This window comes from Trachurus japonicus, chromosome 15, assembly GCF_045865225.1.
Source record: "Trachurus japonicus isolate A0001 chromosome 15, Traja_1.0".
In the NCBI taxonomy this organism is placed as follows: Eukaryota; Metazoa; Chordata; class Actinopteri; order Carangiformes; family Carangidae; genus Trachurus; species Trachurus japonicus.
The window spans coordinates 22,053,222-22,195,260 of NC_140921.1; the positions used below are offsets into that span (position 1 = coordinate 22,053,222).

Genomic DNA, 142,039 nt, shown 5'->3' on the forward strand with positions numbered 1-142,039 from the left:
TGGGCTGCACAGAGGGACAAATTCAACAAACTACAGAGCTGTGAATTCAATGCACCTCTCAAGCTAAGACACGTAGCCTGCTCTGCTCACACATATGAAGACTGAGTTGCAATGGCTATTTTCTTCCCTCCGCCCCGCTTATGCACTGCAAATCTACTTGCCAGCTGAATGTGTGTCCTGTCCATAGGAGCCAATCCAAACACGGAGAGGAAGCATATGTTCCTGTAGCTTGTAAAAGTTATCTGAGGCTGTCAGTGCACATCAAAGCCCCGCTGAGACAGAAGTAATCCAGAGTGACAGGCCAGCCTCTCACCTCTCTGCCAGAGCACCACAGCCATGACAGCACTATTTTTTTTTCCAATCTTAAGTCGGAGAAACAAAACAGTCCCACACGATCCGCACAGTGCTTTGTACACCTTGTTAGCACCTTGGCAACCACGGTGCCTGGCGTTAACCCTGGGATTGGATGTATGGGAAAGTTGCAGACAACTCCAAAAAATCACAGAACTATAAACGAAGGGTTGGATTTTCAGTTGATAGACCACAATGCATCGGGGCCGTGAGACCGTATTGTACAAACAGTGAGCAGTTGGAGGTCCGTCTGTCAATCCAGACAAGAGGAAAGGACCCAGTCCAACCACATGAAGAACTACCAACGCTGGGATCTAATTAGAGTTCAGTCTGAGTTATTAGAGCGTGTCGACCGTGGGACACACCCAAACTCAGGCTGAGGACATCTGACCACAATTAGACCTGTCAACTTTTGTGTTGTAGGTCAGTGGCGTGCACAGACTTTTTGAAGGGCAGGGGCAAAAGAAAGAAAGGGCATATACAGCGCATCCTTGCCACTGAAGAGGGCACTTTAGCATGCGTTTTGGCTCCCAAGAGGGTACTTTAGCACAGTCGGGAGGGGGGGCGGATGCAAAGACGTAAACATTTTGTCGGAGAAGTGCTGTTCCAATTTACATTGACCCCGACAGATACTGACCGTCAAAGTTTAAATGGAGACATTTTTTAACAAGTGAAAATGCAAAAGCTACAAAAAAGAAGAAAAAAAACTAGAGGACTGAATTTTGCAGCTTTGATAGATCCACTAGCTATTTGTTAATGTTCTGTGCCCTGTTTGTTCCATAATTACTAAAATTCATCTTCGTTTTTTATTGGCATATGTTTTTTTAAGATGTTATGCATGAAGCCCTCAGGATGAGAGCAAACCAAAATGATAAAGTCCAATTACAAAAGCAGAAAAGCTTAAAGATGCTAAATTTCAGGCGATGACGCTCATTAATTCTTATTAATTTTCTCCTTTTACAAATGCTCATTTGATCAATTATTATTGTCAAAATATTTGTGCACAGTTCAGTGTTCAACTGATGAAGTCTCAAGTGTTGAAAAGCGACCATTGTTGCACCACACCAGTGCCCTTGGACAAAATGGTTCACTGCTCATGCTCCCTTGCCCCCCAAATCCTTCACTGCTTTTCAGATTGGTTGTCCAAGTGTGCTTGGATCTCCGCTGTCACCTTTATCTGCAACATGTTGCAGAGCTGTGACATTCTGACAATGTTGTGGCAACATGATGAGAACGTCATGCCTGAGAGATCTGTCGCCACAGTCTCTCAGTCAGCTTGGAGTCTGTTTTTGTGTGTGAGACCGTTTCCTCCCGACACAACGGGGGACCGCCACGCTTTATGGGTTATTTACTTGGCGGCGGTTCTTTTGTCGTGCCGGGGGCCAAACCACCACCATTCTTCTATCACAGCCATCTGGGGCCAAGGGTCTGAAGCTGAGCTCTGGAATTCGAAGGCCTGATGATTAAATTGCTAAAGACTCAGATAATGAGCAAAAATAAATCTCCACCGAAACACGGATCTCGATAATTAACACTCGCTCATTTAAATCTGCTTAGTTTCCTACTTGTGTGATATTTCCTGCTGTAAAATGCCAACCTGTGTCTAAATATAACCAAGACTGCACAAACTCACGTCTGACGAGTTTAGAAGCCGCACGTCATTGTTTGTATGCAGGTGATTATTTTTAACCAGTCATTAAAGAAAGTGTGCCGTCCAAAATAAACATGCATGTAATGGTGTGACGTGGGTCCCTCTCCTTCTGTGCTTCATATGGGTCCATTCAGCTGATCATAGGACACACACCTGTATTGTCTTTATATGTGTAAAATAAGAGTCTCACAAATGACTAGATGGTTTGTGTTGTTCACTGCCAAAACATGCTCTGACAAAATCCCTTTATGGCAGACGTAAATCACTGTTGACTATCTATACAGCTAGTAACACCTTCTCTGATACCAGTGACAGAGATAAATCAGTGAGCAGCAACAGAAGGAAGCTCCATGTTGTTAAATTCAACATGGTTCTATATCAAATAGATAATTTTAAACACACACTATATTCAATAAGTGACAGTTTCTCTCCAACAGTCACATCATTTTGGACCAAAATGAACCAAATCAGAACAGAAAACTCTGTAACCTTTGTGCGTGTGTGTGTGTGTGTGTGTGTGTGTGTGCAGTTGGTTTTCAGCTCAGATGATAAGGTGGCCTATGTTTTGCTGTGTGTCTCTCTCTGTATTCCTCCACCCTTCCTTCTCTCAATAGAATCAGATCCGCTGGGACTCTTATTTTATTTCTGTCAGGGGTTTTTAGTCGTTGGTGGGGGAAGAGGGATGTGGGTGGAGAGGAAGTAGTTTGTTTCCACTGTAGGTTATAGAAACATATTATGCAGTGGTATTTATTTCTCTTGGTAGCTCTTTTTTTTAGGGTAGAGTACCATCCATGTCTGTCTTTGAGCCATCTTAATAACATGCCATCGTTTTGGAGAATAATGAATAAATTATTTTTTTTATTTAGACATGCATGTGAAATATTATATAACCGTGCAAAATAGATGAGAGATGCAGAATGAGATGTACAACTGGAAAATTAAATTGGAGAACAGATGCATTTTTAAATATATTATTTAATAAGTATTTATTGTATATATCTCAGGAAAATTGTGACAAACAAATGATTTCTATTCCTGTATAAAAGTGCATCTTTGTATTAACATTAACACAGAAAATCTTGCCGCTTCTATATATATATTTTTTTGGCACTGTACCTTATTTGTACTTGCACAGAGTCTATTAAATGTTTTTCACCTCATCTCAGACTCTGACTCATCCTCAGTAAACACTGTCAACACTAACAGTGCAGTGATAACATACTGGTACAACAGCCATTTACCTTCTGCTTCTTCTCAATGGTTTGTCCATAAAAACATAAACATTCAACACAGAAATGCGCAAACACTTTTTAAAACTGCTGTGAAATCTGATGATGTAGAAAGCTCCAATAGTTATGTTCCAGATTTAGAAAGTTAAGTTGTTTTATGGGTAAATGTATTGAAACCTGCAGCTCTGCATGGATGACTATTAAAATAAAGACAAAAGAGAAGTATTCCCCAATTGGCTGATTGCGTAATAATGACAATATGATAATTATAATAATGGCAAATATAGTTGTGTAAAATCACCAAACTCTATTTAACTCGTATTTTCACACTGGAGCACATTTTGTCGATCGATGATCCCTAATTCTTCTTTTCCTGAACCATTAATAAATCAATGATAATGATAAAGGAAGATGATTAAATTAACCAGAAAACAAAACAAAACAAACAAACAAAAACAACAACAACAAAACAATAAACCTCATGACTAAATGTGCCTACATATGACTACAACGACGTATCAGCAGCAACCACAGGCCCAAAGGAAATACCAATCCCCCAGTGAAACAATAAGCTCAGATCGCACATTTCAGAGCCTGAGAGGACTCATATGGGACTATTAGAGAAGGGGGGGGGGACTGTACCGTACACAACTGCATTGTGCTTCAGCTGATGGTGAAATTAAAGTGTCATCTGTAACTGTCTGTGGATTTTGACCATCAGACGACATTTATTACAAACCAGTTAAGCCTCCTGCAGTCACACTGGTTTTTGGAACAATCCAGTCCTCAGTTGGTTTCCATGAATGTCAGCCAATGACAATCTGTCAGCAGACGGTTAAAGCTTATGGTTCTAAATGTCATGTTATTAAAAGACAGTTTCAGTGCAGACTGATGTGAAAAGTGTCGACTCAGTGGATTAGTCAAATGGAGAAACTGAAGATCTGTTTTAAAATTCTAAGTAATCTTAATTATACTGTGCATAATATGTTATTAACAATATATATAGTGTGTGTGTGTGTATAGTGATGTGTGTGGTACGTTTCTAAACAGATAATAAATGCTATGCATGTAACGGAAAGGTCAATGAGCCTCAGTGAGTGACAATAAAGTAAAATAAAGTAGATTAATGAGGGTCATAAAACTTCCATAAAACCGAGTATGTTTTTTAAAAATGCTTCAGTGATTCCAGATCAGCCCAATCTCACAACTTTTTATAACATACAAGGTGAAATACCTGTTCATGCAGCATCTCTCCAGTTTCATTATCATGACAAGTATTTGGGTAAATCCAGTCGGACTTCCAGCGGAGTGCTTCAGGAGAACAGAAGAAATGCACCAGAGGTGAGACAACAGTGAGGTCAGCAGTTAGAAACTTCCTTTGGGTTGCTGTAACTCTATCAGGACTCTGTGGAGCTGCATTCATCCAAAACACTAAGGGTTGAAGTAGATGATTCTGTTTTTCCATTGTTGTCGTCAAGAATTCATCCTGAAGAAACCTCAGCTGAGTGTCAGCGCTTGGTTCAAAGAGCCACTGAAGACCTGGGAGCAGCTGAAGAGCATCTCTGGGCACCGAGGACTGCGATGAGAGAATGCCAGAGCATCGGACAGTAAAGTCTCACTGAACTCCTGGTGATGATCGTCCTCTGAAATCCTGCACAGGATCCCTGTTTCTGTGGCGATCAAACATTTAACAATAAAAATAACAGTCGTCTTTACAGTAGTCGCCATGTAAACAAATGCATCCGCTTTCTTGGAGGACTCACATCAGATCATCCCACAGTTGTGGCTGGGCATTTTATAGACCCTTTGTTTTCACATGACTGGCAAAATAAGTCACAGTTTAATGCTTCAGAGGACTGATGCTGGATTTGTTTGGGCTTTTCCAGCCATGAAGACACAAACATAAGACAACAATTTGTAATGTGATACAAAGACCCGCTGAGCTACTGAATAATGGGTTTGTTTACATGCCTTTATTTCTGAACTGTGTTTATAACAGAAAGCCTGTTTCAGACGGGGGGGTGTGGAGACCTGTGCCCTTATGAGGCAGTGAAGATAGAAAGTGTTGTAGGATGCTGGATGTTTGGAGGCCAAACTGTAAGCATCATGCTGACTCGCCTGAGAAAAAAAAAAAACTCAGTAGTGAACAAAAGTTAATGATGTTTAATGTTTTGTTCAGCGGGATGATTTTCAAAGAGCTGATGTCAGGCTGTAAATGAATGACACAGTGACGTGATGCCAGTGTGGTCTCATTCAGACACTCGTTGGAAACCAACCTTTAAGAGGAACTATGCAAAATTTGCAATTAAACAACTTTAGAGTAATTGTAGGCTTAAAGGGACAATGAGGAGTTTTGGAAAGCGAAGTGTTTTCATACTACATTTACCATGAGCCTCCGCGCGCACAGTGAAATTCTTGGACTGGCGAAAGACGGACGTCTTGCCAAGAATGTTTTCATTCATCAACAATGAAAGTCAGAGGTTTGAAGACGGTCACATACCGTCGTAGTTCCGACCATAAACGGCGATTCGGCGGCGTTATTCCCATGACCTGCCGGACAGCATCCACGAAACCGAAAGTAAGGAAACGCTGGTCGGCTCGCCCAGCATTTCCACCATTAATTAAAATAACAAAATAATGATAGAGACAAAATGATATATTTATCCAAAATGGAGCCATTAACAAGTGTGGGTAGCGTAGATTCATCCACATTAACGTGAGACTTTTTTATAACCAAATAGAAACTCCTCGTTGTCCCTTTAATGGTTAAGGTCATTATTACAGGGAGAATGGAGGCTCTCTGCCTTCCACCTAGCGTCTCTTGGCTGAAAACCAACATTGTAAGATCGGTGCCTTCGACCCGGTATCCCAGATCTCATCTCGTGAGAAACACGGACTGCTTTACGGCGCCCTGGCACAAACACGCCCAGTAATCTGTAATCTCTTGTTAACGTTACCCACCTCGGTAGACATAGCTCAAGGGATTGCCTTCTCGCCGGCTTCCTTGAAAAGCACATGGCCGGGGGGGAGGGAGGAGGGTTAGCTATGAGTTTTTACGACAGTGAAAATATGCACTCTGAAACTGTAGGGGGAGTTTCGCAGAGTAAAAAGTGACCAAAACAGAGAAAAAGTGGCCGGACTTGCATAGTTCCCCTTTAAATAAATCAGAAATGTACTAATTCTACTAATTTTTGTGTGGAATGAAACATGAACATGTCTTGTATGATACCACAGACCTTACTTCAGTGACCTAACCAAAAACACCTTCCAATCATCCAGAGACTTTTGGATTGCTGCCTCAATGACTACTATTAATGGGGGACATTATAGGTGAATAAGGTAAAAATTTTAACTAACAGACCACCATGAAACTTCCCAAGTTTATCACTTACATTAAGACAAATATTTTTTGTTTTACAAGTTTTGTCAAATTTTATGTTTAAATATGGAAATGAGGCAATATCTAAATAAATATGCACTAATTTGCATACATTTCCAGAACTGAAATCCGAACACTGGATGAAGCCCCTTTCAAAATTCTTGTTTTATTTTGTTGACATATTAGAGTCAGAAGTTTTTACGGATGGGATTTTGGATATTTCTTTTTATCACTCTGATTTAATAAATGAGAAAATACTGTCACCAGCCCTAAAAAAAAAAAAATCTAATTTTGCCATGTTTTTAGGAATAAAATGTTGTATAAATCAGGCTTTGAATGATATCAATATTCCCGTCTGTAAAAAAAACCTTCAGAATAAAACTGGAAGGTTTGGTTTAAGTGCTGCTGAAGTGGAGATTTCAGGCTCCGAGTAGGAGAAAAGTTATTTTGAGGAAATGGCCTTTAAAGACTTGTACTGTAAAATGCCAAAGACTGTTAATGTAAATTGTACTTTTACGATTGGTTGTGGATACGGAGGAAATGAGCTTTACAATGATACCTGACATGACATGGGTCAGACAACAGGCACAGTATGTCACAGTAGCATGCTAACTTTTGGTGAATTTAGGAGAAATCTACTGATGAAAGAGACAAAACTAAGTAAAATAACCACCTTAATGTGGATTTTCTACCATTTCTTTTGACTTTCTGAAAGAATACATGTTAAGGAAGAAAAATTGCCCAAAATCTCAAAATTGATCAGTGCATGAAAAAACTGTGTTTTTGGCTGTAGTGTCTCGCCTTACGACGTGGAGTTTTGAGGGTTCATCCATAGCTGGGATTTAAAGTTTGGATGTCAGTGCCTCTGCTGCTGTAAGGTTGTGACACAAAGCTTTGTATGTTGCGAGACAGATAGGTTGTATACACTAAGGAATCTAAGTTTTACCCGTGAGTTCTCTGCTGAGCTAATTACTGATCATCACAGGCTCCTGCTTTCTGCTTGTATGAATCTTCCTGCTAAACAGACGCAGCAGAAACTCTGCCTGGGACAAGACACAGCACCTTGCGTGACTTCCACCTCTGCAGGCCGCAGCCTATCGTGCATGACTGTCCGTCATCATTACTTTCTTCTAAAAACACCAAAGACAGGCCCAGGGAGGGGGTCACAGAGGAGAGGCTTAGCCTCCCTTTGAGCACTGCTTCACCTCTGACCTCTCACAGGAGGAAAGAGATAAACACAAGGGGGGAGACCACTAAGCTTCAGTGACTTTTAATGACAGACCTGGTTTGGGTTAGAATAGCAACACTGTCATCCTGCAGAGACTAGATAAGATTAGGCCTCATCAGGAAGTGGCAGCCTCTGGTGCTGGGTTTCTCTTTGCATTCATTGGTGTTAGAGAGCCCAATGTGTGTTTTGTGTTTGAGATGGAATTTTCATTAATATATAGACATTATGTGCTAACACCACATGTGAGTGATGGCTTTCAAGGTCAATGGGTTCAAAGTTTCCTGCAAGAAGCGACCATTAACAAGTATACTGCAGCTTAGAGCTGCATTGGCCAAATGCAGTTTGAGACAAAACTCACTAAGAGCGTAAACGTGTCTGATCAAACTTGTCATCAACATTCATTTTCACATAGTCCTCAATTATTCCATTCACACAGTACTCCGCAGATACAAAACCCCTCCGCCTTCATTAAAAGCTATTCTGATTCTATTCACTGGTCATTTTCCATGGGCTTCTGGTCAGTCTGTTCAATTAGACCGATAAAAACAAAGACTGACGACAACAGTTACAAGGGTAGAAGCGGGCAAGGCTTTTTTAGCTGGGGTGGATTCGAAAAGCGCAGTCATGCGATATAACAAGTAATAAGCCTCCCATTCTTCCCAAAGAAGTAACAACAGTTCAGCTGGACTCCACAGACCCCTGAAAAGATTTTCCTCCAGTAAGACAAAAAAATCCGACATGAACGCCGATTCAGAATTCAGGGGGAAAATGCCCTTTTAGTGTGAGAATGGAGGAGAGACGCCTTCACGGGCTGCTGACTACGCTTTGGCAAGGGCCTCCGTAGCACTTGGCCGGACAAAAAAAGACCATACAGATAGAGGTACCTCAATGAGCGCCCAGTTAATCTGCAAGGTCATTAGGATACTTGAAACACTCATTAGCATCATTCTCATGAACTTAGATAGAGGCGCTGTGAGGCTTTTTTCAGTGTCGGTAAAGAAAAGGAAAAAAAAAAACAGAGGATTTGTGAACTCCTGGGAAATATCTGGGGGTTGGGGGGGCAGTTTGACATTCGGAGTCACCGCATTCATTCAATCGTAATGAGGCGCTCGCGGTTGGACCAAAGCAAAGGGTTTGCCCCAGTGCTCAACTCTCCCTGACTCATCGCCAAGCCAGATGACAGTTTGGTTTGGTGGTAGTCAGACCAATCATACGGCGGCAGGTTGATTCATCTCTAATGGAAAATAATTAACAAGATGGGGCCATACGGACAATCCTGATGTGTGTGTCTGTGTGTCTTTCTCTGTTTCTGCATGTGTGTACTCTGCTAATTGTCTCTACATACATTTTCCTGGTAAATGTCACAAATTGTTAAAGTGGAGAAGAAACTGAATTCCTGAGGCACAGACTGTAACAGTGTCGTATCAGGCTGAATACTGAGCTGTGCTATTTGTCAACTCATTATATACATGTTGCGACCTTGTTATATATGTTCCTGATGGTTCAAGTCTAATTTTGTGCATTCATTTTTTGTTGTGAAGCTTGTCTGTCATACTGAACCAATATAAACTGATTTTTTTTACACTTCCCAGCAGCAGAACAAAGAGGTGCTCATGCCGGTATTTACTGTACAGTCCCACTTACCAAGCCATTTTCTAGTTCAGGTTACTTTAACTTATTTCCACTCTGATGGGCTCTATTTATAATGTGGTTTCTTGCTTGGAGCAGTTGGTGGTGATTGTCGTTTAAAGGGATAGTTCACCCAAAATTCAAATTTCACTCATTTTATACTCACCCTCATGTCGACTAAGGGTTGGGAGAAGTTTCAGAGTCATCCGTGCCTTCTCAGAGTTACAGGGGGGCTCCGCGATTTGCACTGACATCTCGTTCACGGCTCCGCCGGTGTCAGACACAGGCAGAACCGTGAACTGAGACACTGGGAGCTTTCGCTACAAACAAGCTTAAAACATAGACTTATTTAATTTTTTTGGGACAATTTCTCATGTCGGGGCTTCAATACAAGAGGGACATTACAGACGAGCAGTATGGAGGTATTTGGATATGTTTTGGTGTGTCTTTTTGGACGAAGAAAAGTGAGCCCTGTTTGCGACCGTCATATGGACATGCAGTGCTGCACGGAGCCCCGCTGTAACTCCAAAAAGGCACGGAGGACTCTGAAACTTCTCCCAGCCCTTAGTCGACATGGGGGTGAGTAGATAATGAGTGAAATTTGAATTTTGGGTGAACTATCAATGTAATTCCTCACTTCAGGGTAGTATGGACAAAGATATTCAATAAATGGTTTATAAACCTGTACTGTATGTCACCACACAGCTGAGTCATGCCTCAGCAAGGAGATGGTCCATCTGAGCTATTTTACTAAAAGCAGCCTCCAACTACTAGATCTGACATCACTGTGAAACCAAAATGTATCCAGATGAAACATGGTAAAAGACCCTGAGGAACTACAGGGGAACTTCAGAGCCATGGGAACAATTACCTTTAGATCTCTAACTGAAAGTAAAACCCCTGGCATTTGACATGTGATCAACTGCATAGAGTAACTGAAAAAGTACACCATTAACGCCGTTAAATGATTTTGCATTTTAGTCCATAGTCCATTTTTAAGTCTTTCCTCAAAATGTATTGATTTCTTAAACAACAGTGCTTTTAATTTAGTGTAGTCACATATTTTGCCATATACTATTTCACTCTTAATTGAAAAGCACTTTGTATTTAGAAAATGCTTAATAAATTAAGTGTATTATTATTATTATTAATAATAAAATTATTGTTATTAATATATTATTATCTGACTAAGTATGCCACCCAGCTCTGGGCCCAGGCCATGGTTCTGGGGGGTCTCCCATCATGCATCATGGAGCCTATCTAAACTCGGTCATTGAGCCTTTTGCTCCTTCTGGGCCACTGTGTTCCTCCAAAGAATGTCGCCTGGCTCTGGCATTACTTCACACGCTCTCAGCTCATCGTCCAGGCCGTTCTGCTCCGTGGTCCCTGATGGTGGATCAAGCTGCTAAAGTCTATCATAGCAGGCACTGCCTCTCTCTCTTTAATCATCTGTTGAAGACTCTTCAGAGAGCACCTTCTCTCTAAGACCTCTAACACCCTGACTTATGCAAATATCACTTACTATGCACTCTCTACTCACTTCACCGATGTAAGTTCTTTCACTTTGGAGTGCAACAATCAAATTAAAATGTCTTTAATGCAAAATCTCAACATATTAAACCAGTGGTTCCCAACCTTTTGATATATGTCATATTTTGATATGACAAATTTCTGGCGACCCCGCGATCATGTGACTACGCGATCGCAGCTGTCAATCAAGATGTGCCAGGTCAGATATTTTTATATGCTGCATTTTATTTGAACTCGATTTATATTCAAGAAAGTGAAAGTATAGAATACAATTGTTTAAGATTGTGTGTGGTGTTTTTAATCATAATTTTATAAAGAATAATAATTAGTTTTAAAAAATATTTTTATCAGTCATTTTTTTTTTATCAATTACTAGACATTTCAGGCGACCCCATTTGAATTTCAGGCGACCCCACGTGGGGTCCTGACCCCAAGGTTGAAAAACACTGTATTAAACAAACAGACTAATGTTTGTTGTAAAATTAAAGGGTAAAAAACACAAGTACTTCAGTTTTGTCTTCACAAATGTCTCCTAACTTATTACAGTGTGGTTGATCAAATATCACTGGCAGATCAGGACCTTTCCAAAACTTTGATCTTTAGCGTGTTCGCAGCTCTGTTCTGTGCCGAGCCGAGCACACAGAAGGCAGACCTGTATTTAGTGAAGTTGTCAGAGGCTTTCCCTTCAGTTGTCACCCCAGTGATGAAGCACATGTGCGTGACTGCTCTGCACCTTTGGAATAGCCTGGGGCCGTCCCATCCGTTGCTCTGTTTTCCCCACAAGTTCACAGCACTGATTCAAAGAGGGAGATAAGCCCTGTAAGTGCTGTAGACAGCGTGCAGGTCCTGTGCTTGCTTCTACTGTCTCCAGACAAAAATCAAATAAGTAAAGGCCTGTTTCGCATATTATTCCTGTTTGTATATGACATAACTTCTTGAAACAGTTTACTTTGTTTTGTTTTTTTTCCCTGTATGAAACTATGCACTGCATGTGCAAAATGTTTCTTGGAAACAGATGAGATCGCTGCCCTGCCAGGCTGGAACTCTGCAGTGTAACTGTACCTTTAGTGTGTGAGCAAATCATCACCTGTACACACCTTCCTGAGCTCCTCCCTGACCTCCATGCTCACTCACACGCGATGAGCAATTGAGCTGTCAGTCAAGCAGGAAAGGAAACTGGTGTTGAAACTGAACTTATGCTCACGGTGAGGAGCTTTGGGGGCCCAAGGCAGAGGCCACTGTGTGGGCCCATTTACCCCACAGGTTGTTCTGCAGGTAGTCACCTCACTGCACCTTTGAGGGGGATTACCTCAAAGGATCGGCATCCAAACACCAACATATGTGGGGGGCTATATTTAGTAGAAACAGAGCATAGTACTGATTCAATGCATGAAACGGCTCTGAAAAGTATAAATGTTAAAGCAATTAGACAAAGGTGAATATATTCATGTGCATCCTTGTGACATTACGTGTGACTGTGGCTTTGCTAAAAAATCCTGCTACAGTTTATCCCAGATTAAACAGCTGACAAATAAATAAAAATGTTACAACAAAACTGCCTGGAAAATAATTTTGAATAATTTGAATTTAAACTTAGAGATCTCTAGACAACACAAAGACTAGATGAGATAATACAAGTGCTATTATTATTATTATTAAATTATTATTATTAATAATAATAGTAGTAATAATTATTATTATCATAATTTTAATTATTTCTTCCCGTTTTCTAGGTTAATCTATATATAAATTTAACAGTCAAGATTAATACATTGTCGCCATTCAAGCTAATGGTATGTGGCCCTTTAACAAAACAGTTAAAAAAAGGCTGAGAAACAAAAGGCAGTCTTATGACCATGGGATGTTCAGGATCACTAGTCTCATAACCGACCACACACACACACGCACACGCACACGCACACGCGCACGCGCACGCGCACGCACACGCACACACACACACACACACACACAATTTTCTACCATGGCCTTCTCCCCAAGGGTAAAAAAACGCAGCAAGAAATAATGTAATAACATTATTAAAAAATTATCACTTGTTTGAAAAAATACACTTACAAATAGCTTGTTGGATTTTCCTATGTGGAGTAAAAGGCAGAGGGACCTGTCGGGGTGGTGCTGACTGGTAACTGGTGCTGCAGTAAAGAGGCTGGGGTCAGTTGTTCATTCACCAGCTTGTTTCCACCCTCACTGATCCATTCACTGCTGGAATAAAGTAAGATCACACGGTCATCTTGTCAGAGGTTCGTCAGGGGATCATCAGACTCAGTAAGTGTCTCTGTGCTCTTCTTTCTTTCTTTTTTCTCCCTTTATTTCAAAATATGCTTTTAATCAGAATTAAAACAGGAAGGATTTTAAATAAAAAATGCTGGAATTGAACATTTTTAATTTTTATTTTGTTTTATTTGTAGCCTAATTGAAATAGCAATTACTGTAAGACACCCTATTTGATGATTCAGGGGAATGAAAAAGTAATGACTCATAACAGGCCACAGTAAGAGTCGAACACGATCCTGCTTAAACCTGGATATACAGTGTTTCTCTATAGCTACATCATAGCGATGTTTTCATCGTCTGATTTAAACATAACTAGAAAACTGTGGCAAGTCAGTGTTTTATACTGACAAATAAGGATTCTTTAGTCTATTACTTTTTATTTTTCATATAGGCCTAGGCTATATATGTCAGATTAGTCTCCTCTACTTGGGATACAACCATACAATTGGAGTCATTAAATTGATCATTTAAAAAATAAAAATTGTAAGCTAATATATTTTAACCACAATTGCGAGGTGATACATCCATGTGGCGGCAGATCGTGTTGAAACTAGAAGAAGCAGCTCAGACTGTTGAGGGTCAGAGGGTCATCATCACCCGGTTCATTCAGAACCGCTGTCCGCGGTGCTGAAGCTGAAGCCCGAATCACGACCAGACCGGACCTGAGCAGGAGCCGGGCGGAGGACGGAGACCTGAACTTAGACTCAATGAAAGGCGCGAGGAGCCAAAACAAGCGGCCGAGGCATCTGAGGCTGCTGGGTTTATCCGCCACAGCAGCAGAGAGGGAAACAGCAGTTATCTCCCCAGAAAACAACAAACACAAACACATCAACCAGCCCTGATCGATAGAGGCGCGTCACCTGCTGCTGCTGCTGTACCAGGATCAGTGCAGAGCAACACAGAGGTGTGAGGAGTCCTGTCCTGCAGGACGGAGCGCAGTTGGTTAATTAGGGGAGTTAATGAGCTGCTGCAGCGCGAGCGTCGCCTCCTCCTGGTGGCTTCATGGGAAAACACAACCTCACACAACTTCAGACTCAGAGGAAACACAGCACACACAGCTTCAATTAACAGATGTCTGTTGTTCTAAAAAAAAAAAAAACACACACACACAACAAAACTAAAAGAATAAGAGGCTGGGGGTTTATTAAACCCCATTTTGTAACATAGAAATAAGCCCCCGCAGTCCCACCGTGTTGGATGCATGTGTGTCTATTTCTCTCTCACACATTTAACACTGTGCATGATGTAGTGTTTTAAAAGCTGCACTCAGCTCACCCTCTCCACGGTGGGCTCCATCCTCTAATAACGCAGTTACTTTTGTTTGTTAAAATGGTACAACAAGACGTCAAACCTGCGTCAGAGCTCCTCTTATTAGTGGATGTTGCCTGTATAATTTATGTTAAAAACTTTGAACTGCGGTGACTTGTGAGGAGTATTAACTCCCCTCGGGCAGCGGCACACGTTCTTACAAGTGCTTTGACTCCGAGCCCCGAAGAGGAAGCCATAAAAATAATGAAAATAAACAAGGTTAACAGACGCTCAAGCTGATATACAGATAATATTATTATTATTATTATTGTTAGCCTATTATTATTATTATTATTATTATTATTATTATTATTATTATTATTATTATTATTATTATTATTATTATTATTATTATTATTATTATTATCAGTAGTGGAAGCCTAGAGTAGACAATTAGGCATAGTTACTATCTAGTCTATTTTGCTTTACCACACATAACAAACAGACAAATATATAGGCTAAATATTTGTCTGTTTGTTGTGTGTTTGTTATTTGTAGTAAAGCACAATAGACTAGATATATAAACAAAAACAAAAAAATACTGACACACGCACGCATAAACAAAAACAAACAAAAAAGAAAACAGAGACTCTGACACATTTACTTCTACTTATTGAGTCGGAGTTGAAACGTTTCCTTCACAATAACGTGCGCAGCCTGTAAATTGGGTGAGGGAGGGAGGCAGCGGGGGGTGGGGTGGGGTGGGGGAGGAGTTGGTGGTGGTGGGAGTGTGTGGGGTGACACCCTTCACAACGAAACTGCCCCCTGTAGCAGGGCTCGGGCGCTCACAGGCGCTGACGTGATGCTGTGGATAAATAACTTGACGCGGCACCGCGCGGCTTCACAGCATGGAGAGCAGGGAGCACAACACACTCACACTCACACTCACACACACTCACTGACGCTGTATGTGGATGCACAACAGGCTGCTCACTGTGGATGGACGATCTGCTGCTCAGAGAGGATTTTGTTTTTTTTTAGACTAATAAACTGATATGTCTCAGAGTTCAGATGTAGCGCGCGCACACTTCTATATGAGTTTGGATTTGAAGTTTGTTTGTTTTTGTTTTTGGACATAAAATAAGTTGCATTAAATATTCTGGATGAACCGTAAAGACTGGGATTTTTTTTGGTGAACCAAGAACATGACTGGGTATTTAATCACCTCATTATTTATGTCATTTCATTTTTATTCTATTAATTTAATTTACAATTTATTTCACAAGCATTTGATACCTTTAATTATACGTGCGCTTAATTATAACAGCCCTTCACTGTCACCTTCCTCCTGCAGGATCTCCATCATGAGTGTGATACTGCGGGGGATCGAGCCTGGGACTCCCAGCGCGCTGCTGGTGACCTGTGTGACTCTGTTGTTCTCCCTCCACCTGTGGCGGTGGCTGCGGCAGCCGTCCTGCTCCGGGCCGCCCGGTCCTTTCTCCTGGCCGGTCATCGGCAACGCTGCGCAACTTGGCAACGCGCCGCACTTGTATTTTGCGCGCATGGTGAAGAAATACGGCAACGTGTTTCAGATCAGACTGGGCAACCGGACCGTGGTGGTGCTGAACGGGGACTCCATCAGACAGGCGCTGATAAAGCAGGGGCCGGACTTTGCCGGCAGACCGGACTTCACCTCTTTCCAATACATCTCCAACGGGAACAGCCTCGCGTTTGGCAACTCCACGGACTGGTGGAAGGTGCATCGCAAAGTGGCGCAGTCCGCCGTGCGGATGTTTTCCACCGGGAACCAAAACACCAAAAAGACCTTTGAGCATCACGTCATGAGCGAGATCAAGGAGCTGCTGCGGCTGTTCTTGAGCAAAACCGAGCAGCAGCAGTATTTCCATCCCATGACCTATCTGGTGGTGTCCACGGCCAACATAATGACCGCGGTGTGTTTTGGGAAGAGGTACACTTACGACGACGCGGAGTTCCTGGAGGTGGTGGGCAGGAACGACCAGTTCACCCAGACAGTGGGAGCGGGGAGCATCGTGGACGTGATGCCCTGGCTGCAGTACTTCCCCAACCCCATCAAAACCATATTTGACAACTTCAAGAAGCTCAACGTGGAGTTTTACATGTTCATCCGAGATAAAGTCATGGAGCACAGAAAAACAATCGAGTCGAGCACCATCAGAGACATGACAGATGCTTTAATTCTGGGACTGGAGCAACTCCGAGATAAAACAGGAGAGACAGGGACGAAGGACTACGTGAGCTCCACAGTGGGGGATATATTTGGAGCAAGTCAAGACACACTGTCAACTGCAGAGCAGTGGATCATCATCCTACTTGTCAAGTAAGCACCTTTTTCCTCATCATGTTCATGTCCTGGCCTTCCAGATCTATAAATAATAGCCCATGTTAATTGAATTGGGAAATAGCACAAGACAATAAATCAAGAATGAGCCCTCATCCTGCTGCCGGGTTGAGGAAGTTCAGAAGCGCCTGTCTTATGTAACAATGTAGTACAAAGAGGTGAGACTACACAGCAGCAGAGAGTGGATCAGGTGCCCAGTCAAAGTTTCACTGTATAAATGGCAGGATCTTTGCCAGATTTGACACCAGCTCATTTTCTAATCCTGTTTGATTGTTTGATCCAATCAGAGGTCCTGCTAAAAACAGACAGCTGCAATTCAACAGCCTGAGCTATATGATTCTGCAGAACAATGTGCAAAGTTGGCTGGTGAGGGGACGAGTAATTAGATCTTTAGATAAACCAAATCTCTACATGTCTGCTCCCTTACTGCTTTAGCTGAGATGAGTGTATAAATCACCTAAAACTGTGTTTTCCAACCTTGGGGTCGGGACCCCATGTGGGGTTGCTTGGAATTCAAATTGGGTCAAAGAAATTACTGATAAAAATATATTTTTAACTGATTATTATTCTTTTAAAAAAACACCACACACAATCTTAATCAACTGTATTCTATTCTTCCACTTTCTCGAATATAAATCAAGTTCAAATAAAATGCAGCATATAAAAATATCTGAGCCGACGCATCTTGATTGACGGCCGCGATCACATGACTGCACATGATCGGGGGGTTGCCAAAAATTTGTAATGTCAAAATGGGGTCACAGGCCAAAAAAAGTTGGGAAGCACTGACCTAAAACATGCCCACCTGTCGCTGTAGGTTTCCTGAGATGCAGGCGCGTCTCCAGCAGGAGGTGGACAGGGTGGTGGACCGCAGCCGCCTGCCCTCCATCGAGGACCAGCCGCGGCTCCCGTACGTCATGGCCTTCATCTACGAGGTGATGCGCTTCACCAGCTTCGTCCCGCTCACCATCCCCCACTCCACCACCGCCGACACCTCCATCATGGGCTACACCATACCAAAGAACACCGTCGTCTTCATCAACCAGTGGTCCATCAACCACGACCCGACCATATGGTCCGAGCCCGAGACCTTTAACCCCGAGCGTTTTCTGAACCAGGACGGAGCGCTGAACAAGGACCTGACCAGCACCGTGCTCATCTTCTCCCTGGGGAAGCGGCGCTGCATCGGTGAGGAGCTGTCCAAGCTGGAGCTGTTCCTCTTCACCTCCGTCATCACCCACCAGTGCAACATCACCTCAAACCCGGCCACCGCCATCACACTGGACTACAACTACGGTCTGACTTTAAAACCTCTCCCCTTCTCTATAGCGGTGTCTCTGCGTGAACATTCGACGCTGCTGGACGAAGCCACAGGGCCGCACGTTGGGGAGGAGGTCAAGGGTGAGGCTCACCAGACTGAATGACATAGAAACTATATGACAATAAAGAAAAAATGAAGGCTGAAACACAAAAGACTTATGGACTGAAGCTCACGTTTGTGGGCTGAAAACTATTTATAAGCTGAAATCTCAGGCTCGATTCTTAATCTTTACACACCGTTTTAATTGCTGAACATGACAGTGAGTTGAAAGCGACTGATCACTGACTTATTTGTAGGTGTTATGGTGCCAGACAGAAACAGATGTCAGGTCTGTCTCACAGGGGGAGGCATGCAGCGCGTGTGCGTGCAACGTCTCACACACCTTCAGCAGTTCACCTCGGATGAATCTCTTTGAACGTCAGACAGAATCTGACCGACCACTTAGCAATCAGCATCATCTTTTGATTCATGGAGGTGGGGAAGTGTGTGTGTGTGTGTGTGGGGGGGGGGGGACCAGAAAACAGCCTCAAACTGACCTCAGTACAAGCAACACTGACAGCAGTCAGTCTGCTGCGAATGTATTGGCACGAATCATCATGTAGTCGTGCTCTGTCAAATATATATTTAAAAAAATCATGTAATTTCAGGAATCTTGTTAATTTGGCTGCAGTTTTTTATCACTACTTGATTTTTTTATTTTTTGCAAAATCCCTTTTTTAACAACACGACAAACTCCACCAAACAAAAATAAGTAATATTTGAAGGCCAACAATTAAAACTGGAGTTTTTTATGTGACAAACGCAATGTAGCCTACCATCTACAGTCAGTCAATAAGCTCATGGAGTACTTCAGCCCTTCAGCCTGACGTCTTCTAACACAGAACATTCAGGACTAATGTCTAGTTTGTCTTTGTATAGTGTAAAATGTAGTTACTCAGGATTCAGGCTCTTTAAAGACATGTTATTAATATATAGTGAACCCTACTGTAGATGCTGTTTGAAAGGACAAGGCAACGGAGTGAAAAGGGTACACCACACCTGCTGCAAGTACTGTTTGTGTCTATGAACTGCTGTCCAATGCACATTATGGAAAGATGGATTATAAATCAGTGTTATTTTATCTCTTATATTTTGTTTTGCTGTGTCTCTCACAGAGATGTTGTTGTTTAAGTCTGAATGTTGTAGGATGCTGCTTTATGGAAAATCTTTTTTTTTTCAACCCATCATGTAATTCCAATGCTCAAGATGCCAGTAACCATTACTAGTATATTACTTAATTATATTATTATATTACAGAAATATCCATGTATTTGGGACACCTGGGGTAACCTATTTTTTTTGTAGACTCATCTTACTGCTGTCTCAGCATGGGAGGCTGATGCACTGATTGTTAAGTCTTGGATTTGAGCATTTGTTGACTTCTAACCTGATTTTTTTTCCTTTTTTTTTGAATAATATAAATCAGGTTAATCTTCAAACTAACATGTGACTTAAAGTAACAAACCTAATACATTATACATGTATAAGGAGCCAAAAGAAAGAAAAAAACCCTGGCGGCTGGACAATCCTCATAAAACTTTACCACAGCCAACCTATTTCTAAAAAAAGTAGTGCATAGAGATAACATGTTGATTTCCACACAGTGGTGTTGTCAGTCTGATCCAATCCAACATGATGGGGGTCAATAAATAGCTCAAATCCAACAGCACAGTATCTTTACCTCAAAACGCTTCTTTTTAATAGAGCTGTACAACTTAGTTGAGTGAGACATGGCTATATCATTACAGTACTCTAAGCTCTGGACTACACATTACTGCGGCTGTGATGTTGCTCTTCTGAGTGTTCCTTCAACCAGCTTGCTTGAAAATTGTTATAAATATTGTACCATATAATAAACAGACACTTTAACTTTTCTTTATCTTATGACGTTTCCTTCATAACAAACTGGTTTAAGAGGAAGAATTACTGCCCTGTAGTGGCAGTTCAATCCTGTGATGCATTATAGCTATTGGTATAGCAAAAACAAAAAGCTAAAAGCGAGTAAGATTTTGGGTTTGACCAAAACTCGACAGTCGTGGCTCCAAAGAAAATTCCTCCTGTGTGTCGCTGAGTAAAGGTTGAAACAAGGCCGTTGTCAAGGTCATGTGGCCAAAAGCAGCCTGGAATAAAAGTCCGACAACGTGACTGCTGCTGTGCGTGAGTTACATCTAAGCACCCAACAGCAATGCAGCACAAAGTGACACAGCAATCAACCGTTGATAAGCTTGATTGTTTCATTGTAGTGCAGATGGGTGACGCACACTGTTTACAATTCATTCTTGTATTGACTTGTGTGATTCAGTACATATTATCATTGTCTATATGAAATGTTGCATGTAAAAGTATTTGATCCATGTCGCAGTGTCAACCTTCTGAAACCTCAGTCTGTAGATGCCTGAAGATTTGACACCAATGCGACTCCTTCATGCTGATCAGGCTGAGCTGATTAACACAGTATTTTACACAGTCTCATCATGGACCACTTAAAAAAAAAAAAAAAAAAATCAACGAACTCTTGGCATGTGACCAGGTCAGGTGGGAACAAAAGGGAAGTGTTTGGGAGATCCCTTTCCCTGCACAGTGTTTTATCTCACCCTGCCAGAACATCCTGTTCTCGATCAACGGGAGGCTTGCAGCCAGCCAGCCAGACAACTTTTTGGAGTGCGTGACAAATTCAGATAAAACTACAGTAGATGATTACAGATACGGCCCCCTCCACGCTCCCTTTCTCCCTTTTTCGCAAATACAATATTAAAACCGAAGACTAAATAGTGCCAGTGAAGTCATGGGTGGCAGCGTTCCAAGCATAATCTAATGGGAAGGAAAACAACAAGTTTACTTTTCCACCTCCTTGGTGAGGTCAGACTGACAGACCATCAAACACAAACTAACTAAATCCTGCAGAGAAGCTGATAATGTCTTCGTTAAAACGCCTCTGTTTCACTGGGATATAGTGACTTTAATATCAACCTTTAGGAGTTACTGCTTTTGTTGCGTTTCTGAAAATGATTGACATGAAACACAAGTGAGGTCAAACCCCAGTGGCTATATGGTTGGACCGTAACGTTGGAAATAGAGGAACACAACTGTAAACAAATGACATCATTCCTGGTGTCAGCTGCGTTCAGCTCCTTATCAGTTTGTTTCTCTCTCACGTACGCAGTGAGTGACAACTTTGTCCTCATTTACTCTCAGGTCCCTTAACTCCATCACTCACTCACAGGGTGTTGATAAGACTAAAGGGAATTTAATAAAGGCGATGAAGCGTGTATTTTATCATAATGAGAGAAGCTGATTTTGATTTAACACGATATTGAACTAACGACGGCAGACAGTGCTTCAGATGTGGAAGTTGCTGCACTGAACCAAGAAATTCGACATGAAAACCAAATGCTGCAGGTGCCTTCCGCAAGTTTTCTGGACACATATCATAAGAAGGGCTGTGGTGGAACAACCCAGCTGGGAGAGATCAAATATTGCACGTACAAGTGGTAAGACGCATCCTATGTCATCACAGCTTAGACCTGTCAAGTTCGCATTAACGAGATTAGTGCGAATCACTCGCATCCTGCATTGGCTGAGGATAAAACGTGGACAGGCGCACAACAAGACCCTTCTGCTGCTGAGCAGGAGTTGTGTAACTCAGACATAACTGAGCTTACGGCTGTGAATGGAGGGATACGTGGAGATCTGAATGAATGTTAGCAAGATTGTACAGATGTGGTATTCAGAGAGATGGTTGCTGGCTGCTGGGCTGATAGGAGCTTGGGAATAAAAGAACAGCAGCTCTGAAATGTCAGGTCAACACTGTTCACTGAAGAGGTGGAGAGGTGGATGGAGAGGTGGGGTCCTGATACGTGCATTATTACATAATTGTAAGGACACTTATTGTGAAAGACAGACTACAGCATCTACCTGCCTCTTCTGTCTGGAATTTGAACTACGCAAGAAAGAGGACTTATAGCACAAGGTTCTGTTTTGTACGCCACCATGTATAGACATCAAGATTAGATGCAATCACACAGACATTCTATATGATGCCAGGGGATATATGTAAAACATGGAGGGTTTCCTTCACATTTAAGAAAAAACAGCTGCAAGTGATTTGTGTGGTTGTGTCAACTGAGGTTTTTGATTTAAGTGCACAGGAGGCTAATAAAAATCAGTCTTCATGACTGTATAAACAAACACCTGTGCTCATTTGGGAGGCACCTACTTAGAGTGGAAAAAAAAATGCTGTAACATGACTAGACTGGCGAGACATTGGCCTGAATCTGATCCAGTACCTAATTCCCGATTGGCCTGGCACAAAATGTACAGTCTGGGGAAAAGGGAATGGATGTCTTAAAACTTTATACTCATGCAGGAGCCTGCTGTCTGGTGCATTTTTTTGTTGACTTTGGATCCGTATCAATTTAGTTTAAAACAAAAATCACTGTTAAACTTAATTAGAAGTTACATAAAGTTTTTTTTTTTTTTGGAGAATGTGTTACTCAGCAGCAATAAAACATGTGCACAAACAAGTTTAGGAACTTAAACAAGCAAAACAAATGACAAAATGCCAATTCCTATTAGGATTGCACAGATTTAATTATAGACCATAGTACCATTAATCATCCGGTACACGCAGCCTATGATAGTTTTCAGTATAATCTCTATGTAGTGTATCAGATGTGATATACAGTAATCTTGATGAATATTTCACTTGCTTTGGCATTTGAAAGCAAAAAAAAAACAAAAAACAGCAAATACATTCATGGTGTTGGTAGAAAATATGTAAAGTGACAAATAAAAACTGTTTTGTAATTTTGCAGATACAATTAAAACACAGTATTAAAGTTAACCAGAGTGTAAATTAAAAAAAAAAAAAAATCCCATAGTAAACAAAACTAAAAGTTTCACACAATATATTCAAGTCTAAAATCCATCACCCACAACAAACATCACATAAGAATTAGGAATGGCTTAAATTAAATAATCAAACATTACTTTTAGATTTTAGAGGCATTACATTGCCCAGGAATGTTTTTACATGCACCAACACATCATGCTACAGCTACAAGTCGTCCTCCACCGTTTCATCCACTACAGTTTTACTTTAGAGCCATCAGTCCAAATGCAAATGAGAAAAAAAAAATCACACAATTTGCTCTCAGTAAATGAGGAAAAAAAAATCACACAATTTGCTCTCAGTTTCTCCTTCAATGGCTCCGTTTACATGCTCATCAGTCAGGTCCCTTTAAAAACACACTCATCCAATCACGTTGTTTGTTCTTCAGTGGACTAATGAGGCCTGAGCATCAGAATTTGTTAATCCAGGTATGAAAAATGAATCACTGTGTGGATGTTTTTAACATTAACTGAAACATGAGTAAAATCTTAACTGAACCTAAACTGGGATAATTGGATGTTGTATATATGAATGGTAACAGGAGCCTTTTTATAAACATTACACTTATTTAAAGTTTGAGTGGTGTGCTTAGGACGGCGCTTTCTGTCTCAATGAAAACGAGTCATGTTGCACAGATTTCAGACAAAATGAAACGTCTGAAAATTATATGGTTTTAGGAAAAAGAAACCTTCCTGACAGGCTTCAACAGGAATTAAAAAGTGTATTTTGCTTGAAAACGTAGAGCTACAGGTCCACTGATCCTTTATGGGATCTTTGCTAAACCCTTCTAAATTTGGTGAACATGCAGAAGAAAATGTTAACCCCAGGAGTCAGTCTCACGTTCTGACCCAGGGTCAGCTGGGATTAAAAAAAAAAAAAAAGAGGAAAGACACATTAGGTCATTTAAGTAAAACTGTGATCAGTTCATGTGTAAAAATCCTCAGTTTGGACTAGAATAATTCGGTAAGGGTTGTTGTTCGGTGCGTTCAGAAACAATTCAGACTTTTTCACATGTACTGTTTCATTGCAGCCTTTTGCTAAAATAAAAACACATCGGCCAACTGACACAACAGTACAGTGAATCATTTTAGCCTCATCCATCTACTACTCAACACAGCTCGACACACTCCTGTGAGACCTTATACCCTCAGGTGTGTGTCCAGTCACCAGAATGTACCACAGATGGACTCCAGTTAAAGGGGTAGTTCAACATTTTGGCAAATTGGCTATTACCATAATCCCTATAGCTTTAGGAGTAGGTTTGTTACCTTTAATTGTCGGTGCAAGTTTGTTCTTAGAACTGTGGAGAAGAGCTGTGAGCTGCTCAGAGCTACGCTACGGAGGCTAATGGGATTTCTTGGTTTTTCTCATCAAACTCAAATACACAATCCAACAACTCCAAAACACTCTCGTGGACAAGTTGTGACCTGCACATTCACCACGCTATGAGATAATAATGGAGAGTTGTTTTCGAGGTAAATTCATGCAAAACCGCTGATGCGTGTTCCCGTCGGGGGCAGTTTTTCGGCAAGCAGTCCCATTGGCAATGGCTAATTTGCCAAAATGTTGAACTATCCCTTTAAGGTGTAGAAACATCTCTACAATGATCCAGCAGAAACAGAAGGTACCTGAGTTAAATAAAGAGTCTGTATACTTGAATCAAAATGTGATGTTTCAGTTTTTCCATTTTAACAAATTAGCAAAAATCACTAAAATGTTGTTTGTCCTTATGGGGGATTGAAATCTGAAAATGAGTTTTATGCAACATATTAAAATGTCTGGAAGAGGTCTGAATGTCATGTTAATATGATGACATGATTATAACATGATTCTCCGTCGAGCACAGACGCTGGTGTGAATGTCGGCAGAGTGAGAAGGGCAAGAGTTCGTCCAGTGGTCACGGCATTCCAAGATCTTTGTTTGGGTGCACCATTGTCTGATGTGCTTTTGTTATTGCCACTTGGATTTTGCGGTGGGAGACACAACAAAAAACAGGACGGAAGAGGAAGGAACAGCCAGTCCCATGGGACGCCGTCGCAAAGAAAGTGACAGGTCTTTGTTGTCAAGGAAACTCAGAGCAATCAGATTTCAGAGAGAAAGTTTGCTACACACTGCGGTACAGAAAGGTAAACAGAAATACCAACAATCACAGCGATGACTGATTCATAATTAATCCAATTTCTGCAAAACTAAAATCAATCTCAAAAGACTTGTTGGTGATAGACTTGATTATTTGAGGGAGGGAAAAGAAATTGTTGCTGATTTAATACAACCAGGCATGTGAGGTTTGTTTTATCATTGTTAAAATTCCATTATTAAAATTTACTAGCAACACAACATGAGAATAAAAGTCTGATTTAAAGGTTCACAGGATGTTCTGACTATAGGAGCCTGTTGCTCCCATTGGTGATAAAATGCCACATAACACCTCCCTCCACTCACAGAGTGAATTAATATGATGGCCTCTCACACACACACACACACACACACACACACACACACACGCACACGGAAAAAGAACTTCAAACAGAATCTGTACTACTACGCCTTGTCGTCGTCACACTCCGAGCGTTGGGCAGAGTAAGTCCAGCTCCTTTTGTGCCTCTTCATCCTGAGGAAAAACATTTATTTAAAATACAATGTAACTGCTCACACATCCAGTCAATGAGCCAAACAGAAGGAGGAGCAGTGATGAAGTGTACCTCTTTGGAGACGGCGCTCATTGAACAAGCAGCTTCATACATCTTCCGAGCCTTTTCCCTCTGTCCCAGGTCTTTGTAGCACTGTCAACCAGAACAACAACTGTCTGTCACTGTCATTGTTTAGTCCCTTGCAGGTTAGACAACTGTGACATAAAGTTTCTGGCACTGACCTTGGCTAGAAAAACATAGTTGAGTTTAGAATATCCTGGTTGGATCTCCTCAACCTGAAGAAAAAAAAAAAAATGTCGGTGGTTAAATTTATTGACTCTTCCTCCTCTGCGTGGGCCCCGATTGACAAGTACAGATAACCACAGGTCACAGGCTGAGGATCTGCTGCAAACTCACAGGATGTATTTGTTTGGAGCATGTTGTAACAGGACTCAAAACAGGCCTCATATCAAGTTAATGAGAGACACACAAGACACTGTTATCTCCTATATAAACATTTGAAATGTGGGAACACAGATTAAACCTTTAGTGTAACAGGTTAAACAATCAGAGCAGCTCGCAGGAAACCACAAACTGTGTGAAAATAAACACATCAAATCCCCTATCAGTTCCTCGTTTTGTGTGATTCTTCTCTAGTTTTTCTAGATTAAGTGCTTGACAGATTATCGATTGACACTGAAATCCTCCTTCTAAAATAGTCAGTCCCAGTAGACTGTGACACAGGAGAGGAATTTTACTCCTGTCTCAGTCCCATGACCGGGTCAATCATTCCTGTCCATCCCGTCACATTCGGGTGGTGGTCGATGCTGCGGCATGTGACCAGTGTCCATGCAGAGACTCATGTCGTTTGGGTCGGAGACTGTAAAACGCGGGTTATCCTCTGTAACTCCAGTTTACAGATCTCCCCTCAACGCCTCATAATGCAGATTATCGGTAGCTGCAGAACTGGTGGCTTCACACAGAGAAGCCCACAGCGCAGACAGGTGTGTGGGCAACACTGTGGGAGCTGCACCACCTGTTGCAGTCCACACACACACACACACACACACACACACACACACACTGCACCTGTCAGGTGGCAGCCAATCAGCAACCGGAGCAGAGACGAGAGAATAAAAAAGACCTGAGAAAAACATGGCAAGCATGGTCAAATCTATATATACATATATATAGATTTGACCAACACTTACACAATGTTTTCTGGTTTGTACGAATCATTGTGTCTCACCCCTTTTTACTTTTTGTGCAATTTTAATGTATATATGTGTATGTATTTTGTGTGTGTGTGTGTATGTGGATGACAAAGAAAAAAGGAAAGTACCTTCAGAAAATTCTTCAGTGCATCTTCAATTGTAGCACTTGGAGGTTCTCCAAATAACGTGGCAGCCACTTTCCTCTCAAGCCATGATAACTGAGCCACCTGAAAACAACCAAACATCTGAAGTTGAAAGACAACTCTGCCAACGAGATTGACAGTGGATGAACAGCAGGTTGATTGAAAAGAAGGAAACTTGTAGGCCTGTTGCACATGTAGCGCGTGTGCTTTGTTTCTCAGCTGCGGCCACACCCAACAGCGACGTAACCAATGATTCTGGAGTGAGCCGACATGTCAGACCACTGGAGGTCAGCAAAAACAAGATTTCAGGTGGTGTCAGCTTACTCCTCAAGATGTTAATGGGCAGCTGTGAATAACAAAGACCATCAACTTCTGATTCCTAAAAAACATCCACATCGCATTGGATTTCCAAAGGCAAAACAATAGTCTCTCAGGTCCTGTTGAAGCATGCTGCCGCCAAATCTACAGCTATAATGGAGGTTTTATACTTAAGCTAATTATGTCTCTGAGCAACTGACCGTAAAATAAAGTGCTTCAGCAGCTAATGGAAACAAAGTTGATGGATTGGTAACGTATCATTTTTTCTAAGCCATAAAAACAACTTTTCCAGACTGCGGCTTCTCCCACTTCTCATTACCACCAGTTTTCTGTACATTGATACTTCTCCTCTGACACCTTTTCTTTTTCGCAGAAGATGATAATGGCCAGAAGAAGACCTGGGTCAAACATGTAATGTTCCCCACTCACACCATTCATCAGAGCCACGTCTAATTGCAGGTGTAGTGTTGCTCTGGCGTCATCACGGGATCTTTCAAACAGAACCGCTGGCTGAATGCGAACAGTGGATCATTGTTGAACATCAATGCGCTACAGAGAGCCCATAAAACTCAACCCTTGAAAATATCAGGTGTTACTGCTCAAATGAGATTTGCATAGTAGCACACGCTCTCTCTCTCTCTCTCTCTGGTACCAACAGCACAGGTGAGGTGAGCTTCATACCTTTCAGGAACTTAGCTTGTCATGTTGTGTGATAAATGGCTCAATATCGGTAAACCTGTATATCCAAATAGCACCAATTCACCGACGTGCAATAACAATGGCAGGGATTAAAAGACTGTGTACGAAAAAGTAACATCCAATTAAAAATGTAATGGCCTCAAACATAAATGTAAACACAAAAAAGAAAAGATTAGGGATAAAAAAGACTAGGGATTAAAAGACTAGCAGACAAGATGACGGTAAAAGAAAGAGTCGTGAGTTGCATAAAAAAACAACTGCCACTTCGCCTGAGAGAGCATGAACAGGAGCAGGAAGAAAAATATTGCCACAGTTCAATATTATAATGGAAATCGGGGAATTTCAAACAGTGGGAATGAATGGGGGGAAATCGTGGGTGGGTTAGCAAACATGTCAGCCGGTCTGCCAGCGCGAGGAGAGAGAGAGACAAACGTGTTGTGTGTTTGGACTGGGTCACGTACAGCGTAGCACCAGCGGCCCAGCAGGTAGTAGGACAGCGGGTCCTGTGGCTTCAGCTCGATGGCTTTATCCAGGTGATCCTGAAGGAGACAGACAGACAGACAGACAGACAGACAGACAGACAGACAGACAGACAGACAGACAGACAGACAGACAGACAGACAGACAGACAGACAGACAGACAGACAGACAAGATGATTTTCAATGTTGATTCATGACACGGCTGCTGTTTCACTGCCTTCTGTTCTGACCTGATCTGTCCTGCTTCACCAACCCACAAGTATTTCACAAACACCTCACACACGCGATCTCGCAGAGACCACACACTCCAGGTTGTCACGCATCCCCCCACCCTCCTTCCCTCCCTCCCTCCCTCCCTCATTCTTTTCCATTCTCCCTCTCTCTGCGATTCAGTTTTTTTCTACGTCTTCCCTCTCCAGCGGTCTATCTCTCTCTTTCACCTGTCAAGAGTTTTGCAGGTACACACAGTGTTTGGTGGAAGCTGCTGACAGAAGATAAAATGCTACGTGCTGTTGTTCCACGCACTGTCTTATGCAACTGAAAGACTATAGGAGTGGCTTGAGTGATTGGAGGACCTATACCCTCCAGTCAGAGTGCAGGGTAGAGGCCTTCTCTACATGAATGAAGAACGGACAAATACAATAGTGCAAGCGTTTCATTAAATACAGTACGTTTCAGAATGTGCACTAGAAAACTGCAACAACAACAACTTACCTTGAAGATGTATCCATTCTTTATCTTGTTCTGTACCGTGTCGTATTCTGCCATGATCCCACACATGATGGCGTACCTGTGCAGAGACCACATGTTGATGTCTGCAGGTTAGAATGTCTGACTCATCATCTGCAGCTTTTACAAATCCTCACAAAGTCTGAGAGGAAAAACTGGGAATAAATGTAAATAATGAAAGTATGTTATGAGGATAGAAAAGGATAAAAACTGCCTTTGTTGTTTTAAAATATGTATGTTGCATTTTAAAGCTGGTTTTCAGTTTTTAAACCACACAGGGATGAACACACATCTTTCACTTTGAAAGACGGAAACAGCCGACACTATTGACTTTCCTGACATCAGAGCTGGTTGTTATGTTTTTCAGTTCTACTTTCCATATAAATTCCATAAAATAAATTCAGCTAAAAGTGAATTTAATTTTTAATATGCAATTTCTCATTATACAGACCTGTGCGGTGTACTGTACAAAAATCTAACATTTTTGAAACCAACAGCACTCCAGTAAACACACCGTCTTGAGACAGCCGCTCTACAGGTGTGCAGACGTTCGTCTTTGTGTCCTTTGTACAATGTTTTCCATCTCTTTTTGTGTTTTACAAAGACCAAACTATGAATGGCTTTGAAGAAAGGCTGTCTGACTGAGTGTGCTATGATCTTTATATCTAAATCATCACTGTGTTATTCCTTTTTCTAGGGCAGACAGTTTTTTGTCCCATTTTCAAGTGCGGTGGCTGCTTGGACAGGCAGTAAGCACTTGTACCTTAGGAAGTGGACCATCATGTGTAGGCGATCAGACACCCATCACCAGGGAAACTCATCACTATTCTTTAACCAAGCAACTTGAAACTCTGACCTTGTTTGACAAGATCCCTTCTGACCTTCTTTTGCCACATCATTAAAGCACAGACAGAATCAATGTCAGTGGACAAGTTATAAGAGAAATCATTATTCTTATTGCACCATTTGGTCACCAATGACTCTTACTTTTCTCAGCTGTTAGTACAATATTAAAAACCCATTTAAGTCAAGTCGAGACGACATAAGCTAAATATGAACTTTAAGATTTACATTAACAGCAACAGGCCAAGTACAGAAGTCCTTTAGTTAGATTTTGCACCACCTTTTAGTCACACCGCCTTTTCTCTGGGTCACTAACGATGAAGTCGCTGAAAAACCACAACACTCAATGTTCCTTAACAAGGATCCTCATTAGACAACATCAGCAGAGATAAGCTGCTCCGCCTTACTCCCTCTTCCTCTAATTAATACGCCAGCGGACAGGTGGAGGGGAAACAAGGAGCGATCTCGGCTTCGGGATCTGGAAGTCAGCATGACGCTGAGGGTTTGGAGAGGAGAGGAGAGGAGAGGGCTGATCAAAGACTTTTCACCGCGAGGCTGCTTTAATCCTGCTGGTACTCTGTCAAACACTGCCGAGTGACATAAACACCTTTTTATTCAAAGGATCAGTGTGTGCAGAGGTCATCTGACAGTGCAGTCAGACATGGTGGTGCTGATGCTAGATGGAATCTGCGACTGTAAGTGTGCGCTCTAAGATGTCTGGTATGTGTGAATGGATTTTTTTTTTTTTCCCCAATGGTGCAACATTTGGCAGTGGGCTTCTGGTCTCTGTTGTCACTCTCAACCATGTCTGACTCTGGATAGTGATCAGGCAGAACATACCGACAACTGTGATCAACTGTGAAAGAGTACAAATTATACTACATGAATACATAGTGATTAAAAATGAAGATTAGATTTGATAAATTGATGTTTCATTCTGACACGTATAAAACTGTGATTAGAACACAACGTACGAACACAAAACAAAATCACACACTCACCCACACGATTCAGTGGATTGCAATTGGGTGAGACATCATACAAACATCAATCTTTGTGCTAACCACCGTCACAGTGGAAGGTGTGGAAAATGAACAGTGATAAAAACAAGTGCTAACCACATCAGTGCGGAGCGCCCCAAATGGTCTACGCAAAGCAAACAGCAGCAGATGAATTGTGTGTTCCTCCAACTAAAAAGATCAGTGTTTATTTTCTCAAGGTAGCGCAGGGCGCGGCTGTTCTGCCGCTGGTTGGCGCTCGATGAGTGGAGAGCTCCACAACATCACAGGAGCAGAGATGCTATCTTTCTGTAGTTGTGCTGCTTGGCTTCCAATCAAAACAGACGTCTGGATGTAAAGGCTTTGAGCAAATCCATCACCGGTAACTAAATAACTTCTGTGAGGAGATGGAGCCACGACACAGCTGCTTCACACTTGGCCACAGCATTTTACTCTAAATTTGACTTTTACGCCATTGGATGGATTACCATGACATTTTGTACAGACAGTCAAAGGAAAGAAACTTGTCACTGAGGTCGTCATTGGCTTGTCTGGGAAAGCAAACAACAACACATTACCATGGAATCTGATAATAGAGGCATTCGAGTCCCCCTCAGGAAAATATGTAAAAACCTCCACTTTCCATAGCTACTGCACGGTCGTCATTAAATCTTCACCCTGTCCAGTACTTTGATCTATGGGTACTGCTCATTGTATTCAGCCTCATCTATACCCAGTGATGGGAAAAATGGTGTTATAAAATAACGAGTAACGAGTACCGGTAATCAAAAAAGTTACTGTTTCCCTGTTATAACGCCATTAACGATACTGACAATAAAATGCGCTGTTACTTGACTTAAGAAGTCCTGTTTCAAAATAACACACTCGTTAAAGTATAGCCTACGTTATAAACATTTTATTTTCAGTCCATCAACTAGTCGGAAAAAGCTGATCACCTGGAACTAACCAAGTGTCGCAGAGCCTACCTGTGCAGAGGAGTACTTCCTGGTTATTAGTTAGTTTTATAATGTAGTAATACAGTAACTAACCTAGTTACTTTTTCGGGAAAGTAACAAGTAACTATAACTAATTAATTTTTAAAAGTAACGTTCCCAACACTGTCTCTACCATACCATTGTCTATCTACCTTTTTCCGAACGTCAGAAACGTAAGCCGGTTTTGCGCTGGTGGAATTTTCTGTTTACGTTTCCATCATGGTTTCGGTAGTCGCGGTAAATGCATGGATTTAACAATGGATATCACACAAATTGACATCCGTGTTAAAAGCCAGATCCATGCGTTTAACGCAACTATGACAATGACTGAAAACCATGGAAACGTAAACGTACAATTCCACCGGAAATGCAAAACCGGCTTCCGGTTTTGACCATAGATGATGTTCGGAAACTTGTGGATACCAGCAAAAGTTAGCATGCTAACATGCTAAACAAAGAGGGAAAAGATGGTGAACATTACCTGCCGAACATCAGTATGCTGCTTGAGCAGCTTGTTGATACTTGTTAGGTAATTTAATACCTGATACAATGACTTGATTGATGGATTAATCAAGGAAATTCATCTGCAAATATGTACCAATATAAACCATCATCAGTTGCAGCTTTACGCAACATCATCTTTTAATTATACATATCTGAACATGATGAATTATAGCAGTATAAATGATAACACACATTTCTAACCATTATTATACAACGAGAGGCTCTAGTTCCTCTTTCCTTTCTTGAAATCACCCATAATGCTTGTTAATCAAAGACATCCATCATGACTTCAGCTTGCTACAATCTTGGGTAATTACTACTAAATACTAACCAGTTAGTCATTCCTCCAGCAGCATGCAGAGAAACGCTGATGTGATTAAACTGAATAAACCTGAGTGAGATGAGGAAAACAACCAGAGCAGCATACCACGGAGGAATAGTAATCATAACTGAGACTGAACATTATCCAGGTGAGGGCTGTGGGACACATTGCTCAACATTCTGGCTACCCCAACACACATTTTCACTTCCCTCGCACTGGCCAGCTGTAACATTATTCAGCATGTGGCAATTCTGGCAGTGCCTCCTGAGAAGTATGTAAACCCACGAGCGCCAGAGACAGAACTACTCATGATAACGTTGGATCACATCATCCTGGGTTTCTGTAGTCTATTTGTAATTGCCAAAGTGGTTCAAGATGAAGCCTTTGTGTACCATGCGGGAGATGGCGAGTGTTATTTTGAGTGTTATGCAACGCTTCTATTGTCACAGGCCTTCGGAGGTAGGGGTGGGGAGAGGTAAGGAGAGGGCGCGAATGAGGTGACGGGATGTGAAGGTGTAGGGAGGTGTGTCTAGTCTCAGGTGCCTGCTGCTGTTAATCCTTTCCTTTCTTCTCTGAGTTGAAATACTATCTCTCCTCGACTGTCTAAGGCAAGAGAGGGGAAGTATCAAGAGGAGGAGGAAAGGTGGGCGGCACCAAACATGACAAAGTGGAAGATGAGAGAAGGACAGAACACTTGAATGCACAAGGTTTGTCCACGTTTTTGTTTTGTTTTGAACCGTGGCTCAGTGAAATCCCCCACTCTACTGGGCAAAAACAAAAGGGCCTAAGTGTCAGCTGCTTGGTGGAAAACAGCAGATTGATTTCATCCTTCAAATCCAAACATAGAGAGCTCATTCAAAAACAAAGAGGGCCAGGGCAGGCCTCCATGCTAAAACTTGTACAGAAACAGGAGGAGGAACTTGAGGAATTCAAGGACAATTTGTGTGAGACAATGTGTGGGAGTGTGTGAAGTGTGCTGATATACTTAGTCCCTGACAGAACCAGCCGATAGTGTTTTTCTTTGCAATGGGAGGTGGGATTTGTGGCCGTGTGTCAAGTGCTCCCACAGCGAGGTCTGAAGTTCACACACACACACAGGGTTTCCACGTCTACTGGGAACAGAGCACAATGCTGCCACGGCGACACTAACGATGACTGCGGCAAACAGAGGCACGTGTTTGAAATTAAAGTTGTCTTTGTGGAGGTCAAAGTGACCCTACGCCCCCCCGCCCCCCCGCCCCCCCCCCTCCCCGCTTCACCCCTCCGCCCCCTCCTCCTCCTCTGACTGGCACTGCCACAGGCTCGCTGCTTAATCCATGGGCCTTTGTACCATCAGAGAGGCCCTATAGTCAGGGATTTCCACAGGCTGGATTCACACGGCGGGATCACTGAGAACGCACTTATAAACAAAGCCGGAGATACAAGAATGCAATCACATCTCCCGGCCGTCAGCACGCGCAGATTATACAAATAGGCCTCGCACACTTACTGTCACGAAAGCACCGCGTGTCAACCCGGTTCAGGTATATACTCTCCTCTGTCACACACGCACACACATTCAAACACACCTCACGCTGCAGTATGTCCCCACACTGTCCACACATCAGCTCTCTTTTGTGAAGTGGTTTACCAGAAAGCTCTGTGGCAGACACGGCTGACACGTTACTGGACCGCTACTAAAAGACTGAAACCTGAGAGAGAGGAGAGTTGGACGTGTCTGCTCTGCCATGCACAAGGGAGGGGGGAATTAAAAACTTTATCAGGTGACACGGTGTGGAGAGGTGCAGAGATGCTGATTGTATCCATCCGAGTGGTGCTCTTTGAATAAGTCAAGTGCCTCCATACACGGCCGACTTCAAAAGAGTTCTTTGCCCGCCTCTTCCCCGGGGAGAAGACATGCGGTGCATGACAGAGAGGGAAAGTACGTGCAGTCTCCTGTGAGGTGATAACTGTCGGATATCGTGCTCATTCATCGCTTTGCGTCTTCAAACGGCCCAGTGTGCCAGCTCAGAGGGGGATGCCAGGTGGAAGCTGCGGGAACGTGTTACTTCCAGCCGCACATCGGCAGTTCGCAGGAGGTTAAAGTTTTAGGTTATGTGTCGTCATCCCTGGCTCCATGTAACAGTCTTTCTCTCCGGGCACTGACGTGGTTATACAAACAAATACAAACCCACAGAACAAGCTGCACGGCTCTTCAAACTGTGATTTAATATAAACTCTTGCGAATGTTTTCAACGCACTGGACAAGGGTTGATACCGATACCAGTACCAATATCAATGTGTCTGTATGATGCACAGATTAAAAGACATGTGATAAATATATCTGTTTCATAAAGAACCCTTTTGGACTGAGTTTAGATGAACTGAAATATTCAATATTTAGTTCCCTGACATTCTGCTGCATACCTGCAAAGATGATAAATCTACTTTATTATAAAAAAAACCTGATCAGTCAGAGGCGATGATCCTCTGAGGTCCTTCAGGTGACCTAAAGGCTGAACCCGCCCCTCCTCCTACAGACAGTCAAGTCCAGAGCTCATTTCTTAAAGCAACACTATGTCATTTTTCAACCTTAAAATAATGTTTTGTAGACTCATTTAAGTTGTAGAAAAACAGGATGAATCGTGCCGCCGCTGCAGCCTGAGCGGGGTCGTGCTGGCTGCAACTGCACTATGTGATTTTCCTGATCGGGTAGGGAGGAACACAGCGCCACCGTGGTGCTGGTACACAGCAGCTCCGCTAAGCTCGGAGACCGAAATCCCATTAGCCTCCGTAGTGTAGCTCTGAGCAGCTCGCGGCTCTGCTCCACCGTTCCAAAAACAGCTTGCACCGACAATTACAGGTAACAAACCCTACTTCTAAAACTCTAGGGATTATGGCAATGGGACAATTTGCCAAAATGTTGAACTATCCCTTTAATATAAGATCCTGCCCTCGTTCGAAATCACTCACTAATTCACTACTCCCTACTCACTATAGTCTGTATAGTGGACTATAGTGAGCTTACTGGTAAAAAGAAAAAAATACTACTCTGCCGCACAGTACATTACGTTATTACTTTTGCATCATTAAAACATTGCAGATCAATGCCGACTGCATCATGACCACAATGTGTGACTGTAATGCATTATGGTATATACATACTGACCATCAGTTGTACACTACTTTGAGTCCACTGTATAGGGTATATTAATTCTCACTAAACATTCGTACAGCACTAAAAAATGGCGTAGTGAGTGATTTTGGACACAGCTCCTGACAGTCACACAGGATACAGCAGCTGTGTTCCCTCCTTGTCTGCTGCATTTGGAGATTAGACGTTTTGTCTGTCAGCACATTTAGACATATCTCTTTGCATAATTGAGTCTCACATTTCCGGAGGATCAGCTCCAGAAGTTGTGAACCGTTACAGGGTTTCAATCTTTCACAGAGACCCTGTTTGTTAACCAACACCTGTGACTTGCCGTGCAAGGTACAGATACAACAGAGCAGGTTTGTTGAGACGGTCGTCCTCACCCAACCAGATCAGCTGTCACGCAATGATCTCGATGAAAACGCTTCAGGTCATTGGAGTTCGACAGCTTCAATGTAAGAATAAAGATGAATGAAAAACAAATAATTTGGTGAGGATTTTAGTTTTGGCTCCAAATTTGAAATGGTTAATAGATTGTAAACATTGGATCCCCAGTACAGAATTGTCAATTGAAGATATTCTACAAACTTCACATATTTGACTCAGTCACAGACACAGTCATAGTTATGCTGATGCTGTAATTACGAAGATCAATACCAGTTCAATTTCCTTCTGTTGCCCAAATATTGTGAGTTTTTGAACCAAAAATTTAACACTGGCTAAGGCCTCTTTTACATTTGGTTTAGATTCATACCTTTGAATTCTACGATGAGGTTTCTATAGGTGTCTGTTTTGTTTGGTTGCCTGTATTAAATAAAACAAATGTAAAAAGCAATTTGACACCTGGTAATTAAAACTGGTTTGACACTATAGAAGTTGTGTCATCCAAGTTGACACTTCTTCATTCCTGCCTTTCGAGGATTTTAGCCAGCGTTGTACTGTACTACTGTACCGTGAGGACAGAGGGTGAGTCAGCAGGCCGAGCTTCATTCGGGGTTGGCCCGACGGTTGCTGGTCTAGCCCAGCCCTCTGTTGACGTTGTTTACTGTTGTGCTAATTAACCGTTTATGTGTTGGTTATACTGCATGCACATTTTAGTTTTGTCCTTATCGTTTCTATCCTTGCACATGTGTTTTGTTTAAAAAAAGCCTTTATAAAACTGTATTGTGGATTTTTTACACTTCAGAAAAAAATAAAAAATCAGCATCCAGTCGAACGCTGTTCATTCACTGACCCTCTGTTAGGACGTTTCTATAAGTAGTTTCAGTGGCAGAGCAGGAACTAACTGGCAGCCCGTCTAAACAGCATCTGCCAAAATGTGACGAGCTGGGCGGCATTGAGGAAAACAGGTGACAAGTTTTCTCACGGCATCGGTACACTAAGTAAACAGTTACCTCAGACATAAACTTCCTTGCAACACTGCCTGGCACCGTCCCCAGTCTCTGCCTCCTCCCTTCTCAAAGCGCGGCTTTACCTACTTTGCCCTGTCCATTCAACTTAGGCTGCGTTTCTGCTCAGTTTAAGAATCTTACAAATTCCATTAGTGGATATAGGATTAAGCATTAAGCTTTTTTAAAGCTGTTGGTCTTAATTAACTAAACAAACACGGCCTTCTATTTCACTTAATGTCTCCGGTGCTGCGGTATGCGCATGAGCTAATAATTACTCCCTAACGAACAGAGCAAACAGGGCTGCTGGCTCCAACAGGCCATGTGGGTCTGTTTTCCAGCAGAAATCTTCACACGCATGTACACAGAAAATAACCACATGATCTCAATCACCCTGGACACTAAACTGAGAGGGAGCAATTAATGGAAACAAACAGGTAAACTTTGGAAACTATTAGTGTCATACACACAAGCAAACGCAAAGCTGTTTTTAAGGTATGCAGTTCATATATCCAGGCCTGGACATGAGTTAAACAAACTTTGAATCTTTTTTTTTTTTTGAAGCTGTATTTGTAGCAGCACAACGCTGATCTGGGAGCTGCATCTGGTGCAATCTTCATCTCTCTACTGCAGCCAGGGAGTCCATGTATTATCGGCAGTCAAGTTTTGACATGAGCGGTGTTTTCAGGAGGGGAATGCACAACTGGGGCCTGCACAAATACGAACGGGATTCATGCCATCAGGCCAGCTCTGCACAACTAATTAAAAGCAAGGGTTTTTTTTTTCTCTGAGTCATACAGCGACTGGGGAGGTATACACACGGAGAAGACGTTCTCTTCAATATACCTGGGCGTCACCTAGGGCTGCAGAATTTCCCTTAAATTAAAAGTCAGAGTTATACAAAACAACATTTAGAGGGAACATTATTAGCCTGTAAAGACGATCCACTAGCAGCGACCAAAAAAAGCTTTTAAAGATAATTTTTCAGTAATTCCAGCACCAGAAATCAAAGAATAGGCCTCAACCACAGGAAACACAGTACACATGCAATTGTTATGGGCTGGACACAAACCAACAATGCCTTGGCACCACGTGTATCACCTGTGTAACCTCAAGCACTAAAGCTGTACAGCTCGTGACACAACCGCCAAACATACAGGAACAACAACTGCTATACCAGACAACCATTAATCAGGAGTTATCCCGGTGTAGCCATCACGCTACCTGAGCGGAGCTAACCTCGGCTGTGTTTACATTCCTGGAAGTGGCTGTGATGCTATCACATGGATGAATGAGTGATGTTTGGGAGGTAAGCTAGTGATTATTTCACAAACAAGGATGTCTGCAAAGCGTGAAGCGGTGCACTTTTCTTTGGCCCACGGAATAAATGAACACAATGTACATTTTAAATCACTCTGACATCTTCCCCCCTGTGGGCTTTCTCAGAGTTTCCTCTTGATTCATTCAAGTTACGTTTGTTACACTGCCCAAAGAAATACCAGAGTCAAACAAACAGTCAAACAGTGAGGAGCAGCTGCTCCAGGCACTGGCAGGGATGTCACTCAAAAGCACAGCCCCCCCCTCTTCTGGGGAAAGTACCTACTTTATGTTTTCACAATGACTATTTTCAGGAATTGGCGATTCTATGATGTGGCTCAATGACAGCCAGTCGCATGCCATCAAACTGTATCTTCATGTGTTAATTGTCACACTGTAATGAAAACAACAAAAAGCAGCTATTCAATGGAAGGAGAGAAACAGGTCAAACCTACCACTGATGGCTTTCAGCACACGTAGGGTTCAGGCTCACGGCCTCCTCACCGACTTTCTTCCCTAAGAGGAAATAAAAGATAAGACAACAGGTCATGATGCAGCGCAATTAACTTCACATGACAAAATATATATTAAATATGTATATTTTGGGGGCATTTTTTGCCTTTATTTGATAGTACAGTTGAGAGAGACAGGAAATGGGGAGGCAGAGAGAGGGGGAAAGACATGCAGTAAAGGGCCGCCCGATGCAGGATTCGAACCGGGCCGACTGCAACGAGGACTATAGCCTCTGCATATGGGGCGCCTGCTCAACCCACTACGCCACACGGCGCATGACAAAAGAAGAGAGAGCGGATTAGTGGAGTCAAAGTCTGTGCTGCCTGAGAAAACACAACAGGATATACTGTACATAAATCAAGAAACATCACCAGGCGCGGGATTAACGCAATAAAAACCAGAAGTGAGATGGAACACGATACAGGAAGAGAGCTCAGCTTTAAACCCTTCATCACTCAGTGGAAAGTGTCTCATTCCATCTGGTCTATTAATACCTGGATGAATGTTAAATATGATGCCGCGCTGCTTTAAATATCCGTCCGTCTAACACTGTCAACTGCTTTGACAAAGGTGTCGCTGCAGTCGGCACCTTGCCAGCTCTGATCAGAGACTCACTGATGAGGAAGGATCACGGAGAAACAGGTCGGTCCAGTCTGAACTTCAGAACTGAGCCACAAAACAAAAAAAAAGCATCGAAGATCTACCGTGCAAGGTGTTGGAGTGAAATACAAGACAAGAAGAGGAAGTCATTGTTACCCTGCATTTAAAGGGCCTCCGTCACAAATCTGTGTCAGACTGTACAATATTGACTTTGAGGTGTATCAGGTGAACAGATGCAGCTACACAAGAAACCAGATTTGGTCGTATACCTCTGGAGCTCCTACATATAAAAAACTAAAAAACAAACTAGCTTTGAAGAACATCATTATGTCAAATCATTTAGATAAGAAATGTTATCACTTTATTATATGAGATGTTTGTGTTAAATTGTGTCATAATTGAATTCTTGGGTTATGGCCATAACATTATGATCTTCACCTTTGACTGCTCAAGTCTAATCAATATTCATCCTTCAGTCTAAGTGAACTTTTTATTCAAATTAGAGAAAAGCTCTGTTCCTGAGAGATTGCATTCAGGAGAACTGGATTAATGGATAACACTAGAAAAAATACTGAACCGGTCTAAAGTAAGTTCTTGGTAAATGCAGCAGTGTCTGTCTGTTCATGCTGTTTTCTGATAGACTGGTTTGGTTTTGGACACCAGATATACTCACAAATGGCAACTTTCACCTGGAACAGCCCAAAATAGGACAGTGTAAAAGTCACATGATTCACACTGATACAAAGACGTTGAAATGACAGGATTTAGAGTCTAACTGTGAATCAATAGACGACTCTAACCTGCCGATAAATGTCAGTCATCTAGTATCGAGACACCAGTGATGGTTAACAAAGACTTTTCTAGATGTGTCTCATTCATCTGGCATCAGCAGTATGCTACTATGAGAGTTATATTTATATAATTGAGTCACACTATTATGATCTATTAGAACTGGATCAGAGTGTTTTTTCCACATAAACGGATGACGGTACACCACTTACACCGCATCCATTGTCGACTGCCCCAAAGGCTGATTTCGGTCAAACCTTGCAAAACACGGTTCTTTGCCAATTCATCGTCGGCCAGCGACTCAAACCAACCGACTCAGATCATTCCCAGATGAAACTCCGACATCTGAGGGAGGCTGGTCCTGCTGTGGTTATGACATCACAGCACCTCACATCCAGCAAATGAGGCATAAAACAAGGTTTGGTGAATTACCAGTTTCTGCGTGGGTCTTCTTCTCCTCCTGAGTGGAGCTGACGTCATGAACATCGCAGTAAGCTCGGGTTAGCCGCCACAGAAACGGTGAGTTCTGTCCAAACTGCAGAAGTAGTACATCAGAGCGTGAGGACACGGCTGCAGTGACATAAAACATGTGTGGAGTGAATACAAAGTGATCACACCTCCTCTCTCTGCTCCAGAAGGATTTTGAGGCTTTCCCTTTTGTCAGACTCGGCGCCCTGATGCAAGCGGTCGATCCTCTCGAGAAGGACGCACAGCTTGTCCTCGGGCTGCTCTTCGTCCCTCTCTTCTTCTGCATCGCTTTCCTCCTCTTCCTCCGAGTCTGTCAGTGCAGTCATGTACCTGGAAACACAAAACAACACAGGGAAGAATGTGTCAGTTTTAGCGGCAATTATTTTGTTTGCTGTAGATTATAGGTTATGCTCACGTTTTTACAATCACACCGCACATAGTTTTTTTTTTAAAGGTGAAAATGAATTGCCAATTATCTCTGTGTCTGATTTGCTGCCAACTGAATTTATGTGTCTGTCTTGTGTAAAAATGTATGTTTATTTTAGTCTCCCTTGAAAAACAGATCATTGAAATTACCTGTTTGAATGAAGTATTTATTGGAAAGAAAAGAATTACTAGAAAGCTGAACTCAGACACTGATGGGGTCCAATCACCAGCCCAGACTGTCTCCATCCCCCTCATGCAGGAACTTTGCCTCGGGACTCACGATCTGCCAGTTTCCCTGAGTTACAAGACAACGGCCTGCATCCCAGCGCTCCATCTAAATCTAAAATCATGTCCTACTTGACAAGGGGGGAATGAAAACACCTCAGCTGAGAAATTTCTGCGGATCAATCAAAATCCCGTCTTAATGAGCGTTTTTTTTTTACGAGGCCGTTCCTTTGCCAGGAGCTGATTATAAAGGATCAATCTTCACCGCCTGTTTACACCCAAATGGCACCAGGTTTGTTTACATAAGTGGGTCACTTAATTGTTTATAAATGCTGGCTGTTAAGAAACTCCTGACTTCTTACCGTGGATAGCTGAAGGCTTTTACATGAACACGGGGAGACTTGTTTGTCAGGGTGAGGCACGCAACGCTCGCATTAGATGCTTTATGGTCGCCTTTCAACTACTGTAGCTGTATGAACCAACACCCCGAGCTAACACTTAAGAAGCAGCCGTAAAACAAAATAGCTATATTAACAGCACTGGTAGCAATGAAAGACGCAGACATGAGTGAAAATATGAGAAAAAAAAAAAAAAATTAAAGCCTCTGTGGAGTGTCAGCAGCCGCTGCGTGCATGCGTGTGCGTCATCGGCGGTTGAGGGGAATATTTTGGGCTATGAGCCACAGTTCTGACGGGATGTGTCAGAGCGGGCCACAGACAGAAACACCACAGACCCAGCAGGTGCCTTGTGCTGGAGGCTGCTTCCTGACTCCACCCACAACACACACACAAACACACACACACACACACACACACCTTTAGCCAAGAGTGCCGTGATTACAGGAGTGATATGAGGGCACTGGAGCTGCTGAGATTTCACTCGTCACAGCTCAAAGTCAACAACACAAACAGAGCAGCAGCAGCAGCGTGCAGAGATGAAGAGCATCTGATGAATTCTCTGTTATATTAATGGATTGAATATATATATTCAATCACGGCTACACTGTCTATACCGCCGATCCGTACAGGGTCTGGAGCCAATCCCAGCTGTGGTAGGCCGAGGGCGGGGAGGTGCAGTCTATCACAGGGCCGACATATAGAGACATACACACACCAACATTCACGCCAACGGGCAATCGACCCAGTGTGTGCATGTTTTTGGACTGTGTGAGGTGTGAGGAAGCCAAAGAACCCACACAGACACAAGGAGAACATGCAAACTCCACCCAGGAGGCCCCAAGGCCTGGGAATCAAACCCAGAGGATAGGCGAGAGTGTTAACCGTCGCACCGCAATCAATTTCTTTAATTAAAAATAAATTGCATTACTACGTGCCAGTGAAAAGTGACACACTGAAATAGAGTTATCACCTCCCGGCTCTACAGAGCTTATTGTTTCGGATTCACGCCTCCACACTTTGTGTTTTACTTCAGTCTCCCTGTTCTCACCACTGTGCTGAGAATAAAAGGAGAAGATTAGACGTACATTTGCAAGATAGTCAGATACATGCCCCTCAACTGATACAGATGATACTGTGAATAATTTAGCTCAAAATATGACAGTCACATAAAAAACTACTATAATCTAATCTATTTGTATTTCTGTATGAAACGATTTGTTCATGCTGCCCTCAGGTGGACAAAATATTAGTCATTACCCGATTTGAGGAAACCAACATAACTTTTTTTCCCTTTTTTTTTACACTACACAGCAACTAGTGTTACCACAAGTGGCTTTAAGAAAACAATGGTAAAATGTGATAATGTCACAGAACTGAAACAGGAAACGTCAGTTAGATATTAACATCTTTAACATCTACCTAATTAGTGAACAGCAGCTGACATTAGCCACTAGCTACTGGTCTTATTACATCAAGTGAGGCTGCTGTGGCAAGACCCCGAGTCCAATGAGGAAGAGAGGTGTTTTCTATTGCTTATTAATTTGACTTTTTAGGAGAGATGAATATCAAAAGTTCAAATGCTACATAGTCTGGCTACACAGTTGAAGTAATGATACAGCATGCACTTTGTTGGACTGAACTTCTTCACACTCAGTGGTTTAGCAGGAAATGGAGAATAACCAGAGCTGTGCTAGAAACCAGACTTTATTTTATCTTTATTTTAATCTCCATCTGTTTTTGTACCATCATTTTGGGATAGCGCTCCAAATCCTTTCCACAACCTCGCTCTCTGCGCTAACCCCTGAGTAAACCCTAAAACCTGCAGGCAAGGCTCAAAGCATTTATTGGCCGATACACCCCAGCTTTAAAAAAAAATCTGAATGGGTGTGCTGCAGTGTTTACTCTGACTGTTGTGGTCGTCCTTTTTTTGTCTGGTCGCACCGTATTACAGAGCAATAAACAGGCCTGCCACTAAAGTAGCAAGATGGTCTCATTATTGGACTTTGTGTCATTCATTCATCCCTAATTCATTCATTCATCCTTTTGTTCTTTTATTCATTCAGCAGTCCGTTTTCCCTCCCTGCAGTTATTTACTCAGTGGAGCTGGAGAGACAGGCAGCTCAGTACTGAGTGATCAGCGCATTCCTGTCACGCCATTCCACGGCTCATGAATCACTTGAGTTGAAAGAAAAAAGAAACTAAGGATCTATTTGTATTACTGTGTGTGTTTATATAATGTATATAAGTTTGCGCAGGAACCATTATTATCCTTGCAATGTCTCTTGAAGTGCACGGCTCTGAAAGAACAAGTTTAAATACTGTCAACTTTATTTCAACACCGTCTAAGGTACATAATATACCAGCAGGCCCTCCTATGACTCACACATGACAAGAAATGAAATTATTTTCTGCAGGCAAAATCAAGGGCAGGGCCGGAAAAAAACATTTAAAACCTGTTCTTACATGCAAAAAAATTAACTAAATTGGGGAAAAAAATTACAAGAACATTCACAAGCTGATGAAGGAGATGCTTATTAGTATAAATAAAGTCCTTTGGCTTTTTTCACTGGTGATTGAACACAACAAGAGATTTCCACAAGAGCCGCAACTAATGACATTTTTTCACTAGTGGTCATTTAAACTATTCAGAGTTATTAAATTGAATTATTCAGTCAGTCAAGTGTTATATAAAATATGTGCTTGCAAACCAGACGCTTTCTTTTACAAGAGTACCTCTGTAATCGTATTATGTTAAAAATGTTTGTTTTCCGTTTTTATTGTCCCCAAGGCGTCAACTAATGGGGATCCATATTAAATAATAAATAATAAACTGAAAAATTATCTTTAAATTACTGTTTTTACCCAGAATAAGGTAAAAAAAAAAAAAACACAAAGATATTAGGTGCCCTCCAACAACGGGCCTGTGCCACTGTAACATCAGGTTCTATCCTCCGCTTTGCGTTCAGCTAAAAGAAAGCAGGGCAGCATCATCGGCCCACACTTTCGGCCTCACACCTTCACACTCACCATGTACAGTTAAAGACTGTAAAGCTTCAAGTTTTGTTTTGAACAGGCTGTGTGCTCACTGAGTGAGATCAGCCTTTCAGTACACAGACCCAAAGGGCCAATGACGGAATCTCTCAATAGGGCTTAAGCAATGGCAGTCTCCTCGGTTACACTGTTCAAAACAAACCCAAGTTACCATCCCAACACCACCGGGCCTCGGAACATGCAGTCTGTCTTATTCAGTGTGTGGAGCTGTGGTGGAGCACCAATGAAAGCCCACTCCTCAACAATGGCCGCCGGACTGGACAGAGGCCCGTTGTTTATTCTTGACGCCTGGAGAGGGATTGACTCAGTAGAGTTTAACTTTCACTTTCAGCTGCTGAGCCACCTGCTGACAACAACACGACTGGGTTTCTAACTATACCCTGCACTGTGGTGTTACAGCAATACAGGTGGAAAATAGACGTGGGTTGGAAAACAACCCGTCATTTGTTTTTTACAGACACCACAAGTCAAAAATGAGTACAACCATTCATCTTGTCTGTTTATGCTGCCATAAGTAGATCTTCTCTTTGTTCTTAAAATAGTCGTAGGAGGAAACAAGTTTGGAAAATGAGGTTCGTGCATAGTTGTATAAAAAGGACACTTTGACCTGCACTCTACCAAAAGTCAGAAGTAAATCTGAACAGGAGGCAAGATGACACCAACCCTGAAAGAATGAAATTCAAGAAGTTTCTAAGAAACAGAAAAGGAAAGTAATGGTAAAGTTTCCTGATCTCATCATAAATTTGACAAGGAACACTTGCGAAATCACACATGAACACAATGACCACTCTCGTGGATTCATCACTAAGAGTGACTGCATCAGGGCAAAAGCAGAGGCATCCACAGATTCATGTTTCTGCAAAAAGAGTTTAAAGGTCCTGTGTTATATAAAATGAGATGTCCATGTCTTCTTTGATTATAACACAGGTCCATGTTTTATATCAATACTGTGAAAGTATCAAAGCCTCAGTCCACAGAGAAACATACACAGTCTGTATTAAAACCAACCATCAGGACAGCTGTAACTTTGTGATGTCACAACATTGCAGTCATCATCCAACCTTGCAGGGTTTGGTTGAGTTTGGCGTTATACCTGAAACCTGTTCTATTTTTATTTGATGACTCAGAAAACAGTCAGCCAATCAGAAAAGACATTTAGCTGGTTTTCTCACTACCCAGTTTTAAAAAAAGTGTAAAATATGTGACATTTATCGCAAACGTGATGCTGAACTGTGGGGGGGCGGTCGGAGACTGGTCGGGTCGACTGGAGGCACGACAGACAGGTGAAAGTGTCTGCTCTATACACTGTCCTCTTAAAACTCAACTCCATGAATATGTTTACTTGGCTGAGTGCCTTGTATGAATCTGAGGATTTTAATATGAATGACTTAGATGCAGACAGCTGCAGAGCAACATGTACCATGACGTCACGGGTAAGACAGACTAAAGCTTTTAATCACAATGCAGACAATGAGCGCTTTTCTCTTTTTCTAAACATTTCTGCGTGCGTTGACCAGGCTTGCCCCATCTCTAAACAAAAGTGCTTCTTAAATCTGCTTAAATCAACAACTATCCAGTGTCATAAATGCTATTTTTTTGGACCAGGAAGAAAGAAGAGGTAATGTCCTTGAGCTACAGCGACGTGATGTGAATAATAAACTTAGTGGGAACTGTTCAGGGAATTACAAGTTCCTACAAGACACCTTTAAATGAGGCCCTTGACAGCTTGGCACATGGACAGGGTGATTGATGGGTCTGGTTACCTGGAGAGAGGTAGCTCTAAAAACGCTGTTGTGACATATAAGGAGTCAATGGAGTAAACATCTGGAGCTTTTAACGTGCCAGTGGCTGGGTCTACATGTTCCCAATTATGATAGACACAACCCTGCCCCATAATTTTGACATCATGTCACACTAATTGTTCAGTTACCGGAGAGAATTATCATCATTGTGATTATTATGACTCAGATTGGAACTGGACTGTTATACCAACACTGGTCACACTTGAAAATATTACGTAAACACACATCTACAAAGATAAATAAAACGAATAACATGTATATCTTAGATTAGTCTGCTACAACTAGAATAAACATGTCAGCACGAAATGTTAGAAAACCATTAAGCAGTTGAAAGTTATGAAAATGATGATCATCATGTGCATCTGTTATGATTTGCAGCACAGCTGGCTGCAAGAAGATTTGTGGAAGGCCCTGTTTCTATGTGCATGATGCCCCCTGTTGGAAATCTGTCGCCCCACTAATGGCAATATTTACATTAGCGCAGAAATATTTGAAATCTGAAAATAAATCTTTTTACTGGTGATATATTCAATCAGATGAACACTAATTCTGTGAACATGTCAACTCCTACATCCACAAGACTTTTTTTTCATACACATGTCTATGCTGCTTTCTGCACTTTGCACTTTTCATATTGCACTTTATTATTACTCCACAATATCATATAGGCTACCTCAGACTTTCTTTTTGCTTGGAAAATGTGTGTCCATTGTCTGTCTGTCTGTATATTTTGTGTTTATGTAATTATTGTTGATGTCTGTGTTCACTTTTATGTTATGTGTGTGGTAAACGTGTGTTGAATGTTAATTTGCACATTTGGAGTTTGGAGAAATGCAATTCTGATCCCCTGTGTAATGACATACATAGTTACATAGTGTGATTGATTGACAATAAAGTTCAAATCAAATCAAATCTAATCAAATCACTGCTACTAAAACTGAGAGCATGCAAACCCTACATTTTGCACCAAGCAATAAATTCTGCTATTCTATTCATAAAGATTTAAGACTTCCACAAATCGGACAGACACCAAGAAGCTTTAAGTGGATGTGAGGATTAGGGGTGTAGCTGTCTCCTTTGGGAGAACACCACCGTCTCCCTAAGGGGCTGGAATTTCTTCACTGAGCTGTGCCCACTAACCCCCACACCCTCTGCTCATGCAAATAACAGAGCGGCATGAAAGGCTCTTTAATTACGGGAGGTGTGTGCGTGATGTGATTTCTTTTCAAGCATAATAACCTGAGCTGTAATTAAAAGCATTTGATGCAGCCAACAACTGTCACTCAAAAACACTGTGAACCACATCTGTTGTCTCGCACCTCCACCTGCTCCTCCTCTAGCCAGCCGGGCGGAGCGATGGTAACATGTTATGGATGGGAATGGGATGATCTGAATGTATATAAAAGAAGACCCACCTATGAGCCATCTTACTTCCAATGGTAACAAATGTACAACGGGAAATATTGTCAGGGCATTAACACAGCATGAAAAACATTTACTGCTGGAAAGGTAACTGTAAACTTTTCGTCTCCATGTGCTACAGTCAAGTTTAAAAGACAAAAACCAGGAAAACAGCACTCAAAAAGATAAGATATGTCCACATGCATCAAATTTATCTCAAGGATCTTACATGTTACATAACAACTGATGGTGGAGTCTTTCCTGGAAAAAACATAAACAAAAAGAAGAAGAATGCGGACGCAGATGGCAAAAGACAACACTGATAAGTGGATGTTGGCCCACCTAATGTTGTTGTAGTTGTAAAAAAAAAAAAGACAAAAACAATTGATTAATGATTGTGAGGACAGTAACAGAGGTGGGGAGGAGCCACACAGCTCTTAGTGAACACCTAAAACCTGTGTGGTTAAAGTGAGAGCAGCTGCACTCTGTGTTTTGAAGACTTCTTGGCACTTCTCACGCTCTACTTCCTACACAATTAAAGCAGTGGTCAATCCAAGATAAGTACGTGGATGACAGAAGATCTCCATCCCAGACCTCCTGTGCTACAGCAACCAGACTCGGCGCTGAGTCGCGTGTTGAGAATAAACATAATCCCGTCCAAGAAAAACTGGAGTCTGCTTGGCTGCTGAAAACATTAAACCCTCGGCTTAATCATCAGCATTTAACTGTTGATATTTTGTTTTTATAAGATGAGATTTTAAATGGCAGTCCATTCAAAAGGAACACATCTGTTGTTTATGCTCTCTAAGGTTGGCGGGAGTTCAAGGCATTTGGCTGAAGGTGGAGGTGGATGACTGGGCATGCAGTGCTTGATTAGTCTGCTGTTCTCTGCAGCACCTGAGGCAGACACACACACTGGCACAGCCGTAATTTACTGCGTGAAACTAGCAGGCGAGTTTAGCGAAGAAAGTAGGAGGTCCGTAGATTTGGATCAGCACACTGATCAATGGAACATGTATAAATTAACCTGAAATCAACTTTGAGTTTGACAACTGATGACATATTTATCTGCTGTTTATCTACCCTGTGTTTTCCTGAGGGGATTTACGTTTTTAAATAAAATTTATGGCTGATTCTAATATATATTTTCCTAAACTAACATACACACACATAGATTTATAATATGATATTAAGAATGTAAGTAAGATTTAAAAAAGGCAGATGTCTTGCAGCCTTTTTAAAACATGTAACATCTGCCCAGCTGTTGTCAAGTGAGTCTCAGTCTGTCTACAATATAGTCCCTGCTTCTACACATGAAAACTATATTTATCTGATAATATAATATGTGATGGGCCAGACCCTAAACTTTAAGATGGCCTTTAATAGTCTTCCTTATTTTCTGGCACATATATAATATATTTCCCATACCTAGGGCTATTCATTTTTCACATTAAAGACTAAATCCATGGTTTTGTTACACAGTAAGCAGACACATCCTGGTGTAATCTTTTTGCTGCATATGCTCGTGCTGGCTGCTCTCATATTCTACTCTCAAACATGTACAGAGGGATTTAAGAAGTTGTCATTTCCAATCAATCAGTTTGATAGTTCAGGCAGCGCTCACATGAGCTGGGTGCCCTCCCTGATCCTTGGCCTCCAGAGGTTCAGCCAATCAGAAGACAGTGAGGCTCAACAGCCAAATATGAGTTAAATCATCATTTACAGAAACTATCTTCTTCAATATTTACACACAAACACAAAATAATTTAATTTACTTTGGTTTGAATTAGTGTTACGTTTAAGTCATCAACCTCTGTGAAAACCAAATTCTTTATCTTGTCAGTTACTTATGGAGAATATGATACAAAACACTATTCTGTGTGCTTACCATACAAATATACAGTTATTACTGATGATAGATACAGCTTTTCTAATTCATCAGAAAGCTGTGTATCAGCAGCTACTGCAGTTACATACTACTGGTGTTGTACCAGCACTATGCTGCAATTCTGACACAGTGGCCAACAAGTCACATGACTTGACTTGGACTTGGGATTCAGAAAGATGTTTGCCAGACAAATAAACTGCAGCACAACTAAGAATAATAGTTCCTAATCTTTCCAGAAATTCAATAATTACTTGGAAAAGTTACAATTTACAGCCTAAAGTTGAAACCAATGTGTGTATTTGAACACCCTCAGAGTGACAGATATACCATTTCCCCCCATTTATGTGTGTGGGCAAGAACCAAGTGCACATGCATTATAGGTCTAAAGTGGAAGGTAGTTGTAGACAGGGGAGGTAGTTAACTCTCATTGGTATGAATGGACTGTAATGTTGGGATCGTACCTTTTGCTACTTGGAACAGTGTGTGATCAGTGTGATGGTCTGTACAGCTGTCTTAGCCAAAGGTGATCGGGCAAATTAATAATTGTCATGGGTGAAACCATCCAAAATACGTCTGGTCAAAGGTTTAAGTTTCCACACAGGGAGATTAATATTTGATCAACAAAAAGAAAAAACCGGAACAGCAGGTACATGTGTGTGATACTGAAGCTAACTAAAGTTCTCTGTGGTTCAGAGCTTTTAAAACACTCACCCTCCTTCGCTCTCTGCTTCCTCTGAACTCCGACCCCCAGCCGCAGCGGCAGCGATGGTGGCTGCAGCTCTTTTCCTCCGTGTTGGCGTGGTCCTGTGTAGAGGACTGGCTCGCCGTGCTTCCTCACGTCCCCTCAGCTCCTCCCGGACTTGGTCCTGCAGCGTTGGCAGAGCGTTCTTCAGCGCCTTCATCTCATCCTTTAGCTCCGACACGCACTGGATCAGGGCCTCCAGGCGCTCCAGCACCTCAGCCTGACCCGTTGGCAGACCTGCACCATCCACCAGCATGACGGCGGTCCCCTGTTCATTGGTGCGGTTGAGGTAGAACGCCGGGCATGAGGCTCTTCGTTTTGACCTAACGCCCTGGTAATAAGCCACAGCCAAACTGATACCAGCCACTCCAGCCAGGGCTCCCAGAACCAGCACCTTGCTGTCCGCCTGTGCCATCCTGCCGGTCTGCAAAGAAATATAAAAAAATGTTTTAGATCACTGGCTTAATGAGATTTTTGCTGCATTTCCATAAAGGGATAGTTCAACATTTTGGCAAATTGGCCCATCGCCATAATCCCTGCAGCAGTAGGTTTGTTACCTGTAATTGATCAACGCTGGGGAGTTGTTTTGAGGCAAATGCAGAGACTGCTTGCCAAAAAACTGCCCCCGACAGGAACATGCATCAAATGTTTTGCATGAATTTACCTCAAAAACGACGTCTCGTCCCGTTATTATCTCATAGCGTGGTGAATGTGCACGTCACAAATTGACCACGAGAGCGTTTTGGAGTTGTTGGATTGTGAATTTGATGCGTTTGATGAGGGAAACCAAGAAATCCCATTAGCCTCCGTAGCGTAGCTCTGAGCAGCTTGTGGCTCTGCTCCGCCGTTCTAAAAATAGCTTGCACTGACAATTAAAGGCAACAAACCTACTCCTAAAACTATGGGGATAATGGCAATGAGCAAATTTGCCAAAATGTTGAACTATCTCTTTAACAAGATGACAGAGATAAGTTTACACAGTTACACTCATTTAGATATTAAGATGAGACATGCAGCCCTGGGGATTTCTCAGCCTCTAACATTGATACCATTACCAGGTTCTTTCTAAGTGAGACAAAACAACCACCAGAAGGCTGACTGAGTCTCTTTACTCTGTCAGATGAGTTTTCTGTTTCCCAGTTATGGCACATGGCCACAGACAAAACACACATACACTCATACACACAAATACAGCAGCAAGAGAGAGTGAGCTGTAGCCACTGAACCTCCTCCTGAGAAACTTCGGTTGATGACTGTGTGTTTTAAAAACAGCTGCAGGTGAGAGGTGTGTGTGTCTACAGTGACTGTGTCTGTAAGACAACAGCTCCAAGGGAGTAAATGACTATTCCCTTGTTTACACAGAGAGAGCAGAGCATGCAGCAAAGTACAGGTCCCTAATGACATAGATCTGATCTGAGATGTTATAATTTTACATGTCATATCATCATCATCATAATATATATTTTTCTATACTGTTTTATGTCTAGTCAGCCATATTTGCAGTATTTACTGTAGATAATCTGTACTCTTTAACCAACATGTTTCGGCTTGTGCCCGTGTCAGCTGGGGTCAGAAGTACACAGTGCTTTGTTTATTTGGTCTGGCTGATAGAAACACTCCATATTGACTGATCAGTGATCAGTTATTTGAGTGACGTTTTCTGTCATAGTTCGATACAATATTTTAGTGCCGTGGTCGTCATTGCTAAGTGGCTTCAGTCAGATGATGGCAGTCCAAATACCAGACCAGTGTGCATGTTTGAGGTTTCATTTCAAATACATTGGTAGCCGAATAACAAGACCAGATATTGTGGTTAGATAATGACCTGCAATCAGTTTCTCACTGGCTGATTAGAGCGGTAGGTATCTAAGTTATTGACCTCACTCCTTACACACTGGTTTAAACACAGAGACGACAGACTGTAACCAGTCTGGTAACTCAAGGAGAAACACAGGGACACGATAACATGACTTCTCTAGCACATCTCTTATCTATGTTTGGACATCATTCTGTGTGTGTGTGTGTGTGTGTGTGTGTGTGTGTGTGTGTGTGTCCTCCAAATGTTTATTTGTCAGGAACATGGCATTCACAGCAGGAGACACTAGTAACACAACAGGAGGTGTATGACTCGTTAGTAAACCTGTGTGAGGTGCCCATACCCTTTAGCATCAACATTTTGGGCATTTAATCTCCTCTTCACTGTAATTAACTCTACGAGAACGAAGACCTCTATTAGACAAATGAGTTTAGGACAATTCATTTATCTGTAGCATACTGTTTACAAGGAGCTACGTTAAAAGTGGCTGCACTTACTACTAGCTTAGATAATTGGATCAACACCTAATCACCAAGAGAGCAGGTTAGCCAACAGCCAAACAGCAGCTTTGTAAAGCCTCGACACTCCGACAAATTCAACCACTGACTGGGACTGACACCTCCCTAGTCCTGTGTAATAGTAGGTTTCAATAACATGATCATATAATTATTTTAATTAGCTGCTAATGACGAAGTCCTGCTGCTAGCTGAAGGTCGCCAAACATCAACTGTCACATAAACAAAGTTAGTCGCCATGTTTAAGCGGTTAAAACGCACCAGGTCGCTCATACAGAAGACGTGAACGCAGCAGCCGTGTACAGCCGTAATTAATTTTTAAATATCAACAAAGCTGACAGTTTCACAGACCTTACAGCTCAGGTGAAGAAGAAGGAGGCACTTCTCGGCTCCACTGCTCTCTGGTGTAACCCTCAAAACATTCCGTACGAGCTCAGGCGCCACGAACAAACGTTCCGGGCTTTATGCGCGCCGACCTCACAAACAGAAAACTAGACTGACTGACTGACTGACTGCAGGTTGACAGTCCAAATATTTGACCCGAGTTGATTCAAACCTAACCCCCATTGTAAAGAGAAAAGAACATAGATTTGGTTGCCAGGTTTCACGTGTGTTTTTGATCTTTTTCTCTCTTTTTTTCTTTGTCTCTCAGTGCATGAAACAGTTCAAGTAGCCTATCAGCGAACTGAACAAGTCGATTCATTGAAGAAGAAAACACACACACTCATACACACAGTAGGCTACTGTATATGTGTTGTATATCTGAAACATGAAAGATTATAACGACCAACAGCTATAGGACCAAAAATGGTTCACAAATGTGTGAAGTTCACACTGTGAACTCGTTTTTAATCTACATAGCCTACTGCCACTGAGCATTTTGGCCATGATGAAGAGCTCCTATGACCTGTAGTGGCTAAGAAAATTACAACTAAGGTGACCAAGTGCATACATTCATACATGATGAATGCTGGAATGCCGGGCTTTATTTACGGCAACTTTACATTGAAAACTACTGAGTGACTGACTGCAGCTTGCCCTCAAACACAGTCGATGAGTCCAGATATTGGACCAAAGCTTATCCAAACTTAAACCACATTGTTACAAGTGAAGACAAAATAACATTCAAATTAGGTTAGGTTGTCAGGTTCTGTGTGTTTTTGACCTTATAGATTTCTGACTTAGCTGTTGCTTGTCACACACTTTGTAGAAGCAATATAATATGTAATACTTTAATACTTATGATATGAAATGAGTATCAGGTCAGAAATGTTTCTTATTGCCTCAAAGTGTTTTTGATCTTGGGGACAAAATGCTGCTGACCTTATGTCCTCACCATCCTCACAATTGAATAACCCACTGCAATATGTAGGCTACATTAAAATGTTGCTATTGCTTTTATGTTGCATTTGACACTTTTAACCACTGCAGATTGTTTGCGCAGTGACAGTCGACATAACAGTTATCTGGGTTGTCTTTCTTTTCATTCCTTATCATCACAACACATGAGAGAAGAATGAGTGGCCAAAGTTCAGTTCAGTTCACTGTTGTCTAAAACTACTGAGAGTCACTGATTATTTTTAGTTCTTTTAGGAGTTTCACGCGAAGGAGAATGCTTCCTGAAACTCATCATTATGTGCTGGCCATCTTCTGTCTTCTATTATTATCTTGCATAATATAGTTACTACAAATTCATCTCAAACTCATAAACATTATTCTATAATGAGAAGTTCAAACAGACTCACCTCTGTGATTTGCTCCTCTCCTCTCTGCAGTGAACTTTGTGTGCACCAGGATTTAAAAAGTTACTGAACACATGAATTATCACATCAACCTTGGACCTGCAGTCAGCGAACATGGCACTGTCCTTACTGGGTTTTATTCAAGTGTTACAAATGGCATTTGCGGTAGGGGATTGTTGGGATTGGGATTTTCCTTATTTTACAAGACTAAAACCCCACTTAAGATGCAACTCAACATTTACTTTGCAGTTGTTTTGCTTTCTTTTGAAATAGTTTTGTCAAATGCTCGTGTTTTTGTTTTCTCATGTTATCTTTCTCATCTACAAATACAGACAAAGTCATGATAATTGGTTTGGGAACGTTACCTTGGGAAAAAAAAAAAAAAAAAAAAAAAAAAATATATATATATATATATATATACATATATATATATATATATAACAACAATATACAGTTTGATGACCTTAGGACTTCAATTTTCAATACAGTTTTATTTGTATAGAACCAAATCATAATAAACATTATTTCAAGGCACTTTTCAGCGTGAAATAACAACCTTACTTATCTAAAGAGAAACCAAACAGTTTCCTTGATGACAAAGGAAAGAAAACTCCCTGGGAACAGGGGGAGACCTTCAACAGAAGTAGGCTCAGGGTGGGGATGGGGGTGGGTAGCAGAGGAGAAAGGCAGTGTGGGAGGGAGAGAGAAACCATCAACAGCTATAGATACTGTTGATTGTTAGTTGTCACAGTGAAAGTAATGTTAAGTAAGTGACTTCCGAGCAGTATGTCAGAACAAGACCCTAAAACTGTGGGTGGGTTAATTTACATGTTTAGAAAAGCCAGTTGGGTCTTGTTGCATGATAAATGCACGTCTGCAGCTGTCAACATCTACATGGATGTTAAAATCACCTGTAATGACTTTATCTGTTATGAGAACTCTGCTAAAAGGTCTGACATTTAGTGGTATTCAGAGTAAGGGGCAGGTGGATGATATGTGCTTTTACACTTTCTTTCATGTTTGACTTGGCAGTGGGACATGAACTCTCCAAATAAAAGGGAAAAAGCCATACTTACTTAGGGTAAGAGGGAGTTCCCTTGCATAATATGATGTGGGGATCGCTACGTGCAGTTTCTTCCCTGCTCTCTGAACACAGTATTGTTCGGCAGCCCACAGCCTGCATTCTGCCTGCACAGAGAACAAAAAGCCCACCTGAAACCAGGAGGCATGGCAGCGTAAAAAAAAAAAAAAAGAAAGAAAGAAAAAAAGTTTGCGTCCCTGGGTTGGCCCTGCAGACATAGATATGGTGATAAGGGAGGCGCATCCAGCCGTGGCCTTGCTCCCATCAGGTCAAAGCCAGCAGATAAGAAGATATTGTCAACACTGTCGTTTTATCCACCCACCACACATCTGCCCGGGCTCTCATACCACAGGGGAAGAAATGAAAGAAGCCTCAGATTTGCCTTTGTGTGCAGAAATGAGCCCATTACACTTGTCAAACAATACATAGGAGGAGAATCAGGGTGAAATAAGGCATCACTATCAGGCAGAGTGTGAAGCCCAATTGTTCCTTGTCAGCACTGCAAGAGTGTTTTTTATGCTCGTGTGTGTGAGACGCCAGCCTCAGCAGGAGGAAAAATAACTTCTGTATCAGTTATGTTTATAGATAGTTTAAAAGCTCATTCAGCCATAAAGATGTGGCAAGTGTTGCGTAACAGAATGCACAATATCACTCAACTTTGTGTTCCTGAGGAATTGGGGAAGTCCAGCCCGCCTGCTCTGTTGATGTCTATCACAGCTGCAGGCACTCACTGTTCTTATCCCTGGGTCTACCAAGATGTTGCTGTATTAGTGCGTGTCGCCAAGGAAACCAGAACTGTAACAAAGTCCATATAAAATTGTGAAAACCCACCGACAGCAACTGTTATGACTGAAAACAGTCACATTTGGGCTCCTGTGGGCAATTTCCATAAAGCTCTGAAGCTTAGTGGAGAAGTGCAGTTTATAATGTGTCATTGCACTAAGTGAACAAGCATGGTAGAAACTGGCTTACACATGGTGGCAGGGCAACAGAGGGGGGTACTCAGTCTTTTCTGGGGGTGTCAGGGAGAGAGTTTATTGAATCTATTTTTCTGATATTTAAGAAATGCTGGCAATACCAGTATCGCTCTCCTTTACAAATAAGTTCATTAAAATTCTAGGTCTGCTAGTGGGACAGCTGTAGTACCTGTCAGGCTGGTTAGTTTGATCCTGGTGTCAGGCAAGTTGTCCAGGAAAGTTTTCATTTTCACTTTTCATTTGACTGTGGTCATTAGCTGGAATTTCAAAATACTACTCTCTGAGGTGAGATAAATTTTAGTATTAATTTAATATGTCAGCACTGCCACATACAGCTTGGTATCTTAGTTCGTATAGCTAATCAGCCAGTAATGGGAAGTGTATCCATGCCACAGTTATTAAACCAGCAGCACCGAGGTCTTACCTCAATAAATTTCCCACCTCATTGCCCATTTTTGCACCACAGGCCCTGCCAAGGTGACGATGGTGGAGCAGCTCACTCAAAGCTTCAAACTGCTCCTCAGAAAGCTGCAGCCGACAGTGACAGAGGCTACAACTATGTCCACATAGTTTAAACCAGGTCAGAATGAACTTCAATATCATTTGCGGTGAGTCGGCTTTGTGAAGCAGCTAACACACTGTGATCTGTTCATATTCACAACTTGTCTGAAGCAGTTCAAGTATCAGCAAACTGCAAGTATTCATTGAAAAAGAGGCTGAACAAGAATTAGATTATAAGAAAACAGCTCATTAGTTTGTAAACGATACTATGTTCACACATGTCCTGTATATCTGAAACATGAAAGATTATATCTGCCTATATGCTTATATTATAGGACCAAAAATGGTTCACTTACGTATGAATGTTTTTCATCTACACACTGCCTTACAATCCTACACAGAGGATTTTGGCCATGATGAAGAGCGCCAGTCATCAGTAGGCTATGATATGAACTAGTATGACCTGCAGTTGCTAAAAGAATTACTAAGGTGACAGAGTGGTGATGAATGCTGGGAAAATGTAAGGCGCCGGGCAGATAACATCAGGGACCTCTGAGTGACTCTTGACTTTGTGTTTTAATGAGGTCTTCCTTCCTCTCTATCCTCCTCTGTATGTATAATTAGTCATGCAAACTGACATGATGCATTCCTCCAAAGTCAGATATACATCACTTACACAACTAAGTGGTAGAAAATAAATCTTTGCCCATCACAATAATAATAATAAAAAACACTTTATTTTTCAAAAACCGGAGCAGTCAGTTGGTAAGAACACATGGTTCTCTGACAAAACTTTAAAAATAACATAAATACATTCCTGGCCTTGCACTTTGGTCAACCCTCCCTGTCCTCTCCCACTACTAAATAAACACACCAGCTTATAACATTTAACTCTTCTAAAAGGTATGAATGCTCTCACAAAATTTAGCCTGCTTGAAAAATAAACCATATATTCTTCTTCTATAGGATATCCTAATTGAAGTGGTTAAATACTACACATAGGCAAAGTTCACATTGAAGATGTTAGTTGTATGTGGTATCAGTCATAGATAGAGCACAAACATCTGCCTTTTAGTCAACAGCAGAACATGGCCAGCAGGTGGCGCCTAAAGAATTAATATTGAGACGCTCTTGTAGGGATTTGAGAAGCTCTCTGAACACAGGTAGCTCTTTGAACAGGTTGCATTACAAGCAGAGATGTCGCTTGTTGTCCTCCTCAGCATATTCTCTGCAGTCTGATGGAACCAAGTCACTGGTCTGCAACAGCTGAGACACAACAGCTCTTTGTGGTTCTGCGTGTAATGAGCCAAAGATCAAGATAATCTGCTCTTAAACACAGTCTGCGCTTTATGTCGACAGCTCCAGACTTATTACCCAGGCTGCATCACTGCATGTGAATGTGAGGAAATCCTGAGTCATGTCTATCTCAGTAGTTACACTATGTCTCTCTGCTCAGGTAAATCAGAAAACATGATAATGAGGCATTACCGAGTGCCAGACAAGACACCGTTTGTTGCAACATCACTGTTCATGTTTGTAAAATCTATTTTGAATTGCTTTGCATGGACCCATTGATATAAATAGAGTGGAAAATAGAGCAGAATGACACAGTACAATTCAGCGGCACCACAAACTCAAGACATGACTATAGGAAGCTGAATCAACACTTCTCTGAAAGTGGAGCATCATAACCTCCATGGAGGTGATCTCTAATATTAGACTGCATCTGCGTAGTTGTTCCTATAAGGCAGTGGCAACTCGGTGTCTCTACAAGCTCTGTTCCTCCAATATCTTTAATGAGAAAATCATGGCTCTGGCTTAGTAGTGGCTTAGTGTCCATAATAATAATAATAATAATAATCTAATTTGCCTATAATCTATGTTTGTATTTTTTTGTTTTGTTTTTACAATGTATTTTTTATGTTCAAAATAAATAAATTCATTCATTCATTCATAATAATAATAATAATACTTGAGTACTCACTCTTTGGTGGTGGTGAATCTGCAGTTGGAACAAAGGATCTCCTGAACCTCCCAATATAAAGCAAGTGCCGTATGAGTATCTGTGTGAATGGATAAATGTATGATGCTAAAAAAAAAAAAAAGACCTATATGGGGAAAATTAGTATTTGATCCCCTGCTGATTTTTGTCCTCATTTCACTTGATCAAATGCAATATAATTTGTCGCATTTATTAATTTTGGATTTTTTTTGTTGTTGTTGTTGATATTCTGTCTCTCTCTGTTAAAATTAATTTACCACAAATACTATACCGCCCATTGCTTTGTGGGGGAGCAAATCAGCAGGGGATCAAATACTTGTTTTCCCCACTGCATAGGCTACATGCAATCCATTACTGATCTCAGTAAGTACTAACAAGAAGAATTATACATAGGCACAGTGGCACTTTGAGCAACAGTTAAAGGTCCAGTGTGTAATAACTGGCAAGAATTTGTTGGAAATTTTTGAAAAAAAGTGTATAATCACTATTAAAATAAAATGTGTTTCGTAGCCTTATAATTATTCTTTTATATATACATATAGCAAGGGTCTTGCTATAGAGAATGTCGCAGTCTTGCGCCACCATGTTTGTATGGCAGACCAGAGTAGGAAACAGCAGACATATCGTAAAATGGTTTCGATCTTCATCTCATCGCTCTATGCTCCTGAAATACTCCCAGTCATCCCAGTCCTGGTAAACACATTTTCTTGTCCTCAGAGGTCACCGTCACTTTGAGGGGTCAGGGGGGGTGAGTGTGGGCGAGTGAGTGAGCGCTGCAATCTAGAATCTGAACGCTAGATGTCACGGTTTTCCCCCCATTTTACACACTGGACCTTTAATGCTCATGCTGCTAATTAGCGCAAAAGACAAAAATACTTGATGTTGATGGTTTTTTCTATTTGACATGATAATGATGTTAGAGAGAAACACACTATTTCGAATGTATGTTGCTGAGACAGACCGACATTGCCGACCATAGAGCAACGCAGCTGACATGTCTGATGAAGGTCTTTGTCTCGGGGTTCACAAAAACTGTTGCACCTTACAACAGACATGAAATGAAAAAGTGTGAGTTATAGAGAGAAAGACAAGTTATTCAGTGTCTGTAGTGGTCTCAGGAGACATCGCTGTAGAACATCCTTCAGCTTCAAAGAGAAGTGGATTGTTGGTTCTTTCTTCGGTTTCTTTTGATCAATATTTAATGGTTTCTCAAAGGGGGGAAACAGTACGTGTACAGAAAATAAAGGGAATTCAGTGAATTCACTAGTAAAACAGAAAATCACCTTATGGCCGTCATGCCACAAGACATCACAGAATGTGCTGCTTTTAATGCTCATCAGTCAGTCGTGAAATATCTTTTCCTGATGGGAAAAGTCGGTACAGTTCAGAGGCTAATTTACAGGGGAGCTGGCAGTGGAGAGAGCTGATTGGCCTCCTAGGAACAGACAAAGGTGAAGTCATTCTCATAAAGCAAAATGTAGAGAGGTTGTGTCTCCATGTTCAGAGAGTTCAGTGGTTGGTGGAGAAGATGGTTTATTGTCCACGAAGGCACAGATTTGTATTGTCTGAGACCAGTGAGACTTTACTGAGGAAACTTAATTTTAAAATATGAGCTGGAAAAAGTTGCTTGAAGAGAATTATGAGAGTTAGAAATTGCTAAATTGAATTCCACCAATGCGAAACAGACATTTCTCCTGATGACAGTGCAGGTATAAAAATGTTCTTGTATATCAAGTATCACTGACAGCAGTTGACAGTGATGTGCAGCCATTGTGTGATGATTTGTATTGAAGAGTACTAAAGAGATGAGACTGAGGCATCAGTGCTGGAGTGGGTCCAGATGGGGCTTCAGAGAACAAAGAATTACAGTAACTACATCAGAGCCTCATCAAGAAATCACCACTATAATGGGATAACCATTTTATTATTGAGTGACCACGTCGACCATGTCAAGATGAATCAGAATCTGATTTTTAAAAATGAGGCAGAAGCAGAAAGAGATAATTAGGACAGAAGGAGAAGTTAAGGGAAGATGGGTACAAGGATAAACATGCAATCAAGGCTGTAGAGCAGTCATGCATGAACTCAACAATGACAACAAACAGTCTCTTGTGTGATAGCCTTGTGTTTTGTGGACCCGTCCTTCCTCCTAAACCTCCGCCTGACGTAATTCTACATCATTTAACTTCCTCCCGTCATAATTACTACAGACACCAGAGGAGACCTAACAGTAAAACAAAACTACAGGTGGTAATAAGATGTTTACCCAGACGACATGTGGGCTTCTTTTTTTAAAGCACTTTATTTATAACTTTTTTTCAGGTTACAGAACACTAAACAACAAATCAACTCTGCTCACCCACCCCTCACAAGGCCAAAGAGGGGAAAAAAAGATAAATAAATGAATAAATAAAATGAAAAAAAAGAAAGCTATATAATATATGTACTTACAACCTAAAAAAAAACAAAAAAATCCCGACACCTGCACACTCGTAACTATGTGGATGAACATGTGGGCTTCTTAGACCTGTAATAGTCTCTACCCAAAAACTTTGTCCCATACACATTACACAATCAGATGAGATTAAAAGTATGAATTGGTTTTCCACAGTCACAAATCATGACCGTGAAAGCCACTAGTTCCAATAAAAAGTCTCATACATAGGTTATTTTTGTATGTTCTTCCTGTCATCTTGAATCATTGCTACTCATTGCAGTTTAGGAGTTACCCTTACGCCACTCATAATAAATCATAGCTATATTATAATAACTGACTTCCTCATTGGGGCGGAAAATGACTACACCACATGCCAAAATTACAGTTACGTTATCACACTGAATCATAAACAGTACAAACTTAAATAATGTAGCTTTGACTTGGGTGGTGCTTCCTACAAGGTGTTAAGTCTGTGTTTTTTCTGGCAGTGAATGTGGTTTCCAGGAGCAGGTGGTGGTGGTGATAAGGGCCAAGTGATTCAACCATTGTTACATTTACAGTATAAGACTAGAGGTTAGCATACAGAGTAGACATACACACTACAGTCAAATACTACATCATAATGTAGTATACCCAGACTGTATGGGCTTGTGGGTTAGTAACCTAACTGAAGTAGATGAAAACAAGTGACAGAGATGAACAGTTAACTTGTGTTTGTTCCTAACTTGAGGAACCAGTCTGATGCTGAACTTGCAACATTTATTTTAGACCAACAAGCAAAAATATGATAATACTAATTTTGCATGTAGCGATAATTATAGATTTTCAAAATATTGGTCATATTGCTATCAGATTTTCATTCCTATCAAGTTGATTGATATCTTGGAGTGTGGTGACACTGCAAAAAAAGAGAAAGTCCAACAAAAAGAACTCAAGGATGTAAACAACCCCCGTGTGAGCCACTTACAGTATCTTCCATATAAGGCATTGTGGTGCATGAACACTGTTGTGCAGTGTAAAAGCAACAACTTGTTGGGTGGGTGTGCTGACTTTTGCTTTTTTATCTCCAATTAAAGTGGTTTATATCATCTGGCTAAACTGTTTATTTTGTCACATCCTGTCTGATTATCTGTCTCGCCCCGTCAGACTTCACTACTGTGATGATCCTGAATGCCCCCCCGTCAGTTACTGTGGTGAGTAATGTGAGCATACAGTAACTGATAGAAACAAAGGCCAAAACAACAACTGTAAAATCCAAAAGTTTGAATAAACTGGAATTACGTTTTAAACATGAGTGCCGGTGATTCTCCGGCCAACATTATTGTAAAGTGCAGCCGGGTGCCTTTGTTTTGGCGAAGCCGCGGTCCCGTAAATCAGCTTAAAAAAACGGTATGGTAAGAGGCACTGAAAAAACAAGACAAACAGTAAACAATGCATCTCCTCCCATCCTCGCCTGAAGCTTCAATCTCTCATGTTTTTCTCTCTCAGGCTTTATTTGTGTGGTTGCTGAGTGAAAGCCACCACAGTGGCAGAGAGGCCCAGAATAGCCGATGGGTGGGGAAGGCCAGCGGACTTGCATGTGGGCTGCTGAGCTGTGTGCTCTGTAGTGTCTCTAAACCATCCGCTGGCCGGTGGAATGGAGGCTTCCTCATGCATGCCAGTGGTCAGAGCCGGGCCTACACACCCTCAACTATTTCTGTCCTCTTCTCTCGCTCTTTCTCATTTTCTCCTTTCCCTCTTTCTTGTCCTCCGTCTCTCCCTTTCTCACGTACAGCTGCCTCTTAGAGTTAGAAAATGTTTGTAAATGCAGTGGAGGCAAAAAGGGAGATGGGGGAAGGAAGAAAACTGAGTTTGAGAGCGAAAACAGTTAAATTCATATTACCCTCTCGCCTAATTTCCATTCTATAATACTCCTGTCTGAACACAAGTTTATAATATATCTTCTGTTTTCCCACTTCTCTATAATTTATTATGCTTTAAATGACTTTTTGGCAAAGGCATTTGACTTATTTGTTCCACATACTGCCTCTTTTGAACCATGCTTGTTTTATTTTTGGCTGCTATGCAGTAATATAATACTGGTGACACAAGAATATATCTATTTTTTGCCCTTGTCGTAAACCGCAGACAGGAAGGAAATGCTTAAATGCAAATGAAAGAAATAATCGATGCAATGACTTACATGGATGATGCTATTTCAGGATTTACAAAATGTAAGCAGTACGGGAAAAGGGATAAACACACCCCATGGTGCTGTTAATCATGGTACTAGTCATCAGTGTGAAACGCACGTCTAACGATAACACTAACATTCCTGTGCTGATCACACAATTATGTGGAGCTGATTAAGCCTAATGCAATGACTAATGAATGTTTAGCTACCTCCAGGCAGGGCAGTATAATCTGAAAGAAATGTGAAACATTCCTTTTGTTTGGTATCTGAATGCGTCGGCGAACTGCACCGCTGGGAAATATAAATTCAGAACGATGTAATGACAGGCTGTCGGAGAATTCCTCGGCCGTACAGAGAGGGGTATTGTTTTAGGGAGGCCTTAAGTTAACATTTGTTATTCTCCAGCTTTCTTTGCTGACTTAAATGTGCAGCATTCAGCAACACAAAGGGCCATATGAGTGAAATATTGTCTGTTTGTCCAGATGCATTCCAGGCACCTGGTGAAGCACAAACACACACACACTCACTGTAGAAGAATGCGTCTGCCGAACATTGTATAAAACTGAAACTGCTGCTGTATCTCTCAAATACCCTCACTCCCTCAGTCTCCCTCCATCTATCCCACTCTCACACTTCCAGACCTTTAGTGGGCTGGAACCGCGCCAGACGCCTACTGTATTTCTCCACTGTGCGTACATGACTTACTGAAGAGGGCCACGCTTTGTGGTTTAGTGACCTAAATTGCCCACACTGTCAAACTTAACACACTTCAAAACCAAGAGATGTAAAGAAATCCTCTCGTTTTCCATCCTCCCATAATGCACCCCAGTCTTGTCTTCGCGTCTCAGCTCAGACACTTCTGTCTGTATCAGCGGCTCAAGGCTCTGATTGACGGCTACCCTTGGCTCCACAAAGTAAGAGATAAGCAGCCCCAGATGGGACAGGTCGGATGTGTCTGCCTACATGATTTAGGCCTGAGTCTGGGACAGTGGAGGGGACTTGTGCTGAGCCTGCACCCCCACCCCCAGCCCATGTCAAATACATACCACATGGGAGAGGTGTAGATCGCCATTTGATCTGCCCTGTTGGGGAATCAGGATATCCAGGCGGGGCTGGTGTGTCTCTCAGCCTCTGTATGACCCAACCATTATAGGGTCAGTGATGCTTCATCTAAAATAAATGGCTGCTCATTAAACCACAGAAGAAAGCTGATGGGAAACTTTTTCTATGACCCTGCTCACTGTTATGGTTGGGAGGTTGCTTTACATTGTGCTGCAGTGAATTAGCCTAAGTTGAAAAATGACTACCGTGGCAAAGATGTTGAGTGATGGCCGAGTAACTGAGGCAGATGGTATCATGTAAGAATAAGTGTGTTTGCCTGACCTGCTGGAATGAAAGGTTAAGAGATCAGGTCCATTATTTTGTAGTAAAATATAATGGATAACAAGTCGGTGTCAGAGTTAACTGAGAGAGAAAACAAGACGGGGGTTGACCTCAGCAGCTCTAAAACAGGCTACCAGACACAGAACAAAACAACAGCCACTTACAATTAATTACATATATTATGGAGGGGAAGCCTTAAAGATAAGACACATTATTTGAGCCATTTCAATCCAATTTTAATGCCTCTCTAATTGTCCAGAAACATTTACTTCTCAACATCAGCTTAACTGGTATTTATGGAGTTTGTGTGTTTTTCATGATGGATTTCAGTGATATTATTGTTTTAGTCTGTGAGTTGCTTACAGGAAAGAGGAGGACCAAACATACAGAAAGAAAAGACCTGTTCACCCTTGTGTGTGAGCAGTGGATGTTTACCTGGTAAAGTGCAGAAATATAGAGGAGAGTATAGGCCTATTACACATATAAAAGAACAAAACGCTATTGCCTGTTGAGGTCTGGAAAGTGGCTCTTCAGGCGAGAAATCAGGTTTAAAGTGAGTGCCAACATATAATTTTTAGTTCTACATCCTGCCTCACTCTGTCTATGGTCCTTTCCCTGTTAAAAGTGCTCCAACATGACACCTCATATACGTAGGTGTTTCATTTGTTGGAACTTGGACTAAAGCACAGTCTAGATAAGGATGATGATGATGCAGTTTTAAAGGCATTTGGTCCAAAACCAATCAAAACTGTGACCTGATGTTGCAAAAATTGTTATGACTTGGACATGTCTGTTAAGTAATGATAAGTGAATCCTTGGCACATCCAATTATGGTTATAAAAACCATAAATTACAGCAACATAAGAATTTTTATTTATACTACAAGCCTTGACTTTATGTGAAGTTATTCGCCTGAATCTGGGTCAGAGTCTCCCACTTTCATTAACTAAACCTTTAATCCAGAATATTGGATGTTTATGGGCAACATTAAATCTTGACCTCAGTGGAAATTATTCTGAAACTACTAATTTGTTCAGTGGCAAGCTCTTTGAAAGATGCATTTGTCAGTTAATTATCAGCTTAGCTTTGATAGTCTCGGTGTTGATGCTGAACACAGTTTGTGTCCAAGCTATCAAATGCCCTTCCTTTCACATGATCAGCTCTTTTGTGGCCTCTCAGTGCCTCGGTCATTCGCACACGCTCAGTTTCACCGCACACGCTTGGTGTCCGTACACGCTCACTGGCTCTGAATACAATAAAGGCCGTGGTATCCCTGGTATTTGTCTAGCCCCCGCAGCAGCTCCCTCTTTGACACATGCTAGAGTTTCTGAGGAACAGGCCATTATTACAGGCCTCTGCACAATCCTTCCTGAGCTAATTTCTGTATTTGAGTTGAGAAATTCAGGGTTCTGTGTGTGGCATGTATTGATGTTACATAAAGTGAAGGGTCATTTTGTGAAGCTGAACAGAGCCTGAGAGGAAATATCAGTGGACTTCATTTACTGTAGTTGGACAGAGTAAGTGAGGAGGTGTTGAGTTAACATACCTGCAGTGTTTTCCTCCTCTGCTGACAGGCTCAGACAGGTCGCCTCTGTACTACCACTGTCAGCTTTTAAACTACAGTTTCAGCTTTATGTAATAGTATTTTCACATGGTAGCTGAGAAGTTGCTTTACACTCGTTACACCTAGGCTTAATTTACCTTCTATCCTTCAAAGGAATAATGCTTATTTTAACAGAATTCAAAGCTTAAAGCTGCATCAATCAAGATTTTAAAGGTGACAGTAGATCACATCTGTATATGTGACAGGGCTGGATTGTAATTTGAAAATTGTTTATCTTCTTTTTTTGGTTTTGTGGCAACCTCTGAGGCCGAAAAGTGGAGCCAACAGCAGGGCCCCAAATGGCCACATGAGAACGGCTCCATGAGAATGGAGTTACTCCTCATGGATCCCCGTGTTAAATGTCAAACTTTGCAGCAGAAATAAACACGTTTCAGCCTGTCTCATACTTCTTGAAAATCACACTTTTTATGATAGCCGGGCAAGTGAATAAAACTCTTTATTGCAGCCTAAAGTTATGCATTACTGAAGGTATGGATGCTTTGAGTGACAGGTATCAGCACGCACCAGCAAGTCTGATCTCCACACGTTCCCCACCTCTTTGCCCATTTTTGGATTAATAAGGAGTTGGAAGGAGTCAGGCACTGCCATGATAGCAGCTCTTCAGAAACCTCTGGGTGATAATGGCTCAGAGGCTACGTTCATCTCCATTTACTAAGTCTATGGTTTTACGGCCTGCAATTTGACAGTCATGTCAACTCAATCTCATTCCCTGTCAGAGCAGGCAGATGTTTTGAGATGCAATCCTCCCACACACTGCACATTACCTGTCTAGCACCAATGGCAGACAGACAAAATTAGCAGAGCGTTAGCAGCTAAAGAGCCAGACTGGAGCACAGCTAAAAGGAGAGTGAATGTCAAAGGCCAGATGCATGAATCCAAATGAATGTAATGATACATCAGGCAGTTATATAGGCTAACTTGAGTATAGCCTACTTAAAGGACAATTCTGGGCATATTCAACCTCGGGCTATAGTTTCCTAACATTTTAGGTCTAAAAGAATGAATCTGAAGATTTTCTTTTTAATGTCTCTGTTATGCAGTAGTTCTGTCCCTGCATCGTCACTGTAGCGTATAATGAGAGCAGACCAATCTTACGCTGTTTAGGCTGTTTACATCCCACAAAACCGCTTTTTTCCCCCCACAGACAACATTAGATAACCATTCAAACATACATAGAGGGGTTTGTTTACTTCAAGAAATCCAACATGTTTGTAAACAGAGCTGTAATACAAAGTCTCTGTGACTTTGTGATGTCACATCAAAGCAGTCACAAAGCCCCGCCCACCTGAACCCACCATCCAACCTCGCAGGATTTGGTTTCTCCCAAGTATCTTAGAGAATCTTCTGTATTTTTAATTTGATCCCTCACCATTTGCCAGTCAAATGGTAGACTCTGAACTTCTCAAATAAATGATGTAAAATATGGGACCTCTAAAACTGTACCATTTCCCATTTAATGTGGCTGTGGTGATGCTCACTGTAAAAACACCAGAAGACCCTAATCAAAATCTTCTGGGGAAAAAAAGATAAGCAAAAGATTAATTGGATCCATTTAGTAAAAACAGCAGTTGCACGCTGAGTTACACTCACTGTTTATAAGAATGAAATTCTGAAATTAAAACTGTTGAGATAAACAGTAGAGCAGATGGTGTCTGGGTATCTTTAAAAATCCAGGCTCAGAGTCTTCCCATGCCTTTCTGCCTTTCCGTGCTCAGCACTGTTTTGGAACCAATCATACGCTTTACTGCGGGATGCGTGCCATACGTAGAGCTGCCACTGAAATGAGCAACAATGCCCGCGAAATCCTCAAGAATGCGTTTCTTATTTCAAATAACACAATTAAGCAATTTTATAAGAACTATGAATGCAATCAACTCAATCAAAGTGTTTCTAACTCAGCAGCTGGAAGCCGCCAACGCTTCTAATGAACTGAGCTTTTGGAGATAATCTCACCAGATGTTACAAAGTACATTCGTGTTGCTGGAAAATGAAACCACACATACTTGTATCTAAAGCAGATGAAAGGCAGCCAATACACACTGACTCTGATCATGTGCAGTGATGTAAAGCATTTCCAGAGGTCATAAATACTCATTATTGTTATTATTATTACTGGCATTATCAGTTCTGCTAAATGAAATCAGAGGCATAATTCTGTTGCTGCTCTTGCTTCCAGGGGCAACAAAATGTGTGTGTGTATGTGTGTATCAACTGGACACAAGACAATTTGAAGTGTCAGCAACAAACAAACTTTTTCTTGCTTCATCCATGGAATGTTATTTACTCAACGTACAGATAAGACTTTCATAAACTAAACTGGAGCGACAACTGGATTCCCAGTGGACATCCAAGTACGCATGAAGAAAAACAGGAAGTAATCATTCAATCAGATTGGAGGTAACCTCACAACAATGGGTTTCTGTAGAGGTCAACCTCTTCCCGAGCTTGTTGTGTCGATAGTAAAGCAACGGTGAATAATTTTCCTCTTCATAAGAGACACCACTGGAAACGTCACGTCTGGATTGTTGCTCAATAATTGCATCCAAACATCAGTTTATCTCCTCACATGAGAAGTCATTATACAACCACTGCTCTGCGCATACTCCAAATTCCTGCATGGTGGAGCATGTTCCAGAGCTTTCAACATTTTTCTAACAAGAAACAGACTCTGCAAGGGGGCCAAGGAATAAATCACAGATCTGCTAAGGACACTGTACGTACAGTACACGCTGTCCCTAAAGCTATCTAAAGATCTGCAGCAGCACAACATGCAACATCAATGACCGGCGCTGGAGCTAATATCCTCCTCCTGGCCCATGATGTGAAAACAGCTCAGGTTCAGGCCTCCTGCTGAACTCAGCTTAACTCCCTCTGGTATCCCACTCTGCTCACCCATCTACGATATGGGCAGGGGCAGCCTGCCAGTTCGCATGCACGTAATAGTGCTTTGGTTGTGGACGGAGCAGGATGTAAGCTGGTGGAAAGGGACGACCACAAGCTGATTGCGAGAGGGTGGCCTGTGGCACTGCTACCGGAATTCCAGTGGGAAGACTCACTCCTGACCCACTGGTGTATCGCTTGCTCTCCTTCCAAGGATGTGAGCCAGACATCAACACACGAGTGTGGATGTGGTCGGATAGTCTAATTGTAGAAGAGAGTTTGTCTCTACAAGGTTAAGAAAAAAAAACCCATCTCCCCTCGGATACTCTTACACTGTCATCAGTCTGAGATGTGTAGTGCTCTCGGTTACTTTGTGATGAAGTGTTACATTAACTAAAATTCACTCATGCAGTTATCCTCAAAGTTTGTCTGTTTCCATCTCCCAGAGCACTTGTTCCAATTTGTAGCAATCAGCCGTGGTTTGTTCATGTACATCACGTCAGCGTGGACATGCACAATAGTCCTAATTGGGGGTAATAACATTAATGAGTGAGTATTGGCAAGTTCTTTTCCCATTAGAACAATGAATCATGTCTCTTATTAAACACGCAACATGATTGTGGAAGCATTCTTGTCTTTTCAGACCATCAGTGGTTAAGTAGTGAGCTTGGCAGCTTAAGGCTGTATGGTTATGGGGGGAATAAAACGCAGTGAAACAAAATGTAAACACAAACTGGAGCTTTTTCATATGTCATGGGGAATGTATTAGAAAACAGGTGCCTAAATACACACAGAGCAATATTACCATCAATTTGTAATGTTCCTGGTCTCCAGATGAAAAGTAGTGTAATATTCATCTTCCTTGTGGCTTTTAGTTTTCACCAGCACCTGGGGAAGTTCTCTCTCTAGCTACTTAGATATTTGCAGCTGGCTAGTAAACATTTCCTGTGGGCCTTTTGCCTCTGGATACACAATGTGTAGTTGTTTAAAATCCTGGTTGTTAAATACTGTATGCTTAAACAGTTGCCTGTTGCTTTTAAGATGCAAGAGATAAAACCCAGATACTGGGCTGAGAGAGGCTAAAAAACTCTGAAACACTGGGCAGAGATGGACTGTGAAGTCAAGTGACATTGTGTGATTATTGGTCAGAATGAGTGACCGCCTTTACATTATTGTTAAGTGCAGCTTTATATCATATATATATAAAAAGAAACATATCCCCCTCCAATCTAATCAGAGGGTCGGTACTTCAACCCCCATCTCCCCCCAGCCCACATGTTGAAGTGTTCTTGGGCAAGACACCAAACCCCAAACTGTTGGCTGAGTGTGTGTGTGTGTGTGTGTGTATGGATGGATGTGATGTATGTATGTGTGAGTGAATGGGTGTATGTGAAGCACTTTGAATGGTCTCTAGTAGAAAAGTATGGAAAGGCCGTTACCATTAAAAAACAATACATAATCTGTGTTATTGCTGGAAACACATAGACGGTATATCTTAATAGGGTGTCACGTCATCGACATTTGACCAATTACTCATAAAAGCAGCTATTTTTTTTAATCATTGTTGAAGTGTTTAAAGGCGTCAAACCTATAAAGTCAATGTACTATCTTCATAAAGAATTTGAACACATGGCAAAGACATTACTGTCAACAATACCTGCATTGTACTGTATTGCTGCATTGCAAACACTTTTAAACCTTGACCTCTTGCTGTCCTCGCTCTTGAACTCTACCTCTCACCTTTTCGCCAAGTTTGTTCAGCTCCTTAAATAGACACAAAAGCCGAGGTGCTACCTATGGTGTGTGTGGTCTGCTGTAATTTAGGATGGTGCATCGCCCACGCGCACACACACAAAAACATTTTGGGATACGGCCACAGAGCAAGACAGTGTTTAGACTACCCACAATCCCCTCCTCCCTGCACACCTCCCGCCCTCAGAAACACTGGCCTGTGCCCTCAGAGTCGGGCCCCTCCCTGCCTCTGCCTGTGCGGCTGAGTGAGAACATTGTGAAACGTTCACTGTCAGGGTGAAAATGAATGTGCACATGACGACCTACAGTGAAATAGTGCAACCCCGAGCGGGCGCTCTGATAAGAATATAAACGGAGCAGTCGTAGACGAGCCTGTCAACATGCGGTGTCAAGTCTCCAGCGGTTTACAATGTATATTGAATACGTGTGCTGCACATTTTATTCATTATAGTGTTATTAAAAGCTGTGAAAAACATTGACGAACGCCACTGAAACTCTCTCCCGAGACTCACAGTCAGGGAGGAATGTCCCCATATACATCTTTATTTTTCTATATGTGCTCCCTTTGGAAACTAACCTCTGCAGTGCCCTCCCAAGATTTAATCATAAAAAGCAAGAACTCTGCTTGGCCCTGAACAAAAAATGGCTGATACACTATACGTCTCATGGCTGCAATTATTATTGCATCCACAACGTATTTTCCCATATCATCTTTCCGCATTGGTCACATGATGGATGGGTTACAGGACACAAAGACTGCGCAAACTTCCACCGCAGCATCACAAGGATCTCCAGCAGCAGTCTGTGGAAAGACATTGTGTGAGTGTTTGATATTCCCCATCTCGGTGACACAGAGTGATAATGATGTATAGCTGGCTTCAAAATGGGTGTGAACACACGAGTCGTAGCAGCTGGAGGAGGAAGGGTGGAGTGCGTCAACTCAGTGAGGTGTTAACATGAGATTAAAATTAAATCTGTGAGAAAGGCAGCAGTCATCAGCCACACTTAGTGTACGCATGTTGCATCTCCTGAGATGCAGTAAATACACAGTATGTTGGGGGATAAGTACAGTACAGTATGCCTCTTCAATTCCTGTTTTTGTTTTCCAGTTGATTTACTTGAGCAGGCAAGGGGAGGCTTGTTTACCTGCCCTGAGTTGAGGGAGTGCTGTGTTGGAGAGAAGTGACCTCAGTGGAACAGCTTAGACAGGACACCTAAACACTTTAGAGAAGCCTCACTCAGAAAGCTCTCCTTGTGTCCAGGGTGAAGACGTGGGGCCGCGGCAGCCCAGGACAAATTAGCCTTGAACTGGAATAAAAAATAAGACTAATTCCTCCCAAAACACAACCCAAACACACAACCTGTGATGGAAAGCTAAAAGAGGATGACAAGCATAATCCTGGCAAACACGTGTCCAACAACACTCAGTTCAGTGTTTTCAACAGAATTCAGCATACAGCAGGTTTAGGCTGCTGCCTCTGGTCTGGAGAAAGAATATTTGGGAATGGAGGAGGAAAAAAATCACTTGAGCAGAGTAGTGGCCTCACCAAGGAAAATGAAACACTCTGTGTAGGTTTGGTAACATTTTTTAAAAAACCTTTTTTCTTCTTTTTTGCCACCATTTTCTTAAATGTACCAACTTAATGGCTTAAAGTCCACACTTCCTGTTGTGTTCCTTGCTTGATTCTTTGGGGCAGTTTATGACAAAGAGAGGTTTCTTAACTTTACTTTACTTTACTTTACTTTACTTCATTACACCCAGTTCACGGCTCTGCCGGTGTCAGTGCAAATTGCGCAAGATTTGCACCGTGAACTGAGACACTGGGTGCTTACAAACAAGCTTAGAATATAGAATTATTTAATTTTTTTGGAACAATTTCTCATGTCGGAGCTTCAATACAAGAGGGACAGTACAGACGAGCAGGATGGAGGTATTTTGATGTTTTTTGATGTGTCTTTTTAGACAAAGAAAAGTGAGCCCCATTTGCAACCATGCAGTGCTGCACGGAGCCCGGCTGTAACTCCAAAAAGGCACAGAGGACTTTGAAACTTCTCCCAGCCCTTAGTCGACATGAGGGTGAGTAGAAAAATTAGAATTTTGGGTGACCTATCCCTTTAAATGATATTTCACATTTTACCAAGATTAATGTGGTACTTTTTAAATGGTTCCACATTTTAGACTTTTCTTGTCATTTCTTGTGCATGATGACAGCCGCAAGGAGATATATGGCTGGATGGTGGTTCCAGGTGGGCGGAGCTTGTGACTTTACAAAGTTACAAAAGTCCAAAGAACTTGCTCACTTTCTAAATATAGGATGTGTGATTTCCCTGTGGATTGAGGCTTTGATAATTTCGTGATCTCGGTGCCGTCATCACACTGTCATAACTCACAAGACTCTTCCAGGGTTCCCACATGTCCTGGAAAATAGTTGACCGTGTTTCTCCTATTTGAGGGCAAATATTATGTTCAGGATCATGTTGACGTTTAAATGATAGGCTCTTTTGTAGATGACAGTCTTTACAATAGGCTGCTATTGGTTTTGTTTATCAATACTGTGAACACACCCTGAAATCACATCAGAATTGTGTGTTGTGTCCTTTAAATGCACACAGGCCTCTGCTGGGTGTTATGTGTGGTAGTTTTATTAGGTTTAAAGACAAACATATTTTTCCCAACTTGTTTACACTGTTTAATAATAGGTGAGCATGTTTTGGTTCACTGCTTGCTCAGAGTTGGATAATAATAAATGGGAAGATGGAAATATCATAATAATCATAAGTTGTATTGACGTAGCACTTGTTTGGCACTAATTTATCATAATTCAATCAATTTGTCATAGTCTAAGGATCAATTAGACATGTAAGATATGATGTCATAATTACATACAGCCATGTATACATTAAATTAAATCGTTAATTAGATTTCTACCGATAGGGAACGTATGGTGAGTGGCATCCTGACTGTCACATGAGCCAGGTCATCACTGAAAATATCTGAACCTGAAAAAGTCCTGGAACATGATCCCTAGAAAAGAATGAGAATCCTGATAGTTCATATTATGAGTTACTGAGCCTTTCCTTCTATGACAGGTTGACTTTCCGGCTTTTAAGAGGCTTAATAGATTGAGGACGTCCTGCCAAAGGATTTTAGTAGAAAAGAAACAGCTGTCTAACAGTGGCATGTTTACAGATATGCTGATTAATGTGCTTTGTCTTTTTAAATAAGTAAATGAAATGATTTATTGGCCTTTTATAAAGTCATTATCTCCAACTTCTAAATCCCTTTATACTTGTTATGCCTGATTAGGACGTGGTGCCAGATTTTCTACAGAAGTTATCACTGACTTTAATTTCCCATCCCACTACTACATTCAGCAATTCATCTTGTCGGGGGGGTGGGGGTTACTTACAGTTTCCTTTTAGGGCAGAGGCTCTGGATTTTCCAAGGTTTAACGGTCTTCTTAAATGAGAAGACAGTGTTGTGTGTTCTACTTAAAGCTCATGTGCCGGCCACATGGACGCCGCGATGACATCACCCTCGGGGGCGACACGACAACACCAACGCTTAAAAAGGCTTCATTCACAACTGCTGTTTAAGCGGTGCTAACTAACGCCTGTGCGAGTTAAATAGAAGGTGTCTCAGCAACTGAGAGCTGTCCACAAACAGACACACAACAACCCCACGTTCATTTCGGTGTAAGGCTTTGCAAAGCGTTAAATATGGGTGTGTTACTGCAGTGGTGCATCCATCACATGGAGCAGGGTGAAGCGGGGAGAAGTGGATTAAGGAGACCGGGGAGGAGGAGAGGGAGTGCGTGGTGTTTGCAGAGGGATGTGCTGCTTCATGAGCTGGACCAGGCAGGATTATTGTTACAGTGCTACTGTGGCTTGTGAGGACATGCATTCACCCCTTTTCTTACCCACACACACACACACACACGCACACACACATACAAAGACACAATGATTGAGCCACAGCCGCTCCTCCCCCCACATTTATCTTCTTTTCCCTTTTGTAACAACACTGTATGAGCAGAAACACACACACACACACACACACATTCACCTTTCCCCTGCCTCCTGCTTCCCCCAACCTCTTTGGGTAGGGGGCAAAAGTGTGACATCACCTCAGAGCTGTATCGGTTACCAAGGTGACGGGATTTTTCTCTTTAATATAAGGATAAAGCCAGAAAGAAGGAAAAAAAAAGGGGTGGGATGCACAGGCAAGGCTCACCACGTCCTTGACTGGAGGGCATCAGGTTAGAACCCTTACACACACACACACACACACACCATGTCTCTGTCTGTGCATTTAAAATCATTAGGGAAGAGACACTGAGGAATTCTGCTGCAGCTTCCCACGTGCTACATTATCCTGCTTGTAAATGTCGCCTGCATGTGCTGCAGCGCTGCAGCATTCTGCAGTAGTTAGTCAATTTGCACACTGTCGCAGAGGCTCGGAGGAAATAAAGCACTGTGCACGAATGAGACGTATGTGAAGCGATGTTTCAGAGTTACAGTTTGGGATAATAGAGGGAGGGTATGGGTGTGCACATGCGATAGACAGATAAGGAAAGGCTCAAAAGAGACAGAGGGAGAGTCCAGTCAAGTGTCTGCCAGCTGCAGGCTGCATTTACAGAATGGCTCTTATCAGATGTGGGCAGTCGCAAAGTCAGACAGGGGGAGGGAAAGAGAGCACGCATGCACGCACGCACACACACACACACTCACTCACTCACTCCCACATCATGAAGGATTGTTACAGAGGGGAGAGTCCCATGAGGCATCAGCCTGTCTCTGCACACTGCTAATTTCTTCAGAGCGGAGCTTGTGATCACTCATCACCGCAGCTCCACCAAGGAACAGGAAGCCAGGAGGATCCTCAAACACCACAGAGCTGCTTAAAACAAAAATCAGAGCTGTGGGTATAGGAGAGAGAAAACAGACATGCACAGGTGCTGCTAGAGAGAGAGAGAGAGAGAGAGGAGCGAGAACAGAGAGGGATAGAGAGAGGAAGAAGAGGGGGGAGTGAGAGGGGAGGTGTAGGAGGAGACTTGACTCGCTTCAGAGGGGAATAGGAGCCGGAGAGCAATTCCAAAACAGCTGTCCGGCAGACGTCCCAGTCGACAGAAGTGCAGCCTCGAGGCAGAGACAGGAGGCAGGGCAGTGTCAACAAGCCACAGGAGCAGCAGCATAGCAGCCACTGAACATACACACACACACACACACACACAGACACACACACTCACCAACCTGGGGCTGCAGCAGTCAGGAGAACACCGGCCATACCTGGGCAGGACGGAGATCTGCAGGGTCATCAGAGTATCTGAGGTGAGTCAGAGTGTTTCACTTCAATCTCTTTTTTGCTCAGCGGTCTGCGTCAGTGTGAGTGGATGAATGCTGCTGCAGTTTACCTGCTGTCATGTAAGAGCATTGGGGTTGCATAGGCAGTCTTTGTGAGCGTCTGTCTGGAGGAGAACAGGATTCTGCTTAGTAACAGCTAAAACGTGCGAAAGAGTGCGCGGTAAAACTCAGCTCATACAGTTCTCACACATGTAACACAAGAGCTGAACTGTTAAGAGCAACATGATATCCCGCCCGCTTTCCAAGAGAGACATTTTTAGTCCGGCTACACGCTTTAGGCATGTTCCTCTGAAACGCAGAGTTGGCTTTGCCTTTATCACCCAAGGGGAGAGGACTTTTTTTTTATGGGTTCACTGGGAGGAAAGAACTATTTCTTTTCTGCCAGTACGTGTTGACATTCCCTTCATGTTTCATACGCTTTGATTCGGCTTCCTGCTCATCTCTGCCAAGGATAACTCTGGCAAGTGCCGGCCGTGCTTGCGGGTGGCACAGGGGGAGCAAGAAAGAAAGACAGAATAAATACTCCACCCTGCTACTCCACCACCAGGCCCCCGAAAGTAAGGCCTTTGCCTATAATTGAGGTTTTTTTTTTTTACATAACAAAAAAGCTCAGTCTATTCTTTAAAGCTGCTATTACCTTCTGTGGCTTGTGCTTTTTATAACAACCCCCAAAGAGAGGGTCTTTCTGCTATTCAAAGACATGTCAGACCACTGTTTGGTGTTTGAGGAGCATTTGGAAACTTTCAAAGAAGTTTTTGCTTTGTGGACACAGTCAGAGGAATTTATCTGCTACACGCTGATGATGTTGCGCTGACCGCCACCGCTGCAGGAGTGCAGAATAGCATGCTATTTTTTGTCAACAGCGCTGATGCCCCTGTCAGCGCAGCCATGCCATCACCGGAGGAGGATTTAGGTGATGCGCGGTTTCTATTTTAAAGAACGGCAAAGTCATGCACGGGTCGTTTTTTTTTTTTTTCTTCTAACAGCTGCTCCATCTGGGCGTCCCTCATCAGCAGCTCTGCAGCAGTTCTGCTAATACAGAGCCGTGAAGCATCATCAAACTGGAGCGTTTTGTTTAGACTGCACCGACTCTAAGAATATACTGACCCAGTTGTATCGCACGTGAGTTTTTAAGTGTCCAGAAATACACCAGACCAATCACAAGTCCTCCGTGTCATTACCAGATACCACCGTCCCACTTTTATCTGACCTCACACTCTCAAACTTTCATCAACTTGCTCCTTCTCCTACATCCCTCACCCCCTCCCCACTTATATCCAAACCCTCCGAGCACGAACCGATGAGGTACAGCTCCATTTTTAAAGAGGCTGGAGCGGCTCCAGGTCCCATCATGCCCAGACAGATAGCATGTTGCTGACCTGATGACACAGTGGCTTCATCCCGCAGCTCCCATTATGACTGGACCGGCTGCTGTGTTAAAGGGATAGTTCAACATTTTGGCAAATTGGCCCATTGCCATAATCGCTATAGTCATAGCAGTAGGTTCATTACCTTTAATTGTAGGTGTAAGCTATTTTCAGTACGGCGGAGCGCAGCAGCTGGCTGCTCAGAGCTACGCTATGGAGGCTAAGGGAATTTCTTGGTTTCCCTCATTAAACTCATCAAATTCAACATCCCAAAACTCCACAGTGCTTTTGTAGACAAGTTGTGACCTGCACAACCACCACGCTATGAGATAATGACGGAACGATACGAAACGGAGCCGTTTTCGAGGTAAATTCATACAAAACCGCTGATGCGCGTTGCGTTCAGGGACAGTTTTTCAGCAAGCAGTCTCCGTATTTACCCTGTATTTACCTCGAAAACGGCTCCGTTTCGTATCGTTCCGTCATTATCTCATAGCGTGGTGGTTGTGCAGGTCACAACTTGTCTACAAAAGCGCTGTGGAGTTTTGGGATGTTGAATTTGATGAGTTTAATGAGGGAAACCAAGAAATTCCCTTAGCCTCCATAGCGTAGCTCTGAGCAGCCAGCTGCTGCGCTCCGCCGTACTGAAAATAGCTTACACCTACAATTAAAGGTAATGCACCTACTGCTATGACTATAGCGATTATGGCAATGGGCCAATTTGCCAAAATGTTGAACTATCCCTTTAAGCATTACTGAAAAGAAGGCGCCATCAGATCCTCACTTCCCCCCCCCAGAGGTGTAAACGAAACCTGCGACTGCATTCTGCAGTGGCGGTGGTGGCGGGCATCGGCGCCAAGGCTTGGGCTGCGAAACACGTGGCACGCCGTCTCTTTTTTTTGGAGCAGCTCCAAAAAGGAGGGTGTGAATCTGGCCTTGGCTGTGACATATACCAGAATACACCTGCTCGACTATTAACAGCCTGCAGAGACACAAATGGATTCATTTGGGTTAGCAGGCCAGGAAGAGTCCACAGTCCTGAGCTATTGTAATGGATTAATTTCCTCTTCAGCCAGCACAAGCTTATCTGACACTGCTAAGACTCTAGAGATTCTCCACATACACTCAATCAATGCTAATTCCTTCAATCTCTCATTAAACCAACCGCAGCAGATCCCTGAAAGACGGACATGGGGATGTTGTTCTCCTCATACTTTGGCCTCTGGAATTCCAGTCATGTTTGCCATATAGGCCAAACTGAGCACCAGCGGGATGGCTGACATGAAGGTCAGACCTTCAGGCTTTCACCACACCAGCTGACTCCTCACGGGCCACAAGTGTTGACCTTGGCTGGGATGTACAGCAGATGTCCCCCTGTGAGAGTTGAGAGACTTGGATTGCTCATCTGCTGGAGGATTTCCTATAAGTTCTGTTCATGCTATTGATTTCAACCGGTATTATCATCTATTATAAATGCAGGGGGGGGTGTGGAGAGCAGAGGCGAGGCAGATATAATTAATGCCACCAGGGCAGGCCGATAATCAATAGGTATGTTTGATAGGGAGTGTTTGAGCAGCAGTGACCTTCTATTCTTAGGAACAGCAGTGAAACAAAAGTTGATGCGGATATAGATATCTGTACTCTGAGCTCACAGGAAGCAGCTTTTGGCTTACTGGTGCATTTGTTTCACTTCCTATCCAAGACCGAGTTTCCCACTGCAGCGAGCATCAGCTGTCAAGGTCAGAGAGGACTGAGGAGAGTGACGCTGGGAAAAAAGAAAACACAAGTGGGAGGAAAAGAGATGGAGGTGAAAAATAAGAAAAAAAAACCTTGAGCTAAACAAGTCAGGGATTTTTCTTCACTCCCCTCCCTCCCTTCATCAAACACTGCAGTACTCCCTCCCCCTTCCCCTTCCCTTCCCTTTCTCCCCCCATCTCTGTTAACAAACAAACACCGCTCTCCTTCGCACACATGGCGTGCATTCAAACCTGCTATCTCTCACGAGCGCAGTCAGGCACCTCGCGCAAACACTCACGTCGGCACTCGGATATACACAAGGACCCTCGGAGAGCGTTGTTGCCATTCAACACACTCACTCACACATGTTCTGCATCTTTCGGTTGTTTGTCAGGGCTATAAATAGCACCCCCCCACCCACCCCCCTCTCTCTTGCAGAGTTTTCTGCGTGACAGGTTGTAATGGCATCTCCCCAAAAGTGAGAATATCTCATCTTGTCGTGCGCAGTTTGATGAAGCCGCGGCTTCTCGTGAGGAGGATGCTGATGCTGTGACACTTCTTCAGACTCCATGTTGGAAAACAGCGTCGGTTTGCGTCGGTGGTCTCCTCTCCTCTCTGCTGTTTGGCTTCAGATACGCAGCAAGTGTCTGTCTCTCTGGCTCCACACTAATGTGCCTGCTGAATAAACATAGCCTACTTAAAGTGTCTCTGATAAGGCTGATGCAGTGCGTCTCTATGGGGTCGGTTGCAGCAGGAATGTGGATGTTTTCTTAGTGAAACCTTTTTTATTTTTTTGGGTGGACTTGACCGCCCAGGCACTTTTGTGCAGCGGTGCACTCTGTCAGACGGTCACTGCTGACAGACCTCTCATAAGTAAATATGTCTATAAATGGGCAAGCTCTCTCCTCACGGTTGCTCTCTCCCGCCCCCCCACCCACCCACCCTCATCAGACACACACTGTCAACTCCCTGCCTCCACACACTGTTTTTCCCCCTCTCCTTGCTTGCTATGTCATTTCAAACGGTCAAACCAATTCTCTCCTCTTTTTCACTTCCTACAATGAGCCAACTGTTACTAGAGACATTCTTTTTTCTTTTGTTTGGAATAGAAAGGCTTGGGATGCAATCAGACACCTTTCATCAAATCCCATAGCCACCTGATAATGTTTATCCACCCTGACATACAGTGTAACCTTAGTTGTATCTTAGCACTTATTAAACTTGGAGTTAACCCCTCTGCCTGTCAAAGCCGAATCAATTCGCAATCTGCATCACCTTCTCTCTCAAAATCCACTTGCTCTGAAGCCCCTCACTCTATCTCCCTCACACAACCCCCCCCCTAAACCCCTTAAACCCCTTTCCTCCCCTCTCTCCTCCACCCTTCTCCCCCCCATGGCCCATCTCTCTATCTCTGTGCGTGTCTGAGCGGTAGCCCGCTCCTAAAACAGGCTGCCCTGCTCTGATCCTACTAAAGTCCTCCTTGTGCTGCTCCTCTCCCAATCTGCGGTCCAGCTGTTCCACATTAGCACATCCAGAGATGTGGAGGCCAAAGGAGGCTCATGTGTGGAAATGTGAATAGAGCAGCAAAAAAAGAAAAAAAACCTTAGACCCGGGCCTCATCCTCCTCCTCTGCTCTGGCTCCTCGACTCGCCAGATGCAAGGAAAGGATGAGGATGTTTTTTTTTTTCTTGTACGATCCAAAGTTTATTTCTGGGACTTGTGTTGATGACCAGATTTCTTTCTCAGGAAGTCAGGCCAGGAGTTTTTCTTCCAGTAGCAGCACTCAAAGAAACCTTTGTGGAAATGTGTCAGTGTTGTAGAAGAGATGCTGATGTGTTTTTTATTTGTCTTTGATTTCAGAGTGGTGGCCATTTGACGACCCTACGCCGCTGGAGTCTCGTTTCCTGATCAATGCTGCCATTGCTGAAATTATTTTTGGACTCCTGTTTGGCCAGCGTGCTGCCGAGAATGTAACCGGAGCTCGGTCCCTGGGGAACTGTAACGTCCAGAACTTATAGAGCATTTCTGACCTTCCTATCCTGCGTATCTGAGCTCTGTGTCCACGGTTACAGCCATGCCGGCGAAAGCGCCCATATACCTGAAACCTACCAATGCCAAGAAGGGGAAGAAATGTCGGCTCAGAGACATTTTGTCCCCAGACATGATCAGTCCACCGCTCGGGGACTTTCGCCACACAATCCACATAGGCAGAGGCGGGGAGAGGGACGCCTTCGGAGACATGTCTTTCCTACAGGGGAAGTATGAGCTCCTCCCGGGGAAGGGAGACGTCCACCCTCAGTACGGCATCCAGGGTGAGTTTCTGAGAGCGAACAGCACGGGTGACGCTTCCTTCGCCGAAACTCCGTCTCCAGTACTGAAGAACGCCATCTCCCTCCCAACCATCGGCGGCTGCCAGGCCCTCACCCTCCCCCTCATCTCCTCCACCGTCTTCTCCATGCCGCCTGAGCCGCTGGAGGACATCATGGGGCCTGCGGCTTCCATGAAAGCAGACAGCACTGAGGAGGTAGAGATGCTGCAGATGGACGCTCTGCTGCGCTCTATGGACGTCTTCGGCAGCGAGCCTTCCTCCCCCTCCTTCCAGGATATCCAGTCCAAGCCTGACGTCCTCTTGGATCTGCTGGAAAACACAGATAAATCCACCTCCAAGGCGGTTGCCAAGGCTAACAAAATAAACAAGGGTGAAGGCAGATTTGACAAGCCGTCATCCTATTGCATCAACGGCCACGGCAACAGCAGCTACAAAGCCAACGGAAGCCTGAACAGCAACACGAGCAGCGACAGCTTTGACAGCTTTAGCGGTAAAGGGGACTTCCAGAGCAAGATCTGCAACAGCAGCGCAAGTCTCAACGGCAACGGCAACTGCAACGGTTACGGACACTTTGACAGTGACATTACCCTGGGCTTGAAGCAGGAGCTCTCCAAGTGTAACGGAGAGTGGGTGGATAGAGACAGTGGGGTGGAGGAGGGCCGCATCTGTGATTTTGAGTTTGAGTTTTCCAAGGAGAAGAGCACATCACAGGATTCCCTCACCCAGATCACGGGGTCATTCCTCTCCCTCGAACTAGATCTGGGCCCATCCATCCTGGACGAAGTGCTCAACATAATGGATAAACCCGCAGCAAAGAGCAGGCCTTGAGCTGCGCCGAGGCCCCAGGAGGAGAAAGGGAATTTTTAAAACTATAGCCATGAAGAGAGAAAGACTCACGAAGCAATCAAAATGGTGTCTGGATATATCATTAAGATGGAAATGAGCTATGATAGACAGAGCTACTTATGTTTTTATTGTCAAAACATATAACTATTCTAGCTTCTATGGAGTGTTGATTCTTCTTCTTCTATTTTATTTTATTTTATTTCTTGGTTTGCCATGCCAGCCGCATGTTTAGGATGCATGTGATAGTGAGTTACAGCTAAAACACAGCCATCGTGCCTTTGAGCCTTTGATTTTAAATGATAGATTTGTGTTATGTTGACTTCCATGTTAAGATAACTCTGAGGTCCTTTGCTTTTTTTTTTTTTTTTTACACTCTCAGACTCTCTATGAACATATATCATTGTGTGACTTTAAGCGTGTTTAACAAAGCACTATTTTGTTTGTCACATAATCCCTTTGCCACATTGACTATTTCCGCCAACAGAACACTATGCATATTTGTGTTTTTAAGAATTGTAACACAAATAAATTCATTTTGTCCGATATTTGGCCAATTTCTTTGTGGGACATGTGTGTGCACACGCCTGAGCGGAGATCAATTTTACAAAAGAGGATTAAATGAAGTAACTCAGAAAATAATCTGAATAATACTGGGGAAAGTTGAGGCAGAGGAGGGAAAAAACAAACATGAAAGATACCAAGGAGAGTGGGACCTGCAGATTGACAGAAAGAAGGGCAGAATGGATTTATTTTCTCGCCTCTGACATTCCTCACATTCTGCCTCCCTGCCCTGCAGTGGGAGCACCGGTGAGCCTTCATCTGCCCAACCAGGCGCCTGCTCCATTTGTTTGCGTGTAGATAGGACAGCCAGGGAAGGGGGGTTGGGTGTGGGGGGGAGGGTAGGGGGTCTTTGACATTCCCTGCATTCCAGCCATGGAGCACAAGTGTCCAGGACCAGACATAAATCAGCTGTTTCAAGAGAGGAAGGGAGGGCTCGGGTCTCAGAGAGCCACACTATCCATCAGAGTGAATGTACAGAGAGATGAGGCTATAAAATACTGTGCTTACAACCCGCAGGCAAACTTTGGCCAGTGCTGAGCGACAGATGAGCCCTCCGCTTTTCCGTCTGTTTACAACACAGATCTGTTGACCCAGCAGTGTTGAAGAAACAGCCTGAATGATCAGGGCAACACACGCAGCCTCTTGAACTCAGCCACCCCATGATCCTCTGTCCCTGTGGGCCCCCCCAGCGTAGACGCGACGGGTAAGTCCTGACAAGATCCCCTGGCCTGGAGGATTACAGCAGGCTTCCCCAAAACATCCACGTGCCACTTTGTCATGTTTGTGCAGGGAAAACAAGACAATCTCCACTCTCATATGCAAATAATTGGGTTCGTTTTCCACGTCTGTCGCTGAGCGGGCCCATGTGTGGCATACCTCTCCGAAATCCCTCAAAGGCCTCAGAATGTCCGTAAACAACCGCAACCGGCCCGGCTGAGGCATCTGAAGCCGCTGTAAAACCAGATGTTAGAGAGGACATGAAAATTTCCCCCCCAATGCAAGAAAACCCATGTCATGGCAGATGCCCCAGCCATTTGGAAAATCCCAGCATTAGCGCTGAAGAGTTTGCATGTGCTGAGTTGAAGCATGCAACCTCTGAGGATGAGTAATGAAAACCTTTGCTGTCAAGGTAATTACTATACTTATATATGTGCAATGGTACATCACTAAGTCAATGACAGCCTTCATTTTGACAGGCGTGGACCCCAAGCAAACTCCTTTGGTTTACAAAAGAACTTGCAACCGCAGCACTGTGAAAGGGTTGTGTAACATATCACAAGTATTTCTGTAGAAATGCCAAAGCTCTTGGACACAAAATACCAGGAAATACCAGTGTTTTATGAAATCCAAGACAAGTATTCAACATATGTTATACCCCGCACACTGCTCCGTGCTGTTATTGGGCCCTCTAACATGAAATAGAGTGAATAGTTTTGTTTGTTTGATTGACCGGTTGACATTGTGCCCTTGTTTTATGAAGTTTTATCTTATGTAAGATTGATGTTTCTATTTTTTTTTTCAATCACAAACATCTGTATTTGAATTGCACAACTCGTGTGTTGGCTACCGGCAGACGCACAATGTCTTGTCTTGTTTCTGGCTTCAGTTTTCTCCGGGAGCCTGAGGACAGAAGAGAAACTACCAGAGACAGGAGACAGAGCTGTTTCTCATTACCACTGGGGCCATGGTGGAAGTTTTAACCTGAAGAGACCTCAGCTCCTCTGACTGTCTCTGATAGTCCATGTTAACACCACAAAGATGCTGCAACTGCAACACAGTCAGTCAGCTCATTGTGACGCCCACAAACTAAAGACAAAACAATATTCCACTTGTTCTACCAGTGGGACACAGCATAGTTTAGCTCGCCTCGGTGTTTCTCAGTTGGCTTGAAATTCTCTTGAGATGAATTAGATGAAAAATGACTTTTTAAATCTTTTGTTAACATATTTTTCCAAGCAAACTGGTGTTACTGGAAACAGAACGACTGCCAAAATTGGTGACGTTAGCTGAAAGAGGGATGTTACACGGGTGTCGCCACAGCCTGCTGCCTTGTAATTTCCAAACCTGTTGCTTTCTTAACAGAAACAGAAAAAAATCTGCTGAATCCATGCCTGTTTGACTTGTTTTTGTGTGGTGGTGAAAAACATGAGAAAAAGACAGGAATTTAAACAACTTTTGCATGTTAGCGTGGTCTTGTTTATGCTAACTATAGCTACACATGCTGTGAGGCAAGCAATCAGCTAAAACACAAATAACAGAAAACACAAAAAAGGCTGTTTCCTCACACATTTCACTCCTGTGTTACAAGGCGAATCATACGAGAACATTTCATGAGCGTTCCCCCAGCCCATCGGTGATCCAGGGGAATCAGCTCCTCGGTTTCCTGGGCTAAGGTGAAGCTGTCAGTTCACAGATGAATAAGCTTTGGCCCAGAGGCCACCAGTGCCAAAGAAAGCACAGCTCAGACCCAGCAAAATTTTCCACCCAACCTCCGTAACACAGCTACATAATGTGCACACTGTCTTTCACAGAGGCGCGTTGGTGAACGAGCTCCCTCATAGACGGACTTGAGCCGTGTCAGGCGGATGAGAGGGGAAACTTTAATAAGACGTTTCCCCCGCTCACCGGCCCAAGATGGAGACAGCAGAGATGTGAGCGGCAGGATAAAGCTCCTCTTGTCCTCACCTGCTGTAAATGTTCCCCGGCACGAAATGAGCCCCGACTCAGATACAGCACTTTCCATCCAGCCGACAGACCGGGCAGGAGGAAATATCTGAGGTATGAGCGCAGTGTTTCTCAAAAATGTTTTTCTTAAATATTTCTCCTGCTTGCCGGAGAGATATCATTCTTTGTTGATACATACTTACTCCAAACTGAATGCCATGACTATGATAGCTGAGGCCTCAGTAGTAGAAGTTTCTGGAGAACATTTACTTTGGGATGCCGAGCATGAAGCTTGGAGTCAAGTGTTCTGCAGATTTGCTGATTTAGCAGCGCGGAGCTGCAGCTCCCTTTCAAAAGACAACAACTGCAGAGAGCAAAGAGAGAGAGCTTATTCTCAGGGCCGAATAAAACGAGCCCGAGCAGGGGTTGATGCTGTGCAGATACGAGTGAGCTCACATGCAGTTAGGTCTGGCAGGCGGCATATACCTCAGGCTCACTGCTCTGTTGACTGTTGTTTGGCTGACTGTAACCATAGCGAGTCGAGTTTGTATCTTCAGCACGTGAGCTGAGAGAGGATGAGCGTGAAACAGAGCAGTGTCACCTCAGAGGGCACCAGAATACTTCTGAGACAAAACACAGGCCCAGTTAATTGTGGTGCCAGGCTATGTGGAGCAAAACAAGAGCTACTGTACGCTCAGTCATGGGCTTCATGTATCTCTAATGTGTGGTGTGATTTTGCAGTTTTTCCCGCTGGGCAGTAATCAGTGTAATAACTGGTCTTCAGAAAGTGTTCATGCATGTAAAGCTTCATTTAAAGCTATTAAGTGTGATTTGAAGAGCCATTTACAATGTTACTTGCTGACTATTTTGTACATGTGAAAATTGGTATAATTTAGTGTTAAACACAAGAGACCATGTGATGTTTGTGTGTATGATATTTGTTGTTTAGCATGATTTATGAGGATACTATATACTATACTATTGGAGGCATCATATTGTAATATATTATTATAAATCAGCTCTAGGTTCTATATTAATACTGTGAAAATATCAAAGCCTCAGTCCACAGAGAAATGCACACAGTATTCAGAAACTGACCCTCAAAAAACATCCATCAGGACTTATGTGACTTTGTGATGTCACAAGAACACAGTAACCACTCTCAACCATGCCTCAAGCCCTGCCCACCTGGACCTACCATCTAACCTTGGAGGATTTGGTTTAGCTTTTCCATTTACAAGCTGAAGATGGACTGAAGATGTGTAACTGACCTTTATGAGTGAGTATGTGGACTATTGATACTTTTGCCAGAGTACTTCCACACTTACGCTTGCAGTTTTAAGTGCATAAACAAGTGCAACAACATGCAGCACCCAGTAGGCCTACAGTACATGCAGAACTAAAAATGGACAACAAGTTGGGTGTAAAATGATTCACCAGTCACAGAAGGGAGTGTTCACCAATATATGTTGTAGAGGAAGGAGGACACGTTGTCGGTGCAGCCTGATTTCCATGTCAAATGACATGCGGGGCACACCCAGGAAAGAAAAACGTTCTCTTTCAAGTGGGCAAAGCCGTCCGCAGGCGGGTGACAATCGTGGTCACGTGTCATGATCATCATTTGCATTTGACTGGGACAACACTTCCCTGTTGGAATTCACACACTGCACCTGTGAGTAGACTGTGTACACAGTGTACCTGTGAGTGATGAGTGTATCCGATTTGAGAAGCAGTGGTTCTGCCTGGTGTGGAATAGAAATCATCATGCCTGACACCAATGCCAATTGAAATTTAAAAATCACCTGTAGATAGCCTATAGAAGTAAATAAATTAAAGTTAATAAATTACAAAGCATCTTATGTCATAGATTGCAGTACAGTGCAATTAGCAGATAGACTCTAGATACTGTATGTTACTCTGTTAGGTTCAGCCTGCACTCAGTGACATTCGCTGTCCTCCTGTCAGCTTTATGATAAATACTGCAAGGGAGTTCTGAGACATGGGGCTTAGCACAAAGACTCTGCTCCTCATTTAAATCGGCTTAATTTACAACAACCCCTACACCGCAAACAATCCATGAATTATTCATATTGATTCATGTTTGTTCCAGCTTGGGAAGAATGAGACTGTGACTGAGCCTGGTGGGATGGGTCAGCGATGTATGCTGTGTGTATGTGGGCTCTCCTTCTAAGGCAGCATGAGGGAATGAAACCAAATTCAGAGATCATGTGAGTCTTTCTAAGATCATCCTCGTCTATATTTCGTCTCTTTTCAAATGGCACGCCACCCAACTTAGGGCAGCAACTGCTCTCCTTCCTCCACAAACCTATATTCACCCATAGGAGATATTTATATATTAGCTCTTTGCTTTACTGCATTTCCTCCAGACTACCCTCTGGGAATTCCTCTAATGCCATGCAGAGGGAGGGGTGTGAAGGGGGGGACAGACTTAGGGGTGTCTCCCCTTATAGATGTGGGTGACATCATTTGCCCTGTTTTCCTTTCGCAGGTCAACAACATCTCTGTACCCAGTCACCTTCTGGGATCCATTAATGAGGCCAGGTCGCAGAGCTGCCCTGGGAGTGGTGTTTATTGGTGGATGGACACCTCTCCAAAAAATAGCTCCAAGGTCATTAAAAAGCAAAACTTGATTCTGCGCTATGTTACTTCTTTCACATAAGTAGAAAGTATACTCTGTATAGTCTGTTTACAAACCCCTTATTTTATATACTACTGTATGTTGGCTAATTTCCATTTTTATCTCTTAAAGATGTCCTCCAATGAAAATCAGCTTAACTTTGTTAATATTTCCCCATGGTGTTTTTTTCCGCTACAATACATGATATCAAATAATATCATGGGTGAAATAAGCAGTCAGTGCTATGACAGCGTGTTTCCATCTTGGAGCCGCAGTGACCTTATAATGGCCTCGTAAAAACCGATTCAGACAACCAGTTTTATATGAGCGAGAGTTAGCATTAGCCTGTCAGCCACAGCCAGTTGAGAGCTACAGTAAATGAGATTCTTACTGTGCTAACTATTGTAGATCCATGACTGCTTATCTGAGTCTCTCTCCTCTTTCACCTGGAGCTCTTGGATGCAGCAGGTGGTGGGCAGGCCTCCAGATTTTCTCAGTGAGGAAGCAAAGATAAGTGTTGGCAACAGTTTTCTAGTTCTATTATCTTCACTTTTAGCGTGGGAAAACTGTGTGAAGCAAATTGTTCAGTTGTTTTGCCTGGTTTAAAAACATGCCCGCTATCAGCACTGAAACACAGTAAATGAGCTGCTTTTTACAGCCGCTGTCAGAAACTCTCGATATCGCCGACTCTGATTTCAGCTTGGAGGCCGACATGAATGTTTCACTGTAATTATGATCTAAAAATATGACTTGATTCTTATTTGGCGTAAAAAAAAAAATGAGAGTGGTATTTATCTCCTCATCTCCTGGACAGACACTTTTATATTTTCCAAGTTGTTAAACTATTGCTGTAAAAATTACATCCCTCAGCTGCTCTGCTGACAATGAACAGGGGACTGACTGTGCTGATTCATAGTCTGGTGCACCCTGATGAGCGTTATTTAGTGCTTTTAGTTTTCCAAAAGTTCCTTTGTAAAGCTTGTAGCTTCGAGGAAGCAAAACTATTTCCCAGTGCCAGAAAACTACCTTGGCTCAGTCCAGTTGCATCTGGTCTCTTGATAACAAAGTTGAATTCCTGACCTTTAATTCCGCAGGACTGAGGATGACTCAATGCTGAACTGTCCAAGCTGCAGCAGTAGCAGCATAAATGTTTGTGTGTAGAATGAACTCTTTCCTAACATGTGATTTATTTGTATTTCTTAAAAGCTATAATGTGAGTCCTACCTGTCACGGTTAGAGAAAGTGAAACCATGAAACTAACAAGTGTTCAGGTCAGAGCACTACATTCATGTTGTTATGGCCGTCAAGCCCTCAGGATTCTGCCTTTTAAGGTAAGACCCCACTCTGTTTCTCCTTATCCCCATGCAGGGCTTGATCCCTGTGTCTCCCGGGGGGCTCACTGGGTGCCCCCGAGGCTCCTTTTATAAGTTGTCACCAGCCAGTCATGCGATCACATCTGCAGGAAATTTCCGAGCAGGTTCTTTTTTCCTAAGACCCTAAAAAAAAAAAAAAAAAAAAGCAGCTGGCAGCCATTCATTTTACGCTTTGTTTGGGGGAGCTTTTACACTTCAGGTTTGCACAGTTGAATTACGGCCGTGCAGTAAAGTGGAACAACACGAAGCACAGACAGAAAGGTAGAGAGCAAAACACAGATCTTCAAAAAGAGTTATGAATGAGTGTTGATGATATTCTCATGGTGCTGTGACCTCTGTCCTGCTCTCAAGAGCTGCATTGTGCTTCCACCTGAAACACGCCACGCTGCGTCTGCAAAATTCATCTCATTTCCATTTGACACCGTGGGGAGTAAAGCAATATAACAGCTTATACTTCAGCCCCTTTCACTGGATTGTCAATCATCCGCGAGGACCGAGGAGCCCTGGCTCTCTTCATAACCCCCATCAACAGTGAGAATGTCTTGGACAGAGCTCCGGTATGCATCCGGATCAACATTAAAACGACTACCAAGAGTTTTAACATTTGACAATACAATAGGAGTCAATGTCTGGATGAGGATATCTCAGAGGATGTCTCAATAACTCAAAGCAGAATGTCATATTTTCTCCAAATATTTCCCTATAAAAATATACCATTATACCTCTTCTCTATAGGCCTGTGATTCAAGTTATCACCTCGCTCAGAAGAAAAGCAATAAATCCAGTAGGGCCCTCTACAGGCGAGTGGCGCCATGAGGCTGAATAACATACATGCAAATGTTATTTCGGAGCCTCCGCTTTCCCAGTTACCTCAGGTTAACTTCGCTGGTGATCTGCGTGACTTCTTCTACATTAGTTGCACAACAGCCTCATTAATCCCACACATCGACTCTTACATAACTGACCTTTCCCAGGGATCACAGGTCAATGGGTCTTCGTTTTCTTGCAACTGCATGGGGAAAATACCAAGTCTCCCAGATGCAAAGTTGTTTTTTTGTTTGTTTTTTAGCTGTCAGTGGGTTTGAAGGACACGGCATTATGTAAGGAATAACCCGAACCCAAAGACGGATCATTGAGGTCAAAGTTACTGACCTCTGTGGACCTGAGTGGCCCTGCTGCCCTTCTGTCCATACACTCATATGTCAAGTTGATGAATTATTGATAAGTAATCAGATAAGGAGTCCCACACACAGAGGCAGGGATGAATATGTCGTTTGGTAGTGATCACAAACTTAAAAATAGATCTGGACACAATTAACACAGAGATGCTGTGAAGGCAATGTTGTATGTATCGTCCCTGTTAAATAAACATAAAAAAAAATAAAAAGTAACGATAGTCCTGAAACTAACCTACTACTGAGTTTATTGCACAGGATGATGCCAGAGACAAATTATTTCGTATTATTTTACATTGCATCCAAATTTGTGCAGATATCAATCATTGGTTCTATATTCACATGGTCAGATACTGGCCAGAGGTTAAATGATCCTGGGAAAATGTCTCTGCTACCCTTCCTCCCTGCTGAGGATTCTGACACACACAGACACCTTCCACTTAGATTAACTCTAGATATGAAATATGAAAATATGAAATGTTTCAACATCAAATGTTTGAGCCACTTTGTGTAAAACTGATAGAAAAACCTACGAGACCTGCAGAAAACATGCACCACGGTATAGTTACAATAAATGGTGAGCAGCGCCCTCTGCTGTCCCCTGACATAACCTGCTCTTTAACAACCTGAGGGCCAGACTCATTTAACAAAAGGGCTTTAACGATCATAGATTTAATTTTATTAAGAGGATTTTTTTTTTCCTTTCTCAGAATGAAGCCGGTCTCCAGACTACCCAGATTTGTCTTGACTGGAACATTCCTCGCTTATGAATGTCAAACACAATTAGGGTTGAAGGTGTCCTCAGTTGACCTGAGTCCAATATCTCCTTTGTGTGGAGAGAGTAACATGCGTCACGGTGGTTAAGATTTGTGGTAGATAATCGGCCTGTTAAACCCCGTCATGAGCTGTCACTATATTGTCAAACTGTCTTGACTTGTGAATGGACGTGTTTGAGCGATCAAAGCCATGTGGACGACAATATGCATCAACATTTTTGTGCTTTAACAAAGCAGAGGGTCTTAAGCTGATTGTGGCACCTCCAGAGTCGCACAACTCCTCATCCTTCATAGCAGGGTCGGGTCAGAGGTGAGCCCAGGAGCAGAACACCCAGAGCACACTGTGAACTGCTGTGGTGATGGATGAAACAGGAAGATAAGACTGAACTGCATAACATTGGTGTCGACGGTAAAAACCTTCACATGAAGATGATATAATGACACCCTTCTCTCAGATATATTTCAACAGGCCTGTGCAGGTGAGCTGAAATGAATGAAATGTTCGCTCCAAAGCTCTTTCGCAGAACTAATGTTTTACTAATGACAGTATCTGGTTGGCACTTCCCTCCCAGGGCAGGGAGAGGAAGAATGAAAATGACTCAACTATTTTGTGGTCTGGCCTGATCCCAAGAGCCCAAGTCCTTTGCATGCAACCTTGCTAATTCGTCCGGCTGGCTAACGACCTGCTTGCGTGCCAGTCGATCATTAGCGTCCCGTCAGAAGCGGTCACCCAACATGTCACATGGCCACCGGTCACTCTGCTCAGGGCCGGCTGCTGGGGGCCGAGCAGGAGCAGCCGTGCCAGGGAGAGAATGAAATAAATGAGCAACGACAAGCTGCTAACAAAAGCAACAGAGATGGACATTTATATGATTTCTGAACAGATAAACCACTCATTTGTGATTCTAGACTAAAGCCACCTGGAGGGGTTAGAGGAAAACGCTGACTGGACTGGATGTTATCACAGTTATCACAGAGAAGCTTCCTATTGATTAAATAAGTATACACAATATAATATAACTGATGTTACACAATTACAAATTAATAAATGCATATTTTGACCAGTTGCCCATTTACTTTTCTTTTTTCTTTTTTGTAAAAATTAAGTATTTGGTGATGATAGGTTTCATTGCTTGAACTTCTGAGATCAACCACAAATACTGCCATGAATAAAATGTTACTCTTAATGCTGAAAGGTTTAATGCAAATAAAATTACTTTAAGAAAGTAAATCAAATTTAATCAAGTCAAACTGAATAAACTAGAATAAATGTAATCGATTTCAAAGCACACCCACAGCTATGTCAAGGTGTCAACTACTTCAAACCACCAGTGGTAAATGTTTGTTTATTTAGATGAACTGACACTTAAAACCTGATGATCCACTACATCTACTTTCATTCATTCATTCTTTCTGAAAAGATAGTGCTCTTAAAGGGTTGTGTTGATATGCATGGGCATTTTGAAATATCACAAACAAAGAGAGAACAGTAAATGTGAAGTATTGATAAGTAAGAGCTGTTTTTATGTGTTTGTGTGTTTTTGATTTTGCATCATTCCTCTGTTTGCAGTGTTTTCCATTTGCGGTGTGTTTGCCTTTGTTGGCAGCCGTAGTGCATTGTTGAATAAAGGCTCTAAGTGTAATCAAACATTGATAATTACATGGTGTGTTAAAGTCAGTCAGTCAGTCCGTCAACTGCACTTGTAATGATAAGCTCTACAGGCCTGACAGGTCTTTGTTTGTAAATGTTAATACACTTAATTTATGGGTTTTGGTCCAGATGCCCTGAGGCTCTTTTTCTAAGGGTCGACAGTGAAGCAGTCAACAGATGAATTAAAGAGGCAAAAAGACTCCAGGCCTCAGGCCTCCAGTCAACTCCAATTGTATTCATCATCAGGTTAGAGAGGGAGCTCCTGTGAGGTAAAAACCTAATGGCAGCAAGAGAAGTCCTCACATTTCACATCAGTGTACCATAAGGCTCAGCAGCAGAGGCAGATTTAAAAAGACAAAGGTTGTGAATGGATTATTTCCACTGTGTTTGTCACTTCAACAGAACATATTGTAAAGCTTCTCTCTAAATTGGAGGAAGAGCGGAAACAGGGCCAGTGGAACGATTAGTTGTGACGCGTGTCTGATTATTCACTGTGTTGTTTTGTAATGTCTGAGGCCACTGGGTGGCATCCTGCCATCACTGACTCCAACTGATCATGTCTTTGTGCTGGTGTGAAACCACAGGGAGCTGAACTTTGTCTCCACATGGCTCGTAACACCGACAGTTAATAAGTGCACAGGACTGCGTGCATGACTTGTTTTGGGTTTGTGGTTTTATTCAAAAAATGGAGGTACTAATTTCTCTGGATAAAAGATGGCATGAATAGAACTTTTAAAAAGTTATATTTGAAACATTACATGACCAGTTTGTTGAAAGAATTTATTCATTAATCATCACCTGAGATACAAGCTGTAAGTTACAAACTCTGCCTTTTATGGTGTCCAGTGGAAACAATAGAAAGGTTTCACATTGACTCTACTCTGAACTCTATCAAACATGCTGGGTGTATTACCTTCCTCATCAAACATTTGCACAATATATTTAGGTAAATATTCTAAATATTCTTTTAGAAGACTTTGTCTTCACTGTCCTGATTGGCGCATTGCTACACAAGTCAGGGGCTACATATATGGAGGCTGCACTTACAGTAAAGGCCATAAATGTGTCCTTTTTCTCTTAGGCTCCAACAGGTGAACTCCTCCTGACCCTAGTTATCCCAAGATTCATTGCACACCCGTTACCAAACAATGCAAAGAGCAAACAAACAGCCAGGATTCGACTTTTACAGGTAAAACTGGATTTCAGTGCAGTGAACAGCTGACAGAACAACTGGTTCTTAAAACTTCAAAGGGTTTTGTGAAAAAATTAGATGTTGTCAAGATTTCAGGGCGACAAGAAAAGAGCTTTGTGATGCAACAATAACGGCAAGCACAGCTGGTTGGGAATTCAAAGTGGAAATCTTCGATCCTCCTTTCCAGACCTTCATGGACTCCTCCGTAGGATGCAACTCCTATACTGGGACACACCCAGTATGTAGCCTACTGTTTATAACAAATGAGACGGATTAGACTCAAAATGAAGCAGCAACCACTTGGACATGATGGTAGGCAGCTCTATGAACGAGTGATTATTTGAGGGATTTTACGATATGTAACAAGACTTTTTCCAAAAAGCAACAGAGGAAGAAAGATTCCTCCTGTTCTTCCTGAGGGAAACTGGTGTTAAAACCTTTTCCACCCACAGGAAGAGACAAAACATAAACATGAGATCATCATTGCTCAGATACCGAAGTTATTCTAGCGAAAACAACATTCTCACCAGGGCGCAGTTATTTCATAGTGTGTCATTAAACGGCATCACACACGCCCGTGGCTTTATTTTCAAATGGAAGTGCACGTTATAATTATAAAGATAGAAAGATATAAAGCACCCTGTGTTTGTATTAAGAGAGAGGGGCCCCCGGCTGAAAATTATGAGGGAATATTCCAGCAGCTTAATCCTTGCATGCTAACTGATCCGTTAAAGCCCTAAAATGATCCGATCCAAGTCAGCTTTCCTAAATTACATAAACCTTATTAGAAGAGTTTAACAACTCAGAAAGTGGAGCAGTCACAATACAGCTGCCATATGACTGAAATCTCATTGCTGATGATGTCGTTTTTAAAAAATCTCATCTGTAATCTCATATTAAAACCCTTTGTTTCATGTTTCAAGTTGCACTGACTTAGCAAGCCATGTGGAAAGTTTTTGTTTGGTCTTAAGTGGTCACGGTTCACAGTCCGTGCCTTACAGAAAGTTTACGTGTGTTCATGTGCTTCGGGTCGGTTTGTTGATCGCAGTAGGCTACATAATGAAAAGTGATTTCAGGCAACGCATTAGAGAAGCTGAACTAAACTTGACAATTTTGCTTGAAAAGTTCTAGTGACTGTCACTGGGAGTCATAATGTGTTTCCTGTCAATTCGTCTCCAAATGAACAGACAAGTTAAGCTGCTTGTTTCAAGACGATGAGATCAAGGGAAAGCTCTTCAAAGCAGACTGAGACGTCAAACAGGCCGTGTTAGTGTTTGAAGTGTTGGCTGCTGTCAGCATGGAAATTTATATGAATTTTAAAGCTGCCAAAAGGGAGTTAATGTATCACACTGAGAAAACCTTCACATAAAGCTGCATAGTGTTGATTATTTAACCTCATGTGCCATCTAGTGTTCAAATATAAATGGTGCAGCTCCTGGGTGTGCAGCAGGCGTTAGGTTAAATTCCAAATACACAGAGAGCAGTGTGTTGATTTTTTTCTAAGTACAGTTTATTAGGATGCCTGAACATACTTTTGAGCACCTTTAAATACATTTATTTGACCAATAAAGTGTTTTAAGTTGGAATCAAGAGGAAACAACATTGTAACCAAACTTGTTTGATAGCTGTTGTTATAAACTAAGAAATACAAAGTGTCCTCACATGAAGGTTCACTCCCTGGTGGTGTGAGTGATTGACTCAGTAGCTTGTGTAACAGGAGGAGGAGTGGTTGTGTTGCTTTGTGTGGTGGTTCTGTGGTTTTGTGATTTTGTCGTCATTTTCAACTTTTCGTGACAACGTCCACTTGCCTTGTTATCTTGCTGATTGGGAGTAAAGTCAGGTGTGTGTGGTGTCTGACTGCCCTCTGTAGCCTTGCATACAAATAACCACGGATCAATAATGACACAGCAAAGGTTACATGAGCTCAGACAGCAGCACAGTGCAGTGTTGGATGAAATAATGGGACATTAGTGAAGGGGCTTGTCTGATGTGCAGAGGGAGGTCGTTCCATAGTTTGGGACCGACAGCAGAAAAGACCTCGGTACGTCCAGGAGCAGCTGATCAGCTGACCTGAGGCACCGGGCAGGAGCCACTGGGACCAAACACCATCACTTCTGTTGATGGGCTATACAGCATGCATTATTTGTACAATATTTTCTTATTTCATATACAAGTGCAGTGCAACATGGGTGTTGGTGAAATGAATCTCATGGAAGTCACTCAAGGAATAGGTTGGAGTGGATTTTTCATACGCTTGTTCCTACATTATTATCAAAATTATTTGAGTTCTAGCCTCTTGATCTTATCACTGTTTCTGTAGATTCACAATATCCTGATAAATATTTAAGAGAAAAAAGCCCATCCACTGAAGATTTATATCACAGCGGATGGACTCATTATAACCATACAACAAGAGTGGGTCAAGTAAGTAAAGAAATGTTTCGCTTTAGATCTCAGAGATGATTAAATACAGAGTCACTTTAAAAACTGGTCTAAAGAGAAAACTTTTTTTGCTGAAGGTCTTTCCTCTTGTTTGGGTACCACTTATTCAGTGGTACTTTTTAGGTCACTGGGTGAAACCTCTGCCACAACATTACTGAGTTTTATATCTAGAACAATTATCATCTGTGGGATTCAAAATCCTCTGACCAGCCCTATAAACTACAGTTAATCAGTCCTATCAATTAACTGTGCACTGGTACCATAATGTTTTATTTAAGTCAACATTTTAACCATTTAACACAGCAGTCTCATGGAGTTTATACACAACATGACAACAGTACCACTGTGCTCTGAAACCACACGCTGCACCATTCTTATTTCAGCAAAGCACAAGAGTCAAAGTTCAACTAGGATGTTCCCTGTGACAAACACACGAGCAGCCAATAGAAACAAAGCATCTAGCCAGGCACAGAGAGTAAGCTGAAAGTAGACCTGAAACCCAGTCACTATGGGAACGGAGCTTCTTCTCAAGCCTCAAGTCCCAGTGCTGCTCTCTGAACCTGAGGAGCTCCACAGCTTCCTCTGTGCTGCTCCACTTCTTCATATTATCAGCGGTGCTATTGCTATCCTCTTACAAAGATGATGTATCTTTCTTGCTACCAACAACACACTGTAAAAAGTGGGAGCTTCCAGGTTATAGACAGGTCACATGTTATTGCAGGGGGACACTCGCATTAGCCGTAGCCACTGATAAGGGCAGTGTGCACCGTGAGCACAGAGAGGAGGAGTGATGTACATACATAATGCAAATAGCATACGACATGGTCCAGACGTATACGTGATTAGATTTCTACATTGCAGAGAAGAAACACATACAATTAAAAGTACAATGAAATCCTCAGTGCTAGTCAACTTTGACATTTTAAATACCTTAATGTAAAAAGTCAAAGCCCAGTTGGGAATAACCATGACCTTCTGTTAGCAATGGGTAATTATAAATGCATTGAAGTGATTAAAAGCCTCACTGTATGGCTTCACCCTGTGGTATCTCAGACAGCTGTGGCATCATCTGCACTGCTTTATGAAAGGTCATTAGACATATAAGCCATTCACTATAGGATGGGAGGTAATGGCATTAACCATCAGGCTTAATTCAATTAAATGCTTTTTAAAGAGCTGGCAGGAGGCAGGAGAAAGCGTGTTGAAACCCCATCACTGCAGGGTCATCCATCAACATGTGTATCCGTGGCAACAATGAGACTGTGGCATTACATCCGCCCCCAACTCACACCTCTTTCCAGTCTGGCTAGGTTTCCCAGCTCACACCTTCCCAGCTGTCCCACGACAAGCCTGGTGTTATAAATCACACGGTGCGGAAAATCAAACATCATGATGCATCATTATGCATCGTTACTGATGAATTGATGAATTAATAAGTGAAGTTTATTTTTCATATAATTTATTTATTTCATCCTCTCAACCGAAGGTGCGGCACTTGAGGAATCACTATTGCATTAATGCATCATATAACAAGGAAGCAGTGCCAGCCTCCTGAAACGTAACTAATAAACATATGATTTACCTCAGTGATTTCAAACGTTTGTCTTGTCCAGAGCCTCCTGATCATCGCCATAGCGAACTTTACAGAGATCTATTTTCAGGAAAAAAACGAACGGCTGCCCTTTCATCTGTGTGTGACAGTTTGTTTAAATAAGCGAAAGGGTTAGCGCACTTCATAAGAACATCTTGTCAGATCAAAAAGCTTTTTGAAACCGCCCTGCCTCTCCACCCTTCAATGTAGGTGAGAACCATTTCTGAGAGTTTTTTGATCTGACACTCACACCCTCTTCACACCGATTGGCCAGCTGAGCGGAGGCAAGACAGAAGCCAGTGATTTGACCTTCTCAGTAAAACTCTCCTTTTTCATTCTTTTTCTTCTTTCATTCTCAACAACTGTTATTTTTCTTGTGCAGAACCAAGTTCAACTCTATGAATGTATTTTTAGATAAATGTGAAAATGTGCAATATGTAATTCTCATCTTCTCTCTCCAGCTTTTCCACGGCCACTCAGGAAAAAGATAAAGACAGGATTTCTTCATTGCTCTTCTTCATGGTTGACCAAGTCGAACAAACAAGTCATGAATGAGTGTAGTCTGTGAAACACCATGTGTGCATGCTAGAAGAGGCTTCAGGCAGCACACATCAAGAGAGTCAAATCAAATAGAAGAGAAAAGAGAAAGAGTGCAGAGGGCAGTGATGAACTGTCCTGTGTCGACTCGGCTTCAACTAGGGAGAGAAACTTTGTAAAGAGTGGAACTTGTAGATTATAGACTTGGAAAATCTAAACTTTTCACCTCAAAATATCTGCACTGTAAAGCTGTGTATCATACGCCTCAAATTAAATCCCTTTTTATAAAGCAATCAAAGCATTTCAAGATCTTCTCTCATCTCTTAACTCTATTAAAGTAGGATGAATCATGCTCTTTGTGAAACTATATGCAATAAATGTTTGTTATTTCTGCAGACGAAATGACAGTTCCCTGAATGAAATGACCCAGGCTGTAAAATACTGTCATTTTACTCGTTTCACACCTGTGTTATCAAGCACACAGCAAGCAAACACAGTGCAATGTGCTGAATGCACTTTCCCTGGATGCCTTTTCAGAGAAACATCCAACTTTACCCGCTGGATGAGATTTTATTGCCTGACAGGTGGGAGCGGGAATGTGGGTGGAATTACTGATATTTGTCGACACCAGTGAGGCTCTGCTCTGTCAGAGTGGCCAGCTGCCACCCCCCAGGAAAAAAAGCAATCAAAGGGAGTCCCTCAGAGCGAGCAGCTGAGATTCTCTGAAGCTCTGACAGGATGAGTCCAACACAGAAAAACTGCCAGGCAGAGTATTTGGAAAGCATTGATCTTACCTGGGTGTGATGATGATGACACCCTGTTTTATTCACATCCAAATGATCACTTTGATAACAGGCACAAATCCAAAGGTAAAGAAGAGGAACTATCCAGGATTTTTATCTTAACCATGCTACATTTCTACTTTAATTAAACAGTTTTGTTGTGATGGCTAAATAAATGACTTGTAACTTGTTTCAGGGAGAACGGAGGTTCTCTGCCAGTGCCGCCGACCCGGTGTCACAAATGCACACCGTACTGTAACTCGTAATCTCTTGTTTATGACAGATGTGACTACACAAATACACATTGTGACATCGTATATGATAAATAACGTTATCCACCTTTCCATGGATTGCTTTCTCGCCAGCTGCGTTAAAAATAAATGTACATGGCCGGGAGGAGGGTTAGCAAAGCAGTGGAAAAGGGACTGAAGTTGCATAGTTCCCCTTTAAGTACTCTCAGATGGATGATGTGGAAGAATTAAAAAAAAGAAAAGAAAACAAGACCAGCAGATGACTGATTCAGTGTTAAACCCTCACTAATCCTGAGACACTTAAACATAGAGATGCAGCGGCATTATGAGGTAAACACCATCAGGTCTGCTTACAGTTTTTCTCAGTTGCTTTGGTACATTTCTCAGATCAGAACTGAAATTTCCAAAAGTACTTGTTCAATCTTCACATCATTGTATCACTTGTGCACATCAAAAAAGCAGTTTCTTCTTTCTTTGAACAAGTTGCAAATGCAAATGATATACAATTCTCTGCTGTTTCCTATCAATTGCTTTTGTCATGTTGATCAAAATGTATTATAATGGGTCTCTGTTGAATAGTCTCACCCCCCACAACATTTAGGCATTAGTTCATTGCATAAGTCCAAAATGGTTGAACAAGTTGTCATAATACTGCATAGTTCTTTACATTTCCATTAGACAGTTTTTTTCTAAATCTGTCCTGAATTGGTAAACTGCTCCTAGGTGAATCTTGACTGTCTCTAACGAAGGGAAATGTGCATTAGATCAACCAATGATCAACCAGTTTTCTGAAATGGCTCAAAGGTGCATCTCATGAATAGTCAGAGCAAAACACAGTGTTACAATGTCTGACCATGGAAGGACAAGGAATTGGACTACAGCACTGCATGTACAGTTTCCCTTAAGGATATTGTCCTATGTTCACATTTCTATTTTGTTTTTTTCTTTGTGCTATGCAGTGTTGTCTTTTCCTTTCTGTATCGCAATGACATGGTCTGTCACTAAATTACAGTACAGTAAAAGCCTAAATGTGAATCTTGTCCAGTCTTTTGCAGCAATCTCCCACATACACTACTACACACTACACTACACTTACAATTTACAATAATTGTCATCAAAACTTTAGCCATAGTTTACATCAGAACATCCCCACACTGTTGTACTGACAACATGACCAAGCAATTTGACTGTCTTATCTGTAATGACACAAGGACTTGTCATTGTGATGGCACTGAGATTAAGAGATCATCGACACAGATATTTACTTTTGAGAGATAGACAGGCTGGCTTTTCCATGGTGTTGTACTATTTGTACGAATTGTTTTGCAAATGTCGAGGATAATTCGAGAAATGTACCAAAGCGACTGAGAAAAACTGGTAAGCACTTCTGTTGACTAATCCAATCTCTTTCCTTTGGAGAAAATACTAAGGAATCTTAATGTAGATGCTTCATTGCCTGAAGGAGTTCCTTAATATGATTCAATATGACGCTCTCTTATTTCATGTTGAGCTATCCCCTCGAGGTCCGGACCCTAGTGAGCAAGATTTGTATGTTTTACAGTCAATTACTGTGTTGCCTCGTGTGTTGTGTTTGTCCTGCGTATTAGCACTACAGACTGCTCTCATCTCATGACTTACAGGTGCTTTAATCTTGCCTTTGCCGTGGTGGGAAGAGACCACACCAATGTGCTGTCTGTGTCTCTGGTATAATATTCACGTGCTCTTTGAGAGGCAGAGTAACATGTAATGACATCAAAGTGCTCTCATGTCCAAGAGCTGTCTGGGATTTGAGCGAGGGGCTGCACCTGAGGGATGTGTGATGTGATGGCAAAAACATGGACAATCAATTATCTAAACTGCTTTTCAAAACCCCATTTGTGCAGCCACGACGAATCCCCATCTATCCACCAGAGGCTTAGCTTCTACTACTCCAGCTTTCATGGCAGCAGGGGAAAAAAAAAAAGAAACGAGAGATGACAGATGGCACAAACCGCTGGGATAGTGTGCACAAGGTTAGACGGTGACACAGATACCCCGCCCAGCCTTCACCGCTCTCCCAACTGAGGCTACGTCGCCGTTCTCCACGGCTGTGACGCATTTAAGAGGTGACCTCCTGAGCGGCGTGGGCCTGGGCCGCACAACCCACGCGTTTGGGGCACTTCAGGGCGGCACTCAGGGTGATTTACACACCTCGGATAAATTAAGGGACAAGAAACATGTCTGTTGCCTGAGGCGCCATCATCAGCCTGTCAGCTGAGTGCTAAATCCAGCCAAGTGGACAGGAATTGACCAAGAAACACACGCAGCAAAAAAGCAGACGAGCAAACTGTGATGTCAGAGTTGAACAGCAGTCATTTGGAGTAACTTATAATATGAGCTGCACGTTTGCAGAGGAGCTGCAGCATCCTCGGTTCTGCATCTGCATCTAGATAAGATGCGTTCAGGCACAGTAAAACTGAAGGATAAAAAATATGGGTCCCGTTTCATGTGTATGGTAAAGCTTTCACGTGGCCTGAGTAGACAGCAGGATGGATTAAAAACAGTAGACGATGAAACATGAGGCTGCAACATGTCCTGGACAGATGGTGTGGAGACAGTTCAGAAACATTTCACAGCATGAAATGAAATGGAGACAGAAACAGACTGCAGATCTCTTTGCGATTAAGCCCACAAGAGACATATAGACTCATGGGAAATTTCTCTTTCCCAATAGTTCAGCAAAAAAGGAAATTCAGTCATTAGTGATTCACCCTCATGCTGATGAATGAGTAGTTTTTTATTCCTCAAAGTGCATCCGGAGACCCGGGAGGCCGGTTTGTAGTCCAACGAAATCCCTATGAGAGTCAATAACGCCCAACACAAAAAGGTCCATAAAACTACACAAAAACCATTTAATATTCCTCCACACTGCTCGTCCGCTGCAATCCATGTGTCCTAAACGGATATAGTCCAGAGTTTACTCGAAACAACATCATTTAGGACATTTTTACAGCCTAAACTGCCCTGTATTGAATTTGCCTGCGTGACTACTGTACGTGACCAGACTAAATGACGTTGTTTTGGGTAAACTCTGGACTATATATCCCTTCAGGACACTTTTGCCACGGACGAGCAGTGGAGGAATATTACATGGTGTGTCGGGTCCTATTACTCTCATATAAAGTTTTCGTTGGACTACGAACCGGAATCCCTGGTCTCCAGATGCACTTTGAGGAATAAAAAACTATTCTGGAATATTCATCAGCATGAGGGTGAGTCCCTAATGACTGAATTTCATTTTTTGGTAAACTGTTCCTTTAAAGGATGTCTTGTCCCACAGTGTCTAAGGCTGTGACATCATAACTCACCTCCGACAGGTGACAACACCTTTCTCAAACCAAGACATCTTTAAACCGTTACCTGGACAAAGCAAAGACACTGTGCTGCTCATTGATAAATGTATTTTATCTACAATAAATCTCCTTAGGTTTATGGGCAGTTGTGATAATGACCCATTTATCTTTTCTGCTGGTTTTACACACATGAGTTGTGAGAGCAGCATCACAGCAGTCAGCTGCAGCTCTGCTCCACCACAGTACTGAGTGAGTCCAGCTGCATTCAGGCACAACACAGGATCTCAAGAAGATTCAAAAGCATGAACGAGTGTCCCAGAACAACCCCCCCTCTGTACCTACACCCACACACGCAGCACCGGGCTCTGAAATAAGCTGCTGACACACTTTGACAGCAGTATTTCTATGACAATCATCACAGCAGCTTTACCATCAAACAGTGAAACATACCCTTCAACCCACAACTGTTTACTAACCACATACCAGGCTTTACAACCAGGAACCAGGAACCAGTAAAATCTAATAATTAATTTTAGCCACATTTATAGACAATCTGCAAGAGAAAACTCATCCACCATTATTATGCAAACATTAGGTGATGGTACAAAGCTAAAGATGAACAGCTCATACTGTTATACCTCCAGGCGGCTGCAGAAGAACAGGATAGCGCACCCACAGGATTTGACTAAAAAAGCTGAAACCTTGAATGCTAAAAGAAAATATGGTGGGAAAATTATTTCACGCACTGGGAATGTTATAGTCTCGTCTTCAGTCTACACAGACCTGATGGGTTTTTTTCTAAAGGTGTGAAACAGTACATGTACAGACTGAGAGCAGCATTTGTTGTCCCAAAAATGGCTCCACTTCAAAGGAAAGCAAATGGTACATTCAAGGCTTTTTTTCGTACATCTTCAGGTTTTTTACTCTGATCATAAAAGCCCTTCACTCTCAAGGTCCAGCACTTCTTAAAGACACCTTGCTTCCAGTAAAATTACACGTGCTAAGTGAAATCTGTCAAGTCCTCAAAAAATTCAAGCACTGGATGATGACTCAGACTGTCATTATAAAGCCCTGGCCCGCCTGGACTGCACCGCGATTGTCACACACCTCATTTAAATGCAGAACGAGGAGCCGCAGAGCGCGCGGCGTCCATGCTGGACTGTAAAGCCGAAGGAGGAAGACATATCTCAGATATGACGCAAATCAGAGGAAGTCTGGTGGTTGCATCTATCCCTGCTTTTAATCACAGCAGCCTTTTGAACATTGTTAGGGGTGACTTTAAAAGCTGAGCTGGAGATGGCAATCAATGGTACTTTTTTTTTTTAAATCCCAGACTCTCACAAGAGAAAAAGCAGGACACATACAAATTAAACTTCTGGCTCCCATGGTAACCACTACTCTAATTGTCCTGCCTTGCTCATTCTTTGTCTCCGAGTGTTTTTGTAAAGAAATTGTAGTCCATTTGCTGAATACCATGTTGATGCATTTATAGTTTCAATGTTACAGTGAGTTTAAATAAATATATTTTTCTCAAGGTGTCTCAGCAGCAGCAGGACAGCTCCTCATACAACCTTTAAAGCCTTAATGGTGAAATATGAAACATGTTAAGAGATATGAAATATCTCAGCTGACTGGTGACTGACTGCCTGGAGTTATCTCAGTCGGCCATTTCCCTGTTATCGTAAGTGTTATTTCCATCTGCCAGTCTCTCTCTCTCTCCCCCACACCTCCTCCACAGACATCACACTGCCACAATATTTCATCTGTGAATTACATTAGTCCCGTGCATCAAGACAGTTCAATCTGTATTACAGTTTTATGATGCCAAACTGATGCACACGTCCATATGATTAAACCAAGGGGAGAGAAAATAAACAGACGTTAACCCCGTCGGCCCCAGTGCTAACGATGTGACTGTGGCTGTTCATCTGACTCCAAATGTCTCTTATTAGTCTGGAAGACTAATAAATGCCTGATGTTTAAATTCAAATGGTTAGACTGTATTGCATGGTATTGCCCTGCCATCACTGCATGAGTCTGTGAATGGGTGAATAGGAAGAAAATGGTAAAGATTTGAATAACAGCACTAGATAAATGCTACATTCAAATGTTATGATGGATTATATATGTGTTAGGGTTTGTTTATTCTCTCCTAAGTGCATATACCTTTAAATATCTGTTACTAACTAAAACTGCTTTGTTAGCCAATCTGACTACAAAGGGGATGGATGGTCAGTGTCTGCGAAGTGAATAATTAAGATTTTCTCCCTCCACTAAAGCAGTTGTTCAGTGTTTTTAGGAAATGTGCTTATTCACTCTCTTACAGAAGATGAGTATCTCTCAGACTCTCATGACTCTGACTACGCTGGAGACGGAGAAACTTTGCTTAGCTCAGCGTAAAGTGTGTGAACAGGAAGAAACTGGCTCTGACCACAACAATTGGCCTCAAACAGCACCTCTTACATCGTTGTACTTTAATCTGTATAAAATGTATAAATTGAATTCAGTGGTGAACCATGGCCCCCAACTCTGGGCCAATAAGACCATGGGACCACAAACAATCAAACAAAGCAATAGAAAACCATCTTCAACCAAATATAGCTTCTGCAGTGTTCTGATCATATTTTGCTCATATTTATCGCGAGACCTCACCCTCTGCCAGAACAACAGAATTGACAGAATAAACAAACTCAGGAGGAGCGGATTCATTCAGCTGTGAAAAGTCATTAGGTTGTTACCACGTTAACTGACAGAGAAAATCCACCTTACGGTCGAAGGGAGAGGATGCTTGACGCTGTCTGGTAACACTGTGGATCCAGATGAATTGGTTCGTGGTGACGGACACGGAAAATTTAGTTGAAAACAGTAAAAAAAAAAAAAAGGAGCGGAGAAGTGGCATCTAATCGCGCCAGCGTTTACTCAACCGGAACCGGAAATAATGACAAAACTGAAATTTACTCTTTTTTTTGTCAAGCCTTCTCGTGTGCAGTGTGCAATGGCAGGTGGTAAATTTTCCTCTAAGTATTCTTGAAAATCCGGAAGATGAAATTATTGCACCCACAACTTAACAAAATATGGTTGGCTAAGACACCTGTCAATATCAAATACATGTCCACATTCACATGAATTAGGCCTACACAGGCCTTACAGCTACTGAAGGTCATGAGTGCCAGGAGGTGTCACAATTCAATTCACCCAGATTCCATCAGAAGAAAAGTTGTGATTGGTCCATTCCCCCATTCTGTAGCTAATATTAACCCATTGTTTGCCAAGACAAGTTCATTTACATTTCACTAAGGCTTAACCTCAGGCGCATTTTGAAGTAGCTGGTAGCGTCTTTTTGCTAATTTGTGTCACATGACCTCTTGGGTGGACAGGCTTTGGATCGTGGGGTCGGGGCTTGGGTGGGCAGTGGATGTTGAAACTTTATGTGGTGTTTTTTGTGTGTGCCGCGGCTGTACTGTGCAGCACTGTGTTGTCAACCCACCTGAGAAGAAAATACAAGAAAAGAAAAGAAAGAATTGATCCAAAAAAACAACAACAAGAGCCATTTGTTCACATCACCACAAAGCTCTCTTCTATGAGAAGCAGAACACTTGCAAACTCCCAGTGGGCTGAATGAGTGTAACATTTCTTATGAAAGTGGCTCTACAAATTTGCTTTGACATGTAATGTCCAACATGGAAGATGGATTTGGGTGAAGAGAAAAACAAGCGATGAATTTACAGTGACTCACTATCAATACTCAACAGGAATTCCATTAGAGAGAGGCATTGAGCAGAAAGCAACAGACCTCCAGAGACATGAAAAACACTTTTGATGGATTACTTCTAAAGCAAGTTAATAAAAGCATATTCATGTCTAGGAGGTGGTGGTGGTGGTGGTTCTCAGTCAAAACAAAGAGCCTGAAAATTAGGGTTCAGTTAAATAGCTTTCTTTTGGGTGTCAACACTGTTCAGTTATCGTTCATTGGTATTCTTGCTGTAATTGTAATTTTAAGAGCCAGAACCTTTCACACTTTAAATGGAAAAAGAATAATAAACGTAGTAATTCTGGTCTGTGTTTTCTATTGTAGTGGGGTTTTTTTATCATAGAGAAATGGATTTTGAGAGGCACGTAACATTCAGACTATTATTATGCCTCTTTTATCTTTTCAGTGTATTTCAGTCTTGTGACGGAGGATTTTCTGCTTTGGCTAAAGTTGGTGAAAGTGGGTGAAAGTGTGCTTTAAATAAGAGAGCAATGTTCCAGTCCTGCTTTGAAGACTGAAAAAATCCCTTTAATGGTCTGTCACCGGCCTGACAGGAGAACTTTGGGGGGAGATGAGATCGTTTAGTCAGAGCCGGGCTGATTGGTCTCTGCTGGGGATTCAGCTGAATAGAGGTGATTCAGAAGGAGTAATGGGTTCAACAGCACAGGTCACAGGTTCACACACAGTTGAGGGACAGTTAGTGGAACCGACTGGACTGATAGTTCAAGAGGAAATGTTATTAAACCTTCCAGCTGCACTTGACCACCGTCTAGAGCACTGAAAGGATGAGCCACTTTCCTAAAGGTATAAAGGTCAAAAAAGGACTTCGATTATAGCCTCCACATACTAAATTGGGGGAATTCGCCTAAACTGCCTCAAGAAAAAAAAACAGGGACCAAAATGACATAGTGGAAGAACAAACACCCAAGAAACTGGACAGTGCTGAGAAACAAATTGTTCCTGGGAAGATCCCAAGAAGTGCAAACACAGGCTGTGTAGCAAGTGAGTGTGCACCTCCCTTTTACTCAGGTCCCACATTTCTTCTCCAGCAGGTATCAGTTGCTCTATGCCATTGCACACAGGATAAAACAAGGAGAGGAGAGCGAGCACCAGAGGGAGTACCATACAGCAATGGGTGATGTGCAAAATTAAATGTGATGACGTCAATTGCTGTTGATTCCGCAACGGTTTTAATCTCTGCCCTTAATTTCTCATATTGTCCATTTGTACTCCATCCATACAGATTTGACCTATATTATCGGTAAAGTGTCATTCTGACATTGTACCTACAGGTTACAGCTGTAGCACTTGTGTCTACACAGATGTTGCAGAAGCGGGTGCAGCCCACCAGCTTGGTGAAAGTGGTGGTGCATCTGCTGCATGTTTTCTCAGTGTTTTCTATGAATTTTCTCTGTATTGGATTCTATAGATGACTGCACAGAGTAAAAGTCTCAATTATTTATGAAAAGCCAAATTCAGCAAAACAGAGGGATAGATACAAAAAGTGGAGGACAGATGATGTAGTAGTACGAAGTCTTTTAAAACTCCCTCCAACTTTTCTAGCTTTACAGCTGGTAATTATCCATAAATAAAAAAAAACAGCATGTCTGACACAGGCTGATAATATTTCAAAAGTGCAAAACTGCATATTACAGCCTTTAAAAATGGATGTATAGCTGTGTGACAGATGGTGTGAGCATTGCAGCTGTGTCAGCATGAAAACACTCATCTCCCCTGGAGTGCGGGTGGCTGAATTGGTCACAGTGTTAGGACTGTGACCAGTCCTGCAGCCACCGTGCTCCTGAGCCACTGGGCGGTTGGAGAATTCACTGAGCTTTTGCAGCACATTTGGATATGCTACATGAAGACGGACTCGGCTATCCAGCGCATACAAAGTTAAAGTTTATATATCTGCAGGTCACATCCTCCTTCCCCACAAAAGCAGAGGACGCTCCAATTTTGGACAAGAGTCAAAATGAGAGTGTGGAAGAAACATGGTCACGGCTTCTCGCGCTAAATGTTTTTTTGATGAATGCTTTGCCAGCCTGTCAAATGAATCAGTGTACTTCCTTTGAGATAACAGGCTTTGGCAAAGTAGTGGACCCAGAGTGCAACCTACTTGTATTACATCTTTAAAGCTGGATTTCTTTCTTTTTTTTTCATATACAGTAGGTTCACATAGTGACATATTATTGCATTGCATTCAGCATTATCCCTCAGCTCTGAGTTTAATCTAATTGTTTTGTTTTTCTGATATGAAGATGTTTATAGACTCACTGTCACTTCCTTAACCCCAACTACATGTGTGTTTACAGCTCAGTGCTGCTGCTGCAAGGGGGCCAGTAAATCAGTTACTGCAGTTTTTTAAATATTTGATGAAATTTAAATGTGGGAAATGCAACTTGAATTCTTTATGGTTTAACCTGAGAGCTGCTTTAGTGTGTGTGTGCTAACACTTGCATGTTTAATGAAAAGGCAGCTTTAAAAACAACCAGTGTATGTATATACATTCATGAAATGAACAAACATCACTGGTGAAAACAGACTCTACAACTCCAGCGATCCTTTAACGTGACTGCACACAGGTGGCCAGACACCGGGGGTCAACAGTGGGAGTAATTATGAATGTTTCAGATGGGCAGCAGCAGAGAATCACGACATCCTGAGGGTGAACAGAGCTTCAGCTCATCTGCTTAACACTTCTCAAGTATAGGCTGCTGACAGAGAGGCAGTCTGTATCGATCCGCAGGCACCGCGGGCATCAGCTGCCATTCCCTGCAGAGCAAAAAAAAACGGCTGGCACCTTCAGCACTAACTCACTCTGTTTACTGCCCATTTCCCTCGGTCGCCCTCTGCCATAAACAGACCCATCCACATATCACACCATTGATTTAAACCTCATATTACTGACGACTCAGCCAGAAGTTTCAGGGGGTTTTTTCTCTCTCTCGTCTGATCTATATCTAACAGACCAAACTACACTGTCATCACAGCCAACACCACACACCCTGATGTCTCTGGTGTCGTTCACAAATACAGAGCTGTGGTTTGAATGCTAAAAATAAAACTTTCCCTCAACTCACCAAGGTTTTGACATCTTGCCTGTGTAGAAACTTTGTGATACAATGGGCAAAGGCACTATAAGCAATTGTGCGTGTGTGTGCGTGTGTGTGCGTTAGCGTGCGTGTGTACTACAGCAACAATCTCCCTCTCATTTGTCCCGGCAGCGCCTTCCTCTGCCTGTGCAGATTACCACCTCCTCTGGAGTGTGATGAAGGGTGCTGATCATGGCAGGAGGAAAAGAGGGAGAGGGATGAAAGCCAAGCGGCAAATGAGGCTCGACTTCAGCTGAACTCTGAAAAATAGGGCAGTAATGAATGCAGATGAAAAATCTCCCATGCTCGCGCTGACCACAGCCAGTCACCCACCTACACTGTCAACAACAGCGCTAACAAATGGCACATGAGGCTGGGCTGGCTCGTGCCTTGTTGCCCTGTCAGCTCTGCTGGTACCAGTGTGTGACCACACTTTGACCAGTATGGATAACTGTCTACGCAGCACATTCAAGTGCTCAACTAACACATTTCATTGAAGGGATACGCCAACATTTTTTTTCGTGTCTTGTCTCACTCCCGAGTCCATGACAAGCAGATAGACACCATCCTTTCGACTGTGCGTGCAGAAATAAGGGAGATAGAGCCTGTATCGCCCGCAATTATGGTGCGTTCCAGGCAACCCGTAACTCGTATTTTTCCGACCTGTTCCTATGGTTACCCGTTAGAACGTACAGTCAAACTCGTAACTTCCCACCTGTGAACTCGTGCTAGATCGATCTACTCCCAGTTCCCAGTTCGTAACTCGTAACTTGCCTGGAACGTTACAAACTCGTAACTGGTGACTTGAAGTCGTGACTTACGGGTTAAAAAGCCTGCCTGGAACGCACCATTAGCTTAGCTCAAACGCTGGAGGTGTATCGGTGTTAGCCTGCCTCCTACCCAAGCTGAAATCAGCAGTCAGAAGCTGATTTCATTTTAGCTCTAAACTCTGTAAATATATCACTTTATTGACATTTCAAACATTTTTAGGCGAGAAAGTAGCCGTTTAGATCAGCAGTGTGTCGTTAATTTGTCTAAATACCAGCTGTTCACAATTTTGTTTGGACAAATTCGGTGCTACTCAAGCTAGCCGCTGTGACCAACTCACTTCTGGTTACTTTCACAAAATAAAACACCGGTTGCCCTTTACATACAGAAGTGCTTTTACTTTGAAATAGGAAGCTAACCTACTCTCGATGTAGCTAGCTTGAACCAAAATAAACCGTCTTTGATTGAACCCTCCGGTTTGACTGATCTCGTCCTGTTACCGACCGCTCAAGATGCCTTACCGGAGAGTTTTGTCGGCTCTGAGATGAAGATCGGCCCGCTGGTTTCCATTTAGAGTTGCTTAAGAGTTTCTCTGATGACTTTAGGTGGAAGCAGGCTAACACTACCTATACACTTCCAGCGTTTGAGCTAAGCTAATTACGGGCGATACGGCTCTATCTCCCTTGTTACTGCACGCACAGTCGAAAGGATGGTGTCTATCTGCTTGTCATGGACTCGGGAGTGAGGCAAGACATGAAAAAAAATGTTGGCGTATCCCTTTAACAACGTTGCAGGACACTTATTCAAGTTGCTCAGTTTATTCTTCATGCTGTGCTCCTGCTGTGTCCTCCTCACTGACCTTGTTCTTGAGATTCTATACTCCACTAACACACCCAACCCATCTTATCTTCCACTTTCACACATACACATGCATGTCTCCTTAATACCAAGACAAACTGCTGAGAGAGCTGCTGAGCACACCGTGGAGTCATTAACAGATAATCTGACCATTTCTCTTAGTTTAACACTGATCACATTCAAGTCGAAGTTTGGACTGTTAATACTCTGGATGCACACGTTCAAGGATGTAGGCACACCGACATCCGACTAGAACATTATACATATCTAGTGTCCCAGGAGATTTATGAGCATCCATTCTCATGACTATATTCTCACGTTGCAGTATGGCTGCTCATACTAATGGATGCCATACATACCGTGGGGCTTTATTTTATTGTAGCAGTCATAGTAGCAGCACTGTGGTTCTCTCAGATTACAATAGACAGTAAACGTTTGTAGCCAGCCATCAGGATAATGAATGGGTTCCAATCAATAGCTTGTCTGAACAAAGCCTCTGAGAGCAGACAGCAACAACGGAGACTCTTATTGATCATACATAAAACAAAGGTAGGTCGTTACCAAAGGAATTGCCATCATGCGACATACATTCTGTCTTTAAATGTCAAATCACTGATTATCCTGCATTAACGAAACGACTGTGCAGATGTTGATGCTTTTACTGCGGCAGAGCCTCGGCAAAATACTGACGGAAATACGGAATTTCAGACTGCAGGTAGGTTTTAGTTTAAAAACCTCACATCAGTGCTGTGTGCTCTGTTTCCCTGACTTATTAAGATGCAGGTTCAAGATCGCATATTATGAAAAGAACCAACCAGAAAATATCATCTTAGGTGGATAGGAGTAATACAGCAATGTGACACAATACTGACATGGCGGCTGAAATACATGTGTAACTTTTCATAAAAATGAAAACCATTTTAATAGTTATGACTGAAGCTGTCACATTCTTCAGAGGCTGCATTCTCAGATGGATTGCGTTCCAGCGGTTTGAACAGACTCATTTCAAAGGCTGCTCCTTAATTGTGACTGAGAAATGCAGCCACCGTCACCTTATGGCGCTAATTATCCCCAAGATCCACTATATGCATCACAACGCCGACAGTGAGCAGAGGTTTTTGGGGGAGGAAAGTAATGTGTGGCCCTGGTTGCTAGGCAACAGGAGTCGCAATTGATGAAAACAACTGTGAGGGCGTGCACATGGTGATTCAAAGCAAAAATCCTCTGTGGACCCTGTGTCTCATTTCAGTGTGTGATGGCCATAAAGGGCCACACACTTCATGGACCACGTCCTCTCCGAGGGATGTGGCCCCCGAACACAAGCACAGAATCTTCCTCGTTTCGTAAGAGGACCGCTAAACTAAAGTTTAAGTTAAAGTTTAAAGGAATAGTTTGGGAATTACTGTTTTGGAGGTGTGATGATCCCTTTATTCCCCATGTTTTCTTGCAGTTTCCCCCCTCTCTTGTGTGTGTAGTCTTTCCTGGGGGGCATTGCTCTCCTGGATGCATCAGTTAACCTGTGCACCTGTTCATGATCTCATCAAAGCTGCTCCAATATTTAAGTTTCTCCTCAGAGTCTTGATCAGATTCATCAGCTCACACTAGTGGTTCATCTGCTCCTACGAGCACAAGTTAACCACCAAGTCGTGTCTGTGCATCCAGCCACAGCCTCATCTGTTTGAACTGTCTGTAGTTCACCATGATATTAAAACTATTTGAGTTTATGTTCTGAACTTTTTTGTTCACTCTTTTTTTTTCTGCGTTGCTTTTGTATAGAGACGTGATCATTTGATCTGATGCTGAAAGATGAAGAAAGACAAAAATATTTCCCAAATTGTTGTACTTTCCATAATTCTTTATTTGAAAAATGACAGGTACTTAATAATACAGTATTTCATTACAAACTTAGGACATGTTGCAAGAAATTAAGAAATGATATTTGTCCATTGGTTTGAAAAAAAAGGAATACTACATGTATCAAAACAAGACATTATCTACATCTGAAAAAAACGTCAAACTCTGTCACATTTCAAATGTTGAATAAAAACAAAACAAGGAACTGAGCTCTGCAATATTTTAATCAGTCATCGCAATATTATTATTATTATGCTATTACAGTAACTGGCTGTAAATTTGTCTGTGAGGTCAGCAGATAGGCTATCATTTATCACATCAGTGTCATCCTCTCAGTCTCAGTAAAGGGAGCGTGGCTCCATTTAGGTACTTTACTTGGTATGCAAAGTAGCGCGGATTAGAAAAGTGAGCGGTGCAGGTCAGATTTAAATGTGCAGAGAAGATGGCAGATACTTTGAATAATTATACTGTTAGAGATGCTCAAGATTTTCTTGAGCGAAGCTGGGACACGATTTTTCTTTTAGAAATTGCTAATGACCATCTTTAGGCTGGTATTCTGATTCTGGTCAAAAATGTCCAAACAAAAAAAACATTTGTGATTATACATGCTTTTACTAACATTATAGTCATGAAAAGTGTGTTTCCATGGCAACATATCACATTTCTTCACTAAAAGGATCCTAATTAGTTGTTTCAGTCCTAACCTGCAGCCAGTGGGTCAACAGTGGCAGTTTCTGCCCCAGACAACAGGGTCACATCCCAAATGAGAGGAAACAGGTTAATAGCTCAGTGTCAGAGCAGCTTTAATTCCAGCTTCCACTCGTCCTGTGATCATTGTGCATTAGTCATCCACACACCAGAGAAATTAAATGGTTCCCAGCAAATCTTATTTTCACCCACTTCTTGTCTAAATACCCTCCTAATGCTAGACATTTGTAATCTCCTGACTCTGTGGCTCCTCTTATCTGCACAGCAGCTGCACTCAACGCGTCAGTGGTTTCCAGTTCACCGTTGATGGCATTTCCCTGTAAACCTTCCCGTGGAACAGACTGTGCTGCCTCACTTGGCCCATGCCCCCTGATACTGAGTGTCTGCTCTGAAACGGCTGTGCGCTTGGCAAATTGGGGATTTGTAGCATCACTTCAAAAAAATTCCCAGTGGATCTTTGTGCTCTGGTTCTCCCTACAGAGGGAAGTATTTCTTAACATTAATAGTTATTAGTAAAAGAAAAAACATGCACCTGTTTTTTTACACAAAGGCTCTAAGAAATGAGCTGGCCTATAAAAAAATGTCTTGTTGACCTCATTAAAGAGCCTCTGTGATGTTACCAATAGGTTTAGCTCAATGTGCTTCATTTCCATCTTGGCAGTGCCCAACTAGAGGAGGGGCTACTTTGGAGCTTGAGACATGGAGATAATGCTAGAATAAAAATACTTCATAATAATAACACCTGTAGCAACACTACATGGGTGTTAGTGCAGTATTTTCCTGTTTACCCCCTCCCCTCTGTGTTTGTGTTGTCCTTTTCTGTGGGCGGTGCTGATCTTCACCTGCATCATCTACACGCTGTGCATCAACTCATCAGCTCCTCCTTTGTCTACAGGAGAAGAGCCCGGCCTGTCCCGCCTCTCCTCGCCAGTTCGTCGTTCGCCTCACCGCCTTGCAACCCAGCCACTGCGCCCAGCCCTGCCTTAATTCACCTGCACTGTTACAACACTATAGTCAACAGGTTGGACTAGTCATAAACTATAATCATGGCTATCAACATTAATACGCCAACACATGCAAAAATAGAGGAGCAGAGCTTGGAAAATACAGATCACTTCACTTACCTTAGAAGTAGGCTATAATCCATCATGATGGAGGAACAAGCCAGGATATTAAAAACCGGATCAACAAAGCACGTACAGCCTTCATAAAACTTAAGCAAATCTGGAAATCAAGCCAATACAAAACAAAGACAAAACTAAGGATATACCAAAGCTGCGTACTGTCGACGCTACTGTACGGTGCAGAATGCTGGAAGACCACAGAAAGTGACATACACAAACTATCCACTTATCATACATAATGCCAAAATCCTACATATATATTCTGGCCCAAGACCATCTCAAACAATAAACTTCTCAACATTACCCAACAAGATAACATGTAAAACATAATCACTAGGCGAAGATGGTCCTGGATTGGTCATGTCCTCAGGATGGACACCAACGCTATCCCAATAGTCGCTCTACATAGGACCCCAGAAGGCAAAAGAAAGAAAGGGAGGCCTAAAATGACATGGCGTAGGACTATAGAGAAGGAACTACAACAGCACCACCAGAGCTGGGGAACCATCGAGAAATGGCCAAAGACAGACAGAAGTGGAGGGACTTTGTTGCTGCCCTATGCGCCATCCGGCGTAATGGGGATAAGTTAAGTAAGTAAAACTGTTCCAACACCTGAGTTTTTCCTCTCAACTATTTTTTGCTGCACTGCATTTTTCTGGTCTGCAATTGTGGGTCCTGTTCAGCAGTTAGCGTCATTAGTGCAGCTATGAGGTTGACCCAAGGTTAATTCATTTGTTGGCTAATTAACTGATGCCAGCTAATTAGTGCTAATGTTCAAACAACACTTGGCCTCAGAGCCACATCACAACCAACCAACCAACCAAACCAGCACCATTGTCAGGTACAAACATTAGCAAGGATGAGGGGACACTGGGGCAACCAATCAGCTGGACCCCTCTGTCACTCAAAATTACCATTCATAACTTTAAGCCTTGATAAACTTTAAATGGGCAATGCATCTAAAAATTTAAACCTGACATAGCTGCCATGAAATGGGAAATTACCCAATTTTGTAACATGTTTTTTTGTAATGTTTAACCTTTTATGAGTCTATGGTAACTGTCTCACTCTGCCTCAAGTGGTCATTTGAGGAGCTGCAGTCTCTGGCATAGTGGTGTTAATGAAACCCCTCCTGTTAATGACACTATCATGAGCTGTGCATGTAATCCTCCCTCTGTCCTATATACTGCAGCATGAGAGGGATTGCCAAAGTATATGGCAAGACCACCCACCACAATACGCCATCATGATGGGGAACAGAGCACAACATTGATCTTGTCACAGTTTCTGTTGCTCAGAATAATTTGCTTATGTGGGAGGGCAGTCCACCTCCGCTATGTTTAAAACCACTGTGGGAGTCAAGCAGCTGCTAGTGGCTGTAAATTTAAAATCATTTGTGCTCAAGCCAGCAGGGAATGATGCTCTCACTTTCCAATCACAGGAAATCCGTTTTTCCAGTGGTGACAAACACCATTATGGTATCATTGTGAATACAGATGTTGGTGCGATGTCACATCATAAATATGCATAATTTACCATTTAAACTAGAAACCATTATCGCATTTTATGCATTTCGCACACACAGGCATCAGATATGACCGGACTTAATAATGCGATTGCATCTGGAAGGTCAAACACAGCTTTCACTATAGTAATTCACAGTAATTAGTTTCACAGCAAATGATGCTTCGCTGACTACAAATAACATGTGGTACTTCATAATTGTATCCCAAGGTAATGGTTCACAGATTTGACATGTACCACAGAGATAGGTACACTGAAACACCATGTCATCTATAATAGATGAAAGCATCAACAGAGCACAGTTGTGTCACCTTAAATAAGACTTCTCCAGTGTGCAGTTAGCAGGAAGGGAAGCGGGTAGACACAAGTGTGAGACGTATCATGTGTAATAATAAGAGTGTCAAGAAGATCGAAAATAAAGAGGTGAAAAAAATGGCATGACAGAACCGGAGCAGCTTTAATCTGAACAATGTTGTTATAGAAATCTGAGGGAGACTGATGGTTAACGTAGGGGTTAGGAAACAGGAAATAGCTACATTTTAAAGAATACACAACTATAATGATAATGGATATTAAGCACCCAATTGATGAGTTTAATAAAGCACAGAAATAAATGGAAGATGCCCATAATGTGTACTTTAAAGGAACAGTGTGACATTTTGGGAAGTATGCCTGTTTGACATTTTACCCAGAGGCAAATCGGGGGATCAGTGGAAATGTCAGCTTTAGCCTCATTGCATTAAATTGGTTCAAACTGTAAATAGCTTAGCTTTAAGACAGGAATCAGACAGAAACAGTTTTACTAGATTAATCAAAGAAAAAACGAGACAAAAACAGCACAGCTGTAGGCTACTAGTGTTAAACGGCTTGAATATTAGCATGCTAGCAGTGTGACAGTGACAGCGCAAAAACACAGTATAGTCGGAGGGTACCATAACACAAAATATCTTATCTTACATATTTTGGATGTTATATTTAGTATTAGTCGTTTTGGAGTATTTGGAACAATTTAAAATTTTAACCTGGCTGAGACTGTTAAAATTATTACAGTTCATCCTAAGGGAAACACTGAATTCGCTACCAAATTTCTCAACAATCCATGCTGATAAGTTAATGGGACATTTTACTGAGCAAAAACATCCACCTCATTTGCTGCGTGACCAGACAACATCAAATTCAGTAGAGTTCTTCTTCGTAGGAACATATATGTCAGCAACAACAGCACTATATTTCCGAGCAGTTAATGATCGTTGGCATATAAAGTGGTGGACAAGATTTATTTCTATAGAGCCATGTTGTTAGAATAATAGGAAGTCTTCCACCTACGTATTGCCCACTCAATTGTCATTGCTAAAAGGTCAGTCTAAGGAAAGTTTGAATGCTTCTAGAGCCAGTTCTTAAGTTTCTCCCTGCATCTGGTAACCCATGATTGTCAAGAACATTACTACGACATGCTAAGTGTATGTCAACCAGGAGCACAATGTAATGGGGTTTTCAAAGGTAAAGGCACCAATGGCTCCTGTGATGAAGATCAAAAGGTCAATGGCACTCTGAGAGAAAGCTGTGGAGCTATAACGAGCACTTTGGAAGCACCTGCACGTTTCCATCCTCTGTTCCTACAGGAGACACCACACCAGCCTCAGTCAACTGATGACTGACTCTTACTGCAAAGGGAACTTTTCTTGTTCTTTTTCCTACTGACAATCAACAGGTTTGCTTCAGCCCAGGTAACATAATTGGGTCTCCTCTCATAGCAGGCTGCATATACTTGACAGCAAATAACATTCAATTACCTTTAGAGTAATTTCTCTTTCCAGTTATGTTTTTGAACATATGATAATTGCTCAGTGATGGACTGAACAGCTAACTCTGTCCAAACATGATTCAGATTCAGCTCATGGTTTAAAGAGGCAGCCCGAAGCACCAGCAGAGAGCAATGCGCTGCTGTGGAAGAGGTCAGCTGGTGCACAGATTGTGTTGTTCCCCCCAGGTAGGAACAGGTGTCTCCAGTCTTCATGCTCAGTTACAGTAACCAGCTGCTGCCTTCAGCTTCATATTTATCATACAGGCATGACGTGAGACATCTTCTTATCTCTTAAACAGGTTGAATTTCATTTTAAATAACTGCTATTAGTTTTTATTATGTCAGCACCTTTCATAGGTTTCCACCACAGTTTCATGCATAAGACACGAAGGACTTTGAACCAGATGAAAGCAGTAAATAAAGAATGACCTGCCTACAGACACTACAGTCATCTTATAGCTGGTATTGATAATGTTTTTAATCAGGATTTTTTTTTAAAATCATCTTGGTGTTTTAATATTTTAAATGAGTTGAAGTTTTCTGATTCAACCCTCCAGGACCGATCACTTAGTGTCTGTGCTGAAATCGCCAGAGGAAAGTTACATATTTGAGCTTAAAGGAAAAGCACGCTCTCTTGATGTAACAGTGCGATGAGTAAATTCAGGTATGGATGGGTGAGTGGATAACAGAACATCAGCAGCACGGAGGATCATTAAGGCACAGCATGCTTCCCCTCAGGTAGCCTGAAGCCTGCTGGCAGAACATGACAGATTGATGTGGAGCTAGATTATCTTCTTTCAAGCTCAAATTGATTCTGAATAGAAATCAAGCTCTGCCGCATTTTTTTTGTGGTACAGTGAAAGAAGTGACCCCTCCCTTACATAAACTAAGGCTGAATCAGTGGGGATGTAGAGTCAAGCCAACGTGAGGAGAATATCTAAGTAGGTTATAAAATGAGCAGAACTTAGGGGGATTATCCATTTCATTAATACACTCGAAAAAGGAAGCATGTGCAGGGGCAAATTAAGAGTTAATGCATTTCCAAGGTCAAGAACACTGACCTCCATGATCACCACTTGCCATAACTCTCTGCCTTTATCTTAAACATATAACTGCACAGCATGGACGGGCAATTTCCAGCACAAACGGTCTGAACATGAAGAGAATCCATGATCCCTTTAAAGACTTTCACTCAGACTGCTGTGCAGCTGTGACAGTGAGCAGGGTTTAAATTCAGTCCAGACCGGCGGAGTCACAGCAAGACGCACACACCTGCTGTGAGCGACCAGCACAGCAAATCACAGCCAACTCATTTCCTACACTGTAGTCATCCATCACATCCCCTCACATCAAATCCGACAGAACAGTTCCCTAACATACAGTATCTTCTTACGCAGATGCGCATTTAACGCAAGTTACATGTAAATAAATGTTACTCTGTTTATTCCTGTGGATCCGGTCTGTTCTACACACAACTGCAACGATTCTGTGTTGTTCTCTGAGTGCAGACAAAACTTGTGTGACAGGCAAAACTCTGACTGACTATGATCCACAATGGGATTGATGGAGGAAACGTGACTTGATCTGTATTTTACCTTGCAATAGACTTTGCTATGGATAAATGAAATAAAATATAAATCTGACAGGAGAAAAGTAAAAAATGTATAGCCTCTTGTCAGCAATGATAAAGTAAGATTGCATCCCTGTTAACTTCTCATCAAATTGTGTAAAATGCCATCATAATGAGTGTGTCTTCAGGTATGTGCCGCCCGTCACACTGACCTTGACCTTTGACTTTTGCCCACCTACATCCGGTCAGCTCATCCTTGAGTCCAAATAAATGTTTCTACCAAATTTATAGAAAGCCCCTCAAGGTGTTACTGACAAGCTGAAAACATAATATTCATGTGACCATATCCTGGTAGAGCATAAGGCTTGTATTAGTCCCAGGTTCAAATCCAGCCCACGGCATTCTACTGCACGTCTCCATCTCTGTGAGTAAATGGTGTTTTGCACGTTTGCATATTTTGCACCTTTTTTCTTCTTGTCTTTGATTCTCTGTCTGCAAACTTTTTTGCAGTAACCTCATTCCCTCAAAGCGATCAATGATTGAAACGCCACAGCTGAGCCAAGGTGTGTTTTGATGATGTGTTGATATTTTGGAAGGGGCATAAAACTCCTCTGGCTCCTGTAAATGATTAGTATGAATCAGTCACTTCCATGTGACCGTGGCTGGGGCCGGGGCTGCTCTTACGTGTGTGATTGCCGGTTGCGAGAAATTGGCTGTCACCTGGCTGAAAGGTCGGACAGCCGGCAGCAGGCTTTCAACAGCTGTAATCAAAGGAAAGAAAGAACAGGGGGGATTTGAGAGTAGAAGCCTGTGAAAAAATAAAGTTTTTTATCTGTTGAGTTTCATGTAAGAGGCCACTCACTCTGAGATATCAAACGCTACGCACATATGTTTGAATGAATGAGTTGGGAAGAGATAGGTCTCAGTCACAATGGACCAATCTCCTGGCAAGAAACGCACACATCTCTTGATGCGAACATCAAAGATGCATCAAAACCGCCTCCTTTAGGGTCTTACTCCTCACAGATGTGCAGAAGACCAGATTCCCCATCAGGAAACTGATTCCTAATGAGGTTGGAAGACTTCAAACAAGGCTCTGACGCAGCCCTGCTCCCTCAAAGACGACGGGTATTGCATTAAAGATGAGACGAGCCGATCGTCGTATACCTGCCTCTGTCTTCCACTTGGTGTTTCCACACGCACTCAGAGCTCCAGAGTCAGCGGTTTAACCCAGCTCTCTGTTTCATTGATAAGATTCATGTGAGCAGATGATTCAAGTGCCCTCAGCCACCCTTGTTTAACAGCGTTACGTAACGTAGAACACAAGACAAACATGACCAACATAAACACGAGACGGATGCAGACTCACTGCTGAATTGATTTCTGGTTACATCACTGCTGCTGAACTTTACCCATTAATCAACAGCCTGTATTAACGCTTGTGGCCGACTGAAATTCACTGACTGAAGCCTGCATGCATATAGATTTCAGAGAGATTTCCAGCTGGGCGACTGTACTGTAGATGGTTCAATTAAAGGCAAGTCAAGTGTAACAGCAATATTAGAAAAGATGCCCCGAGACTCACAGGTTCACTTTCTGGAGGAAAATGAAGTAGCTGTTGGAGGCGAGGGCTTCCTGATCAATTATTTAAGGCATTAATCTATATTACTTTTTATTTTAATAAATATCAAATTTGCCAGAGTCAGAGTCTGAAGGTCAAGGCGGTGATCTTTTGGAGCACCAGAGGAAATTACCTGGACAGAAATGAGATCTTTGACACACAGCACATGACACTTGAATGTTACTGCTTTAATTTTAAGCTTCACTTCACCCTTTGTGTTTCTTTCTATGTTTATTTTGTCGTGTATTGTGTCACGTTGTTGTTGTGTATTCATTATTCATCTCTTTCTTATCTGTTGTTTTTATTCAGAATGGATGGGTGCACATTTTTAAGACAAAACTCAGACACCTGCAGCATCACAATTTGCAGTGAAGCTACATCCATTGGATTTGCTTTTAGCGTTGACAGAATAGGCTGTTTAAAGCAGTAGTTAGCGATCCGGTCGTTTTGGCTAATGCTGCGTTCCAGGCAGGTTTTTGAAACCGTAAATTACAGCTTCAAGTCACGACTTACGACTTTGTAGCGTTCCAGGCAACCCACTCGTGTTTTTCCGACCTGTTTTACCTGTGAAAGTCACTATAACGGCCACTGGTAACTTCCGACCCGTGAACTCGTACCAGATCGAACTGGTATGACTTCACAGGTCGGAAAAACACGAGTTACGAGTTGCCCTGAACGCACCATAACGTCTTGTCAGCCGATGGAGTTAGCAGCCCCCGCCCTCGTCATGGATCTATTGGTCCTCGTCCCTACATCACCACATTCAGACGCATCCCTTGGCTGCACACACACAGCCCTTCATGCCGTTCTCTCTCCTCATTGGATAAAACTTGTAGGATACAAGAAAAGTTTTCTCCTGGGCTCAGAGCAGAGCAGAGTGACTGACAGACCCGTGTTTCGGTCCAAACACTCTATGTAAGTGATTGCTGTTGGAAGATATAACTATTTAAGACTTATATTTACACAAAAATATCGCTTACTTCTGCTTTAAATGACTTATTTAACAGATAGATTTCAGTAAGTTACAGTTTAGCACAAGCTGAGCTGCTGCACTATAGAAAGTCTTAGCTAGTGATGCAGTGAAGGCTGGAGGGGGAATAAAGTGGGAACCAGCAGAAAGTTTGTTCCTTTTACAGAGTAGTCAGGACTCGGGCACCGTGGAGGAATTATTAGACAAAGAGCTGCTGGCAGCTGACCGGTTTGTGCCTACATGTCACTCAGAAACACAAATATCAACTAATGATGTAGAAAAGTCAGAAAAAAACATCAAAGTCGGGAGGATCTGAGGCGACCATGAGTCTGAGACATTTCAGTGTGCCTGCAGCCACACTGCAGCAAGGCTTAACGTCGTGAAGGTGATGAAGGACTGAGGACTGAGCACATTTTTTTAACAAAGTCGGTGTAAGGTTATCAACTGTGTGCAAGATTTTAGGTTCTTTCACAGCAGCTGCATCATGAGGAAAAGTAGGTCAAGAACACAAAGTTGGTTGACTCACATGCACCACCACCATGACTCAACAACAGAGCCCCACAAACACAAACACAAACTCAGCTTATGAAATCAACCATGGTAGCAATAGAGTTTCCTAAAATATCACTGATCCCAAAGATCATTTCTAAAATGGCATTTTGATTTGATTCAGGACACCAATTTCCTCATTCAGGGACATTCTGAAAAAGACCAGTAAAATACAATTTGCACTAACATTGAGTATAAAAGTTTTTTTGAAACTGGTCCATTCATTCAGAAATAGTGCTGACCCTGATGGAGCTTCTGTTTAAGGTATCACTTCTTATTTAGTTCCCAGCTGTCAATCATCCATACTTCAGTTCCCGCAGTTATTTCATGAGAATTTTATCCCACCCTGATTTTTCCTGAAATAGAAATGAGACTGTAAAATCCCTTTTCTCTCCGTTTCAGGCTTCTGCTGGTGTCCCATAAGGACTCTTGTGTGAGATGCACTGTGAGACTTGATGCACGCTGTTTGCCACACTGATCTACATCCACTGTGCATCATCAAAACTCAGCCAATGAATACTGTCGAGCTGCAGCATTAGCGTCGTGCTGCTGACGTTTTAGGACGAGGCTTCCTTTGAAGAGCTCGGATTAACGCTTTGAAAACTTTGCTTCGCGCGTGCTCCTCACGTTTTTCTATAAAAATCTGAAATAAAGCACACCGCTGAATAATTTACTGGCAGCTGCAGTTATGGAGTCGGAGAGGGAATATAATTTAATCGGGCAGAGATAATATAATCGGGCAGAGATAAAGGGATCAGTTCCAGGAAACACAAGAAACCTACCCAGGATATAAATATTCATAAGGACTGGGCCATACTGGCATGTCAGTGATCTGACCACTGTTTGTCCTAAGAGACAAAGGTCTGGCTCACAGTGCACACAAGTACAACACACACACTTAAAGATCAAAGCTACAGCAGAAGCAGGAGTGGTGCTCATGTTTTCCACTGAGAAATGATAAGTAGAGTGTATTTCAGTCATCATTGAGGCCTTTAATAACACAGATGGATATCATATCACTCCCATTGAAGAGTTGGTGTGACGGGCATCAAACCTGTGTAGCCTCTCCTCCTTCATCACTGCAGCAGCATCTAATTCATTTGTCTCTTTGAAGTTTGGTAGCAAAGGAGCCATACAGGAAACACATCAATGGTTCTTAAAGGAAACTGAGGAGGTAAATGGGTATCAGAGTTAATTGTTCTCACCCCTCTGACCTCAGTCCACCTTAAACCTGGCATTAGCTGCAGGTCCGTTCTCACTCGGAGCAGATTAGCTGGACAGTGATGATGGCACAGGGAGGATCGGGTGGCCATTGACACTGCCACCTCCCTCTGACCATGTTATCTGGTTTCACCCCCACACACACACACACAGGTTTTCAGGCCCTGCTGGGATCTGCAGGACGAGGATGGAAGTTCTTTCATCATCAATCATCAGCTTCACCATGGGGCCAGACTGTCATATCAAATAGCAGATTTAGACTGTTCAGACTGCAGGCGTTTAGCTCACTTGGTAGAGCGGCCGCCCCATGTTGAGGCTACAGGCCTCACTGCAGGCGGCCCTGGTTCGAATCCCGCATCGGGCAGCCCTTTCCTGCATGTCATTCCCCCCCTCTCTGCCTCCCCATTTCCTGTCTCTCTCTCTAATGTGCTGTCAATTAAAGGCAATAAAATATACTTTAAAAAAATTGCAGACTGTTGCTCATTCTAGCTGTCTGAGACTTTAATATATTGAGCCGACAGCGACGGCCACCTCCCAGTTTTATAGTTCATTTCACCCATAGGGATATATTGCATTTGACTCTGCTTGTATTTCTCTTGTTTTTGTCTGCATGCATCGGGGTTTATAATGAAAATTCATTCAAAGTGACAACAATCACCAGTCAGTCCACAGTGTTGGCACAGTTCTACATGCTAAGCAGAATATGAAGTTTGCCCTTAACAATGGTCACACCCACCTGAGATAAATCCATAACTGTCCTCGTTTGCAGTGTGGCATTTACACACTACCATATTTTTTTGTTTTTTTATCTGCTTGATGCATCACTGTTCACTGTGTAGGATACTGATGTGACTGTGACTACATTAATGGGTGAAATGTGTGTACGCGCCGCAGAGCGATATGAGGAGGGGCTCCTATATGTGCTGTGAAGGTGTATAGGGGGCAGTCGGCTGGAAGATTAGATGGATGGCAATATTTTTATTTTATTTTATTTTATTTTATTTTATCTATTTCTGTAACTGACATGATGGCAAATTGTATGTTCTGTGTCTTTGTTGAAAAACAATAAAAAATTTGTTCAAAAAAAAAAAAAAGAATATGAAGTTTGCACCGAAACATCAGTACGTGGAATGAGATATTCAATGAGCAGCATCTGTGTCAATACCTGTCCTCCTCCAGTCACTGTGTGGCATTTACTTGACTTTTAAAGCTGCAGAGCATCATCTCACTGTCACCATGATTTCCAATCGACTGCCTCATACAGTACTTCCCCCCGGGTTCCCAGCTAAAGAGGAGATACAGAGTTATTATATCGTCTGACACTGATGTACACTAATCCTGGATTGTGCCGTCCCAGCACTCTGCTGGTTCCCATCTCGTCTGCTGTGACCTTTTGTCTTGTGATGCCTCAGTGCTGCGTCCCCAATATGGTTTTGCTCCTTGTGAGAAGACTATAAATCACAATCTGCTGATGCCTGAAAGCAAAAAGTTAAAATTCTGATTCAAACCAGATTCTGCAAATTAAGTAGAACTTAATACCCAGTAGTGTTTTAGAGCTTAATAAGATATGATATTAATGCGTTTTTCTAGCTCTACAGTTTTAGATCAGATTCCCAATTCTCTGCCATATCCTGTATCTATAATGATGAACAGTGACTTGTGGCTGATATTATTTGCACTTATTTATTATTTATTATATGTATGTGGATGTGTGTCATAAGTGTAGGCCTGGAGACACTGTCTTCAGAGTGAACCATCAGAGACCTGGTGTAAGCTAACTTTCTAATGTTTGCTACAAAAAAACAAAGTTGGAGGATGTGGAGAGATTGAGCAGCTCCACTGTTGTGAGGGGACTGTGCTCAGACGACCTCTGATAGAGCTGGACTGAGTAACAAAAAGGTACATTGCATGTATTTGATGTATTTGATGATGTATAGTTCTAATCTGTGGACTGGTCACCACTGACAAGTAACAAAAAAAAAGTTGCAAGTGGGCTGACAAAATATTTTTTTTCCTTTCATACACGCTCATCACTGTCAGTGTGTTACTTCACCCAGATGTCAAGCAGCAAGTTTTTAACAGCAGCCAAATACAGACAGACAGGAAACTAGTATGTTGAAAGGGAAAAAAAGGCGACACAAAGCCAGACGCAGACAAACCAACAAAGGCCAATGAGAAAACACTGAGGTGAAATACACGAGGGAGAAACAAAACACAGGTGGAGCATCAAATTCAGTGAGACAGACACATGAGGTAATCACAGGGGGGAGGACAGGAAGACAAGACAGTGAACTTTAAAATAAAACGGGACAAACAGGAAACAAGAGACAAACCATGACTCATAAAATGAAGTAGTTCACATTCATGTTGCACTATGAGTTCACAGTTCCAGAAATGAACTAGTTCACATTTGTTCTGTTTGTTTTTTCTTTAAATAAACATTCTGCTATCTGCTATGTTGATAGCAGAATGTTGATATGCATTCTGCCGTACAACACTCACTGGTAATCACATGATTCAAGCTATTATTCATCTTGAGTAATGTCAAACCACCTCTTTGTCAGTAACAGAAGGACATAACAAACCAAAACTGCAGGACAATGACGATGATGAACGTAATTTGATGAGCGTAATTTGTTAAAAATGTGGAAAAACCTGTTGTTTTTTTTCATCCGCCTCCACTTGTTTGCTCATGAAACAGTTTCAAGCACTCAGTATTGCATGACAAAGAAGCAGGCCTAACTGCAGCTGAAGCCTCTGTGAAATTAAAAAATGAAACAAAAGTCAGACAGTGTCACTACTCCATCTATGCTCTATAAAATGTAAAACTGGAACATGAAAGGAGATATCCTAAAAGCAACTCAGGTACACACCTTAATCAGAATACTGTTTTATACGAAATAAGGTAAATAGTCGGATTACTGTCCTCCATATACACATAGTCAAAGATTCAAGAGATGATAATGAATCAACAAGTGACCTCTCTCTTTCAGTTCAGCCCTCACTGTATACTGTCCTGTCTCTCTCTCTACTGTGCTGTCAATTAAAGGCAATAAAATATACTTTAAAAAATTGCAGACTGTTGCTCATTCTAGCTGTCTGAGACTTTCATATATTGAGCCGACAGCGACGGCGACCTCCCAGTTTTATAGTTCATTTCACCCATAGGGATATATTGCATTTGACTCTGCTTGTATTTCTCTTGTTTTTGTCTGCATGCATCGGGGTTTATAATGAAAATTCATTCAAAGTGACAACAATCACCAGTCAGTCCACAGTGTTGGCACAGCTCTATGTATGCTAATACAGAATATGCTGTATACTGTACACAATGTAACAAGTGAATGGGCTTTCATCTCCCTGGTAGCTACCACATTCACATGCAGATGCCATATTTTTAGACCATGCTTATCTTGGGGTTAACATAAAAAATAAAAGTCAGACCTTTGAGAGCTCTGTGAATTGCCAACTGGGCAATTAACAGTAAATACTGATCAGCAAACACCCACTCACTGTCTGTATAGGGAAAGGAGTCTGAGACTGCAAGGTATTACAGTAAGTGCAGCGTGTAAAACGGCAGTTGTGACTGCTCATCCAATGTGTAAATATAATTGCACATAAATATATAGGCTTATTATGAGTTTATGTGGTTGAAATAGTGAAATGGCCCTCACTGCAGGCTGCTTCTTCCTCCTCACAGGGCATTGTGTCTGCTGACTAGTTGCCATACAACACTCACTGTTAATCACATGATTCAAGCTATTATTCATCTTGAGTAATGTCAAACCACCTCTTTGTCAGTAACAGAAGGAAATAACAAACCCAAACTGCAGGACAATGACCTTTAATGATCATACTCTGCTGAGAAAAGGGTTTTTCTCTAATAAAAGAACATTGGTCTGTGCCTCATATCCTTCATCCTTATCTGTGACAGCAATGAGAAGCCATTTGAGTTGAGAAAAATGGAACAAAAGTACCCGACCCCTGAGGTAGATTAAAACTAACGTGCCATTTGGGAAAATGTGTCAATCAAGGATGAGTGTGTGTGTGTGTGTGTGTCCTTGGAGAGATGTGAGGTATGTCTTCGGCCTACTGTGGCCTGTCACACAGCCAGCAGCGGAGGCCAGAGCTGGAGCAAGTGGAGAAGTGAGAAAATGTGACACTTGCAATACAATCAAGGATTTACTCAGATAGCAGAAGAGGAAGTCCACACATCAGTTTTTTTTAAAGGGTCACATGGTCATCAGCTGCCAATATTCATGCAACACGCTGATCATCATTGTTGTAATCATGGTACTCTCATGTCTGTTCGCTAATTATGAAGCTAAAAAAAGATACATTGACTTAGTTTTGCACACAGAGAGAAAGAAGGTGTAGATGACACTAGATTGACTGTGTCTAGAGTCTGTTGGAACTGACTGACTGACTGATGATAGTTCCACCACTCCTCATATCTATCTATCAGCTGAGTGCTGAGCCACAATCTGTTTACCAGCTGCTTGAGAGCTGCATCAAAGTAGATGAGTACCTCCATTACAACAGATAAACTCTCACTGTGCCATTATAACTGATGGTGGACAAGGAACTGAAAGTAAGACAGGCAAGAGAGGGAGAAGTGGTCAGTAATACTATGACTAACTCTACAACAGGGGGAATTATATGTGGAAACCTTACAAGAAAGTAAATGAAAAGTACATCAAGTAAATAAAAGTCAATAGTAACAGCTCGTAGACTGTGCTCTGCCATGTCATCATGGGCTCAGACTTTTTCCCAGCAAATTAATAAGAAAATAAAGAATAAACGTGTAGGAACATGTTGTACAATCTTAAGGTCATATTTTTTCTTCACACATCCATAAACTGTCATATTATATTGTTCAAATGAAGAAACCCCTCAACTCCATCAAATCTGTGCTACTGCTGACAGCTTGTCTCAACTCTTGTCTCTGCCCCTGGTTCCCTCTTGTTTTCTTTAGTTTGAATAATCCAACACATTTTTTTTTGTATATTTTCTAATTTAAGGTGTACGCTTCTAGCCTCGTAAACCAGCCTCTCACGGAAATGCATTTCATTTCATTTCTCGGGAGAGTCTGGCCTCATTCCCCCTGTAAGCGTTTGGGGTGGGCGGGAGTGGGCGGGAGTAGTAGCGTTGACAGACAACCCCATTCAGCCAATCAGCAAGTTGGTGTAGTGACGGGGCTTTGCACCAGTCGGCCCCTGATTGGCCAACGTGCTATGTCAATCACAGCGGCGACGCTTATGAGGGTTTCAGGCCAAACGCTTAGAACAGGGATGAGGCCAGACTCTCCCTCAGAAATGAAATGAATTGCATTTCCGGGAGCGGCTGGTTTACGAGGCTAGTATGCTTCATCTTGTGTATTTCATCGACTTTATCATATTTAACCTTTTGATTTCCTCACTTTGTATTTCATTACCCAATGATTATTATCTAATGAACCACATCGGCATATTTTCCTGTGATTTGCAAGACAAAATGGTTTCGTTTATATTCAGCTACTGTCAAATGCTGATATTGTAACTATGATGAGAAGGCCTCTCTGCTATTGTGCCGAAACATTAGACCAGCAGTTCCCATGCACTGAAGGCCTGCATTAAAGCAATTATAAGATAATAAAACAATAAGTGCAATCAGTGCCACAGATTATAATAATATCCTTTTTTACGATGTTTCCTCAAAATTGCTGTGTCCGCAAATGGACTCATCTTTTACAAGTTCCCTTGGGCAGCACGAAGCACAGTGGTGCTCTAAGTGCTTTAGAGGCAAATTAGCACATCTGCAGGACATAAAGTTATTCAGATGGACATTAATTATGCAAATGAATTGTGAAATTGCAATAAATTGATTTTAAATGGCCACGGTTTCTCAGGGGAGCCTCCTCCAGAATCACCGCATTTAGATTTTTGGCCTCTGCTCGCAACAGCCGCCTCCACTGCTTCATTTGAATTTGCAAATGACTTCTGGTAGATTAAGTCTTTAAGGGATGCTTATTATAATAATGTGCACATGCCTGTGTGTGTTATGGGCATCAGGGCAATAAATGTGATGAAGAGGACCACCGACTGAATCAGCATTTCTCACTGTGACAGTAAAGGACATTGAAGATGACTTACAGGGTTGCTGGCAGTGGCATGTTTCAGAGTGAGGTGGCAGGACGCCATGGACTGAGCCGTTAGCTGCACAATGATGACGACTGCAAAGAAGTTAGTCTGAGATATACACAAACACCCTAATTCTTGCGACAGATTTATAAAGCTGAGATTATCCAGCGGTGAGCTGAGGAGACAGGCTGATAGAGTTAGACAGAAAAATAGACAGCTGACACTGACAGGTCCTGTCTGGTGTCTGTCTGCTGAATGCCTTTAATATTCCTTAAACCCTCGTATCAAGAGAGCATCCGCAAAAACAACTAACAAACAACAAACAAAATTGATGACACTTTAGCATTTCGGCAAACACGGCCACTGCTGCGTGAGTCAATACATGTCTACATTTGAGCAGGAGGAAATGAAGGGGAGGAGAAATCAGTGACATTGTATTCTGTTTGGACTGTGCAAAAAGAGAAAAAAAGACTACAAAGATGTCAGGGACATCAGAAAGAAAGCAGAAAAAACATTTGTCTGTCTTTTGAGCGCTGACTTGTGCTCCAAAGAGAGTTCAACAAAAGAGAGAAACATGCACAAAAGCCAGAGTTGGTGCACCGACATTACAGCTTCAAACTATGTCTGTGAAGTCAGATGGTGTGTGTGTTTGTGTTTGTGTGTGTGTGTGTGTGTGTGTGTGTGTGTGTGTGTGTGTGTGTGTGTGTGTGTGTGTGTGTGTGTATGCGTGTGGACAACACAAAAGTATCTCAAAGGCCCCAGAAAAGACAGCATGAGGCGAGGAAACTAAAGCTGGGTGTTTACACAGACACTGTATCAGTTACATAAATATTTGTGAAGGAAATAACAGCAAGCGTGCTGCACTGTAGTGAGCTGCGGAATATACAGACAACGTTCACTGTCTGTATCCATTATTCTTCTTATTTTACTAAGTATGTTTCATTTTGAACCTGACAAAAGTTGTTGAAAAGTTGTTTATATGATCTATGGTTATCTTTCTAGTTACAGTAATTTAGCATCAAGGAAGTGTAATACGTTTACATTTTTCTCATATTGAGACAAAATATAAATATAATATATATACTAATATACTGTATTGATTTGACTGCAAATTTTTGAATTTCTTTCATCCTTTTGCCTGCCAGCATCTACAAGGAAACAATTGTCTATTCACACATAGATGCTGCCTGAGCCATAACATTAAAATTCTGAGTTCACATTCACATTTTTGGCCTTGAAACAAACTTTAATCCAACAATCAATCTTATTTTAGTCGTGTTTCAGTCTCCAGGGAAATATTTGGAACTTTAGCTTCTAAATGCTTTATCTATTTAAGTATTTAACAGGGAACATTCACATCATTACATACAGATAAGAAGTGGAACAGATAAGGTGTGCACAGCATCTAGTTGAAGCTAAATTGAGGTCCCTGGTTTAGCTTTTCAGTAGTGCTCTTTTATCATGGAGTGTGTGTGTGTGTGTGTGTGTGTGTGTGTGTGTGTGTGTGTGTGTGTGTGTGTGTGTGTGTGTGTGTGTGTGTGTGTGTGTGTGTGTGTGTGTGTGTGTGTGTGTGTGGTGAAGACTCTGATGGGATGTAATTGAAAGTCACAGCATCCACATTTGAGCTGCTTTGACAGATAAAATGGTCTCATCAAACAAAAACAGTTTATGTGTGACACTGATCTCAAACTTCCTGAATGATTAAACACAATACCGGCAACCATTGTTATCTGTGTTTTGATGCCAGCTGAACCACGAAAATTAGCTAAAAAAATATTCTTCAACATAACCTACTACTGCACAGTCTGGTATTGTGTGGGTTCGTCGTTTATGAGTCACGTTTTTGACATCACGGAGTCATTTTGTCCATCATTTCCACAAAGATTTTGATTAATACAGCTTCAAATTACCTCTGCATGCCTCTGCCAGCTCCTGACAACACTAGGCAGCCTCAGACGCACAAGCTGAAACACCAGACACAAGCCTGACAATGAGACCTTTTTGGATCCATGCCTCCTCTGAGGAGGGGAAACCTCCAGGGGTGGAAAACAGATCCGACGCTTCCAAGAATACTTCCACTGCTCCTCTGTGGCCGTGAGAACAGCAGAGACCTGAGTGTCACTGATATCCTTATTATATGCCCCTCACTATGGCATGTTAATACATGTTAGTTTACATTTTTCACACTTCAGCTCTGACGTAGTATTTATTCACACATACACACTGTGTGTTATCTCATTACTGCGAGAGCAAGATATGGTTTACTGTAATGAATTATTCATAGCTCAACAAAGATGCATCACAAAGGTTAGCGTGTTAATCTGAAACCTGCTCTTTTGAATCCCTTTAAAAGATTATTGCCTGAATTCAACTGGCATCATTGCCTGCAACAATTAAGTTGCTTTTTGCATGGGCAGAATTTGGGCCAGTAGACTGTGGCTCACTGTGATTAGAGTTGAATTCTGGCTGCCCTTATAGCTGCACATGCAATTTGACTTGAGTCTTGCAAAACATTAAAAGAAGTAATTAAGAGAAACATTTTTCACATTCTCTCACTACAGTCTAATCATGGCAAACAGTGCCAGTGTTTATGTATCTCTATTCTTCAATCAGATATAAATTTAGAGACTTCATGGTTCATCCAGCAACAATAAAACTTTGCAGATATTGTTTACATCTATATTTTGTGAATCCTGGAATTACCTTGGATGCATCCTGAACATGTCAGCGGCAAAGACGCTGCAGGACTGACACATTCACACGTTTTTGTTTCTCAGACAGACAGAGGAGCTGCTTTGGCAAATTCTTGAAGACACTGAAGTGACAGTGAGGAGGAATGATGAAGAATGTCTCCGCCGCCAAACAGCGAGTGTGATAATGGCAACGACAGTCGCTGCTGTCATGAAAGAGAAAGGTACTCGTACATTTCAAGAATTAACTATAGCTTCATGAAATTAAAAAAAACAAGTCAAATCAAGCTGCAAGCCTGAAAACACACAAGCATTTTAGCCACTACAAAGGCTACTGCACATGCTGTGTACAGCACAAACATCCCCTGTCCTCAACTCCCCAAGATCACATTCTCCTCATTGTTAATCCCTCTGAAAGAGCAGGGACATCATGACACAGCCACATGCAGTATTGCTACTTAACATTTAAAAAGTTTTTTTTTTAATAAAGAGAGCTGGCACCAGCTGCTATATAGGAATCAATTTAGTCATATGTAAGTCAGGAGGCTCTTACAGCGCAACCTCCGATAATGATAGTGCTCTGTGGGAGTGGGAGGTAAATTAGTCTGGGTCTGCTATGGAGATTTTAAACACCCAGTTCTGTAAATTACAGGCAATTTTGAAGTACAAAAAAATAATTTCCTCGTTTTGTAAGACTTAGATGATAAGCTATGATGCTATAGTGCTATTGAGGCCATTAGCTAAGAACTGACCTAAAATTTAGTTTGAGCCAACGTTCATTCTTCTATACTGCTTATCCTCACTAAGGTGCAGGGAGGTAGAGCCTATCTCAGCTGACTTTAGGGCGAGAGGCGAGGTAGCACCCTGGACAGGTCGCCAGTCAATCACAGGGCTGACAGACAACCATTCACACCTTTGGGCAATTTAGCATCACCAGTTGACCTAGACCTGCATGTCTTTGGTCTGTGGGAGGAAGCCGGAGCACCTGGAGAGAATCCACACATGCACAAGGAGAACATGCAAACTCCACACAGAAGGGCCCTAGAACCCTCTTGCTGTGAGGTGACAGTTAACCACTGCCCCCAGTTAGGTGTTTGGTATTGCTTAAAGGGATAGTTCACCCTAGAATGATATTTCGCTCATTATCTACTCACCCTCATGTGGACTAAGGGCTGGAAGAAGTTTCAGAGTCCTCCGTCCCTTCTCTGAGTTACCGGGGGTCTCAGCGTAGCAGTGCATGTCCATATAACGGTTGTAAAGGGACACCGGAGCTCTTCGTAAAAAAACACACACAAAAAAACATCCAAATACCTCCATGCTGCTCGTATGTAATGTCCGTCTTGTGCTGAAGCCCCAAATTGCGTAATTGTCCCGAAAAAAATTAAATAAGTCTATATTTTAAGCTTGTTTGTAGCGGAAGCTTCTCAAAGCTCCTCTTCCTCGTCCGTCCAAATCTCGCGTGATTCGCAGTAACCGCACTGACGCCGGCGCAAAAGGACTCTGAAACTTCTTCCAGCCCTTAGTCCACATGAGGGTGAGTAGCTAATGAGCGAAATATCATTCTAGGGTGAACTATCCCTTTAAGGTATTATAGCTTTGAATACAGTACTTCTTCCTGTTTCTGCACAGACTCAAAAGACAAACTCTCAACTGCCAGCAAGCTAATCTTGGGGGCAGCTGCACTAATTACACTGCACTGCTGGCCTACAACGTGTAAAAACCATGTCTATATGACCCAAACACAGCCCAAACACTACTCAAATAAACAACTAAACATCAAACTTCATGAAGCACCTCTGTGTGGACCCAGTCGCCACATTTCTGGCTCATATAGCTACTAGCTACTGTACATTATGCTAAACAGCTACCGCTCATATGAAAGAGCAGGTTGGAACGATAGGCTACATAGCACATGCGGCTACACAGAAGCACGGCAGGGAGAGAAGCCAAAAACGAGCAACGTTGAGCAAACACAGACACTGCTTGGCCAAAACATGGTTGTAAATTTCCTCTTACCTTCGCTGTTTTGCCGTGAAAAGTTTGTTTTATGTAAATCCCAAGGTAAATCCACAATATTTCCAGTTGGGCTTTAGGAGGCGTGGAAATCTTTACGAGCGCCGCACACAACAGCCTGCACGTCACACGTTTCGGGATTCTGCTGATTCTGATTGGCTGCCAGTACTGCCAATCACATCAACGTGGGTGAGCTGTCAATCACTCGAATCAACCAATCCGCTGCAGAGATAGAGCCAGGCGTAACTGCACCCAAATATAAGCTGAATGTCTCTGGCTGCTCTCAGTGCAGCTTTACGCAGAGGGCGTAGAAAGTTGTAATTTAGTTCCAGTTCATTCTTTTTCAGTTAGTTTATGCGAATTGTGTGAAAATAAAGATTAAACAATGGTTTATAGTGGCAGGTGGTTCCAAGCTGTGCCAAAAATGGACATTTTGGACATTTTGTACTGCTTCACTTTATCAGAATCAACCACTGCAGAGATACTGTTCATACATTGTACAATCATTTGATAGAGGTTTTGAGCTTTAGCAGCATCATTCTATTGCGGGGCGAACATTACATTCATTTAATTTTTGCTGTGTGTAATCTTCATTTACTCTTCACCAGTAACACATAAACTGAAATGTACACATCTCAGCAATTTCTCAAATTTTTCCCTTTACTATGGCACCAAAAGTATTCAAATACTAGACCTTGTGGTTGCAGAGATATACTCATTTTATTATGGATATGCAATTTTCGAGAAAAGGCCTAGAAAATAGGCTTGGTTTTTATAACATGCAATGAGCACATTTTAATTTTTCATCCATTAATTACATCGGCACTGAGCTACGCCCCCTTATGCCTTTTATTTGGAGCAAGGTTAACCTGCAAGCTTGTTTCTGTATATATATTTATCCGCTTGTGCTCTAACAGATGCCAGTCGACTGAGACCTTAATGTCTCTCTTGATCTCAATCTCTGTTGGTTTGTTTTACCCATTTTACTCCAGTATTTATGCTAAGCTAAGCTAACTGTCTTCTATTTCAAACTTCATAATCATCTTGCAGACAGCATAGCACTGCTTTTCTCTTTTAACTCCTGTCAAGAGAGGGAAAACGTTATTTCTGTCATGTTGAACTATTTCTTTCAACCCCACTCTCCTGGTCTGTCTTTCAAAAGCTTCACTGATCCTTGACTGCATGGAAATGATTCACTCCCTTGTTCTGTCTCTCTCTGGCGCAGGTCTTTGCATTTTTCCATTTGAGATAAGGACTATGCTTTTAATTTCCACTAAAGGATCAACCTTTACAACTACAAATGCCTCCCCAGCAAGAATGTAATATGAAAGTCATCAAATTAACACCTTTATTTTAGCCTGCAGCTGTTTGGTCATGCCTGAAAGTGGTTCAAATGATTAGGTGAGCTGACTGAGCCTGAATATCACCTCTTATCCTGAGCTGCACAGCACAACACTGTTCACAAGAGACAGAGGTGCTATTTACTCAGTGAACCACTGCAGCACGACAGGGGAGTATCAGAAAAGCCATAATGATATTGAATTATGCGTGGATATGTGTGTGTGGTGGTGCTGGGACTTGTACAGAGCTTTGTCACGTCTGGAGCGCCGATGTTTGTGACAGTAAAAAGCCAATCGGAGCCAGTTCACAGTAGAGTGAGTGTAATGCTATCATAATTGCATCTCAGGGGGGCACAGCGGTGGATGCTTGTGGTATATGCAAGTATCTTTTGCTAAAGAGTGAAGGCTTGTATCCTCAGAGATTAGCCCCAGAAACACCACTCAGTAGAACCATTGTGTTCATTGCCTCTTCTTAAAATGAGAGAACAACAAGTAAATGGAAGAAGATGGAAAAACACACAGAGAGAAAGCTCTTGACCTTGCTTCAGGAAAGTGAAAAGCATCTTCCTCCTATTCTCTTAGAGATAATGCAAAGGGTATAGAAACTGTTTAAAGAAACATGAAAGAATGACGCCACCACAGAGCATATTATAGGCCTGGATTTGAATGGCTTTTTGTCAGTTAAACCTGTTCAATATCTGACATTTACCGCACATATTGTAGGGGATATCTTAATGACACTGACCTATTTATGAATTGGATTTAACTATTTATCTCGGTATGAACAATACCTCTACGGATCACTGGTGATGTAACGGTGTTCCACTTCAACAGCGTTAATGCACTGATGTTCTTCAGAGAGGTCGATTTTAGCATAAGAAAGCAACGTGATGTGTATTTCAGGAAAATGAACCACTGACGTTGGAGCTTATTGTTCGCTTACATAACATCCAATTTGAACAAATTTCATTAGTGCCAGCAAATGTATCTATAGTATACAAACAAGTTTCTACATTTAAGTTATATATGATAACAAATACAAATTGGAACGATTTTCTATGCTCTATGTGTTTGAAAGAAGGAGAAATCCATAGGAAGAAAACAGAGGCAATTTTTATATAGGTAATAAACCTTTCTATATAATTATAATTCTTGCTACATGTTAGACCATGTGAAAATTAATCACAGATATTCTAAATACAAATTTCACTATAGGTATTTCATGTATGTTAAACATAGCTAATATCTTCATATATCGAAAGAGAGTAAAAATATTTCCTTATTGGTTACACACGTCAGGGAGACATATATGTCATACATTGTCTGAACGTCTGGCACCTGAGGAGTGTGAAGTTTAACCTGAATGAAACACCTCCAAACTATGAATGAGCAGCACTGGTGAACGAGTGGGTGAACTGCAGCATCTAATTAACTGTGTGTCATGCGCATCCTCATCGCTCACTCTCATCCTCTTCATTATTCCTAGGAAATCTGCTATTTTGAATCAACCTGTAGGCTCAGGCAAATGAGGTCACAAACAAACAAACAGCGTCGCTGCAGGAATCCAACATTTCAACAGGGTGACATTTCTCTGTGGACAAAACCAGAATGACTGGTGAAGGAGGGTACTTCAAAATGTCAGAGGAGGTATATAGACACACATCTAAGTCCACAGTGTTGCTGTGTTGGCATCATTTGGTGCCTGGTGCATGTGAAACTGATTAGTATGGGAGTGACTGCACTGGATCGCTGCAGATCTTCACACAGAGGCTCCCTGTGATTAAAGTCTACCTTTGGTTCTTTAAATGCACTTCTTGCTTCAGTCACTCTCAGGTCCCTCTGTCCCTGACCTGTCTCAGTAATAATGGCAATTAGTACAGTCCACAGCTGGGGATAGTCTTCCACATATCACAAAATAATTAGGTTTAAGCTCCACAGTGGAGCTGAGCTGTGACAAAAAGACTACATGTTTCTTCCACTGTCAGCAGACTGACAGCTTGCTCCTATAGATCTTGTTCCCTGTATTGTAACTGAAATGTTGTGTCTAAATCTGAAAATGATGAATGAAACATGAGATCAACAAGTCTGTTTACGGTATATAAAGAAAAGCATCTTAACATTTAAAAACATATTTTAAAATAGATTAAATATATATTCCTGTGAGCAGTGAGTTGGTTAAAGCAGGAGAGGTATGAATAAAAACGCATCACTTTCTTGATTGTTGAATTGAAGAATGAATCATTTGCAAAAGTCTTAGTCAGACTGAGACAGGAGATTATTCAGAGACTTTGATTTCAAAATAAAAGTCTGAAAGCTTCATGATCAGCAACACAACATGAATACCTAAGAATTGCTTGTAGATATATTCATGTTTTATATTAAAGAGCACTTGTGAAACTCTATTCCCCTCTGCCCCTCCTGTGTGCGCCACTATTCAAACACTGCTTTTCATATCCTACAATAAGATTTAGGTCCATCATCAAAGATGTAGGTCAAAATACGTTTTATTTTGAATGTTTAGCCGGAAACGTGACGTTTACAACCTGTCTGTCTTGACATTGGTACATTGACCCACTTTCAGCAAACATCAGTCTCTGGGTGGTTCAAATTAGCGGCGCGGGGAGCGCGTGGAAGAGCGGCGTGGCGCCGACAGTCTCCAGTGTCCGGGACGCGCGCTGGTAACACCGCGCGCTGCACAATGCTGCAAACCAAGTTTTTATCCGCGCAATGAATCCTTTTAACGAAACCAGAGTGGAGAGAAGTACTGAACATTATATTTTCGCAGTTGGCACCTACAAACTTCTCGCTTTTACCATCGGGACGATTGGAGTATTCGGTTTCTGTAATAACGTTGTTGTTCTGTTACTCTACTGTAAATTCAAGAGGCTTCGGACACCAACCAATCTGTTACTGGTTAATATAAGTTTGAGTGATTTGCTGGTGTCTCTCATCGGAATAAACTTTACCTTTGCTTCGTGCGTCAAAGGCAGATGGATCTGGAGCCAGGCAACATGCATCTGGGACGGCTTCAGCAACAGCTTATTTGGTGAGAGAAATACAACGAGGAAAATATTTTTTCCCCACACTATAGTTTATTTCACTTCTATCAATACTGTTCACAAAGTTTTTTTTTACCCTAATAGTTCATTCATTAAGTTATTATTACACACTTGGCAAACATTTTACCCAGACACCATAATTAACTATGGAGCCAAATATATTAAGTATAATAATGTATAGCAGAGTAGACTCTATCTCATAATAAAGAAGGATATTTCACTTAGGAATTATTTCTGTAAAAAGCATGTACATTGTGAAAGAAATGCAGTTGTAAAATGTGTTGAGACATTTTCTGTTAGCTCTTCTTTTCACTTTCTGTGAGCATGTGAAGATGGTTAAAATTCAGAGTGGGTTAGAAACTGTTTACTGACCCTTTGTCTCCTCCCATGATGAGCTGCAGTGATACATAACGACCTTGAAGGGCTTTCATTTCTATGTTTTTCCTCCTCTCATCAGACAGCACAGTATATTGCTTTTATTTATAAATGTACAGTGGGCATATTCTGCAGGTCATGGCTTCATGCGGAGGAATGTTTCTGTCACCTCTATTGTGCTTACAGCTGAAACACAAACTGTGCATTTATTACCAGCTCAGCAGTGAGGTGTGAATTAACAGTGGGGTCGGTCTCCGGGTCCCACCCCTGTAGGAATTACAGCTCAGGAGGCTAGATGGGTGATAATTAGCTCATTAGTGCAAAACCTGAAAGCTTCATGCTGCTTTATCA

General features: G+C 42.2%; 4 protein-coding genes across 6 annotated transcripts in view; 3 read left to right on the forward strand and 1 right to left on the reverse strand.

The window, feature by feature from the left end:
* The first annotated feature begins 15,321 nt into the window (after positions 1-15,321).
* On the forward strand, positions 15,322-20,150 carry cyp1b1 (cytochrome P450, family 1, subfamily B, polypeptide 1). Its single transcript, XM_085800507.1, has 3 exons — positions 15,322-15,750; positions 15,892-16,896; positions 17,735-20,150. Exons 1-3 carry the CDS (start codon positions 15,743-15,745, stop codon positions 18,339-18,341), a joined length of 1,620 nt encoding a protein of 539 aa, XP_085656633.1. The 5' UTR covers positions 15,322-15,742; the 3' UTR covers positions 18,342-20,150.
* A 3,894-nt stretch (positions 20,151-24,044) lies between these two features.
* rmdn2 (regulator of microtubule dynamics 2) lies at positions 24,045-55,380 on the reverse strand. 3 transcript variants are annotated; one of them, XR_015037767.1, is made up of 12 exons: positions 53,867-53,973; positions 51,154-51,608; positions 41,401-41,581; positions 41,216-41,318; positions 39,337-39,397; positions 29,367-29,442; positions 28,634-28,711; positions 27,141-27,239; positions 26,041-26,094; positions 25,871-25,951; positions 25,313-25,779; positions 24,045-25,272 (listed from the first exon to the last, which is right to left on the reverse strand). XR_015037767.1 is itself a non-coding variant. In XM_085800516.1 (11 exons), exons 2-11 carry the CDS (start codon positions 51,597-51,599, stop codon positions 25,726-25,728), a joined length of 1,233 nt encoding a protein of 410 aa, XP_085656642.1. In that variant the 5' UTR covers positions 51,600-51,608; positions 55,261-55,380; the 3' UTR covers positions 24,045-25,725. The 3 variants fall into 3 exon arrangements, 2 of the variants coding, with proteins under 2 accessions (XP_085656642.1, XP_085656641.1); XM_085800516.1 differs by lacking the exon at positions 53,867-53,973 and adding an exon at positions 55,261-55,380 and having other exon boundaries at positions 24,045-25,779; XM_085800515.1 differs by having other exon boundaries at positions 24,045-25,779.
* A 21,318-nt stretch (positions 55,381-76,698) lies between these two features.
* On the forward strand, positions 76,699-84,253 carry cdc42ep3 (CDC42 effector protein (Rho GTPase binding) 3). Its single transcript, XM_085800520.1, has 2 exons — positions 76,699-77,398; positions 82,396-84,253. Exon 2 carries the CDS (start codon positions 82,610-82,612, stop codon positions 83,690-83,692), a length of 1,083 nt encoding a protein of 360 aa, XP_085656646.1. The 5' UTR covers positions 76,699-77,398; positions 82,396-82,609; the 3' UTR covers positions 83,693-84,253.
* A 56,585-nt stretch (positions 84,254-140,838) lies between these two features.
* opn3 (opsin 3) overlaps positions 140,839-142,039 on the forward strand; it is an 8,487-nt gene continuing 7,286 nt past the window's right edge. Inside the window, exon 1 of the mRNA XM_085800523.1 lies at positions 140,839-141,300. Coding sequence (XP_085656649.1) covers positions 140,982-141,300 — 319 coding nt within the window. The 5' untranslated portion in view covers positions 140,839-140,981. The remainder of the gene's footprint in view (positions 141,301-142,039) is intronic.

What these genes read in the sequence shown, in the direction of transcription:
- cyp1b1 (XM_085800507.1), top strand. An exon ending in ATCATCATCCTACTTGTCAA is followed by an intron (nt 16,897 to 17,734) that starts GTAAGCACCTTT and finishes CTGTCGCTGTAG; the next exon opens with GTTTCCTGAGATGCAGGCGC.
- rmdn2 (XM_085800516.1), bottom strand. Translation starts at nt 51,599, where the DNA reads ATGGCACAGGCGGACAGCAAGGTGCTGGTTCTGGGAGCCCTGGCTGGA. An exon ending in TGGGCCGCTGGTGCTACGCT is followed by an intron (nt 27,240 to 28,633) that starts GTACGTGACCCA and finishes GGTTGTTTTCAG; the next exon opens with GTGGCTCAGTTATCATGGCT. An exon ending in CACTGAAGAATTTTCTGAAG is followed by an intron (nt 26,095 to 27,140) that starts GTACTTTCCTTT and finishes TTTTTTCTTCAG; the next exon opens with GTTGAGGAGATCCAACCAGG.
- cdc42ep3 (XM_085800520.1), top strand. Translation starts at nt 82,610, where the DNA reads ATGCCGGCGAAAGCGCCCATATACCTGAAACCTACCAATGCCAAGAAG.